The sequence below is a fragment of the Oncorhynchus tshawytscha genome, linkage group LG06, assembly GCF_018296145.1.
Source record: "Oncorhynchus tshawytscha isolate Ot180627B linkage group LG06, Otsh_v2.0, whole genome shotgun sequence".
NCBI classification, from domain to species: Eukaryota; Metazoa; Chordata; class Actinopteri; order Salmoniformes; family Salmonidae; genus Oncorhynchus; species Oncorhynchus tshawytscha.
This window is the reverse complement of record NC_056434.1, coordinates 67,316,851-67,461,029: the sequence shown is the minus strand read 5'-3', so window position 1 is coordinate 67,461,029 and position 144,179 is coordinate 67,316,851. Positions and strand designations below refer to the sequence as shown.

At 42.0% G+C, this 144,179-nt stretch overlaps 3 protein-coding genes across 5 annotated transcripts; 1 reads left to right on the top strand and 2 right to left on the bottom strand.

The window, feature by feature from the left end:
- Nucleotides 1-25,982: 25,982 nt before the first annotated feature.
- Nucleotides 25,983-49,568, bottom strand: LOC112252951 (pituitary homeobox 3). Its single transcript, XM_024424704.2, has 4 exons — nt 49,290-49,568; nt 34,600-34,726; nt 29,380-29,585; nt 25,983-27,460 (listed from the first exon to the last, which is right to left on the bottom strand). Exons 2-4 carry the CDS (start codon nt 34,706-34,708, stop codon nt 26,894-26,896), a joined length of 882 nt encoding a protein of 293 aa, XP_024280472.1. The 5' UTR covers nt 34,709-34,726; nt 49,290-49,568; the 3' UTR covers nt 25,983-26,893.
- Nucleotides 49,569-53,309: 3,741 nt separating this feature from the next.
- Nucleotides 53,310-131,969, top strand: LOC112253524 (Golgi-specific brefeldin A-resistance guanine nucleotide exchange factor 1). The gene is given in 42 exon segments (XM_042322767.1): nt 53,310-53,672; nt 60,817-60,920; nt 61,358-61,424; nt 93,693-93,824; nt 99,541-99,659; nt 99,990-100,098; nt 100,497-100,557; nt 103,617-103,671; nt 105,631-105,778; nt 106,295-106,503; nt 106,623-106,794; nt 108,696-108,907; nt 109,003-109,101; nt 109,213-109,407; nt 109,606-109,801; nt 109,946-110,086; nt 110,208-110,296; nt 110,454-110,656; nt 112,988-113,111; nt 114,180-114,219; nt 114,222-114,304; nt 115,689-115,771; nt 115,969-116,205; nt 116,337-116,430; nt 116,518-116,694; nt 116,942-117,006; nt 117,204-117,327; nt 117,547-117,618; nt 117,742-117,836; nt 118,000-118,153; nt 119,600-119,825; nt 120,047-120,204; nt 120,416-120,662; nt 121,651-121,841; nt 123,281-123,431; nt 126,349-126,479; nt 126,794-126,895; nt 127,135-127,248; nt 127,907-128,090; nt 128,281-128,437; nt 128,659-128,661; nt 129,079-131,969. Coding segments are annotated over 41 exon segments (5,529 nt in total). The 5' UTR covers nt 53,310-53,672; nt 60,817-60,824; the 3' UTR covers nt 129,293-131,969.
- Nucleotides 131,970-132,032: 63 nt separating this feature from the next.
- On the bottom strand, nt 132,033-138,114 carry LOC112252950 (core histone macro-H2A.2). 3 transcript variants are annotated; one of them, XM_024424702.2, is made up of 10 exons: nt 137,936-138,114; nt 136,896-136,989; nt 135,765-135,956; nt 135,474-135,580; nt 134,731-134,925; nt 134,488-134,610; nt 134,246-134,345; nt 134,057-134,146; nt 133,624-133,798; nt 132,033-132,636 (listed from the first exon to the last, which is right to left on the bottom strand). In XM_024424702.2, exons 3-10 carry the CDS (start codon nt 135,934-135,936, stop codon nt 132,471-132,473), a joined length of 1,128 nt encoding a protein of 375 aa, XP_024280470.1. In that variant the 5' UTR covers nt 135,937-135,956; nt 136,896-136,989; nt 137,936-138,114; the 3' UTR covers nt 132,033-132,470. The 3 variants fall into 3 exon arrangements, with proteins under 3 accessions (XP_024280470.1, XP_024280468.1, XP_024280471.1); XM_024424700.2 differs by lacking the exon at nt 136,896-136,989 and having other exon boundaries at nt 137,936-138,113; XM_024424703.2 differs by lacking the exon at nt 136,896-136,989 and having other exon boundaries at nt 134,500-134,610; nt 137,936-138,112.
- Nucleotides 138,115-144,179: the final 6,065 nt, after the last annotated feature.

Below are 144,179 nucleotides of genomic sequence, written 5' to 3'. Positions count from 1 at the left end.
AACTTGTTGCCTGCCTTCCCACCTTTGGGATAAAGACCATTGTTAGAGCGGAGACATGAGAAGTTCGTAATATAGAGAGATATTTGATTTCAGCCTCTTGCGAATTAGAAAGGAAACTTGGTGGGTGCGATGTAAGATTCCCCTCAAGAAAATTGATGTTTCGCCAAAATTATAGGCTATAATTACTCCTGTCTAAATCAAATCATTCAAAATACTTCACCAGGGAGCATGACTTAACCACAGAGGATCATTAACTTTTAATTATTTTTATTTTTTTATAGCTGTGGATTGTTTCAAATCACAAGTGTGTAGGCCTATGCCTATTTGTGAATCCCGCAATTTAGGTAGTGCGCATGGCAACAGGTCTAGCTGATTAAATTGCCACTGTCAGTGATAACCATCTAAAATATGTGTGAAAATAATGTCCTGAGTATAATTTAAAATGTTGCAACAAAATGAGGGGAGGAGTGTGTGGCAAAATATTGTGTGTCTCTCTAGAATGCATTCACCCAGCTCTCCAGAATGCGTCAAGCTGTCTCCCGCCTATTCTTGCGCATTCATTGTTTCCTTGTATGAACCATTATGAGTTTAGGAGCGCGCGCGCGTGCGTCTGAGCACACACAGATAGGCCTACCTGAACTGCAGTTTGCAAAAATAGGAAAGCGCCCATTTCTGATTGTCATAACTCACCACGTCCGCCACTAATAAACCGAGCTTCACAGTCATTTTTTTCTTCACCTCACAGTGAGTCAAGGAATTTTTTTATATATATATTTTTTTTACATGTTTTGCGAATGATACTTCCTCAGTATTTGAAAAGTATTTCCCGGCCTCGATAATCACCAAGCCTAGGTGTGAAAGAGGAAACTATAATCTGATGATTAGTCATTAAAAAAAACAGCTGTGAGTCCCGAGTTCACTGGCAATGGAACAGTCATCCGATATGCTGTAATAGAAATAAGGCCATGCTCATGAAAAAAAAACATCTGTCCTCTCTCATCTTAAACGGCACCAACAGCCACTGGCGTGCACACATAGGAGATCCCGTGAAAAAACGTGCCCGCCAATGGAAATCTAAGGCCCATCCAACTGATTAATTCTGGCGCTGGCCCTGGGCCAAATGCTTGCTGGCGTCAATCAATCAAATGCTTCAGTGGCAACATGTCATAGTCTTTCTGTCCAGACAGCATGAAATACATGGGCTACACATACTGAGACAGAGGGGCGCTGTTTCCCTTTGCTCGGTTGAATTCTCTGGTGAGATTCAGGCATTTGCGAATTGAAGGAAAATTATGAAAACAGGGAGACAGGGAGAAAAATTATTATATATATATATATTTTATTGGTCAAATATTTAGGGACGCCTGGTTTCCCTTGGCATAAATTAATATACACCTGTGGTGAAGAGACTATAAATGCACGTCACAGGAGGTTGGTGGCAGGTTAATTGAGGAGGACAGGCTTGTGGTAATGGCTGAAGCAGAATAAGTGGAATGGGATCATATACATCAAACACATGGAAACCATGTGTTTGATGCTATTCCATTTGCTCCATTCCAGCCATTATTATGAGCCCCCCTCCCTCCACAGATTTAAGTCCATTTTCTCTTTCTTTTTTTACTCAAACCATCTGCAGGCTGGATTGAATGGGCTTGCGGGCACGCGGGCCTTGAGTTTGACACATGTGCCCTAACCTAACCCTACACTTAACCCGCAAACCTAACCCTCTAACCATCAATTAACCCTTACCTAACCTAACCTAACATTCAAAATGTAATGGAGTACATTTCTTTAAGAATGTAGCAAAGTAAAAGTTAAAGTTGTCAAAAATATAAATAGTAAAGTACAGATACCCCAAAAATCGACTTAAGTAGTACTTGAAAGTATTTTTACTTGTGCAATTTTTTGTACTTACACCACTGCTGCTGTTACACTAATACTGAACAAGAAGGACTGTAAATTGGGTTGTAGGTTTCTTGTTTTTTTGGTTGATAAAATGTTTTATCATACCAATGAATACACCATGCTTAAAAATGATCCACTTGTACATTAAAACTTTGAATAAATAAAAGGTTTCAGTACAATTTAAATGACATGTTTTTCTCATTTGAGTCCACTACTGTACATTTCCAAGAGATGGCACTGGAGAGTAAACTGTGGCAGTTTCTCTCTTGCCTCAGTAACTATCCCTTTTATATATCCTAGTAGAGATAGGAGATCCACTGATTGAATGTATCCAAAATGCTTTGTAGGGGTTTGTACAGTATATGTTTTATATGATGTGCAGATAATATATATTAGCAAGCTTTATCAATAACTACCAAATTGCGGCTAACAAAACATGAATGAATGTTGAGTATGAGCAAGGAAAATCTAATACTGAGATACAATAGAACATTTCAGCATAATTGTTTGGTAATTTACCTATTTATGAAATTCCTACCTTGCAATTATATTATCATCAAAAGGAGTATAGCAGACACTTCACATATCCAAAGCTCTAGACAAAATACTTTATACTGTAAAAGAAAACTCAACAACATAATACATGTGAGACAGGGAGGAGGGGTCATCTTTGCCAGATCATTCTGTTAGTGCATTTAGAGGAGATGGTCATTGTGGAGTTGGGTGCGTTTCGACCAAGGAGGATAATCCCATGAGAAAACAGTCCTAAGGTGCTCTCTCTCCTCTGGGGATCCTGGATAAATAATGTGTAATAGGAGGTGGCTGGGATTGGTTTAGTGAAGCATCTGGCCTTTAGCCTGGTTTACACGACCCACATGACTACACTAGGAAAGGCTGTGACAGGCCGACGAGAGCTGGTGTCAGCCAGACTACCTGGCCTATCCAAAGGGTCAAATATGTGTGTGTATCATTTTGATTACTTCAGGACCAATGTGTGTTTGTTTTCGTCTTAGTTTACTTGTTGAATTTTTTTATTAGCTCGATTTGTCTTTGCTTTGGCTATTAGGTGTTCACAAACAAGTGGAGACATAACCATTGTAGATTTTGGTTATGAACACAGCAGTAACAATTCAGCCACAGCTCTGCAAGGGGAAATAAATGTTTGTTTTTGTTGTTGCGTGCATTCTGATTCATCAATGTCATTGAAATGTCTCATTAATTTCTGGATTTCTACAGTATAACATCTCACCACAAACCTGTCAGAACTAGCCTTACAACTCATGTAGGTAATGGTGGGAAAAGGAAGCCAGGAATATTGTTAGTCGAGAGATTAACTTTTGATGCATCATTGCACTGTGGCACATGTGTGTGAAGGGCAAAAGCAAAGAGGCAGAAGGGAAATTACGTGCAAGATGGAGCAGGCTGATCGCCTGGGGGAAGAGGACAGAAAAGCCGGCAGGTTCGTCTGCGGGGCTTACCATCGGAATGTTAATCCTGCTAATGTATTACAGTTGGAGTGGAGGACCACAGTCTGGAACCATCCTGCAGGGCAGGAGCATCTAAAACCAGGAGGAGGACGAGAAGGAGGTGGAAGTAGGGGGTGGAGGTGAAGGAGGTGGAAGGGGTAGGAGGAAGGAAGAAGGAAGAGGAGGAGGAGGGAGGCAGACAGCAAGGCTTTTATTGCTGGAGAATTACACACAGGACCAGGCTGAAGTATGCAGAGGCTGCACCAAAACAATACAGCATGCAGTTTCTGTGGTTGTGTGTGTGACAGAGAAAGCACACGTTCTCTGGGTTTTACTGAGGGTATAGTTGGACTAAATCCTCAAAATCATATTGAGTGGTAGAGTAGGATAAAGTAGATACCCTAAAATCCACCCCTAAACAGCAAGTTTCAGGCCTCAAATAGATCCAAAATTGGGCTTGCTGTGTCTGTGGCTTGCTCAGGTATGAGAGTCTGTGTGGTCCACCGATTCCCTGATCCCCCAGGGTACAGCATGTCAGCCATATCTTGTATTGTTCCTATTGTGAGTATTCAGATAGAGACACTGTCTCGGCTCTACAAGCATCTTATTGAAAATGAGGGGTTTAATCACATAATGGGGGATTAAACACAAACAAGGCATGTTATACATCTTGTACATTGCCTTCGGAAAGTATTCAGAGCCCTTGACTTTTCCACATTTTGTTATGTTACAGCCTTATTCTAAAATATATATTTGTTTAAATCTACACACAATACCCCATAATGACAAAGCATAAACAGGTTTTTAGAACATTTAGCAAACATTTAAAAATAAAACAGAAATAGCTTATTTACATAAGTATTCAGACCTTTGCTATGAGAATCGAAATTGAGCTCAGGTGCATCCTGTTTCCATTGTTCATCCATTAGATTTTCAACAACTTGATTGGAGTCCACCTATGGTAAATTCAATTGATTGGACATGATTTGGAAAGGCACACCCCTGTCTATGTAAGGTCCAACAGTTGACAGTGCATGTCAGATCAAAAACCAAGCCAGGTTGAAGGAATTGTCCATAGAGACAGGATTGTGTCGAGGAACAGATCTGGGCAATGGTACCAAAACATTTCTGGAGCATTGAATGTCCAAGAACACAGTGGCCTCCATCATTCTTAAATGGAAGAAGTTTGGAACCACGAAGAACTCTTCCATAAGCTGGCCGCCCAGCCTAACTGAGCAATCGGGGGAGAAGGGACTTGTTATTTTGTTTTTTTATTTTGACCCCTTTTTCTCCCCAATTTCGTGTTATCCAATTGTTGTAGTAGCTACTATCTTGTCTCATCGCTACAACTCCCGTACGGGCTCGGGAGAGACGAAGGTTGAAAGTCATGCATCCTCCGATACACCAGCCGTACTGCTTCTTAACACAGCGCGCATCCAACCCAGAAGCCAGCCGCACCAATGTGTCGGAGGGTACACCGTGCACCTGGCAACCTTGGTTAGCGCGCACTGCGCCCGGCCCGCCACAGGAGTCGCTGGTGCACGATGAGACAAGGACATCCCTACCGACCAAGCCCTCCCTAACCCGGACGACGCTAGGCCAATTGTGCATCGCCCCACGGACCTCCCGGTTGCAGCCAGTTACGACAGAGCCTGGGCGCGAACCCAGAGACGCTGATGGCACAGCTGGCGCTGCAGTACAGCGCCCTTAACCACTGCGCCACCCGGGAGGCCGTTGAGAAGGGACTTGTTAGGGAGGTGACCAAGAACCCGATGGTCACTCTGACAGAGCTCTAGAGTTCCTCTGTGGAGACGGGAGAACATTCCAGAAGGATAACCATCTCTGCAGCACTCCACCAATTAGGCCTTTATGGTAGAGTGGCTATACGGATGCCGCCACTCAGTAAAAGGCACATGACCTAAAGACTCTCAGACCATGAGAAACAAGGTTCTCTGGTCTGATGAAACCAAGATTCAACTCTATGGCCTGAATGCCAAGCATCACATCTGGAGGAAACCTGCCAAAATCCCTACGGTGAAGTTTGGTGGTGGCAGCATCATGCTGTGGGGGTGTTTTTCAGTGGCAAGGACTGGGAGACTAGTCAGGACCAAGGGAAAGATGAACGTAGCAAAGTATAGAGAGATCCTTGATAAAAACCTCAGACTGGGGCGAAAGTTCACCCTTCAACAGAACAACGACCCTAAGCACACAGCCAAGACAACGCAGGAATAGCTTTGGGACAAAACTCCAGCCAGAGGCTGGACTTGAACCCGATCAAACATATCAGGAGAGACCTGAAAATAGCTGTGCAGCACCGCTTCCATCCAACCTGACAGAGCTTGAGAGGATCTGCAGAGAAGAATGGGAGAAACTCCCCAAATACAGGTGTGCCAAGCTTGTAGCGTCATACCCAAGAAGACTCAAGGCTGTAATCGCTGCCAAAGGTGCTTCAACAAAGTACTGAGTAATACTTATGTTTAAAAAAAATCTGGAATGAATTAGAAAACATCTCCAAAAACCTGTTTTTGCTTTGTCATTATGAGGTATTGTGTGTAGATTGATGAGGATAAAAAACAATTTAATACATTTTTGAACAAGGCTGTAACCTCACAAAATGTGGAAAATGTCAAGGGGTTAGGGTTAGGGTTACCCAAGAAGACTCAAGGCTGTAATCGCTGCCAAAGGTGCTTCAACAAAGCACTGAGTAAGACTTGTGTTTTTTTATCTGTACTAAATTAGCAAACATCTCTAAAAACCTGTTTTTGCTTTGTCATTATGGGGTATTGTGTGTAGATTGATGAGGGGGAAAATCAATTTAATACATTTGTCACGGCCGTTGTTTATGGAAGAAGGTGAGGACCAAGGTGCAGTGTAGTATGTGTCCATATTTATTAGAATGAACACAGAAGTAACCAAAATAACAAAGAGAAACAACCGAAAACCGTTCTGGCTGGTGCAGACACACAACAGACAACAGAAAATAATCACCCACGAAACACAATAGAAAACAGGCTACCTAAATATGGTTCTCAATCAGGGACAACGATTGACAGCTGCCTCTGATTGAGAACCATACCAGGCCAAACACAGAAATAGCAAATCATAGAAAAACTAACATAGACAACCCACCCAACTCACTCCCTGACCATACCAAAACAAAGACATAACAAAAGAACTAAGGTCAGAACGTGACAACATTTTTGAATAAGGCTGTAACCTAACAAAATGTGGAAAAAGTCAAAGGGTTTGAAATATAAACGCAACATGCAACAATTTCAAAGATTTTACTGCATTACAGTTCATATAAGTAAATCAGTCCATTTAAATAAATAAATGATGCGCCAATCTATGGATTTCACATGACCGGGCAGGGGTGCAGCCATGGGTGGGCATTGGAGGGCGTAGGCCCATCCACTTGGCAGCCAGGACCAGCCAATCATAATGAGTTTTCCCCCCACAAAAAAAGGCGTTATTACAGACAGAAATACTCCTCAGCAGGCAGTGTGCTCCCAGTGATGCGTAGAGCAGATTGCACCACCCAGGAGAACCAGGAGAACCCTGCGATTGAGGACGGTGCAGTTGCCGTACCAGGTGGTGATACAGCCCAACAGGGTACTATCAATTGTGCATCTGTAAAAGTTTGTTTGGGTCTTTAGGGGCAAGCCACATTTCTTCAGCCTCCTGAGGTTAAAGAGGCACTGTTTGCGCCTTCTTCACCACACTGTATGTGTTGGTGGACAATTTCAGATTGACAGTGATGTGTACGCCGAGGGACTTGAAGCTCTTCACCATCTCCACTGCGGTCCCATTGATGTGGATAGGGGCATACTCCCTCTGCTGTCTCCTGAAGTCCACAATCAGCTCCTTTGTTTTGTTGACATTAAGGGTAGGTTATTTTCCTGGCATCACTCCGCGGGGGCCTCACCTCCTCCCTGTAGACTGTCTCGCCATTGTTGGTAATCAGGCCTGCTATTGTTGTGTCATCTACAAACTTGATGATTGAGTTGGAGGCGTGCATGGCCACGCAGTCATGGGTGAACAGGGAGTAGAAGAGGGGTCTGAGCACGCACCCTTGTGGCGCCCCTGTGTTGAGGATCAGCGTAGTGGATGTGACTGAACATTAGCGAGTAAAATACTCTGTAGCGGTGAATGGTGTGCACGCCTTCTGAGTTGGACTAGAAGTCCACTCCGAATATCTCTTCTCCGCCGGCTACGTCTTGAAGTGGTCTCTGGGATAAGTTCAATTTCCCTGGTGGGTAAAAACAAAGGATCCAATTCGGGTAAGTCGTATTTCTGGTCGTAATGCTGATGAGTTAACGTTGCTCTGATATCCAAAAGTAATTTCCAGCTGTATGTAATAACAAAAAAACATTCTGGACTAATAATGTAAGAAATAAAACACAAAAAACTAAATACTGCAAAATTGCTTAGGAGCTAGAAGCAGAGCTGTCATGTCTGTCGGCATCATCTGTATTCAGAACATAGAGTGAATTTCTTTGTAACACAACAAAATGTGGAAAAGGTCAAGGGGTGTGAATACTTTCTGAAGGGACTGTATGTAAGGTGCTGATACACTTCATTAACAGCTACAATGAAAACAATATTTATCAATCCTCAAGCTTCTTAGTGGGCATGTATTCACAAGACATAAAAAACAAAACAATAAATCCCTCATGTTCCTCTTTCACCTCCTCCTCTTTAAGGATTCCCGCATGAATCTGTCCTGTACTATGATGTTTTAATATGATACTCCTATATGAACCGTTTGCCCATTTACACCACTGAACAATTATGTTGATGAGGAAAACTTTTCGGGTGGTTAATTGTGGATAAAAAAATGTTTAATGAGTTTGGAATTAAGATGTTTAAACCAGTGCTTAATCTATCTTTTAGAATATGGCTAGGGATGTTTTTCTAAACTAATTCATGCCCTTAATTGTTATAGTTTTGTCCATGAATTAATCATCACAATATATTGATTATACACTGTTAGAGAGACTTCATGAATGATGACATGTACAGTGTCTCGGAAAGTTTTCAGACCCCTTGACATTTTCCACATTTTGTGAGGTTACAGCCTTGTTCAAAAATGTATTAAATTGTTTTTTATCCTCATCAATCTACACACAATACCTCATAATGACAAAGCAAAAACATTCTTCTCTGCATATCCTCTCAAGCTCTGTCAGGTTGGATGGGGAGCGGTCATGCACAGCTATTTTCAGGTCTCTCCAGAAATGTTTGCTGGCCACACTACATGCCTAGAGAATTTTCAGCTATACTTTTCATGGCTGTTTATTTACCACCACAGACAGATGCTGGCACTAAGACCGCACTCAGTCAGCTGTATAAGGAAATAAGTAAACAGGAAACCTCTCGCCCAGAGGCGGCGCTCCTAGTGGCCGGAGACTTTAATGCAGGGAAACTTAAATCAGTTCTACCAAATTTCCATCAATGTCCATCAATGTTAAATGTGCAACCAGAGGGAAAAAAATTCTAGATCACCTGAACTCCACACACAGAAACGCGTACAAAGCTCTCCCTCGCCCTCCATTTGGTAAATCCGACCACAACTCTATCCTCCTGATTCCTGCTTACAAGCAAAAAGGAAGCACCAGTGACTCGGTCTATAAAAAGTGGTCAGATGATGCAGATGCTAAACTACAGGACTGTTTTGCTATCACAGACTGGAACATGTTCTGGGATTCTTCCGATTGCATTGAGTCACTGGCTTTATCAATAAGTGCATCGAGGACGTCGTCCCCACAGTGACTGTATGTACATACCCCAACCAGAAGCCATGGATTACAGGCAACATTCACACTGAGCTAAAGGGTAGAGCTGCCGCATTCAAGGTGCGGGACTCTAACCCGGAAGCTTACAAGAAATCCTGCTATGCCCTGCGACAAACCATCAAACAGGCAAAGCGTCAATACAGGGCTAAGATTGAATCATACTACAACGACTCCGACGCTCGTCTTATGTGGCAGGGCTTGCGAACTATTATACACTACAAAGGGAAGCACATTCGCGAGCTGCCCAGTGACACAAGCCTACTAGATGAGCTAAATCACTTCTATGCTTGCTTTGATGCAAGCAACACTGAGGCATGCATGAGAACATCAGCTGTTCCAGGCGACTGTGTGATCACGCTCTCCATAGCCGACGTGAGTAAATAAAATATAAAATCAAAGTCAAATGTATTTATATAGCCCTTCTTACATTAGCTGATATCTCAAAGTGCTCTACAGAAACCCAGCCTAAAACCCCAAACAGCAAGCAATGCAGGTGTAGAAGCATGGTGGCTAGGAAAAACTCCCCAGAAAGGCCAAAACCTAGGAAGAAAACTAGAGAGATGAACCAGACTATGAGTGGTGGCCAGTCCTCTTCTGGCTGTGCCGGGTGGAGATTATAACAGAACATGGCCAAGATGTTCAAATGTTCATAAATGACCAGCATGGTCAAATAATAATAATCACAGTAGTTGTTGAGGGTGCATCAAGTCAGCACCTCAGGGATAAATGTCAGTTGGCTTTTCATAGCTGATCATTAAGAGTATCTCTACCGCTCCTGCTGTCTCTAGAGAGTTGAAAACAGCAGGTCTGGGACAGGTAGCACGTCCAGTGAACAGGTCAGGGTTCCATAGCCGCAAGCAGAACAGTTGAAACTGGAGCAGCAGCATGGCCAGGTGGACTGGGGACAGCAAGGAGTCATCATGCCAGGTAGTCCTGAGGCATGGTCCTAGGGCTCAGGTCCTCCGAGAGACAGAAAGAAAGAAAGAAAGAAAGAAAGAAAGAAAGAAAGAAAGAAAGAAAGAAAGAAAGAAAGAAAGAAAGAAAGAAAGAAAGAAAGAAAGAAAGAATTAGATAAGACAGGAGAAGTACTCCAGATATAACAGACTGACCCTAGCCCCCCGACACATAAACTAGTGCAGCATAAATACTGGAGGCTGAGACAGGAGGGGTCAAGAGACACTGTGGACCCATCCGATGATACCCCCAGACAGGGCCAAACAGTCAGGATATAACCCCACCCACTTTTCCAAAGCACAGCCCCCACACCACTAGAGTGATATCTTCAACCACCAATTTACCATCCTGAGACAATGCCGAGTATAGCCCACAAAGATCTCCGCCACGGCACAACCCAAGGGGGGCGCCAACCCAGACAGGAAGATCACGTCAGTCACTCAACCCACTCAAGTGATGCACACAATCCCAGTGGATCGAGGGGAACCGGCCAGGCAGAGACAGCAAGGGTGGTTCGTTGCTCCAGAGCCTTTCCGTTGACCTTCACACTCCTGGGCCAGACTACACTCAATCATATGACCCACTGAAGATATGAGTCTTCAGTGAAGACTTAAAGGTTGAGACAGAGTCTCTCACATGGGTAGGCAGACCGTTCCATAAAAATGGAGCTCTATAGGAGAAAGCAAGCCCTGCCTCCAGCTGTTTGCTTAGAAATTCTAGGCACAATTAGGAGGCCTGCGTCTTGTGACTGTAGCGTACGTGTAGGTATGTACGGAAGGACCTAATCGGAAAGATAGGTAGGAGCAAGCACATGTAATGCTTTGTAGGTTAGCAGTAAAACCTTGAAATCAGCCCTTGCCTTAACAGGAAGCCAGTGAAGGGGAGTAATATGATCACATTTTTTGGTTCTAGTCAGGATTCTAGCAGCCGTATTTAGCACTAACTGAAGTTTATTTAGTGTTTTATCTGGGTAGCCGGAAAGTAGAGCATTGCAGTAGTCTAACGTAGAAGTAACAAAAGCATGGATTAATATTTCTGCATCATTTTTGGATGGAAAGTTTCTGATTTTTGCAATGTTACGTAGATGGGAAAAGCTGTCCTTGAAACAGTCTTGATATGTTAGTCAAAAGAGAGATCAGGGTCCAGAGTAACGCCGAGGTCCTTCACAGTTTTCTTTGAAACGACTGTACAACCATTAAGATTAATTGTCAGATTCAACAGAAGATCTCTTTGTTTCTTGGGACCTAGAACAAGCATCTCTGTTTTGTCCGAGTTTAGAAGTAGAACGTTTGCAGCCATCCACTTCCTTATGTCTGAAACACAGGCTTCTAGCTAAGGCAATTTTAGGGCTTCACCATGTTTCATTGAAATGTACAGCTGTGTGTCATCCACATAGCAGTGAAAGTTAACATTATGTTTTCGAATGACATCCCCAAGAGGTAAAATATATAGTGAAAACAATAGTGGTCCTAAAACGGAACCTTGAGGAACACCGAAATTTACAGTTGATTTGTCAGAGGAAAACCATTCACAGAGACAAACTGATATCTTTCCGACAGATAAGATCCAAACCAGGCCAGAACTTGTCCGTGTAGACCAATTTGGGTTTCCAATCTCTCCAAAAGAATGTGGTGATCAATGGTATCAAAAGCAGCACTAAGGTCTAGGAGCACGAGGACAGATGCAGAGCCTCGGTCTGACACCATTAAAAGGTCATTTACCACCTTCACAAGTGCAGTCTTAGTGCTATGATGGGGTCTAAAACCAGACTGAAGCATTTCGTATACATTGTTTGTCTTCAGGGGGGCAGTGAGTTGCTGCACAACAGCCTTTTCAAACATTTTAGAGAGGAATGGAAGATTCGATATAGGCCGATAGTTTTTTATATTTTCTGGGTCAAGGTTTGGCAGGCAGCTTAGCCCCAGTGATAAACAAGTCAACATACACAAGGCTGCGGGGCCAGACGGATTACCAGGACGTGTGCTCCGGGCATGTGCTGACCAACTGGCAGGTGTCTTCACTGACATTTTCAACATGTCCCTGATTAAGTCTGTAATACCAACATGTTTCAAGCAGACCACCATAGTCCCTGTACCCAAGAACGCAAAGGCAACCTGCCTAAATGACTACAGACCCATAGCACTCACATCTGTAGCCATGAAGTGCTTTGAAAGGTTGGTAACGGCTCACATCAACACCACTATCCCAGAAACCCTAGACCCACTCCAATTTGCATACCGCACAAACAGATCCACAGATGATGCAATCTCTATTGCACTCCACACTGGCCTTTCCCACCTGGATAAGAGGAACACTTACGTGAGAATGCTATTCATTGACTACAGCTCAGCGTTCAACATCATAGTACCCTCAAAGCTCATCACTAAGCTAAGGATCCTGGGACTAAACACCCTCTGCAACTGGATCCTGGACTTCCTGACGGGGCGCCCCCAGGTGGTGAGGGTAGGCAGCAAAACATCTGCCATGCTGATCCTCAACACTGGAGCTCCCCAGGGGTGCGTGCTCAGTCCCCTCCTGTACTCCCTGTTCACTCATGACTGCATGGCCAGGCACGACTCCAACACAATCATTAAGTTTGCAGACGACACAACAGTGGTAGGCCTGATCACCGACAACGATGAGTCAGCCTATAGGGAGGAGGTCAGAGACCTGGCCGGGTGGTACCAGAATAACAAACTATCCCTCAACGTAACCAAGACTAAGGAGATCATTGTGGACTACAGGAAAAGGAGGACCGAGCACGCCCACATTCTCATCGACAGGGCTGTAGTGGAGCAGGTTGAGAGCTTCAAGTTCCTTGGTGTCCACATCAACAACAAACTAGAATGGTCCAAACACACCAAGACAGTCGTGAAGAGGGCACGACAAAGCCTGTTCCCCCTCAGGAAATTAAAAAGATTTGGCATTGGTCCTGAGATCCTCAAAAGATTTTACAGCTGCACCATCGAGAGCATCCTGGCGGGTTGCATCACTGCCTGGTATGGTAACTGCTCAGCCTCCGACCTCTAGGCACTACAGAGGGTAGTGTGTACGGCCCAGTACATCACTGGGGCAAAGCTGCCTGCCATCCAGGACCTCTACACCAGGCGCTGTCAGAGTAAGGGCCAAAGAATTGTCAAAGGCCCCAGCCACCCCAGTCATAGACTGTTCTCTCTACTACCGCATGGCAAGCGGTACCGGATTGCCAAGTCTAGGACAAAAAGGCTTCTCAACAGTTTTTACCCCCAAGCCATAAGACTCCTGAACAGGTAATCAAATGGCTACCCGGACTATTTGCATTGTGTTCCCCCCCACCCCAACCCCTCCTTTTACGCTCCTGCTACTCTCTGTTTATCATATTTGCATAGTCACTTTAACTATACATTCATGTACATACTACCTCAATTGGGCCGACCAATCAGTGCTCCCGCACAGTGGCTAACTGGGCTATCTGCATTATGTCCCACCCACCACCCGTCAACCCCTCTTTTACACTACTGCTACTCTCTGTTCATCATATATGCATAGCCACTTCAACAATATCTACATGTACATACTACCTCAATCAGCCTGACTAACCGGTGTCTCGCTACTTTTTATAGCCTCGCTACTGTATATAGCCTGTCTTTTTACTGTTGTTTTATTTCTTTACCCACCTATTGTTCACCTAATACCTGTTTTGCACTATTGATTAGAGCCTGTAAGTAAGCATTTCACTGTAAGGTCTACCTGTTGTATTCGGCACACGTGACAAATAAACATTGATTTGATTTGATATGTTTGATCGGGTTCAAGTCCAGCCTCTGGCTGGGCCACTTGAGGACATTCAGAGTTTTGTCCCAAAGCTATTTCTTCGTTGTCTTGGCTGTGTGCTTAGGGTCGTTGTCCTGTTGGAGGGTGAACTTTTGCCTGAGTCTGAGGTCCTGAGCGCTCTGGAGCAGGTTTTCATCAAGGATCTCTCTGTACTTTGCTACGTTCATCTTTCCCTCAATCCTGACTAGTCTCCCAGTCCTTGCCACTGAAAAACACCCCCACAGCATGATGCTGCCACCACCAAACTTCACAGTAGGGATTTTGCCAGGTTTCCTCCAGATGTGATGGTTATCCTTCTGGAATGTTCTCCCGTCTCCACACAGGAACTCTAGAGCTCTGTCAGAGTGACCATAGGGTTCTCGGTCACCTCCCTAACCAAGTCCCTTCTCCCTCGATTGCTCAGTTTGGCCGGACGGCCAGCTTAAGGAAGAGGTGGTTCCAAACTTCTTCCATTTAAGAATGATGGAGGCCACTGTGTTCTTGGGGACCTTCAATGCTGCAGAAATGTTTTGGTACCCTTCTCCAGATCAGTGCCTTGACACAATCCTGTCTCTGAGCTCTACAGACAATTCCTTCGATCTCATGGCCTTTCCAAAATCATGTCCAATCAATTGAAATTACCACAGCTGGACTCTAATCAAGTTGTAGAAAATCTCATGGATGATCAATGGAAACAAGAGACACCTGAGCTCATTTTCAAGTCTCATAGCTAAGGGTCTGAATAATTATGTAAATAAGGTATTTCTGTTTTTTACTTGTAATACATTTGCAAACATTTCTAAAAACCTGTCATTATTGGGTATTGTGTGTAGATTGCTGAGGATTTTTTTATTTAATCCATTTTAGAATAGGGCTGTAACGTAACAAAATGTGGAAAAAGTCAAGAGGTCTGAATACTTTCCAAAGGCACCGTATGAATTAACAGACTTATTTTCAAATAAGTATCAACATTATACAGTGGAGGTCGGAAGTTTACATACACTTAGGTTGAAGTCATTAAAACTTGTTTTTCAACCACTCCACAAATTTCTCGTTACAAACTATAGTTTTTTTGCAAGTTGGTTAGGACATCTACTTTGTGCATGACACAAGTCATTTTTCCAACAATTCTTTACAGACAGATTATTTCACTTATAATTCACTGTATCACAATTCCAGTGTGTCAGAAGTTTACATACACTAAGTTGACTGTGCCATTAAACAGCTTGGAAAATTCCAGAAAATGATGTCATGGCTTTAGAAGCTTCTTGACAGACTTTGAGTCAATTGGAGGTGAACCTGTGGATGTATTTCAAGGCCTACCTTCAAACTCAGTGCCTCTTTGCTTGACATCATGGGACAATCAAAAGAAATCAGCCAAGACCTCAGAAAAAAATGGAGACCTCCACAAGTCTGGTTCATCCTTGGGAGCAATTTCCAAATGCGTGAAAGTACCACGTTCATCTGTACAAACAGTAGTACGCAAGTATAAACACCATGGGACCACGCAGCCGTCATACCGCTCAGGAAGGAGTGACGTTCTGTCTCCTAGAGATGAATGTACTTTGGTGCGAAAAGTGAACCCAGAACGACAGCAAAGGACCTTGTGAATATGCTGGAGGAAACAGGTACAAAAGTATCTTTCCATCAGACCAGAGGACATTTCTCCAAAAAGTACGATCTTCGTCCCCATGTGCAGTTGTAAACCATAGTCTGGCTTTTTTTAATGCCGTTTTGGAGCAGTGGCTTCTACCTTGCTGAGCGGACTTTCAGGTTATGTCGATATAGGACTTTTCAAAAATAGAACTGTTTGGCCATAATGACCATTGTTATGTTTGGAGGAAAAATGGGGAGGCTTGCAAGCCAAAGAACACCATCTCAACAGTGAAGCACGGGGGTGGCAGCATCATGTTGTGGGGGTGTTTTGCTGCAGGAGGGACTGGTGCACTTCACAAAATAGATGGCATCATGAGGATGGAAAATTATGTGGATATATTGAAGCAACATCTCAAGATATCAGTCAGGAAGTTAAAGCTTGGTCACAAATGGGTCTTCCAAATGGACAATGACCCCAAGCATACTTCCAAAGTTGTGGCAACAAAGTCAAGGTATTGGAGTGGCCATCAAAGCCCTGACCTCAATCCTATAGAAAATTTGTTGGTAGAACTGAAAAAGCGTGTGCGAGCAAGGAGGCCTACAAACCTGACTCAGGTACACCAGCTCTGTCAGGAGGAATGGGTAATATTCACCCAACTTATTATGGGAAGCTTGTGGAAGGCTACCCGAAACATTTGACCCAAGTTTAACAATTTAAAGGCAATGCTACCAAATACTAATTGAGTGTATATAACTTCTGACCCACTGGGAATGTGATGAAAGAAATAAAAGCTCAAATAAATAATTCTCTCTACTATTATTCTGATATTTCACATTCTTAAAATAAAATGGTGATCCTAACTGACCTAAAACAGGGATTTTTTACTCGGATTAAATGTCAGGAATTGTGAAAACTGAGTTTAAATGAATTTGGCTAAGGTGTATATCAATTTCCGACTTCGATATAACTTCACATTAAGGTGTGGAACGTTCACTGGTTTACAAGGAACAATAGCAAGTCTGTTTCGCTCCAGTAGCTGACCTATTTTGAATCTCTTGCAATGCCCACTTCGAAAGTGGATTCCTACTCAACTAAAGTGGAAAGCAACTCCATGACCTGGAAACAGCACGAACTGAGCTAGAATGGGAAATCAATCTCCTGAATAGAAAACAGAATCACTAAAGATAACAATTACATAATTAATAATGCACTCTTTTTTTTTTTTTTTTTTACAATGCAACACTAGCTATTCTCACTTGGAATTTGAAAGGCCTGCACTCTCTTATTAAATGTTCCAGCTGTCTTGATATCCTAGCAAGAAACCATGTTGATGTAGCAATGCTCCTAGAAACACACCTGCTCCAAAAGGACTTGCAAAGAAAAGATAACCATTTGTACAAACTGGCTGTTTTTTCATCAGCCCCAAACAACACTAAAGGTGTAATCATAATGACACATAAGAATCTCAAAATCACCATCTTGGGTGAAGGCGAAAACCAAGAAGGCAGAATCACTTACCTTAAATGTTTCCATAATGGAAAGAAAATTGCCTTTACTAATGTGTACGCTCCAAATTCATATGAATTTTTATTCTCTGAACAGCATATTAATATAATTAACCAAATTCCATCTGGTTTTTGGGACAGACATGAATGCCATTTTGGGCATGTGGGAGAAATCATGTAACAACAACTACAATCCACATGCAACCAAGGCCCTCCAGCATATACGCTCTGATTACAACCTCATTGATGCCTGGTGAGCACATAATCCTAAAGCAAAAGATGACACTTTCTACTCAAACAGTCATAAACCATTCTCACAAATCGATGTCATACTGTTATCTACACCTCTGTTGTCTTTAGTCAAGAAAATAGAAATTTGACATATGAGCTTGTCTGACCACCGAACATACTACTTCCAACTTAAAATGCAGGAATCACCTACAATAACCATAAGATGGCGTTTCAGCATATCATTACTACAAAATCTTACATTCTGTGATCAATTTGAAATTGAACTAAATTAATTAATAATAATACATTAAAAAATTCAGTCGATGACCCCACGGATTCTATGGGATGCCACGAAAGGTTTTATTTTTAAAAATGCAACTGCATTTGCATCTGGGTTGAATAAATCACAATTAAAAAGATGTGTTAGAGCATTCTCAAGAAACACTCTTTTCAGTCCAGGTAGCTATTACTCTTTCCAAAGCCAAAACATAACTTGATTTATTCATAAGACATAGATTTGAATTTGCCATCCATCGATTTAGACACAAATCTAATCCAATTTTATTTGTCACCTGCGCCGAATACAACAGGTGTAGACTTTACAGTGAAATGCTTACTTACAAGCCCTTAACCAACGATGCAGTTTTAAGAAAATACCAAAAAAATAAACAAAAAATATTCAAAGTAAGAGATAAGAAAAAATAAATAATTAAAGAGCAGCAGTAAACAATAGTGGGGCTATATACAGGGGATACAGAACAGAGTCAATGTGTCAATGTGCGGGTAGAGTTGTAGTGGAGTTGTAGTGGCTATGCATAGATAATAGCAGAGAGTAGTAACAGCAGTAGAAGCTGTTTAGAAGCCTCTTGGACCTAGAATTGGCACACCGCTACTGCTTGCCATGCGGTAGCAGAGAGAACAGTCTACGACTAGGGTAGCTGGAGTCTTTGACGATTTTTAAGGCCTTCCTCTGACACCACCTGGTATAGAGGTTCTGGATGGCAGGAAGCTTGGCCAATGTAATGTACTGGGCCATATGCACTACCCTCTGTCGTGCCTTGCGGTCATAGGCCGAGCAGTTACCATACCAGGCAGTGTTGCAACCCGTCAGGAAGCTCTCGATGGTGCAGCTGTAAAATCTTTTGAGGATCTGAGGACCCATGACACATTTTTTCAGTCTCCTGAGGGGGAATAGGTTTTGTCGTGCCCTCTTCACGACTGTCTTGGTGTGCTTGGACCATGTTAGTTTGTTGTTGATGTGGATGCCAAGGAACTTGAAGCTCTCAACCTGCTCCACTACAGCCCCGTCGGGGGCATGCCCTGTCTTTTTCCTGTAGTCCACAATCATTTTCTTTGTCTTGATCACGTTGAGGGAGAGGTTGTTGTCCTTGCACCACATGGTCAGGTCTCTGACCTCCTCCCTATAGGCTGTCTCGTTGTCGGTGATCAGGCCTACCACTGTTGTGTCATCAGCAAACTTAATGATGGTTTTGGAATTGTGCCTGGCCGTGCAGTCAGGAGTGAACAGGGAGTACAGGAAGGGGCTGAGCACGCACCCCTGAGGGCCCCCCATGTTGAGGATCAGCGTGGCGTATGTGTTTTACCTACCCTTACCACCTGGGAGCGGCCCGTCAGGAAGTCTAGGATCCAGTTGCAGAGGGAGCTGTTTAGTCCCAGGGTCCTTAGCTTAGTGATGAGTTTTGAGGACACTATGGTGTTGAACGCTGAGCTGTAGTCAATGAATAGCATTCTCACATAGGTGTTCCTTTTGTCCAGGTGGGAAAGGGCAGTGTGGAATGCAATAGCGATTGCATTGTCTGTGAATCTGTTGGTGCGGTATGCAAATTGGAGTGGGTCTAGGGTTTCTGGGATAATGGTGTTGATGTGAGCCATGACCAGCCTTTCAAAGCATTTCATGGCTACAGATGTGAGTGCTACGGGTCTGTAGTCATTTAGGCAGGTTACCTTAGTGTTATTGGGCACAGGGACTATGGTGGTCTGCTTGAAACATGTTGGTATTACAGACTCAGACAGGGAGACACTTGCCAGATGGTCAGCGCATGCTCAGAGTACACGTCCTGGTAATCCGTCTGGCCCAGCGGCCTTGTGTATGTTGACCTGTTTAAAGGTCTTACTCACATCGGCTGCAGAGAGCGTGATCACACAGCCACCGGGCAATGTACTGGGGCCAAGCTTCCTGCCATCCAGGATTTCTATACTCGGCGGTGTCAGAGGAAGGCCCTAAAAATAGTCAAAGACTCCAGTCACCCAAGTCATAGACTTTTCTCTCTGCTACTGCATGGCAAGTGGTACCGTAGTGTCAAGTCTAGGTCCAAAGGCTTCTACACCCAAGCCATAAGTCTCCTGAACAGCTAATCAAATGGTTACCCAGACTATTTGCATTGTCCCCCACCCCCTCTTTTACACTGCTGCTACTCTCTGGTTATTATCTATGCATAGTCACTTTAACTCTATCTACATGTACATGTTACCTCAATTACCTCACTAACCTGTGCCCCCGCACATTGACTCTGTCCCGGTACCCCCTGTATATAGCTTTGCTACTGTTATTTTACTGCTGCTCTTTAACTATTTGTTATTTTTACTTTTATTTTTTACTTATTTATTTTTTCTTAAAACTGCATTGTTGGTTAAGGGCTTGTAAGTAAGCATTTCACTGTAAGGTGTTCGGCGCATGTGACAAATAACATTTGATTTGATGGTCTTTTTAACATTTTGTATTCAATTAGGTCCACTACTGCTCAAAATGTTTAATACAGCTGTTCACAAATGTTCATTTGGGAGATATGTGATTACAGCACTAATTTTACTTTTATGTTGTCGTCCTGTCTCGAGACCTTGGACCGTCTTTGCTATTTTTATTATCCATGAAACCCCTGGCCCAGGCAATTCATGAATTGAAAGAAATAACACACATTTCCCACAAATCTACTGATCACTTCATCTCATTATATGTAGACGATAATTTACTATATCTGGACAATTTATCTCAATTACTCCCAAATGCGTTGAAGATCACAGATGAATAAATTATCTGGGCTCTCTATAATATATAAACGTCTTTTGGAAAGCTCATATTCTGAGCTAGCCATTAAAAAATATGGTCCACAGATCTAATTGAATCTGAACAACCCTTTAACTCAAACAGAATATGGATAAATATGACTATGGCATCTGGTAATCCGAACAATCAATTTATACAGTTTAAGTTTGTTCACAGACAGTATTTATCCAAGGAAACATTTGACAATTAAATTGGCACCAACTCCTAACTGTTCACTGTGTCTCCTAAATCATATAATGTGGGAGTGCCCTACAGTCAAAGTTACAAAATTAATTTTGAAGTGCGTACATTTAAATATTCAATGCTTTGCATCTATTATGTTACTCAAGGATGATAGCTCCTTGAATCTCTCAATCAATCAGAGAAGATTACTGCTGGCAGGCAGCACTGCTACGAACATGGCTCCCGGTTGGGGTGGGAGGGAGGATTGGGTCTAAAGGGGGGATATGGGTTTAGGTTATCTTTGTATGCATTTCTTTGATTGTTTTTGTACCTGCAACCCACCCTCTGAAAAAAAATACTAAATTAAAGCTGGTCACAGAAAATGTTTACTTAGCAAAATAGATAGGATCTTGAAACCATGGAAAGCGAAACACCTGTCCATCTATGGGAAAATTACCCTGATTAATTGTCTAGTGATATAGCAGTTTACATATCTATTCATGGCTCTACCGACTCCAGGAGAAGTCATGTGAGCAAATAATAATTCATTTTATTTGGAATGGCAAACCAGATTAAGTTAAATGGGTATATTTATATAATGAATATGAGTTTGGATGGTTAAAACTATTAAATATCAAGGCATTAAAACTCTTTCTTAAAGCTTCTATTTTACCAAAACTGTATATAATCCAAAAGGGTTTTCCAGTAAGCTACTAAGAGAGGCTCATCCGATGTTTAAAACGGGGGCTCTTAGATGTTATACCGAATAAAACCATCCATTTGCGGTGGATTGACAATGGAACCCTGTTTAAAGTATCCCTTTTTTTAAATGAAGCCATACAATTCTAATTTCATCCTCCAGAAGAGGCACAGCACATATTGCAGCAAATAATATGGCTAAACTCCAATGTACTGATAGTGGATAAACCAATTTTCTTGAAGATAATGTATAAGGTATGAATGACATTGTAAACAACGACGGTAAAATTTTGTCACACAAGCAATTAATCATAGTGTATGGAGATGTATGCTCCATACAAAATTATAACCAATTCATTGCAGCTCCGCCACAAAAATGGAAGAGGCAATTACTTGAAAGAGAAAGGAATGAATTATTTTGTCTTCAACCAATTCGAAATCATAAATGGCTTAAAATGACCAATATACTGAGTATACTATGACCAATGAAATTTGATTTGATTTACAAAACGTTAAGAACACCTGCTCATTCCATGATTTACACTATTTATACAAAAGTATGTGGACACCCCTTCAAATTAGTGGATTTGGCTATTTCAGCCACAACCTTTGCTGACTGGTGTAAAAACTCGAGCACACCGCCATGCAATCTCCATAGACAATCATTGGCAGTAGATTGGCCTTATTGAAGAGCTCAGTGACTTTCAACGTGGCACCGTCATAGGATGCCACCTTTCCAACAAGTCAGTTCGTCAAATTTCTGCCCTGCTAGAGCTGCCCAAGCTGTTATTGTGAAATGGAAATGTCTAGGAGCAACAACGGCTCAGCCGTGAAGTGGTAGGCCACACAAGCTCACAGAACAGGACCACAGAACGGGAGTGCTGAAGTGCGTAGCGCGTAAAAATTGTCTCTCCCCGGTTGCAACACTCACTACCGAGTTCCAAACTGCCTCTGATAGCAACATCAGCACAATAACTGTTCATCGGCAGCGTCATGAAATGGGTTTCCATGGCCGAGTAGCCGCACTCAAGCCTAAGATCACCATGTGCAATGCCAAGCGTCAACTGGAGTGGTTTAAAGCTCGCCACTATTGGACTCTGGAGAAGTGGAAACGCATTCTCTGGAGTGATGAATCACGCTTCACCATCTGGCAGTCTGACGGACAAACGTGGGTTTGGTGGATGCCAGGAGAACGCTACCTGCCCAAATGCATAGTGCCAACTGTAAAGTTTGGTGGAGGAGGAATAATGGTCTGGGGCTGTTTTTCATGGTTCGGGCTCCTTAGTTCCAGTGAAGGGAAATGTTAACGCTACTGCATACAATGAGATTCTAGACGATTCTGCACTTCCAACTTTGTGGCAACAGTTTGGGGAAGGCCATTTCCTGTTTCCTGTGACATTGCCATCGTGCACAAAGCGAGGTCCATACTTGTATTTTTTATTGAACCTTTATTTAACTAGGCAAGTCAGTTAAGAACAAATTCTTATTTACAATGACGGCCTACCGCCTGACCTCAACCCCATCGAACACCTTTGGGATAAATTGGAACCCCAACTGGGGGCCAGGCCTAATCGCCCAACATCAGTGCCTGACCTCACTAATGCTCTTGTGGCTGAATGGAATCAAGTCCCCGCTCTAATGTTCCAACATCTAGAGGAACTATACCGCGTAAAATTCAAGAAAGTTAGGAACAGATTTTCAATGTCCTAATACCATGGCACCGGGTTTATGAACTGACATAGAAAATAACAATTGACGCATCAATCCGTTCTTTTCAATTTAAGCTATTATATATAATTCTCACTATAAAAAAAGGATCAAAATATGGGGCACTGAACAGTCAGCCCTGTGCAGACTCTGTCACGAGGAAACAGAATCAATAGAGCATCTCTTTTGGTACTGCCTTCTGTGGCTTGTTTTTGGAGTCAGGTCCCGGAATCGTTGTCATGTCATAATATCAGGGCGCGGTTGGACCTGCAAACTGTATTGTTGGGGATTTGAAGAACCACATTCAGTCAATTGGAAATATAATTGTGCTCTTGGGTAAAATGTTTATTTTTGGGGCAATTTCAGCAGAAATGTTGCAGATGGGGAGGTTCAAGTCCCTAGTGAGACACCATGGTAGAATGTAGGGATGTATTGCAAGAGGAAATTGTAGAATGATAATTTACTGGGAAAGATGGGTTGAACTGTGGCTATCAGAAGGTTGGAATTAATGAGTGTGGGAATAAATATATACACTGTATAAATGTTTGAGGTCCTTCAATCAGGGGTAAGGGTGGGGATGTGATTATTGTATGTTTTGCTTTTAGTTATCTATGTTTTCTATTTCTGTTTTCTATTTTTGTTTTGTGCTGTGAACGGTGTGTGCTGGTCCTGGTCGTTATTGGTGCGATTGCTTCCGTCGGGTGAGGCTTGGTCCTTCCCGGCCTTGGAAAATGTCTTTGGGCCGGGGACGGGGACGGGGACAGGGGCTTCGACACACCGGCATCTCGGAGTGGGGTGGGGTGGCGGCGAGTGCCCCCACGGACAAGAGAAGCCACTTATGGGAGAGACCATTCATGTTGTCTTTGTATTGTATTGAGTTGCTGTTGTTTTAATACAAATAAATAAACATCGCTGGGAGCTTTCCTCCCATCTTGATCAATTGTTTATTGTTAATAACTTTGAAAAGCTATCTCAACCTATTTAAAAAAATGTAATCCTCTTTGGAAACAAACTGTAAAAGAAAAAGCTGAGATTCCTTCCCCATTCTGTTTGTATTATTAACACTAATTACCATACTAATTACTGTACTTTCTGCTGATATCCAAATTACAATTTTAATTAAGTCAGCGTTTCCTAAACTCGGTCCCGGGGGCCCACCCTGGGTGCACGTTTTGGTTTTTGCCCTAAACAGCTGATGCAATAACCAACTCATCATCAAGCATTGAGTATTTGAATTCAGCTGTGTAGTGCTAGGGCAAAAACCAAACGTGCACCCAGGGAGGCCCCAGGACCGATTCTGAATTAAGTCAGTCTTGCCCATTACTTTAATCATAGAAAAAGGTGGAATAATGATATGTAATTAAATCATAGTTCCCAACGAGGTATGCAATTAACAAATTAGTCAACACAGTGTACCTGAAATGGATACTGATATTACATTCTACACCATTCATAGTATTACAGACATTTGGTGTGAGAGATGTTCAATAACAACAACAATAACATAACTATTTCATGATAACATCTCTCTAGCAATACCGTTGCATATGTACCTTATCGATTTTGGACACAGGCGGTCATAGGGACTTAGATCGAACAAAATGTTCAACACATTGACGTCCGTAGGCTACCCAGAGAGCTTATCATCATCATAAAATGTGAGTAATCATCAGTAATAAATGCAAATATTCTTTCATAATCTTTATGATTCTTTCCACTACCACAGAGAGATTGTAGGCACTCCTGGATATTTATAGTGGGTAAAAGGAGATGTGGATTGCTTAATGCTAAGCTGTTGTTGACTGTAATTCAAGTGATATTGGACCCAAGGAAGTTGAAGTGACAGATAAATTATAACCTACTGATGTTGCTGGACTTCTTGACGCTGAAATGCATGCTTGAACTAAATGTGTTCATGATATGTGGGCCCTTGAAATATTTTACTGAATCATATAGGATACTGTCAGAGTACAAAAACAGTTATTCTATTCATTCCCTCTGTATTCTCAAAGGTAATCGTTATTACTTCAAGTTGTATGGATTTTTTCCAGACAATGGCTTTGGACCATTGTGAATGTGTTCTCCTTGTGCTGGGCAGTATGAACAAATGGGAATGGGTTGTTTGTCCTCCAATGGAATATTGATTCTATGTGTTGTGTGGAGGGGGAGACCATATACTGTGACTGCTCCACCTCACTCCACAGACAACTGTAGTCCCATGGACTGTCTTTTTGGACTGCTGGGAGAAGAGACAGATTTATACACACAGAGTTGTGTTTTTGAAAAGGTTCATAAAGAACTACACATATAGTTGCAATGTTAAAATAATTGTTTCCTTGTCTGCCTTGTAGTTCTAGGATTTGATAACTCCATTGCTTTATGCCTGCACGTTTGAGAGCCTGATGTCTAACATTGTAGATATTAACTAGTAGTAAGTAACTAAATAGTAAGCCTAAGCAGAAACGAACAACTAAAATGTGAAAATGTCATTGCTGTAAAAGGCAGCTTTGCCACAAGCTGGGCGTCCCAGGCTCAGCCGACAGTCCCCTTGGTGAGTACGCAGGGGCTCCTCCTGAAGGCTTACATAATGTTGGCACCGGCCTCAGAGATCTAAGGCACGGCCCCAAGAATTCCTCCTGTTACGTTTAGGTCAAACGTATCATTAACCAGGCAGCAGGAACATCTATATCTCTCCATCTCTCTCCAGTCCCCACGTCCCCTGTTGCATAACGTTGCCAGGGATGTGAGACAGCGTTTCCATGGCGTTGACGCTTGTTCAAGGGGAACATTGTGTGTAGGACTTGTTTATCACTCAGTCTAATGTCATAGAACACAGTGGAGGCTGCAGAGGGGAGGACGGCTCATAATAATGGCTGGAACGGAGCAAAATGGAATGGCATCAAACACGTGGAAACGATGTGTTTGTATTTGATACCATTCCACTCCACTCCATCCATTACCACGAGCCCGTCCTCCACAATTAAGGTGCATCCAACCTACTCTGATAGAAGATAGATGAAGTCATGCAGTACCTGTAAGGAAAACTGGTGACTTTCTTTCAATAGTACTCACTTTCAGCCCATGTGTTGTTCATAAAAACACATCATTTTTATTATGTTAATGAGACAAAGCAGGCTACACCAGGAAAAAAGGCTTGTTTTATAACAACTGCACTCTTACATACATTTTTACAGTCATGGACTCCCTTTTTATAACACCACACAAATCTATATATTCAATGGCTTTTTTAGACTTTTCTTTAAAAAGGTTCTGATTTTGGATATTATTTCTTCTGTTTGAGACTATGTTGTGCTAGCTCCTCTCTCCTTTCTGTTCTGACCTTTGACACCTGATCTTCTGAGGGGATTGGAATTCATAACAAAATTACAATTCCTAAAGGAGGTACTCATAGTACATCAACCTAGGGTCTGCTCTTCAAGAACATGCTTTTCTCATCTCCAAAGTACTACGTTTCATGGATAGTTTTGTCACATACAAAACAAAAAAAGTCCATTATATACATCCTCATATTGGAACCACAGGTCATTTTCCCGTGATGGTGGCAAGCGTCACAATGATTTCATGTTTGGCCAAGATGTTGACCACCAGTGCAGTTGAAGCATTCAGGTTTTCTTCATTTTAAATTCACTCGAGTCATGCAGTCCCAAAAAAATGATATTGGATTAAACTTAGAAATCCTTTTTGACAGTTGGTCGTTTCAGCGACAAAGTCTCAGCGTATTTGAGAGAGTTCTTTGAAGCGTGGTGGTCCATCAGGGGATTTTCTTCTAACTGTTAAAGCTTATTCCTGTTGTGTAGCATCAGTTAGACAAACAGCGTCTTGTTAACTAGTCCATGGTGATGACGATGTGTGCAGTTAACTCTGATTCACTGATGGAGCATAGCAGGGACCGGGAGGAGGAGAGGGAGAGGGGGGCAGTGGGTCTGAGAGGTTGGGGGGTACAGGGCAGGCTGGGTGGGAGTGGGTACATGTCTTCATACCGGCCGGTCCACTGCATACTGGCAAGGGCTTAGGTTGGAGACTGTGTTTTGCACGGCTGGGTAGGCAAAGTTGGCGTGCTGCTTGGCCTTCAGTCGGAGGCTGGCCAGGCTGGAGTTGCAGGTGTCTCTGTACATGTAAGGACTTGCGGTGGAGGCATAAGGGCAGGTGGCGGCGGTGACCGCTACTGAGTTCAGCGTGGAGCTATTGAGGTTGCCCAGGTTGCCCAGGTTGTTGAGGCCCGAGCCGGGCACCCCGGCCACCGCCGAGGGCACCATGGAGGAGGCCATGTTCATGGAGGGGATAGAGCTGGGGGAGGAGAACATGGGCTGGGAGGACAAGGGGCTTACATTCATGGAGTTGAAGAAGGGGAAGCTCTTGGCTGACAGTGGACTGCTGGCCAGACTCTTGGTGGCCCAGTTGTTGTATGAGTAGCCAGAGTACATGTCATCATAGGGCTGCATTAGTCCATTGAACTGGGCACCGAAGCCGTTTTTACACAGCTCAGCCTGTTGGTTCCTCTCCCTCTTCCTCCATTTGGCACGGCGGTTCTTAAACCATACCTGAGGGAGAAGGACAGAAAAGGGAAAAAAGGAAAATAGATATGGGCTTTTCTTTTCAGCCTAATCTGAGGTGGTAAAAATTGTTCTGAAACACAATAACATTTTGGTTTGCAATGGCTGACACTATGATTTCTTTCAAATAGTTTAGGCAAGATTCAGTATACTGTAGCTGCAGACTTTTTAAAAGAAAGAATAATCTGGGAAACTAAGTTGAAGAGTATAATCAAACAGTCATATTAGCCATGGTTTATTAAAACAAATTATTCACTTATTTGAATTATGAGCTCCCAGTGAAAGAAATGTCAAGCTGGAGCGGTCTTCACATTTTGTAATTTTAAGGTCCTATTTTTGGAGGGTATAAAACGGATTAAAGTTTTAATGGCAAATCTAAAATGAAGGTACTTAATTCAGTTCCCAATTGGGGAAATATGAATTTGTCCCTGAGCGTTCATTTTGTGGTGGAACTTTCTCTTTATTCTCATAAAGACTTCAAAACTAATTGAGAAGCAAAATACCTTTATTATAAGAATCCAATACAAAAATGATATAAACGGACTGTGTAAAGTTAAAAATCTAATTGTATTAATCAAAATAATATTATTCACATTTTAGTTATTCTAATAAAAATTATTAAAAAGCCACCAACACTTCTGCGGCTAACTCATCTCCCTCCCTTCCTCATCTAATACTATTGTGCCAGGCATACAGTATCTAATCCAAACCCTTAGTCTGTGTCTGCCAGCCGGGAGAACAGGCATCTGTTGTGATAGTAATAGAATGCTCTGGACTATTGAATGTGTGGGTACAGTGTATATAGCAGTGAGTATTCCATGGCACCCATTGACAGTAGGGGAAATCCCGCTGTTGAGGAAGATTTCTCTCTCCTTTAAACATGACTCTGGGGAAATGTTGTTTAGGTGTTCATGGAAACATCTGAAAGTCAAATGGTTGGATGGGGGGTCTGGTTATGGCAAACCTTACCTCACTTCCCTAAAACTGTCAAATGACTGACACAATCAGACACTCGCTGTAACCTAAGTGCCCACGTTCATTGCTTACGACTCGGACAAGCTCTGACATATTTCATATTATACATTTAATTTTATAATACTGTGTTGGTTTAATTTAGTCTGAGCTGTATTGATATTATTAGAATTCAGTCTCATTGGACTCAGGACTCTCTGTACTGTAAATATACATGTACAGTAGCAATTAGAGTTTTATTAAGCACATTGTATGCAGCTATGTACTGTACATACATATTTGTAGGCAAGGAAGTAGCCCGCATGGATATAGAGGGAGAGCAAGTGGTAGGTTATTCAAACATTTATTACAAACGCATTCTGTGTTAAATGCCATAAATCAAGATGACAGGAGAAGTATTCTGTATATGCAGGGGGAATCTGTGTCCATGTGGGATTAGCAGGGAACAAGTGGGGTCCTGCTAGACATTAGGACGTGTGTGGTCTGTTGTTCTTTCAAAATAACAACCAAGACTGTGTGCTATGTGACCTTTAATCTAGCCAACATGAATTTGATCCATTACTAGGCAGGAAGGCAACGATTGTATTGTCATCCATCAAAATGTGAGCCCACCTGCTTCATACTGGTGGTGACCAAACCTCTGGGCTTGAGGGGACATTTCAGGGTCAGGAGCAGATCGACACACTTCTGACCTTTGTGACATGTGAAGTCTAGTTTTAGGTTGTTGAAGTCAAATTGCAACATATTTAAATCTCTGCTTAGTTAGGTACATTTGTCATCTTTTAGATATGTACCCTCAGGTGCCTTTTACCTTCCGAATTATGTTGAAATTATATGTTGAGTCCCACAAATGTATTGTTGAATAACACCTAAACCCTAAGGAAAGTGGGTTTGGATTATTTCACTGGCTCAGTAGTGATTCTGTGGGGACTCACCCTAACCCGTGCCTCTGTGAGGTTGGTCCACACGGCAATCTCCTCCCGTGTGCTCATGTCGGGGTAGCGGTTCCTCTGAAAGGTGGCCTCCAGCTCCTGAAGCTGCTGGCTGGTGAAGTGGGTCCTCTGCCTGCGCTGCTTCTTCTTCAGAGAGCCGTCCTCTGCATTCGACTCGTCTGTCTGGTTCTGGTGGGACTTCTCTGTGTCTGGGAGGCAATAACATGGATCAGTAGTTATAATCAGAACAAAATGTGGGCCCAATACATAGCAAATCCTCATTTTGTATCGCATCCTAACTATCTACATTTGTTTACAATATTTCCAGACTTGCTCAAACATGTTTTTGACAAATTGCATATTTCCATTCCCATCCAATATCAAGTATTTTGCACAAAAGCAGCAATCATCTCTCCAGAGTGAGATGTCTTCCCATTAAAAAGTTATCACACTTTCCACTGTCCTCTTTTATTTTTAATTAATTAATATAATGGACATTTTATCCCATGCTATTTGAAAAATAACGTGTTGACATATTTGAAAAATAATATGGGAATTGTTTACAGTTTACACCTACTGTATTAGATTTGTGCAGTTCTGTTTGGAATATTTCAAGATTCATTGACTGTATGTATTCTCTTCTCAGAGTTGTCAAAAACAGATCAATAATTTAAATTGGCCCTGAAACCCATCTGGCACTAACACCAGAACCAAACAGACATGTTTTGTCTGCCCGTGATCCTTTCTCTCTTCATCTGAGTTCCGCAATTTGAGGACCCCACAGAAAGAGTGAAATTAGTTGGCTAACTAATCCCAGGGATCAGGCTTTTGTTACCGGGCAGGTTTCGGACTGTTTGGCAAGGGTTTATCTCTCTGAGAGCAGTAAGAAATAATCAGCAGGGTTTAAAAGACTCTGCAGCGCCACTGGCAAAACCAATAGGACCAGACTTTTGCTGCTATCTACCAGTAAACTGACACTGGTTAAGCCATCACTTAGGCCAAAAACCATTTTCCATCCCATGTCACAATCCAGGAGAGAGGGCATATAGTATATATATATGCCTTCTACTATACATTTGTACACCACCATCAATATTAGCCCATGTGCTATGGGTGTGTGTAGTGTAGCCAATTGATTTTTATAAACTGGGTGGTTTGAGCCCTGAATGCTGATTGGCTGACAGCCGTGGTATATCAGACCGTATACCACAGGTATGACAAAACATGTATTTTTACTTATAGAATGTATATGTGTGTGTGTTTGTCAAATATACCCTGCAGATTTTGAGACAGACTGCTAGTCAATCAGCCAGCCAATAAACAAACCAACCAACTAACAGTCAGTCCTTCTTAATGCCCACCACCACTTGCACAACTGATGAGATGTTTGAGAATGTCTGAAGCCTTGTGGATTTATCAATGCCAAGCACACTGCCAGACACAGTTGTTTGGCAATTCAATCTGAATGTAAAAGCTTAATCCCTTGGGCAGGCGAAAAAGCACCAATGTAGCAGCATACTGTGTTATGCAAATGCATGCACACATGCTTTGAAATGCATGCATGCATACCCACAAATGCTTGTGTATGACATATATTATAGGCTATTGCCTCTCTAGGCTTTGCATTATGCACTAAGGCCCCAGCAATCTGAGGCATATTCTAATCACTAGGAGTGTCCTTGAGAATTGAGAGGCTTTGTTTTGACTAACTATACATTTGTGAAAGACATTTTAAAATTCCCAGCTATGTAATCAAAAATTGTCTGAATACAATATGCCTATTGTAACCAAGCATCTAGATCTATACTGTACAGTTACAGTATGTGTTTGTCATTTATAGAAGTTTAACTCATTTTGAAACTTCAGATGTCACTTGAGTGAGTGTGCTAATGCCCATGTGCCATTTGTCATTTAATAAGGCCTAATTTAATAAAAATCACCAATATGTATTAAATTTCTGCATTTAATGGATACACAGGTTAGGGTTCTCATAATATGTATCCAGAAGGATATACATGGTTATTTGTTCAGTGCAAGCCTATATCTTTTTTATAAACTGGATTCCCACGACGGTGGACACCTGGATCTCAAGGTGCCTTCAGAAAGAATTCACACCCCTTGACCTTTTTCCACATTTTGTTGTGTTACAAAATGGGGTTTGAATGGATTTAATTGTCATTTTTTGTCAACAATCTACCCAAAATACTCTGTAAAGTAAAAGTGGAAGAACAATTCTAACATTTGGAAAACATTAATAAAAAATGTAACCCTATTATATCTTGATTAGATAAGTATTCAACCTCCTGAGTCAATACATGTTAGCATCACCTTTGGCAGAGAATAGAGCTTTGAGTCTTTCTGGGTCAATTTCTAAGAGCTTTCCACACCTGGATTGTGCAACATTTGCCCATTATTACTTTTCAAAATTATTCAAGCTCTGTCAAATTAGTTGTTGATCATTGCTAGCCATTTTCAAGTCTTGACATAGATTTTCAAGCTGATTTAAGTCCAAACTGTAACTAGGCCACTCAGAAACATTCAATGTTGTCTTGGTAAGCAATTCCAGTGTATATTTGGCCTTGTGTTTTGCGTTATTGTCCTGCTGAAAGGTGAATTTGTCTCCCAGTGTCTGTTGGAAAGCAGACTGAACCAGGTTTTCCTCTAGGACTTTGCCTGTTCTTAGCTCTATTCCATTTATTTTTATCAACAACAAAAAACTCCCTAGTCCTTGCTGATGAAAAGCATACCCATAACATGATGCAGCTACCACTATTCTTGAAAATATGGAGAGAGGTACTCAGTGATGTGTTGTGTTGGATTTGCCCCATACATAACACTTTGTATTCAGGACAAAAAGTGAATTGCTTTGCCAAATTTTCATTATTACTTTATTGCCTTGTTGCAAACAGGATGGATGTTTAAAAATGTTTTATTCTGTACAGGCATTCTTATTTTCACTCTGTCAGTTTTTTTAATTTTTATTTCTTATTTAACCTTTATTTTACTAGGCAAGTCAGTTAAGAACAAATTCTTATTTACGGCCGACTCCGGCCAAACCCTAACCGGGACAACGCTGGGCCAATTGTGCGCCGCCCAATGGGACTCCCAATCACGGCCAGTAGTGATACAGCCTGGAATCAATCCGGGGTCTGTAGTGATGCCTCTAGCACTGAGATGCCGTGCCTTAGACCGCTGCACCATTCGGGAGCCTATAGGTTAGCATTTTGGAGTAACTTCAATGTTGTTGAGCCATCCTCAGTTCTCTCTTATCACAGCCATTCAACTCTAACTGTTTTAAAGTCACCATTGGCCTCATGGTGAAATCCCTGGGCGGTTTCCTTCCTCTGCAGCAACTGATTTAAGAAGGATGCCTGTATCTTTGTAATGGCTGGGTGTATTTATACACCATCAAAAGTGTAATAAATATCTTCACCATACTCAAAGGGATATTCAACGTCTGATGTTTTTTAATTTCTACCCATTTACCAATAGGTGCCCTTCTTTTCGTGGCATTGGAAAACCTCCCTGGCCTTTGTGGTTGAATATGTGTTTGAAATTCACTGCTCAACTGAGGGATCTTACAGATAATTGTATGTCTCGAGTACAGAGATGAGGTAGTCATTAAAAAATCATGTTAAACACTATTATTGCACACAGAGTCTATACAACTTATGTGACTCGTTAAGCACATTTTTACTCATTGCCATAACAAAGGGGTTGAATACTTATTGACTCAAGACGTTTAAGCTTTTCGTATTTTATTCATTTATAAATATTTCTAAAAACATAATTCCACTTTGACATTAAAGGGTATTGTGTTTAGATCAGTGACTCAAAAATGTAATTTAATCCGTTTTAAAATCAGGATGTAACACAACAACAAAAAAACTGTCAAGGGGTGTGAATACTTTCTGAAGATACTATAATATTTTAGAGGTGAGGCCCAGGTGTCCACCATCATGGGGATCCAGTTTACTTAAAACATATAGGCCTACTCTGAACAAATAACCATGTATATCCTTCTGGATACATATTGAGAACCTGAACCCTAACCTGAAATGGACATTGAAAAACAAAACTCATTGTTCAACTTTATTAACTATGCCAATATCACAAGAAAGAGCAGTGAATGGTTTATTTGTCAATATCTAATTTCAACTAGATAAAACTTTTCTAGAATGAATATTCCATAGTCAGTGAACAATACAAGTAAGGTACAGTACATTCGACATATTGCCTCTTGATATTTGGCCCCCACACACCTCGTTATCTTGATGGTTTTAGTGCGTAATCCGTGGTTCATTTACAGTATATGCGGGTTCTCCTAAATCCCTGCACTCACTCAGGACCGTCCATTTCGGAGTAAGTTTACATTAGTCACACTAATGGAGTCTTTTGCAGACCCTGGATCCACAGAGATTTCATCTATTAGACCGCACGGGTATCACAAATATTAGCTTTTTCTCTCTGTCAAATGCCTAATTTGTTATAAATTGGCATGCAAGCGGGTGAAATGCAGAGGCAGATATTTAGCTTTCAAGCCTGAGCAATCGTAGTTGCTCGGGATATTATTGTATGTCTAGGCCTATGACATTCGGCTATATTCCGTTCATCACGCACCGATATGTTTTAGCTTGTTTTTTAGGTTTCAATTGAGAGTTATTAATAGACCTACAGCATATCGGCGCTTAAAGACACGCACACGACAAAATACCAAAAAGCTCCGCCAAAGCGTAAGGGGTCCATGCCAAATGTTTACAATAGCTTCCATTAAAGTCTATAGTCGCTGCAGTTAATAACTCTTGCTTTATAAAAGCCAAACGAGAAGAATAAACTTGCAACTTGGGTTCATTAAAGAAAATAACAATTATATAATGTGAATCATAGGAATATGCGCTATAGGTCTACAAAATAATAGCAAGCCAATTAATATTATGGTTGAATTGATATCCACACAATCACGCACATTAAAGGCGACAATGAATAGCCTAATAGCTATTGCAAGCTAGAAATTCGTCCTGATATTATTATTATTATGATTATTATTATTATAGCCTATTAGGACATTATAATTCCCATTATTATTATCAAATTATTCGATTGGTTTAGACCCACAGGCATTAACATATATGCCTATTCTTCATCCAATGTCAGCCTGGGGACAATTTATCGGTCAAACACTCCTGTGGACAAAGCATTTGCAAGGTAAACGTGGAAACTGACCGCTGTTGTCTTGGCCTTTGCATCCCTGATCATGTTGAGGCGTCCCAGAGTCTGAAAGCGATAGCGCTGGGCTACGGGCTTCACTGTCTGTCAGAAGGTTAAAATCCATAACCTCGGCCGCCAGGCTCTGCAAAAGGAAGGCAATACATTTCAATATTAGTCAATATGGCAAAATAATACAAGTATCCTCATAAGTTTAGACCTCCAACCGAATTGGCATGACAAATAAATAACAACAATAGAAAACAACATCAGAAAGATCAACTAATGACAACAATAATTATGTTAATAATAATTTAATAATAAGCCTGGATATGTAATATAAGAAATAGCAGTTCTGACATTTCCTTATCAACACAAATTAACGAGTGAATCTGCTGTCTATGAATTTCACAAATTCTCTTAACTTTTTAAAATGTGACAAACTGTTAGTGCTAATGATAGGCTATAGGCCTACTGAGCAGGCTTTATAACATTCTCATATTTTGATAACATTCAGGTTGCTGATTGACTTTATTTCTATTTTGTTTTATTTATTTAACCTTTATTTATTAAGGACATGCAACGGTCCATCTGTGACATAACTATTTGATTAAATGTAGGCCTGTATTCCGTGGTAATTACTACGAATGTGTTCTGTTAGTTCTATTTTTGTTCCTTTGCAGTTATGTAGTTAAAATATATGGTGACCGTTCAGACCTAAATAGCAACCTCGTGAGGGAGACTGATACGTAATAGAGCCTAAAATAACAGGTCGTTTATTTATACAAGCGCAGTTAACACCTTGAAGATATGGGGACACAATCACTCCCTCAAAGCTTCTTGAGATTTATGATGTCGTGGCTGGGTTTAACGACGGGGTAGGTTCCAATCCACTTAGCCGCCTCTCAACTCGTTTATGGGCACTCCCAAAATGGGAGCTGCACCTAACGTGCATGGTTCATACCAAATAAAATTAAAATGTTCAAAACAAATTGTATTTGTGAAATGGGCCGAATACAACATTTGAATACTTTACCGTGAAATGCTTACTTGTTTCCCAACAATGCAGAATGAAAAAGTAAGAAAAATTAACAAAAGAAAAAAAGAAATAGTAAGACAATACAATTACAATAATGAGGCAATCTATGTTTAACCAATACAGGTGCCTAGTCAATGTGCAGGGGTATGAGGTAGATGAGGTAATTGAGGTAGCTGAGGTAATTGAGATAGTATGTACATGTAGGTAGGGATAAAATAGTCTAGGCAATAAGGTAGATAATTAACAGAGTAGCAGCAACATATGTGAAGAGTGTGTGTGTGTGACATCAATATATATGTGTGTGTGGGCATATGTTTTGTGTGTAGGCATATGTAGTGTGTGTGTGTGTGTGTGTGTGTGTGTGTGTGTGTGTGTGTGTGTGTGTGTGTGTGTGTGTGTGTGTGTGTGTGTGTGTGTGTGTGTGTGTGATGTGTGTGTGTTGTGTGTGTCAGTGTGTGTGTGGTGTGTGTGTGTGTGTGTGTGTGTGTGTGTGTGTGTGTGTGTTGGTGTGTGTGTGTGTGTGTGTGTGTGTGTTGGAGTGACAGTGTAGTACAGTATGTGTGAGTGAGTAGAGTCCAGTGAGTGTGCACATGGGTAAATGCAAATAGTCTAGGTAGCCATTTGATTAACTGCTGAGCTGTTTTGCGGCTTGGTATTAGAAGCTGTTCAGGAGCCTTTTGGTCCCATACTTGGTGCTCCAGGACTGCTTGCCGTGTGGTAGCAGAGAGAACAGTCTATAACTTGGGAGGGTGGAGTCTTTAACAATTTCTAGGGCCTTCCTCTGACACTGCCTGGTATAGAGGTCCTGTATGGCAGGGAGATCGGCCCGAGTGATGAACTGGACTCACTACCCTCTGTATCGCCTTGCGGTCGGATTCCAGGCAGTTGCCATTCCAAGAAGTGATGCAGCCAGTCAAGAAACTTTCAATGGTGCAGTTGTAGAACTTTCTGAGGATCTGAGGGCCCATGCCAAATCTTTTCGGCGCATCGATTTGAGTCTGTCAAGAACTGCAACGCTGCTGGGTTTTTCATACTCAACCGTTTCCCATGTGTATCAAGAATGGTGCACCACCCAAAGAACATACAGCCAACTTGATCAATTGTGGGAAGCATTGGAGTCAACATGGGCCAGCATCCATGTGGAACACTTGACACCTTGTAGAGTCCATGTCCCGGCAATTTGAGGCTATTCTTAGGGCAAAAGGGGTGCAACTTAATATTATGAAGGTATTCCTAATGATTTGTACACTCAGTATATATATATATATATATATATATATATATATATATATAGAGAGAGAGAGAGAGAGAGAGAGAGAGAGAGAGAGAGAGAGAGAGAGAGAGAGAGAGAGAGTGTGTATATACAGTTGAAGTCGGAAGTTTACATACCCTTAGGTTGGAGTCATTAAAACTCGTTTTTCAACCACTCCACAAATTTCTTGTTAAGAAACTATAGTTTTGCAAGTCGGTTAGGACATCTACTTTGTTTATGACACAAGTAATTATTCCAACAATTGTTTACAGACAGATTATTTCACTTATAATTAACTGTATCACAATTCTAGTGGGTCAGAAGTTTACATACACGAAGTTGACTGTACCTTTAAACAGCTTGGAAAATTCCAGAAAATTATGTCATGGCTTTAGAAGCTTCTGATAGGCTAATTGATGTCATTTGAGTCAGTTGGAGGTGTACCTGTGGATGTATTTCAAGGCCTACCTTCAAACTCAGTGGCTCTTTGCTTGACATCATGGGAAAATCAAAAGAAATCAGCCAAGACCTCCGAAAAAATATTGTAGACCTCCACAAGTCTGGTTCATCCTTGGGAGCAATTTCCAAATGTCTGAAGATACCACGTTCATCTGTACAAACAATAGTATGCAACTATAAACACCATGGGTCCACGCAGCCGGCATACCGCTCAGAAAGGAGACGCGTTCTGTCTCCTAGAGATGAACGTACTTTGGTACGAAAAGTGCAAATCAATCCCAGAATATCGACATAACCTGAAAGGCAACTCAGCAAGGAAGAAGACACTGCTCCAAAACCACCATAAAAAAGCCAGACTACGGTTTGCAACTGCACATGGGGACAAAGATCAGGTCTGATGAAACAAAAATAGAACTGTTTGGCCATGCTTGGAGGAACAAGGGGGAGGCTTGTAAACCAAAGAAAACCATCTCAACCATGAAGCACGGAGGTGGCAGCATCATGTTGTGGGGGTGCTTTGCTGCAGGAGGGACTGGTGCACTTCACAAAATAGATGGCATCATGAGGATGGAAAATTATGTGGATATATTGAAGCAACATCTCAAGACATCAGTCTGGAAGTTTAAGCTTGGTCGCAAATGGGTCTTCCAAATGGACAATGACCCCAAGCATACTTCCAAAGTTGTGGCAAAATGGCTTAAGGACAACAAAGTCAAGGTATTGGAGAGGCCATTGCAAAGCCTTGACCTCAATCTCATAGAAAATTTGTTGGCAGAACTGAAAAAGCGTGTGCCAGCAAGGCCTACAATCCTGACTCAGTTACAGTTAGGAGGAATGGGCCAAAATTCACCCAAATTATTGTGGGATGCTTGTGGAAGGCTACCAGAAACGTTTGACCCAAGTTAAACAATTTAAAGGCAATGCTACCAAATACGAATTGAGTGTATATAAACTTCGGACCCACTGGGAATGTGATGAAAGAAATAAAAGCTGAAATAAATCATTCTCTCTACTATTATTCTGATATTTCACATTCATAAAATAAAGTGGTGATCCTAACTGCCCTAAGACAGGGAATTTTACTAGGATTAAAATGTCAGGAATTGTGATAAACTGAGTTTTTCAGTAGTCAGACCCTTAACTCATTACTTTGTTGAAGCACCTTTGGCAGCAGTTACAGCCTTGAATCTTCTAGGGTATGATGCTGCAAGCTTGGCACACCTGTATTTGGGAAGTTTCTCCCATTCCTCCAGACGTGACGCTTGGCATTCAGGCCAAATAGTTCAATCTTGGTTTCATCAGACCAGAGAATCTTGTTTCTCATGGTCTGAGGGTCCTTTAGGTGCCTTTTGGCAAACTCCAAGCGGGCTCTCATGTGCCTTTTACTGGAGAGTGGCTTCTGTCTAGCCACTCTACCATAAAGACCTGATTGGTGCAGTGATGCAGAGATGGTTGTCCTTCTGGAAGGTTCTCCCAACTCCACAAAGGAACTCTGGAGCTCTGTCAGAGTGACTGTCTGGTTCTTGGTCACCTCCCTGACCAAGGCCCTTCTCCCCCGATTGCTCAATTTGGCATAATTTAAGAATTATGAAGACCACTGTCTTCTTGGAGACCTTCAATGCTGCAGACATTTTTTGGTACCCTTCTCCAGATCTGTGCCTTGACACAATCTTGTCTCAGAGCTCTACGGACAATTCCTTTGACCTCATGGCTTGGTTTTTGCTCTGACATGCACTGTCAACTGTGGGACCTTAAATAGACAGGAGTGTGCCTTTCCAAATCATGTCCAATCAATTGAATTTACCACAGATGGACTCCAATCAATTTGTAGAAACATGTCCAGAATGACCAATAGAAATAGGATGCACCTGAGCTCAATTGAGTCTCATAGCAAATGGTCTAAATATTTATGTAAATGTCTAAAAGCATTTTTTCTCTTGTTCATTATGGGGTATTGGGTGTAGATTGATGAGTAAAACTATCTATTTAATCCATTTTAGATTAAGGATGTAAAGTAACAAAATGTGGAAAAAACCAAGGGGTCTGAATACTTTCTGAAGGCACTGTATATATACACTACATGGTCAAAAGTATGTGGATGTTCGTTGAACATCTCATTCCAAAATCATGGGAATTAATACGGAGTTGGTCCCCCCTTTGCAGCTAGAACAGCCTCCATTCTTCTGGGAAGGCTATCCATGTTAGAACATTGCTTATGTGACTTGCTTCCCATCAGTGCATTGGTGAGGTCGGACACTGATGTTGGGCGATTAGGCCTGGCTCGCAGTCTGTGTTCCAATTCATTCCAAAGTTGTTCAATGAGGTTGAGGTCATGGCTCTGTGCAGTCCAGCCAAGTTCTTCCAGACCGATCTCAACAAACCATTTGTGTATGGACCTTGCTTTGGGCACAGGGGAATTGTCATGCTGAAACAGGAAAGGGCCTTTCTCAAACTGCTGCCACAAAGTTGGAAGGACAGAATTGTCTAGAATGTCATTGAATGCTGTAGTGTTAAGATTTTCCTTCACTGGAACTAAGGGGCCTAGCCTGAACAATGAAAAACAGCCCCAGACCATTATTCATTGTCCACCAAACTTTACAGTTGGCACTAGGCTTTCGGGCAGGTAGCGTTCTCCTGGCATTCGCCGAACCCAGATTCGTCTGTCGGACTGCCAGATGGTGAAGCATGATTCATCACTCCAGAGAAGGTGTTTCCACTGCTCCAGAGTCTAATGGAGGCTAACTTTACAGCACTCCAGCCGACGCTTGGCATTGCGTATGGTGATCTTAGGCTTGTGTGTGGCAGCTCGGCCATGAAAACCCATTTTATGAAGCTCCCGACAAACAGTTATTGTGCAGACGTTGCTTCAAGAGGCAGTTTGGAACTTGGTAGTGAGTGTTGCAACCGAGGAGAGGCGATTTTTATGCTCTACGCGCTGCAGCACTGCAGTGGTCCCGTTCTGTGAGCTTGTGTGGCCTACCACTTTGTCCTAGACATTTCCACTTCACAATAACAGCACTTACTGTTGACTGGGGAAGCTCTAGCAGGGCAGAAATTTGACGAACTGACTAGTTGAAAAGGTGGCATCCTATTACAGTGCCAAGTTGAAAGTCACTGAGCTCTTCAGTAAGGCCATTCTACTGCCAATGTTTGTCTACAGAGATTGCATGGCTGTGTGCTCAATTTTATGTGGTTGATATAGCCAAATTTGAAGGGTTGTCCACATTGTAGAATACTATGAAATAATAAATATGGAATCATGTAGTAACCAGAAAAGTGTTAAACAAATCAAAATATATTTTATGTTTGAGATTCTTCAAAGTAGCCACCCTTTGCATTGATGACAGCTTTGCACACTCTTGGCATTCTCTCAACCAAATTCATGACCTAGTCACATGCAATGCATTTAAATTAATAGGTGTGCCTTGTTAAAAGTTAATTTGTGGTATTTCTTTCCTTAATGCATTTGAGCCAATCAGTTGTATTGTGACAAGGTATGGTGGTATAAGATAGCCCTATTTGGTAAAAGACCAAGTCCATATTATGACAAGAACAGCTTAAATAAGCAAAGAGAAACGACATTCCATCATTACTTTAAGAGATGAAGGTCAGTCAGTCCGGTCATGAGGACCGCCACAGGAAAGGAAGACCCAGAGTTACCTCTGCTACAGAGGATACGTTCATTAGAGTTAACTGCACCTCAGACTCTGTAAATGCTTCACAGAGCTCAAGTAACAGACAACTCAACATCAGCTGTTCAGAGGAGACTGTGTAAATCAGGCCTTCATTGCTGCAGAGAAACCACTACCAAATGACACAAATAAGAAGAGGAGACTTGCTTGGGCCAAGAAACACGAGCAATGGGCATTAGACTGGTGGAAATTTGTCCTTTGGTCTGATGAGTCCAAATGTGTGATTTTTGGTTCCAACCGCCGTGTCTTTGCAGAGTAGGTGAACAGATGATCTCCGCATGTGTGGTTCCCACCGTGAAGCATGGAAGAGGTGGTGTGATGGTGTGGAGGTGCTTTGCTGGTGACACTGTCTGGGATGTATTTTTCAATTCAAGGCACACTTAACCAGTATGGCTACCACAGTATTCTGCAGCGATACGACATCCCATCTGGTTTGTGCTTAGTGGGACTATCATTTGTTTTTCAACAGGACAATGACCCAACACAGCTCCAGGCTGTGTAAGGGCTATTTGACCAAGAAGGAGAGTGATGGAGTGCTGCATCAGATGACCTGGCCTCCACAATCACCAGACCTCAACCCAATTGAGATGGTTTGGGATGAGTTGGATCGCAGAGTGAAGGAAAAGCAGCCAACAAGTGGTCAGCATATGTGGGAACTCCTTCAAGAGTGTTGGAAAAGCATTACAGGTGAAGCTGGTTGAGAGAATGCCAAGAGTGTACAAATCTTTCATCAAGGCAAAGGTTGGTTACTATGAAGGATCTCAACAACAACAAAAAAAAGAGATTACTACATGATTCCATATGTGTTATTTCATAGTTTTGATGTCTTCACTGTTATTCTACAATGTAGAAAATAGTAAAAATAAAGAAATACCCTTGAATGAGTTGTGTCCTAGTTGTGTCCAAACTTTTAACTGGTACTGTATATATATATATATATATATATATATATATATACAGTGGGGCAAAAAAGTATTTAGTCAGCCACCAATTGTGCAAGTTCTCCCACTTAAAAAGATGAAAGAGGCCTGTAATTTTCATCAGAGGTACACTTCAACTATGACAGACAAAATTAGAAAAAAAATCCAGAAAATCACATTGTAGGATTTTTAATGAATTTATTTGCAAAGTATGGTGGAAAATAAGTATTTGGTCACCTACAAACAAGCAAGATTTCTGGCTCTCACAGACCTGTAACTTCTTCTTTAAGAGGCTCCTCTGCCCTCCACTCGTTACCTGTATTAATGGCACCTGTTTGAACTTGTTATCAGTATAAAAGACACCTGTCCACAAACTCAAACAGTCACACTCCAAACTCCACTATGGCCAAGACCAAAGAGCTGTCAAAGAACACCAGAAACAGAATTGTAGACCTGCACCAGGCTGGGAAGACTGAATCTGCAATAGGTAAGCAGCTTGGTTTGAAGAAATCAACTGTGGGAGCAATTATTAGGAAATGGAAGACATACAAGACCTCTGATAATCTCCCTCGATCTGGGGCTCCACGCAAGATCTCACCCCGTGGGGTCAAAATGATCACAAGAACGGTGACAAAAATCCCAGAACCACACAGGGGGACCTAGTGAATGACCTGCAGAAAGCTGGGACCAAAGTAACAAAGCCTACCATCAGTAACACACTACGACGCCAGGGACTCAAATCCTGCAGTGCCAGACGTGTCCCCCTGCTTAAGCCCATCTGAAGTTTTCTAGAGAGCATTTGGATGATCCAGAAGAATATTGGGAGAATGTCATATGGTCAGATGAAACCAAAATATAACTTTTTGGTAAAAACTCAACTCGTCGTGTTTGGAGGAGAAAGAATGCTGAGTTGCATCCAAAACATCATGCTTTGGGGCTGTTTTTCTGCAAAGGGACCAGGACGACTGATCCGTGTAATGGAAAGAATGAATGGGGCCATGTATCGTGAGATTTTGAGTGAAAACCTCCTTCCATCAGCAAGGGCATTGAAGATGAAACGTGGCTGGGACTTTCACCATGACAATGATCCCAAACACATCACCCGGGCAACGAAGGAGTGGCTTCGTAAGAAGCATTTCAAGGTCCTGGAGTGGCCTATCCAGTCTCCAGATCTCAACCCCATAGAAAATCTTTGGAGGGAATTGAAAGTCTGTGTTGCCCAGCAACAGCCCCAAAACATCACTGCTCTAGAGGAGATCTGCATGGAGGAATGGGCCAAAATACCAGCAACAGTGTGTGAAAACCTTGTGAAGACTTACAGAAAACGTTTGACCTCTGTCATTGCCAACAAAGGGTATGTAACAAAGTATTGAGATAAACTTTTGTTATTGACCAAATACTTATTTTCCACCATAATTTGCAAATAAATTCATTAAAAATCCTACAATGTGATTTTCTGGATTTTTTTTCTCATTTTGTCTGTCATAGTTGAAGTGTACCTATGATGAAAATTACAGGCCTCTCTCATCTTTTTAAGTGGGAGAACTTGCACAATTGGTGGCTGACTAAATACTTTTTTGCCCCACTGTATATATATACATTATAACAGCAGTACAATTGGTCTTTGCCTTGTACCAAAATTATTGAGGTAACACTGCCATAAGTGCCATAAGGGACTGTGTGAGTGTATACGTTTAAATCAACATTTTCATGCAAATCTCTGTCACTCTATAAGCCCCTCTGTGGCTGTGGACCCTTTCACTCCGCTGGTGTGTCTCTGTGAACTATGATGCGAACGAGTCACATGGTGGCCCATAGTGGCATAACATTGAATCTCACTCACTTGACCTGAATACTTACGGGGGAGACTTGCTATTATATGTAGTACACATTTCCCAGTCATTTTCATTCAGGTACTCTACTGGTTAGGGGCTCTGATCTGAACAACCAACTTGCTGACCATCATCATTTGCAGACTAACTTGATGGAGAGCTCATTGTCAGTTTGAAAGGTAAACTCAATAAGTCCTCAAACTGAGCCACCACATCAAGCAAACACTGTCTGTACTTCCATTTCCCCTTCTTTTCATTTCTTCAGAACATTCCTGACAGCCCTCTGCTCATCGATGTGAATGCCTCTGCCCTTGACATCTCAGGAGAAGGCCTACATGATGAAACCTCATCTCCATGCAGATAAGCCTAACAAAAATATTTGTATTCCACTTCAAAAGTTTAAAGAACTGCACGGATAAAACTAAGTGTTTTATGATATGTCGTGTTGGTCGAGACTTTAAGATTGGAATTCACCGTGACAGAAAAAGAAAGTAAGTCCAACAAAAAATATACACTTCCAATCCCTTCTGTTCAAGCATGTTTAAAGTTGCCATGCATCATGATTTTTGAAGTTAGAAATGACAATCAAATTATTTTCAAAAGTACCGGTTGGATATCAAATATAAAACGTGATGTTGTTTGGTACAAGTAGACAATGATAAATACATACTTATGCCAATGCAGTTCTCTCCTCAATTTGTCAGAATCTTTATTCCCATGTGTATTATACTCAAACTATTACACCATCACCCTTAGACTCCCACATGACATCCATGACTTATAAATGTAACACTGCAGGAAAGCGTTTGAAGAGTAATGACCAGGTAAGCCCATATCCAATCACAGTGAGGGAAACTGGGAGACACAAGAGGCAGTGTTGTGATCATGTCCGTATTGCTCGAATACAGGTTAGAATGATACATGTGAAAAGTGCCGTGCAAAAGCTGATAAATAGATGTTTATCCTTCACAAAGTATAAAGCATTTAGGAATATATTATTCTGTGGTGTTAGTATCTTTCCCAGTGGCATTGTTCAGCCCCTGAAGGAGAGAAGGGAGATGGAGGATAAGGTCAATTCTCACAGAGAGATTGCTTTCCAAAATGTACTGCTTCTGTGTTGAGGCTAGCTATATTGCTAATGAGGTTCTGATATGGTTTTGTGGGCTAAAGTTGACTTGCAGGTCTGATGGTATTTCAGTTGATTGTACTTTACAACCAGTCTAAAATGATATAAAAGATTATGCTGAAATCAATACAATTACTTGTCAAAGGTAAGTAATCAAATATATTTCTTGCTTTTGATTCTCTATTGTGTAAGCTTGTTGAAATTAAATGTAAAGTTGTTGAAATCAAAAGTCAATATGTGCCTTATAGGACATATCTGTTTCCTCTACAATAAAGTCCTAAACTGAAAAATAACCCAGTCTCATTGCAAAGCAACCCATAGCAAAACTCAGAGAATAGTTGCCTGACAGAGAGCAACAGGTGCTGTCCTTTGCTTTGTGTGTAGGGCTATGCCACCAGAGAATAACAGTATTTTGGTCAGAAATATGAATATGACACAGTCAGACACATATCCACTTTGACAGTGATGTATGGGACCGTGTCAGAGCAGTGCTGAGAGAGGCTGGGATGTTTGGCAGGGAGTGCGGTAACGCTCGCCCGTCATTTTGCCTAGAACAAGGTGTCAGTGTCCCCTTCAGAGCCGCGACATTATTATATTTCATATTCCAAATCAAGTCCCTTCCCTAGAATTAGATAAGGCCAACAACCCATCATGGGTCTAACAAGGACACATTGATAAAATGGACCCTATGCTTTTATGAATTTCAAGAGACACGGAATGGAATGTCCCGAGTTCACCCCAGATTTGCAATAATGTTGTGTTATTTAGTGCATGTGCATTCATATTATAAAGGTTATCCTTAGTCATAACCTAATGACTATAGGTGCAATGTCCTATATGTTTATTGGGTATGTTATGATGATGACTTAATTAATTACCAATTCATTTCGTTCATTGTTATCTGCTGATATTTGACGACATCCGTCACAATATCAATCAATTGCTTCACCTAACATCTCTGAAAATGTAACATTTTCCCCATGGTGGCCCCTTTCATTTATCATAGAAATGTGCATAAATGTGTAGGCCTACGGTTGAGAATGTATCCTTTCCTAAAAGTTCAATCAGAGATGCCTGATTATGTTGTCAAAAGGCATGCACTCTATTTCAATCCACGAATGACTCATAATTAAGACATATTGTATATAACCAATTGTTCACCCCATTGAAATAAGTGAAGTCAATCTAGTCACTAAATGTGTACAATGGTAATAATACATGTATTATAATAGGAATAATTACTACAAATCATGATACCATTCATAGTCAGATTATAAATCATTATTTTTTTCTTGTTCAATAGTCTACAAAATGGCCTACTTATGTTGATATAGCTGTTGGCTATACCAGATACTTGATCGTAACCTGACATGCTGAAATGTTACAGGCAAATTGTTTGTCTGACAAACATAACCCATAGCGATTGACTGTGTAACCTTGGTAGTTCAACAACTTTATTAGAATTACTGTGATGTTTTCTAAGGACTTGCTCTCGTGCTCGTGCGCCATGCATTGTTAAATTGGGAGCAGTGTACCACCACTCTCACCATCCACATTCAAACTCTGTGTCTCTCTGTTTTCTGTCTCCACAATGCGCGTTAAGAGCATAACACATTGCTGTAAGCACAGATGGAAGTGCACGTTCACTCATAAGAACTGAATGAAGTTGAACTCGTGTTCAACTCTTCTGCGCAAATCAACATAAGTAGGAGTTGATGTGAGATGGGGTCTCTAGTTTGCACAAGCAGAGCGCTTTGCATAAGCAGTAGCCCATTCGAAATCGGTCTCATTAAAATATACATCTGATAATAAAAAAAATGGAAGCAGAAATCCTCTCATTTTTCAGGAGATTGCTGGTTCCATCTGTTGTTACGGCAGAGGCAGACTGCTTACATTTCCACGGACTTGTGCATTAGCCTTGGAATTATTCATAAACGCGTTGAGAATTAATTCCTTGGATTAAGACTTGATTAAGATGTGTGTCACTTTGCTGTCTGAGAACATATTAAGGGCCTTCTCGAGGAGGCGGCAGATGGAATTTCGGCCCAATGTTTGTAGATGTTAATTTCTCCCCTCCTAACATTCATTTGCATATTACTGGGAGTGGCAAAGCCTGAACTCGCATTTCTCAATTTCCCAAGTTATTTTCGGAGCAATTCATTCGATGTTATCAAGTCCATTTTATTATTATTATCATTATTAGGCTATTAAATGTTGTATTTATCAGAACATTTTAAACATGCGCATATATGTTTTATTACAGGGTATTTGCCACTGAAATTACTGAGCTGGTAGGCCATGTGAATAACTTTATAGCTTTGTCTGGACGTTCAGATTCACAATAAATTGTTCAATTAATAAACAGAAAGCAATCTGAAATAGGAGCAATTAAAAATATAAATTGTCCTATATCTACATTTTGAGTGAAATGTATAATGCTAAATCTAGATGTAGCTTACAAGTAGTCTACTATACAGGGACAATTCGACAATATCTACATTTAATAATGGGCCTATAAGAAATAACTGTTAGGCTAATTGTCATAGCTTGATGGCTGAGGCTCATAGCATGATCACATTTTACATTATCAAAATTATAATGACCGAGAATCATAGGTTATTTGGAAGACAATGTTGCTTCCTAAATTATAGGCCTATCCCTTGTCTCATTTTAATTCGACATTATCCCATGATTTGACGTTGAATTAACAGAATAGGCTACGCCAAAATGTTTCGTTCCAACAACTCAGTGGTTTTAATTTCAAAACCGTGTGATTCCTTAGCCTAATACAAATATATGTTTTATAATACACAAATGATCACATCTAATATTATCTTGATCTTTAACTTCACATGTGATGTGGAACACGTGTCAGACTGAAAACTACAAAATAACATGCAATAAAAAATGACATGGCCTAAATAATCGATTCTTAATAAGTTATAATGGTTTGCCATTTGACCTCTTAAAATCGAAAAAATTGATTGACACTTGTTGTTCAACGTTGTAGGATACTACTGAAATTATTTGTGTTCTTATTCCCACAGAAGAAATATTAAAAAGCCAATTTATATACCACTTTTAAAATACCCCTGTATAGGCCTACCATACAGAATAGGCCAAGCTGTGTAAGACACGTTGCAATCAAATAAATTAAATCAATTATGATTGTCATTCAAATTTCTGCATGACATATATCTAAAGAATTGTTCAATTAGTGTAAACATATTAGGCTATAGTGTTAGAATGAAGTAGTATAGTTGAATTCGTAATAGCCTATATCCTTTTAAGGCCTATGTTTTCCATGACGAAAAATGCCACAAATATGGACCCAGCAAAGGATTGTTAGCCTATATGAAACAATAGCAATGATTTATACTTAAATATATGCTTGAAAACAAACCATGTTCAGGGATGATTGAACGCACGCATGTTTGTATGGAGAGAGTTCCGAGGCTTAGACGCGAGAGGGTAGAGGGGGCGCAGCTCTGCCTTTCTTTCTGAGGTCTCTTGTCGCTCGGGAGCACCTGCCACCTATCAATTTCGGGTAGATCCCCAAAAATGTTTGACCTCTGAAATAGTCTCACAGAGAGCGCCCCCCATGCAAGACAAAATCATACTAGTTGCATTTCGAAAGAGTTTATAATTTGGACATACAATGGGAAAAACGTGTTAGCATGTATATCAATTCTGATATATTAAATGCTAGTAAACAAATATATTTATTTAGCTTTAGAAAGATGGAAACAGACTTATTTTTCAACTGAATTAAAGCAAATTTACGTTTGACAAGAGGAGCATATGCAAGGTTAAAAAACGTTTAGCCGTTTACCTACTAAGAAATTAATCAAGGCCAATATTAGAGATCATTTTAGATACATTGTGGTCTACACTTTCAGTGTTATTGTCAAGGTATACAGGCTAGGCCTAATAGATGTATGTTTCATTCAGATAAGGTTTTGCATTATGGCTATGGTTATAGTAACAGAGTGCACTCTTATATGGAACCTAACTCTGAGTTTGTAGGGCCAGATGTGACACATCATCATCATCATTAATAATGAAGTAAACTTTTAACATGAGTCTATTTATTTTACCCTGGTGAATAAAAGTTTAACCACGCAGTTACCTAAATCATGTTAACGGACTTACCGAGTATCCTAAACCTTTGGTCAATAACTTTAGAGTTATATGCTGGTAAAGTTTGAGTATGTGAGGTGGCAGTTTCAGACTAGCAACACAACTACAACAATGTATAGGCTACGTTATTGATTGATAGTTCAAACAAGGGCAATCTACTCATTTGCTTGCCTACTGCACATGCTGTCATAACAGACACAACCACGACATTTGGAGTTGTACTGGGAGACTATCCTACTTGCACTTACATGAAATCCCGTTCTGGTTAAATTAATCCCCCGAAAAGGCAAGCTTGATGTGGGTTAATGGTTGTCCGAATGAGATGTTGCTGACATGAAGAAAGTTCCTCTGTTTGTAAAGTAAAAAATCGTCAGTTTCCCTCTTTCAATGCTGTCAGACATGAAGGCAGTCGAAGAGTGAAGGCTTGATCCCCATACAGCGGGGGACTGACTTTATGCTAAATATCTTGTGCGACAGGTCCACTACAGAAAGGACTGCCCACTTCACCGCTTTTACTTGCCCGGTACCAACTCCACAGTGCGCGCTCGGGCGCAAGCAACCCGCACACACACACATACGCACGCACATACACGCACACACACACACTCTCTCGCTCTCCCTTTCTCTCTCTCTCTCTCTTTCTCTCTCTCTCCCTCTCTCTCTCTCCCCCTCTATCTTGCAGCCTTGCACTATCACATGAATGCGACCTCTCCCCGCCACTTTTCTCTGTATTCTCGGCTTGCGTAGCTTTTCGCTTCGCTTTGTCCAGGTGATATCGAGCTGAGTCAAAGTAGCCAATTATTTGATTGTAGTTCAATTTCATCATTACGACAAACGCATGGCGACAAATACTTTAGAATAATGAAGTTTCTTTCTTGGATGTATCATTATTGATATGTGAATAAGGCTATAACGTGACAGCTACGTGTAGGTTAAACAGGTATTGAGGGTTTTCAACCTTCCACGCACGAAGGAACGCTCGGTGCCATAGGAAGGAGGGGAGAGAACATGGACTAAAATAATATTTGGTACCCATGTGCATTAATAGTAACAACTAATCTTATTTAATTCCCCAAAAATCCAGATAAATAGCTTTCGCCTATCTGTGATTAAGTAATTAATTGATGATGCAAATGATGAAGTTTGCCAATGCATTTGAATTCAAACTTAGGATATCCAATATGGAAGTTCCAGAATAAGATGAGCCGCCAAACAACACCCATGCACTCCCTGTTGACATTGTGTGTATTGAACCCACTGCTGACAAATTCTTCCTGCACAGAAAATTCTCCAGTGTCAAATCAACACTGAGTGTGTTAAATTGAACACTGTCCCAGTGTCTATATGGTCCACATTTGTCAGTGTTAAATTAACACTGCAATTAGTGTAAAGCCTTATTTGCATATTTCCTTGCCCTTGCCTTTCAAGTGAATTGTACAGTTACTACCCATGATTGTATTTGTTAGTGACAGACACATGGTTGTTGCATTCATTAATTTCTAGCCCTGTGGCCTTCACCAAGTGAGATCCTAAGTGAATATGTTATCATTAAAATCCAATGATTTTAAGACAATACCATAGATATTCCACAAGGCCTTATTTTGAGGGCCTAGTTTTACCCTAATACAGTGGCCTGAAACTCATGGTTTACATTCCACATCAGACCTGCAAGTCACATTATGCTGGCTTGCAAAGGGATGTGAAATTCCTATTGGAATCCAGCCAGAGTGGGGATATCCAACATTTATAGTTTCTATTCACCCGCAATCTACATTCAGAATGACTGCCAGGGTTGGGGAGACTATAGATTACCTAAAGCATGTAAACTGGAACAACAATTTCAGTAACCAGTGCAATAAGTCCAAGAAACAGATTGGATTCGTTTATAAAAATCTATGTTATTTATATTTGAGTAGCACAAGATGAATTAACCAATCATATATATGCAAAAACAAAGATATTGAAACAAACAATTCTAAAAATCAAGCTGCAATAGAACATTATGGGAAATATGATAATGATGGGCCTGGCTTTGGTTCAACTCTGGTTATTAACACCAACACTGGGGTTATTTTACACCACTGAGTGTTAATTTAACTCTTACGAAGTTAATTGAACTCCTGAATGAAAACTAGAAATGTTAAACTGAAAAATCAACACTAGTTAACACTGGCCAATTTTCTGTGTGTCCTTTGTCATTTGCCCAATGGCAATCCAAACTGTATAGAAGGACTACCTTGTACATATTCATAATTTTATGTCAAGTAGCCAATATTGGCATAGGATTTAGTCACTGGCGAAAACTAATTGATTTGAAGGTCCATCACCATTTTACGAGTATTGTCTTCAAAATTCCAAATTTGTCTTTAGCTTGTAATCACAAATGTCGTTGATAATAGCCTAAGCTTTATACAGTATCTTATTACAGCACCAATAGGCTTACTGTGCCTTAAACCGGATTTTGTCAGATTTCTTACAACTACCTGGCAAACAAGGCATATGCCTACACCGAACTCCATCAAATGAGGCCACTGCTGCCTTAAAATGAATATATGAGTTAGATTCAATTGCCTGAGAAATATGACAAAGGAATTCTATAAGCAACTCTGGTTTCATTGTCAACTGATTACTAATGTTGGCTTTAGTTTTAGCAGTCTGTAATAGAGTAACTATGAATATTGATTAGTGTTACTTACATAACATATGCCATTTAGCAGACACTTGTATCCAAAGCAACTTACAGTAATGTGTGCATACATTTGGGAATGGGTGGTCCCGGGAATTGAACCCAATATCATGGCGTTACAAGCTCCATGCTCTACCAACTGAGCTACAAAGGACCACTTCCCAGATATCTTGAGTAAATATTTGCAGTTTGGATGAAGTAAATGTAATCAAAAGAAATCCAGATGTTTCACATAGTGTGGAGAAGAAGTGTGGAAACAGAATGACGGGGACATTCAGTCAAAACATATCACACTATGGGTCAAATGAGGACACCTCATAATACGCAGGCAGCGCAACATTCCATCATAAATTATCATTCAATAGCCTACTTCTTTTACATCGTTGTCCATGATTATGGAAGCATGATTCTGCTGTTTGGAGAATAAATTATCACATTGTTTCAATGTGCAAACGGTTGAACAATTTTTGTTTTGTTGATGAAATACGATCATCTAAAAAGGTTCCAGGTGTTTATTTGTTGCTAATCTGACAGATGTTCACTACAATTTGTACAAAATATAACCTATTGGTTGAGCATACCACAAATGTCATGTATGTACAGGTCTATTACTGACATCCATAAAGATGTCAGTCATACACCTGTACATACATGACATTTGTGGTATGCTCAACTCTCTTGTTATTGCCTCAGTGGGGTTGCCTTGTCTATGACGTGCATTTATTTGCAGATGAAATGTTGCAATTACAAACCCCACAGGTGATCAAACACTTAGCAAAAGAGCAAATAGAGGGCTTTGATTGTAAGGAGTTGCTGCTGCATGTTTTAAACAGAAAGTAATACTTTCAGGTTAGAAACGGGCCACTGACATCACTCAGCGAGATAAGGGTTTTGATTTAGTTATAGAAAACCCTACAATATCTTTACACTGCACATAGAAACATAAATGCTTTCATTTTCCACAAAAATGCAGTTTATGCTGCACTGTAGCCTAACGTTACATTTAAATGTTTATATTTTTACATTAAGTTGTCCCTCCTTACACGGTTAATAGGCCTATCTATTGATTCATTAATCATTATGGAATAACTTTAGTGCCTACATTTTCTAATGCTAAAGAATAGCACAGCCATAAATGCATAAGGAAACATTGGCTCCAGAAATAATTTTGTATGATAATTTCATCATACTGGGCCACCAACAGAATCAATCAACCAAAACCTTCATACATGTGTATCAACAGATGAACCAACCGTATAGGTATTGGGGACGTGGGCTGCAATGACAGCTTGTGTTGTTGTTTACACCAGATCACAAAGATGAAGATTACAAAAATGAAGTGCTGCAGTCTTTTGCATTTCCAAGGATGCTGACCATAATGCTTTCGTCATCACGAACACTCAATCAACCTTGCTTACGGTTAGTCCCGCCCATTAAGATTCCTTGATTTCATGTCGCTAGAGTAGTTGGATACATTAGCTTATGGATAAGTCAACAGAAGTTTATGTAGCTAGTTATGATAAATGTAAAAACACGTCCGTCTTCTAGTGATTCAAGGTATTTTTTTCCAATAGGAATTATATTTCGTCGGCCTAGAGAGCTGTCAAACATAACAGGCGATTGGCTTAGAGTTGTCAAACCATCCCAGTGCAGCATGTTTGGTTGTGAAGACCCAGGTTTTCCACGTCAGTGTGTTTACCAAGAACAGATTGACAGCCGGTTTATGTGTTACATTTCTCCATATTAGGAACAAATTACCGAATGAATCGATAGTTGTGGGTTTTAATATGACTCACGTACTGGTATGTCAAAATATTTGAATTGTCCTATATGTTGTAATTGATTTTTGGTCATCACTGTTGGCCAGTTAGCTTGCTAGCTAACTAAGTTAGCTATCATCAGTTGAAATTGTACAAGACTCCATCTTGGAACTGCAACCATACAGGTAGGCTATTTTCACAGTTCAGTTTGGCGCAATGTTAGTTTGCTAGTTGATGAGACATAAATCCAGTAATGCTCATTTCACCCCGACTGTGTGTCGTCAACAATGTAAATTACGGCAGAACTAGCTAGCCGACCTGTCCAATTTGACTGAGCCTAGCTAGCTACGTAACTTGATAGCTAACGTTAGCTAGCTAGTTGTCTCACCAAGTTAATGTTAGTTTAATCTTTGGCCGTGAAATATCTATCGTTGGGTAGCTACCTAATAGATAAAGCATATCGATAGCTGTATACAATAATTTCCCAAGCCACTTGTCTATGTAGCTGGTTAGTTATTTAGCTAGCTAGCTAGATTGTAACATTGCTGTCGAGCCAATTACCCAAGTTAGCTACTTCACTAGCTAGCTAAATTGTATCACCCATCACATGATTGGTGATCAAAACTAAATTCACTGCAGCATTAGGAATATTCTGTTGTAAATCAGCAACTCATGTTTAAAATGAAGATAATCCCAACATGTAAGCAAGCCTTTATTACTTCTCAGCCAGCTAACTAGCTGGGCTAGCCTAATCATCGTATCTATGCCAGGCCTGTAAATTACAAGGCTAGGTGAGTAGCTAGTGATGCTACTGTTAGGTTATCAATCCGTCCACAGTTGACACAGTAGCATAGATGTCAAATGACAGGTAGTCAGTCGCGCGGATGTTACTGATAAACGAGTCTAAAACATGGGGAGTTTCAAGTAGCTAATTTATTTCAGTTGAGAAGAAGACTGAAGACTCTCTAGCCACTTCCCTACCAATAAGAAGAAGTTCGGTGTTTTATCCCTGAACACTCAAGATGGTTTCTCTACGGACTGTTAGATAAGGGGAGCCTTGGGGCGTTAAGAAATCAGACAGGCCAAGGCAAACTTTTTTATTAACATAATTGGTGAAGCAAAGGGAAATTCTAAACTGATCTGGGAGAATCTAAAAAAGTTAACAGGGAAAGACCATAGTAACACTGCAAAAAGATTGTTATTCACCATGATTTCTATCTAAAACAGGATGCAGTCGAAATAGCAATAGCCTTCAATTCCTACTTTATTGACTCTGTCAGGATACTGACACAGAACCCCTCCACTGGTTTCTTGGGCTCAGTGCTAGTAAATTATGCTCAACCTGTCTTCATCATAAGGGAGGTTTCTGAGTCAAAGGTGAACAAGGTGATTAGCTCACTAAAGAACTCTAAAGCCAAAGATGTGTTTGGCCTGGACTCTACCTTTCTTAAAAACTACAAAGAGTCACTCATTGGCCCCATTACTAAGGTCACCAACACATCTATTGGTCTTGGGGTGTTTCCACGTGTATGGAAGTCGGCCATAATAACGGCCATCTTTAAATCAGGCGACCCCGCTGACGTGAGTAACTACAGGCCCATTAGTACTACCTGTGGTGTCAAAGATTGTTGAACAGTGTGTAGCAGAACAACTGATTGCCCACCTCAACAACAGCCCCTTCACATTACACTCCATGCAGTTTGGCTTCAGAGCAAAACACTCCACAGATACGGTCAACTGCTTTCTTCTGGAAAATGTGAAGTCCATGATGGACAAAGGGGGCGTTGTTGGGGCTGTGTTTCTGGACCTAAGGAAGGCTTTTGATACTGTATGAGACACTCATCACAAAATTGTCCAAATTCAACTTTTCCCCTGATGCCTTGAGATGGATGAAATCATACCTTGAAGGCAGAACTCAGTGTGTCAGAGTGAGCAATGAGCTGTTGCCCACTCTTAGCTATGATGTGGGCGTGCCCCAAGGGTCAATACTGGGGCCCCCCCTGTTCAGCCTGTACATTAATGATCTGCCTTCTGTCTGTACTGGGTCTGAAGTTCAAATGTATGCAGATGATACAGTGATATATATGTGCATTCAAAGAGCAAACAACAAGCTGCACAAGAACTCACTACTGTAATGGTCCAGGTTACAAAGTGGCTCAGTGACTCGTGTTTGCATCTCAATGTGAAAAAAACGGCATGTTCTTCACAAAGAGGGCAACAGCTGCTACTGAGCCAGATGTCTGTGTGTCAGGGGAGAAGCTCCAGGTGGTATCTGATTTTAAGTACCGTGGCATCATACTTGATTCCAACCTCTCTTTTAAAAAGCATGTGAAAAAGGTAATTAAAATAACCAAATTCAGCCTAGCTAATTTCCGATTTATACGAAATTGTTTGACTACAGAGGTAGCAAAACTGTACTTCAAATCTATGATACTCCCCCACTTAACATACTGCTTGACTAGTTGGGCCCAAGCTTGCTGTACAACAGGCTCTCAAAGTGCTTGATAGGAAGCCCAATAGCCATCATCACTGTTACGTCCTCAGAAAGCATGAGCTCCTGATCTGGGAAATTCTTGTGCAATACACCGACGCATGTCTTGTATTCAAGATCCTAAATGGCCTGGCTCCCCCTCCACTCAGTATTTTTGTTAAACAGAAAACCCAAATATATGGCAGCAGATCCACAAGGTCTGCCATGAGAGGTGACTGTATAGTTCCCTTAAGGAAAAGCACCTTTAGTAAATCTGTTTTCTCTGTGAGAGCTTCCCATGTCTGGAATACACTGCCATCAGACACACACAACTGGACCACATATCACACTTTTACAAAATGCTTGAAGACATGGCTAAAGGTCAATCAGATTTGTGAACATGGTCCCTAGCTGTGTGTTGCCGCTTTCCTTGTTATCTGTTTTCTGTAGCTTGTGAGGTGTGGAAACACTTTGTTGCTTTTATGAATTATGTCTTGCTGCTTTTTGTTCTATGTTGCTCTGTCTGTATGCTACGTCTTGCTTGTCCTAGGTTGCTATTGTCTATATTGTAATTGCTTTTAATAACCTGCCCAGGGACAGCGGTTGGAAATTAGCCAGCTGGCTAAAACCGGCACTTTTACTGAAACGTTGATTAATGTGCACTGTCCCTGTAAAAAATAAAATAAGCTCAAACAACACTCGGGGGAGACTAGAGATCCTGACTGCCAATATGTCCAGCCCTAGACATACCATGTAGTTATCCTGACCCTCACACCTCACCATTGTCACACACACACTAATGGTTGCTAATTCAGTCAGTGTGGTGTATTAGCAATGATTATATGTATCAAAATTAGAGGTCGACCGATTATGATTTTTCAACGCCGATACCGATTATTTAGAGGACCAAAAAAAGCCGATACCGATTAATCGGCCGCTTTAAATAAAATAAAAATAAAAATAATAATTTTAAAAAATTAACATTTGTAATAATGACAATTACAACAATACTGAATTAACACTTATTTTAACTTAATATAAAACATCAATAAAATCAATTTAGCCTCAAATAAATAATGAAACATGTTCAATTTAGTTTACATAATGCAAAAACAAAGTGTTGGAGGAGAAAGCTTTTTTACATGGCACATATTACTAATGTTTCAGTTCCTTGCTCAGAACATGAGAACATATGAAAGTTGGTGGTTTCTTTTAACATGAGACTTCAATATTCCATAAGAGGTTTTAGGTTGTAGTTAATATAGTATTTATAGCACTATTTCTCTCTCTACCATTTGTATTTCATATACCTTTGACTATTTGATGTTCTTATAGGCACTATAGTATTGCCAGTGTAACAGTATAGCTTCCGTCCCTCTCATCACCCCTACCTGGGCTCGAACCAGGAACACATCGACAACAGCCACACTCGAAGCAGCATTACCCATCGCTCCACAAACGCCGCGTGGCCCTTGCAGAACAAGGGGAATAACTACTCCAAGTCTCAGAGTGAGTGACGTTTGAAACGCTATAGCGCGCACCCCGCTAACTAGCTAGCCATTTCACATCGGTTACACCAGCCATTAGGCTGATATGCTTGAAGTCATAAACAGCGCTGTGCTTGTGAAGAGCTGCTGGCAAAATGCACAAAAGTGCTTTTTTGAATGAATCCTTAAGAGCCTGCTGCTGCCTACCATCGCTCAGTCAGACTGCTCTATCAATGACAACCTTCAATGTTATGTTATAATTACGTAAAATTCTGGCAAATTAGTTTGAAATGAGCCAGACTGCCCAAACTGACTCTGCGTGCAATGAACGCAAGAGAAATGACACAATTTCACCTGGTTAATATTGCCTGCTAACCTGGATTTCTTTTAGCTAAATATGCAGGTTTAAAAATATACTTCTGTGTATTGATTTTAAGGCATTGGTGTTTATGGTTAGGTACAGTCGTCCAACGATTGTGCTTTTTTCGCAAATGCGCTTTTGTTAAATCATCCCCCAGCGTTGCATCGATTATATGCAACGCAGGACATGCTAGATAAACTAGAAATATTATCAACCATGTGTAGTTATAACTAGTGATTATGATTGGTTGTTTTTTATTAGATAAGTTCAATGCTAGCTAGTAATTTACCTTGGCTTCTACTGCATTTGCGTAACAGGCAGGCTCCTCGTAGAGTGCAATGAGAGGCAGGTGGTTAGAGCGTTGGACTAGTTAACTGTAAGGTTGCAAGATTGGATCCCCCGAGCTGACAAGGTGCAAATCTGTCATTCTGCCCCTGAACAAGGCAGTTAACCCACCGTTCCTAGGCCGTCATTGAAAATAAGATTGTGTTCTTAACTGACTTGCCTAGTTAAATAAAGGTATAAAAACAAATCTGCAAAATCGGCGCCCAAAAATACCGATTTCCGATTGTTATGAAAACTTGAAATCGTCCCTAATTAATCGGCCATTCCGATTAATCGGCCGACCTCTATTCCATGCCCTCGTTTGGTGATACGTCGTTCCCCCGCACATAGAGATTCCTGGCAGGCCCGAGGGTCCCATGAGCTAATGAGAGAAATTAACTGTCAATAGCCGCTTTCTCCTTTGCTGTATTTTACTAGGCATGGTTAGCTAGCTATCTGTTGGGTAGCCAACTTTGTTTTGGTAGCTAGCTAGCTTACATTGCTTTCCAGCTAACATTACCCCCTACAACATATACAAATAAACATTAGCTAGCTTGTTTTTAGTCAAAACAGCAACATGCAATTTCTTACTCTTATAACTAAAATCCATGTAACATGATCCTTTTAACTACAAAGTTTAACTAGCTAGTAACATTCGTTATTGGCTGTAGTAATTTAACTTAGTGATCTAGCTAGATTGCTTTGTTGACAAATAATAAGACTGCTTCTTACCTTTATTGCGGAATCGCATTCGGAAGGTTGTGGCCTTGGGGTGTAGAGTATTGCAGACTCCGAGTACTGTTTATAAAGTTATCCATAACCATTTTCAAGGCTTGGTGTGACAAGTAAAAATTCCAGGAGTTGTTCATGGTTTAAAATGACCGCCAGTATAAAACGCCCCCAAGGAAGTGGTATGGCAGAGCTTTTAAATTGCGTTCATTTGATTGGTCATGTTCAACCGTCACGTCCTCACTTCTGGTTTTGTTTGTTTGATTGAAATGGTTTCCTTTCAATTGCTACGCCTCTCCCTTTTATTCCTGTGCATTTGTTTGGCTGAGTTTGTGCCGGTGTTTCATGAAACTACACTTCCTGTCCCATCAAAACAGGACTTCTGGTACAAGTGCGTTGCTCACAATGACTGTATACTGTCACTCCAGCAGAGACGGAAGAGGAAGCGAGACATCTCACTGGCTAATGTTTCTTGGTTCATATACAAGTAGACCAGACCCAGCTGCTATTGCATTGGTGTCTATGGGAGAGCCACCCCTTAAGTTTACCGAAATTATGAAGCCCTGTGCATATTGCTGGTATAAAGTGTAGTTTGTCAGGACTACAGAGACAGTAAATGTGGTAGTACCAGTTTCAAGCAGGGCTGCTTTTTAGGAATTAGGCTACTTGGAGATGAAACTATGCGAAATCAAGGGTCATAGCATTGGGAAGTTGAGCGCAAAGCTACTGTTCATTTCTTAAATTCTAGCGTAAAAAACATTTGATAATTCATCATTGTTTATTTGATAAAACAAAAGTATGAAACACTATGTTACATGAAACTTTACATTGTACTGTGAAACTGTTTGAGGTCTTAATCCCATTTGTCAACCAGCCTTTTTAACTTGGCCTTTAAACAATCAATGTATTTATAAAGCCCTTTTTTTCCTTCAGCCAAAAAGCACATGTAATCGGATGTTTCGAGCCACATGCAAATCTGATTCCTGGCCATGCGATTTGTCTGAATGGTCAAATCTAATGTATTTGCCATCAAGTGGTTTTAAACTATTATTTGACATATCGTGTTGCTTAGGAGCTACTCTGACAGTTTGACAAGGACATGTAGTAGCTAACTAGCCTGTTAATTGTTTACAAGCAAATTAGTGAATGTGTTAGAACTCTAAACAGCTATACCTAGCTATCCAAAATGGACTAATTTTGAAAGTCGGGTCATTTTATCCTTTGAGGCTTTATTTAACATGTTCTTAAACCTATAATTTTGAACATTGAAAGCATCTGGGAAATGTTTATGGCAGGTATTGTTCTCAGCTTAGCTTGCTATAGAACTTCTGAGTGATAGGAAGCACGAGCAACACCACCAATCAGCCTACACCACTGCTCGCACACCAGTCGTTACTATGACAACTAGCATAGCCATGTCAGCAAATGACTGCTGTCTGAACACACACATCCGATGTGGTCACTTGTAACTTGCTGTTTTGGACAGTGAGTATTCCAAAACCAATTTGAAAATAACTGATCTGAGCGTTAAGGCCTGCAGTGTGAACAAGGCTTAAGTCTATCATTCAAAGCTTGCATTTCAGCACTCCCACCCCCCCTGTACCAATAACATCTCCCTGCAAAGACAGGGTATTATTTTTCTACAGTACCTTTCTCTGGCCGGCTTAAAGGTTAATCCAACCATTTTGAGGTACATGGGGAAACTGCTACTCAAATATTAACATACGTCAATCTGATAATGTTCTGCTTGCCCAATTTTTTTTTATCTTGAGGTGGTGTCCAGAGATACCATCTGCTTTATGCTGATTTAGCTGTAGGGTCAAATAGTTCAGTGTAGACAGTTGCATTGACTGGCTGGTCTTTGACTACCGAGCTATTTTACATTAATTCATTTTATTGCTTTAGAGTAAGAAGTAGGCCTACTGCAAATTGATATAATTTATAGTTTGTCTTCTCAGATATCAGGATGGTCGACAAGAATATATACATTGTCCAAGGGGAGATTATTACTGTTGTAAGTGCCATCAAGAGGAATTCAAGGTGGAATACCCACACTCCTTTGGTAAGTTAATTTGTCTTGGTAAAGAAAAATGGAGTAACACTGCTATTTACCAATCTAGGCTTAGTTTGACATAAGACAACAGTTTAGTTTTAATTTGTAGAATTACCTGCTCCAGGAAGTAATGTGACAGACTTGGTACAAAAGGAAGAACGATTAATAAGTTAAGAGATAGATGGGGGGGGGAATGGTGTTTTCATAATGCTGTCATGGATGTGTTTGTGTAGTGTTCAGGCCTAATCTTCATTAAAAAAACTATACCGTAGCTCTATACATATGAACATACTCTGAGTAGAAGACAGCCATTGTATTAAAATTGTAGGCAGTGTTTTCATTTGAATCAAATCTGCAGCATTTGAATAGTTTCACTTTTGAGGTTCAAAGTCCTCTCATTAATTTTAGTTGATGCCAATATTGTTTATTGTTTTACCTTTGTACAGGATGAAGAACAAGATCCATTGCTTAACAGCTTCAGCCACCTGAAGGAGACTCTCAACAATATAAAAGGTAATTACGTCATAATGACAAGCACAACACATCACATAAGTGTTGTTGTATTTTGGGAAAATTGTCATGCCATAGGCAGATATCTGTAGTAAAGTCTCCTTTACTAATACCTGACTAGCCCTCTTCTCTGTATAGTTGACCCATGAGGTCACCATTTCCTCCCTAACAGCATATTATACAGAGATACAGAGGATATGATAACACGTGAAAGTTTATAACAATTATTCAATATACGAGAATGACGATAATTGTCTTTGCCCATGGAAGCGGACAAGCTTAAAACAAAAGCCAAATTTTCATTTTCAATTTTCCCTTCGCCAATACGTTACATGGATAAACCTCAGCCAGTCGGGACCTTGGGGCTAAACACATTCAGATTGTTATCACAAAGTACCTTCTCCAGCCTGAAGAGTAAACGCATATTTAATCAGGTGTGCAGCAGATTTCCACAGAGAAATAGGCTGGCCTTTCACGTTTGTCAATATTATCTCTCCCAATGTCTTACTGTGGGGACTACTCAGCTTAATAATTTTAAGAAGTCCCATTGAAACGATATCACTGTTTGCTAATCTTTTATCCAAATTCCTCATTATGAACGAGACGGCGAAGGTAAATGTTAAGCTAAGTTGTGCAAGTGTTCTCCTCTGCACAAAGATGGGAAGATGTGTGCAACTATGAGGCGATGCACAACGCTTCAAGACACTTACCTCGGAGCTCTTATAACAACATGCAATTCAGTAAAAAAATAAAAATAATATACTGTATCTATTTGATTTCCCTGCATGTCTTAATATTCTTGTCAAGAATTCCTTGATCGGTTTTGGTTGGGACAATACTTTGTTCTTGATATGTACTACTTCTATCAACTATATTTCCTCTGCAGGGCAATATTCTCCTTGTACTCAGAGATAAGAATGTTCTATTCTTTATACTTATTTAGTCCTCTTATTCCGGGTTGGATATAATTCCGCAACAATATTCCACTGGAGTCTCTTGGGCCACAGTTTGCATCTCTTCCAGTTCAGCCACCCCTGTCCATCGCCACATATTTGGCCTGCCTCGCTTGTGCTTTCCCGTAGGTGTCCATTCGACGTGGACATTTTCTTGAGGCATCCTCAGCAGTGCACTTATCTGTGCCATCGTATCCTGCCCATCTTGATCTATAATATACTGGTGGAATAAACCTTTTATAGGCCTACTGAGTTTGCAAAACTATCCTGCATGTTGGCAACACGTTCCATGATGTCTCTTTGCAGAGTGGTTGCCAACATGATGCATATGACAGTTTTAAATTTCATATAGTTTGCTGAGCAAAAGAGGTTTAGTTGTTTCACATACACTAGGTTGGTCTCCTATAGTGCCTTCAGTGCCTTCAGAAAGTATTCACACCCCTTGACTTATGCCACATGTTATTGTTACAGCCTGATTACAAAATTGGTTCAATTGTTTTTCTCACCCATCTACACACTATCCCATAATGACAAAGTGAAAACATGTTTACGTTTTTTTTTTGTGAAAATTTGTTGCAAATAAAATCTAATTTCCGTAAGTATTTACACCCCTAAGTCAATACATGTTAGAATCACTGGAGTCTTTCTGGGTAAGTATCTAAGAGCTTTGCACACCTGAATTGTACAATATTTGCACATTATTCTTTTGTTGTTGATCATTGCTAGCCATTTTCAAGGCTTGACATAGATTTTCAAGCTGATTTGTCAAAACTGTGACTAGGCCACTCAGGAGCATTTCAATTTTGTCCTGGTAAGCATCTCCAGTGCATATTTGGTCTTGTGTTTTAGGTTATTTTCCTGTTGAAAGGTGAATTTGTCTCAAGTTTTCCTCTAGGATTTTGCCTGTGCTTGGCTCTATTCTATTTCCTTAAAAAACGTCCTTGCCGATGACAAGCATACCCATAACTAGAGGTCGACTGATTAATCGGAATGGCCGATTTAATTAGGGCCGATTTCAAGTTTTCATAACAATCGGAAATTGGTATTTTTGGGTGCCGATTTGCCTATTTTAAAAAAGTAAAAAAAAGTAAAAAAACACTATTTAACTAGGCATGTCTGTTAAGAACACAGTCTTATTTTCAATGACGGCCTAGGAATGGTGGGTTAACTGCCTCGTTCAGGGGCAGAACGACAGATTTTCACCTTGTCAGATCGGGGGATTCGATCTTGCAACCTTACAGTTAACTAGTCCAACGCAATAACAACCTGCCTCTCTCTCGTTGCACTCCACAAGGAGACTGCCTGATACACGAATGCAGTAAGCCAAGGTAAGTTTCTAGCTAGCATTAAACTTATCTTATAAAAAACAATCAATCATAATCACTAGTTACCTACTAGCGTGTCCTGCGTTGCATGTAATCTGACTGAGCATACAAGTATCAAAGTATCTGACTGAGCGGTGGTAGGCAGAAGCAGGCGTGTAAGCATTCATTCAAACAGCACTTTCATGCGTTTTGCCAGCAGCTCTTCATTGTGCATCAAGCATTGCGCTGTTTATGACTTCAAGCCTATCAACTCCTGAGATGAGGCTGGTGTAACCGAAGTGAAATGGCTAGCTAGTTAGCGCGCTAATAGCGTTTCAAACGTCACTCGCTCTGAGCCTTCTAGTAGTTGTTCCCGTTGCTCTGCATGGGTAACGCTGCTTCGATGGTGGCTGTTGTCGTTGTGTTGCTGGTTTGAGCCCAGGGAGGAGCGAGGAGAGGGACGGAAGATATACTGTTACACTGGCAATACTAAAGTGCCTATAAGAACATCCAATAGTCAAAGGTTAATGAAATACAAATGGCATAGAGGGAAATATTCCTATAATAATTACAACCTAAAACTTCTCACCTGGGAATATTGAAGACTCATGTTAAAAGGAACCACCAGCTTTCATATGTTCTCATGTTCTGAGCAAGGAACTGAAACGTTAGCTTTCTTACATAACACATTGCACTTTTACTTTCTTCTCCAACACTTAGTTTTTGCATTATTTAAATCAAATTGAACATGTTTCTTTATTTACTTGAGGCTAAATTGATTTTATTGATGTATTATATTAAGTTAAAATAAGTGTTCATTCAGTATTGTTGTAATTGTCATTATTACATATATTTTTTAAAAATCGTTATCGGCTTTTTTGGTCTTCCAATAATCCCTATCGGTGTTGAAAAATCATAATCGGTCGACCTCTACCCATAACATGATGCAGCCACCACCATACTTGAAAATATGAAGAGTGGTACACAGTTTGTGTTGTTGGATTTGCCCCAAACACAAATCTTTGTATTTTGTACACAGTTGTTTTCTTTGACACATTTTATGCAGTTTTACTTTAGTGCCTTATTACAAACAGGATGCATGTTTTGGAGTTTTTTTATTCTGCACAGGCTTCCTTTTCACTCTGTCAATTAGGTTAGTATTGTGGAGTAACTATAATGTTGTTGATCCATCCTCACTTTGCTCTTATCACAGCCACAACTCTGCAACTGTTTTAAAGTCACCATTGGCCTCATGGTGAAATCCCTGAGCGGTTTCCTTCCTCTCTGGCAACTGAGTTAGGAAGAACTCCGGGCGCCTGTATATTTGTAGTGACTGGATGTATTGATACACCATCCAAAGTGTAATAACCATGCTCAAACTGACATTCAATGTCGGCTTATTTTTTTAACCTGTAGGTGCCCTTTGAGAGGCATTAGAAAACCTCCTTGGTCTTTGTGGTTGAATCTGTGTTTGAAATTCACTGTTTGATTGAGAGACCTTACAATTATCTGTATGTGTGGGGTACATATGAGGTAGTAATTCAAAAATCATGTTAAACACTATTGCACAAAGTGAGTCCATGTACCTTATGTGACTTGTTAAGCACATTTTTACTGCTGAACTTCTATAGGCTTGCCTACTATGTTACTGTAGTGTAAATTCACATCAAATTCAAGTGTTGATCTCCTGATTTATCAAAAAAGCAAGCAAGTTTTTAACCCTTATTTTACAAGGTAAGTTGAGTAGGAACTTATTACAATTTTCATATTTGTTTTACAAATGTTGGGAGAAGGATGCAAAATGTTATATGAAGTCATCTTTTCGATGTGCCATTCTAGATGGTCTACAAGAGATTGTATCTTCACAGGTGTTTGTATTGCCCTTCTCATAGATATTCATGGTTATGTGTTCAAGCAATCAGCTTAGACTGTGAGTGGTGTATGTATGGCTTGGCTCATATTTCTCATCTTGGGGCTATAGTTTGTAAATGCTAGACATAAAGATTTTGGCTGTCCTGAGTTCACTTGTTTCCACCAGGGATTTTGTTTTCCCTACTCTACTGATCAGTCGGTCAGTAGAGTATGGGATGGCAAGTTGCTTTCAAGTTATTCAAACGTTTATGGTAACTAGTCTATGGCATCTCTATTAAACGGGTATCTCTAGTGCCATATAGGGTTCACATGCAACAACCCCATTAGAACCCCTGACCCCCATTCTGTCTCTCTATCAACATCTGTAATGATTGATCATTTGGAGTGGCTGTGTCGTGTGGATTTAATGGAGTGGTGCTAGCTGATGGTCTCCGGTGAGCCAACTCTGCGGTCAAGCCTTTGTGTCGTCATGCCTTTGCAATGGGAGTCCTGGCAGCTCCACAGCCCCAGCCGCAGCAGCAGCAGTAGCAGCTAGTGGAGAGACAGAACACATGGAGCCTGCGGCCACGGTCTCAGCCCCCTCCAGGCATAGTGCTTCCTCAAGGGAATGCCACTGCCTCGAGATGGACAGGCACGGCTGCGACAGAGGCCTGGGAGGAATCCGCCACGCTTTTTCACCCCCCCCCAAGAACACCAAAGGCCTTGTTAGTGTTCCACAGCTAGCATTGGCAAGTGTTATATTATGTTTAGCTACTTTGATTCGACAGAGGTAGATGCTGTAGTCTCTTGGTTGCCAGTTAGATTAGTTTACAGAACAAGTTCAGCCCAAGTTGCCATTCTTTAAAAACTATTGGGAAACTTCTGACAATGCTGGAATATTATTGTAATGGTTGAATATTTTTTTGTTATCCCATGTTGTGACTTCCGTTTGAGCAGACTGACTTAATTGTACAGTATTTGTTTTTCCATCTTGTTTTGTGGTTCTAATGTGTTTTGACATGACATTTCCAATGGACAAACAGTAGGGGGGTTAAGAGATGCTATTGCCTCCTTAACCCCCAATCTCGTGCGTATTTGGCTCTCTTACACGGTATGCACCTGTCCTGGTGCGAGATGAAAGCCTGGAAAAAGCACATCAAATAACCAGGCCAAAGCCCAACTCTGTGTTTGACTGACTGATCAATGTGTTTTTGTTTCTGTGTGAATTCTTCTGGGTGGGCTGTGTAGTGGTGCTGCAGTGGTCCAGCTGTCTGCTTAATGAAAGCCCAGTAATTCCATTCACACTGTGTATCTTAGCTCCTCTAACAACAAAAGCAACCAGCGAAGGAAATGTGGATTAGTCCCGAAAGGTTTCTCAGCCACTTTCTCCCCGTTAAAGGTTCTGTTCTCCTTCCTCTGTTCTGCCAGCGTGATTGGCAGGGCCATGTGCCATGGCACAGTGCAGCTGGAAGTATATCATCTGCAATTTTAGTTGGGTAAATATAGCAGGGAGTCTTGTCAAGCAGAGAGATAAATTGTTCTGGGAAAGGAAGTGTTGTCTCTCTTTCTGGAAGAAAAAAAGTTTCCTACAACTTCTGGAAGGAGGGTTTCTCTTTATTTCAAACAAAGAGAACACAGTTATGGAGCCTGGGCCAGTGGTGAAGCATTTGCCATGCCTCCACCCCACCTTCTCACACCACCCCTCTCTTCCCTAGGGGAAGTAGGCCCAATATCTCCTCTTTGGATGGGATGTTTTGGATTGCTCCAAATGCGTAATCTTCCATCACTAAGCTCATTCAACCCATATAATTTAGTGCTTTCCACAGATTTAGGATCTGCATCTGCGTCTTTAGACTTGAACTGCTTGTTTGCAAACAATGAAAGGGTAGACTTTCCCCCTTTGTCTCATAGGATATGTCTTCAAAAAATGAATGAAACACAGCATGACTTGTTGACTCTACAGTTTCAAGGAGGGGAATTATTTGTACTTGAGTATCTCAATAAGGACTCTTTTATTTAGCCAAACTCTCCCTGCTTACTATTCAAAATGTCATTCATTTTATGTGTGTAATTAAAAATAAAAAAAAGCCAGCAGTTTCAGTCAACTGTTAGTACCGCAACCAAATACAATTTTGTGTTGTCATTGACTGTTTTGGGTATGACATTTTATGTCTCCAGCGGTCATTGTAGATCATATTTACATGTTAAATTGGAATGTTCTATAGTCACTCCAAGCCTGGTTTGGGCTCTTGTCTGCCTTAATGCCTATGAGATGTAGCTATGGTTTGCCAGTGCTGTCCACTAATCATTAAACTTCTGGGTAAGTAAGTGGACCAGTGATGACAAGGATAACCATGAGGACTTGTATTGGGTAATCCCGGCACTACACTGGAATTACAAACAAGCAACTAATAGTGACAAATTGTCACTGACACATTTGGTAATGCCTATTAAGATGAGCTGTCCATATTTTCTAATTGAAGCCACAGGCAGTGGATGTTTTACAACATCCCAAAAGGCAAAAGCATTGTTTTGATGTGTAGATTGAATCGGATCTCTCCCGTGACATTGGCAAGGAAGTGTTCTATAAAGGATCCGTGTTTAACATCAAACAGACAAATCTGTCTCAATCCCCTGTTGAATAATTCTGTGGATTTATATTGGTTGTACAGTGGTCGACTATACCTCTGAGAGGTAGGAAAGAAGAGAGCAGGGTGAACACATTCATTCACACGTATCCCCCCCCCCTTGTCTTATCTTATTTTCTAGATTTTGTTATGCACAAGTCATTCCCAGCCTCAGCTTTCTAAATCTTTAAATCTTCTTTTTTTTTCATCTCCCTTTTCCTTTACAGCGAAGGTCAGATTTTTGACAAGTCTTCAGAGAGCAGTCGGTCTAAATCTCCTCATTTTTATTCATACAAATACAGGTTTAGAGATTTCAACACCCACAAGATCCAAAGCCAGACCGGCCTTTGACTGACAGCTCTTTCCCTTTTTTCCAAACACTAACGAAATTCACAGGCACACCTCTAATGGACTGGAATCACCAGCAAGGCACCAGTGGTTGATAGTGGAAGCGTAGAGTGAATGCCGTAGCGATGATTTGATCACTCGCAGACTGACCTTTTCGGTAATTACCTCGCTGTCCCATGAGCAAAGGACAATGCAGAGACAATTTTGCTAGGAGTGGCAAAATTAGGCAAGAGCACATTTTTAATCGTTATTTTAGTCTCAAACACATTGTTCATGATTTCATCCCTTTTAATGGTAGTTGAAGTGTATACTGATATTTAGAGTCTTAGGCTACTATCCAGGTCCGCAGGTTAGTTGTTTTTGTAAGGCTATTTTATTCCTATAGTTCATTATTGAAGGATTAACAGTCATGTATGTGTTTTACTTTATCCATGAAATGCATACGATCCCACACATGTACCTCAATCAGTGTTTCCTTTCGTTTTTTGTTGTTGTTACAGCAGTGTCAACGGGTTGCGCGTGGGGAGTTAGGCTCACCTTAAATCGGTCCGGAATTGGCGGCAGAGAGAAATTAGCTGTTTTTCAGCTAATTTCCTTTTATTTTATGCATTTTTCTATGGAGCTGAGAGAATGTTGCAGTGTGAAAGTACATTTCCTGAAGTTCTACACATTTTGACATTGCCAATTCTGTGTTCTTATGCTCAAACATTATAACAAATCAGGGCCGTGGGCATGTAGCCGGCGTGACCGGTCAGTAATCCAACCATGCCAAAAATTATCCTAAGTTCATGGTTCTTAGAATTGTTCCATTCTCCCTGAATGTCTAGATTTAATTTTGGTGCTTGCTAGTTCTCAAAGATCATATTATTGAAAAATAATTAGGTCAATCATCTTTTCTACATATTTTGTCTGGTGTTAGTCATTGGAAGTTTATACTGAAAGCTTTTTTTTTTTTTTTTTTTTTTTTTTACCCCAGCCTGGCGCTAAATGAATTTCCGTATTCATTTAGCACCGCTGTTAAATTCATACAGGGAAACACTCATTGTACAGTCTCGTCCATCAATAAGTAGGAACAAGCACACACTCGTAGTTCAAGGTCAAGTGTGTTCGTGTGTGCCGTCTTGGCCACACAGCTGTGCTCAGGCAGCCGTGGCCAGGCCTCTGAGGGCCGTAGCCTGTGCACGTGGGAACCGACTGTGCCCTTTGGGTCCTCTGCGCTCCTCCGCCACCTGATATCCGCACATATATCATACTCAATTGAACCGCCAGAATGCAGTTAGCAAATGCCAAGTAAGAAGAAGAGCCATAATTCATATCGCTCAGTCACTTATGCAAATATGTTTACATATGAAAGCATTTTTCCCAGTGGAATTGCCCGTGTGAACTTCATTACATTTCCCCAGTACGCTGTGGGCTTACCACTGAGATTGTGATGAGGGAGGGTTTTATTCTCAGTCCCAGCTTTGAAGTTATTTTTATTGCTCAGTCAAAAAGACAATAATTACTAAGGATAGTGTTGTCAGAGCCATTTTAATAGCCTGGTCATTTTCCTGACGTTTGATATTTTACCTATTTATAACACCCAATCCACTAGTCTTCTTCAGTGTAGGCATTTTGAATACCGGTTGTGTGCTATTGAAATTAATTCTGTAAAGTGGCCTATATTTGCTTACCCCATCCCTTGAGAGCATGTGGATTCTCATTAACCTCTGTGCTATACCGGGGACTTAAAGGTAAGGGGAACATTTTACTCTTTGACTGAATGTCAGAAGGAAACATTTGTGTGGGCCCAGTGCTGAAGTACAGCAAGTGTTTGACCCTGTGAGGAATTTACAACTGCTGTCCCCTGAGGAGCGAGGCTTCCTTTCCATTGCGCCAAAAACTTGAGACCCTGGTTTCCATTACAGAGAGATGGTGTCCTGTCCGCTACTTCTCCCAACCTTTCATCTGTCCCCGTCCATGGGAAAGGTGGGACGCTTAGCACCCTCGTAGGGTTAATGCCCCAGTCCGGGTGGGATGGGCATAGGGTTAAACTTTTTTAGGAACAGTACTCAAGCTTTCATTATTGGGTGCTTGGGGAAGTTTTATCGGGTTCACTATTAACCCAAAGGAATGGCAAAATGTTGGACAACTTTCACAATATTTCATAGGAAGTTGAAACCTTGAGGCTTCAATACAGTACAAAAGTAATATGGGCTATTTTATGTTTAGACCCTGTAAGCAAGCTGACTATGACCAGCAGAGCAGTGTTCGCTGGGATGTGGTCCATTGTGGGTGCGTTAGGCCTTTTGGTCCATCGTTGTTAAAGCGCCCATCAAATGGCCATGATTAATCGGGGTTCTCTCCATAGACGGGCTGCCACCTAGTGCTGGTTAGTAGCTGTAAATCTGGCCAGTTAACAGTGCTCTAACCGGGGACTGACAGGCAGGGCTTAGGCAACTGTTGTCCTGTTTCAGAGCCTCAACAATGTGCTGAGTGGATGGAGAGTCCCACCAAAGGGCCATTAATCATATTTGCCTGGGGGTTGCGCATCGGCTGGGGTGTATGGGTGAGGGTGGCGTGAAGGATCCGGATGTGCTGACAGGAACAGAGGACAAGACGGGAGCAAAACAACAGACCTAAAAAAGAGGGGGACAGGAGTACTCTGTTTGGCCTTCTGCCAGCAAGGTTAAGCAAGAGGAGAGGAGTAGAGCCAGGGATCTGTATATAATGACGAGATGCTTGTCTCCGTCTTAAAAATGGATGTCGTTGTCCCCAAGGCGGGAAGGCCGGTGACAAGCTTGAGTCCAAAATAATCCCGTAGAAACGCTTCGGACTTATTTTTGTCCGATTTTGGTGAGAGTGGAACCTCTCACTTCACCTCTTCCTCTCTGGTAGAGCATTACTTCCTGAAAGTTTGCATCAGAACACTTGTCATTGACTTGTCATGTCAAGTTCTCTGTGCTTCAAAATAACTCCCTAAGGAAGTGAATAACAAATGTTCTCGTCATCGAATAGCCGACATCGATCAATAACTACCAATTTACCGTAGAACCTGTTTGGTGCGAGTAAATCAATCTTATGTAGCTCATTGATGGGCAAAGGCAATAAATGTACTTTGATGCACAGCTTTTGTTTTGAAAGGTGCAGTCTATAATAAGGAAACATGGCTGGCTAGTTACTTTTTGCCACCGGCATTAATGGTGACCTGAGACAAACATTGCTCTGGCTAGAAATAGATTTTCACCAAGATAAATTATTTTAACCCTCCTAAGCTGTTTCTACCCACTTCAGGTATTATGTCCTAAGAGGGACAAATAAAATGACATAATGGCAGTAGATATTCAGGTAAAGATAACATTAAGTGTCATGGGGTTTAACCTACAGTTAATGTCTAAGCAAACCTATAGGGTCCTCTTAATTCCTCTAGGTTTAACCTATAGGGTCCTCTTAATTCCTCTAGGTTTAACCTATAGGGTCCTCTTAATTCCTCTAGGTTTAACCTATAGGGTCCTCTTAATTCCTCTAGGTTTAGCTGTGTTCCACGGAGTCTGGAGTCGATCAGTTTAATTTGGGTCTAGGCCCACCTAATGTGTGTTTGTCAGCCGTGAACCAATGCAGAGGATTTAGTGTTTTCCAGTCTGCTACCTGGATTGGGTTTTAATGTTCTGTTATGCATATTCTTATGAGGTGGTAATTGGCTCGGTGTGGGCGAGATCTCCAACAGGACCTCCCCTGTCTTTGTTCAGCCTGGAGGTAATAGGTTTTAAGTTCAATGTTGCTTTAATGACTCCACACTGGGAGCTGAGAACATTATTAAAGCAGGGGGTATTAAGGTGGGGTTTGGGACATTTCAACACCTCTGCCTCCTGCACCCGTCCACACTGGAGGTCTGCTCTAAAAACAACCCGGGAGTGCATGTGGTGACACTTTGATGGGGCGGACAGCATTTTGCAGATTGACAATATGACCCGGTATTGACAATTTTTGGAGGTGCCAAGTGTTCGCTTTCAATGTGTAAGAGAGCGTGTCGCTATGTATAGTCCGACACAAGGCTGAAACCGTTTTAGACGAGGCTCAGAATTGTGTTTGTGTGGCGGCGGTTTCTGCCCCGTGTATTGTTGGCGCCTCACGGACAGCATTTTTACCTTTTTAATTAGTCATTCTATAGCAGGTCACTTTTCAGCGTGATGTTATTTGCATTTCTGTTGGGTGGCTGGAATGACCCCTGGCTCATCACAATTCCAATAAATCTCAGGGGTGCCTGGCAAAACGGGATCTGTGCTCTAGTCTAGTTCACATACAGTGTGTTGAGACTTTCTCATGTATAGATTAAAATGATAGGTCTATATAGTACGTCACCTCAATCTTCTAGATGAATATTTACCCCATGCAAATGCTGTGGATTATGTGGGCTAGATATTTAGCTAATTGCATTTAGTTTACAGTTTCTACATTTAGCTTACAGCTTCTGGATGGTCTTGTCAGGGGGTTCTGTTGTGTGGAGCGTACATAAATCATAGTCCCTATTAGTGTTTTCCTCTTCATTCTGAGTGAGTCGGTCTGCTGTAGGGCATGCCTGGTTGTAAAAGCCTGTTTTGTTAGTCATAGCATGGACAAATATAGGGGCTCAACCCTGAACACCTTTTGACAGACAATGTGAAATATTGCATTCAATTGGTTAACGGTGGACACAAGGTTGTTTACTGGAAGGGTACATTGGAAAGTCAGAAATAAAGCAGTGGACCACTGACTGTCAGTGGCCAGGATAATCTCCTCAGTAGGACAGCAAAGCTGGAGAAATCAAACTGCACACTCGACTAGCTGTGGAAGCGGCCCTGCTATTGGGTGTTGGGGGGGTTGGTGGAATGGGATTTTATTGTTGTCGAAAATAAGGGCCGATATTAGTATTGCGAGGAGGCAGTGTCTTGCTTGTGTGGCGCTCGCATCTTAAGCCTTGGGCGTCCCAGTGCGAATCCCAGACTGCCTTGATGGACTGTGTTAATAAACCTCCCTGCAGACCTACACCCCCCTCACACACACATTTATGCGCACACACATTGTCTCTCCACACACAGCTGCTTGTTATTTCATGCCCCATAATGGCCCTGTGACCACGGACATTCTAATACACATATCCAATTAGATAAGCATTGCTGTGTGCTTCAGCTTCCAACTGTGATTCTCACACATGCATGCACACACATTGATACATAGAATTCACATTTTTAGTTTTTTGTCAGTCTTGCTAAGTAAGACTGTAAATCAAGGTCACCCTCATTCCCAATCCCTGAATTATATTGTACTAATTTATAAGTACCATTTTTAAAGAACGTTTTATTCTAGGAACATTTTAACTTCCTGTACTGATGCTTTTGGAAAACCTAATGTAGTTCCCAGAAGATACTGCATGTTGCTGTTGAGTCTTCAACGTTATGGCAACTTGTGTGTGATGGGGGAGGCTAAGATCATTGCCTTGTTCATTGAACATGCCAAGCCGATACTCGATTACACTTCAATGAAATCACCTGTCAAAACTCTTGAGTACAGCCATTGGGTTGTCAACCCCCCCCTCCTGTTTCGGCATGGAACAGAGGCACTGGCAAAAGGCAATAGCTTCCAAGTGGACGCCCCAAATAAAAAAGGAAAAAAGACAGCCTATTTTTGGGCCGCAGCTGGGTTTTGAAGGGAGTGTGTGCTGTCAAGGTGACATGGGTCAACTTTCTTGTCGCGGGACGACTGGGGGGAATGGCTGAGAGGAGGGGTGGAACAGGCTTGGGGAGGGGCGATTTTAAACAACTGCCAGTGTTTCCGGGTTCATAAATATTGAATCGAAAAAAAGGTGGCATATGTGGCGAGCGTTTTAAACCTGTTGACGCGTCCTTCTAAAATAGAATGGGATCAACACTGCCGATTACACATTTTGACAAAAGCCGTCCTGCTGACAGGGGAGGGAGCCGGTCGGGCCTGGCGGCCCATGCAGCCGCCGAGGAGACATGCTAACAACCTGCGACAACAAGGAGGTGTTGATTGGTCTGAAAGCGAAATAGAACTGCTGATATACTGCCAGTCTACCCCTCCCTCTGGCTGCCTTTGTTATGGCCATGGCGCTCCTCTGGCTGACGGATGTGACTGTGACATGGACACAAGGGACAAGGTGGTCCTGGGTAATTCATGTATTGAATAAAGTCTCACCTTGCCGGCAGACACCCCCCTTTGCCCCACCCCTCATCTCTCCCGTAAATGGCTTTTGATTTTTTTTAGCCATTTCGGTCACAATTACATTTATTTATTTATATATACACGCACACACAGAGGTTTCTGAGACATTTTAAAGTTAGAGGTGGTGAGTTTTTCTTTAGAAACTGGACCTCCCGATTGAATGTAAAATATCGTGGCTATATCGTTTTAGATTATTTTGTCACTGTACAATGTGTCTTAGCCTCTTAAACACTCAAAGGTGTTGTTGTAGTTCAGTGGTCACCAACTGGTCGATCACGATCGATTGGTTGATCTCCACGTCATTCCTAGTCGATCACCAAACATTTCTAAAAAAAGATAAAGCCTTTTAAATAATTTTATACTGTTGGCAGTAGGCGCTCTTGATTCAGCAGCCCTCGCACTACAAAGTGTTCCCATTTTGAACCATTTAATGTGTCTGAAGGTAGAACTCAGTCTACCTAGCAGTCCCCAAACCAAATCAAGTGCACTTATAGGCCTACCGCTGGCCAATCAGATAGCTCAGAGCTCCATGTCTGCACAGTTTCCTCGAGCCGTAGACTGTAAAAATAAGTATTGAACGCACAGAAAAGTTGATACTGTAAGATTTTAAAACCGTGACTAGAGGCTCAACGAATACAGCAATGAGCTGCTCTTTTTGAGAAAGTTCATGTTTAAGTTGTTATTCAGCCCTGTCAACACTTTGTTCAACACATTTTTATAAGCCATAAAATGTGTCCTCCCTACTTCGTCATGCTACAACCGGCACTGCAGCGGCAATGAATGAGTATAGCAAAGTGTTCTGATAAGCTTACAAAGTTATTATTATTGTCTTTTTTAATATTGAGGAATATTTCACGTTTTCTGGTCATGGGAGTAACATGAGGCAGAAATAATGCAGTGCGACTTGAGTTTCGCCATCAGCCCAAAGACTGTCCCCTTTTCTCAGCGGAGGGAGGCAGAGCTCCCTCCTCTCAGACTGATCATCAGATACAGGCCAGTAGTAGTAGTAGTAGTAGTATGCTAGTAGTATGCTCACATTCAAGCATAGCCAATGCATGCAGTGATAACATATTGGACATATAGCCTTCTGCACAAACCTCATTGCTACAGGACTGTTTTTAATTTGTTAATGTTGCATAGGCTTACATTTAAGTCGTCTTTAAAAAAAATCTGGACTGTAGTTCTCTGCGTGCATTTTTACTCGGTGATCTTGACTCAAAAGGTTGGTGACCACTGATGTAGTGAAAAGCAGCGTGAGATAAATATACCCAGATTTGTCTGTTGTAGTCTAATCCCTGTGTGAGAGGGGTGTGGTGGCTCCAACTCTGTAGCCCCTCCTCTCTTCAGTCAGAGTAGGGCTTGTACGCACAAGGCAGACTGCAGCCATCCCAGCTATGCACATAAACCCATGTTAGTTTTAAATAGTAAAAATGCTAAACTGGCAGTAGTGGAGCGGGTTATGAGGGGTGAAATGTGGTCCCTGAATTTATGACCTGGGAACACTTGCGGCGCAGTATTGCGTCTTGTTTTTGCGGTGTGTCTGTGTGTGTGCGAAGAGAAGGGGGTTGGTGCTGCTCTGTATCTCAGACACCGAGGTCAGGGGGGAACTGAACTTGTGAACCAGTGGGCAGCACTGTTACTGTTGAGACGAGTATTGATCAAACTAATCCAAGGCTCAAAGCACAGATTCCTCTGAACTTTAGGTTTGCTCTTTATTTGGACGCGCCACATGCTGACATTCACTCCACTCGTTCAAAGGAAAAGAAATACAGATGGTAACTAATGGATAGTTAGTTTTGTTGGTAGGTATAATGGCAGTAAAGTGAAGGTTGGCAGTTTAACCAACCTATATTTTATTTATTTATTTCACCTTTACTTAACCAGGTAGGCAAGTTGAGAACAAGTTCTCATTTACAATTGCGACATGGCCAAGATAAAGCAAAGCAGTTCGACAGGTACAACAACACAGAGTTACACATGGAGTAAAACAAACATACAGTCAATAATACAGTAGAAACAAGTCTATATACGATGTGAGCAAATGAGGTGAGAAGGGAGGTAAAGGCAAAAAAGGCCATGATGGCAAAGTAAATACAATATAGCAAGTAAAAAAAATAAACACTGGAATGGTAGATTTGCAGTGGAAGAATGTGCAAAGTAGAGAGAAATAATGGGGGTGCAAAGGAGCAAAATAAATAAATACAGTAGGGGGAGAGGTAGTTGTTTAATGATAGATTGGCTATAGAAGGGCTATGTACAGGTGCAGTAATCTGTGAGCTGCTCTGACAGCTATATGGTACAGATAAGAAAGCAAAATCCTGAAATCCTGGGTAGGCTTTCTCAAGACTCCGATCACACGTAACGTTGTCTGGCCCTCATGTCTTTTTGACTTTCACGTTTTCTTTTCATCACTTTGTTGTTTTGTGTGGTTTGTCACACTTCCCTTATTCCCTTTTATGAAGCGCCTTGAGCAATCAATAGTTTTACAGGTTTTTGGGCTAAATACATATGTTTGTGATATTGCAATATGGTTTACTAATCCATAATTTGAGTCTACTCTGGTGTGTTATATGGATGTAGTTCAAGAACAGTGTCTGCATTTGTATCAGCATAACATGCTGACCACAACGCTCGCGTCGTGTGCGCGGGCATTGCAAAGTAAATGTAAACATACATGCTATTTAATTATTGCACCCACACTGCTCGCGCGCGCCAACGGGCGTCTGCGTTGCCAATCGCTAAAATAGAAGTCAAGTTCTATTTGTGACGCTGAACGCGGCGCAAGTCCTGCATCTCCCATCTCATTGGTTTATAGTAGCAGATACCCACGATCCATCTCATTGGTTATACCCATGTGGGTGATTGAAAGATGAACTGAGTTTGGTCGATTGTCGTGGTAACTATGAAAGTTAGATGCCAATCGCCATATAAAGTCCAAAGAAGAAAAAGCCTGGAAGGAGGAGAGATGACTAGAAACGATTCGGTTGACCGTTTTATGTGTGGATTAATTGTCGGAGTAGAGGACCTTGTGCATTTCAGGTAAAATAACAACTCAACGTTTAGATCCCAAGACAAATTAGCTAGCAACTACAAGCTCGCTAGCTAAATTGCCATAAATGTTCAATGCTTTTCGATCAGTTCCCAAATTAATACAATTGGTTCAGAGTTTGTTTTGATATTTCAACCTGCGTGTCATGATCGCGTTTGGTGTGGGGCGACAATCTATTTATGCACGATGGCCTGCGCGCAGCCGGTTTGCTTAGTGTTAACGTCGGCCATTTTTATGTTAAACATTTATTCCATTGTTCACTCTTGAGGCACTAGCTAATGTATAGCTGTATAGTAGACAATCCAACCGATTCAGCCATCTCTCAACACGCATGTATGCTGAGCCATTACAGGACAAGTTGAACGGGATCTCTAGGGCCATTGAAGTTGTGACAGATACTTTCATAATTATAGGTTAACAGTTCCTTTATCATTGGGCGAATGTAGTATCAGGTGCTGTCAGTGCAGGAGAGTAGAGATGTATAGAGGGCACGTTTAGCCAATGACCCATTGCAGTTGTGTACACAGAGAGATGCCCCACCTCTGTCTGCTCCACACACACACACACACAGCCATTTTCTTTAAAGGTGACAAAAGGGATTGGCGATTGTTTTTCTGTTTATCAGAGGTGACATGACCAGTGGCGCAAGGGGGCGAGGAGGCCCTGTGTTGCCATAGCTAAGTATACATCCCTGACAGCTCCATAATGGGTTTCAGGAAGTTCAGTCGAAAATAAAAACAAAGCAACATTTCTAGCTGATTGGTTTTGAAAGGCCGTTTTTCCTTGCTGAATGGGAAAAATGTGGACTTCAGCATTCCATGGCAGTGATGCCAGTCGGATCGGATAGGCGCAGCCTTGCGTGAGCAGAACGAACAGGGCCCGATGGAGACGCAGTGCGCTGCAGAAACGCACTTTATGGGCAAGAATTTAGGCCATGGGTTTGGAATAGCAAAAAAACAACAAATGGAGGAAATCCAGATATTAAAATTTTGTATCCCAAATCTTTTTAAAATTGGCTTTATTTTGTCACAGACTGTGGGTTCGTTAAATATTGGTTGGGCTTTAAATACTTTTAACTTGATATAGCCTAGTTCAGAATATGTTGATGTAGAAGTACTGGTATACTCTCTTTATTTCTACAGTTGGACAAGTGGAAGAGTGTAAAAGAGTGTGTGGACCTCCATTTAGTGGTTTGGAGCTAATCCCTGTAAAGCCTGTAATGTAAGCAACATTCTCAGCGTTTGCTCTGTGATCCAAATGATGTCGTACTACGTTACCAACTGAACTGGCAAGACCATACTTTAAATACCCTGTTCTATTGTTTTTGTGTCACATTATTTTGAAGTTAATAAAAATCGACCATTGGCACTCTTTTCCCCTTGCCTGGGAGGGACCAACCCAAAGCTGTCTGTTTTAGACTAAAGCATTTTTTTCTCTGATCAAGGCATTTTGTGGTATAAAACATATGGAGAAAAGAAAGAACAGAACATAAACTTGAAAGCTTGGTAGATTCCATTTTACCATGTTGAATGTTTTGATTCTCTAAATAAATACTGATCAAGTCAGAGCCTGGTGTATTGTGGATGAAAGCAAGGGCCTTGTAATGAATGAAAAGGCTAGATGGCATTGAATCATCCACTCAAGCAGCGCGCGGAGGCTGACAAGGCGGAAGATAAGTGAGACGAGACGAGGCCACAAATCGTATGGATGGAAGTGCTGTAGCCCCGCGTTTAGATCTACATTTTTGATCTTTGACTTTCTCATGTGAGAGCTGCCTCAAGTGTTTACAAACACCTAGCCCACCGCTGCTATCAGAGCAGAATTTTGTCATGAATTCATAAAGATAATGCACTTGCTGGATCCAGTCCCATTTGCTCAGCTGTCCAACAGTACCCCACAGTATCTTCGAGGAGCCACTTAACGCGGCATGGTTTAAAATTACTGCACTCCTGGCAAACGGCCTCAGTATTAAACTCAAACACTTTTTGTAAATTGTGTTTGTATTCCTTTTTTCCCTTTGCCTCTCCGGTTTGGGTCAATTATGTGCTGAGAGATGTTTTATGACAAACAGCAAGCCTCAGGGAAGTGCACTTTATACATCACTAGAAGGGCCTGCCATCTGAACTGCGATAGAGTAGCTCTGTTTTTTGCTCTTCAACCCCTCAGCCCCACTGCACAAATGCTGAGGGAAACTTGAAGGATTGCATCTCCTGGTAGCTGTAGAGAAGACTGGAGGGTTTGTTTCTCTATCCCGCTGACACCCCCCTACAGGAGAAGAGGCATAGAGCCGTAAGCCATGCCAAGAGCCTCGCTGCGGGATGGCGGGACACATAGCGTACCCTCTTGGCCCAGCCCCTGGCCTCTGCATTTACCCAAAGCTGGTTACAGTATCGCAAACATGTGGACCCACTGGGGAGTAATTTATGACAGTTGTCGCCATGGTCTGATAAGCCAGTCAGGGCATCTCCAGCCACTCTGAGCGGGGTATTTCAGAGCCCCAGTGGGGATAAACCCGATAGGCTTTAATGTTTCCCCACCACGGAGCCCATGTGGCATCACTGGACAGAAATGTTCCCCGGTCCCAAAGCCACCACTGTTGTCTAAAGTAACCATGCGTTGCCATGGAGAGGAGAAATGCTGTACATGGTGACTACGCAACACTTTAGACACGACTCGATGTGTATGTATTTTATGAGATCTTGTTATGAAATCTCAAACTTGCACATTCTTTGTTGGATGTATATTACAGTGTAAGGAACAACTCTCCGTGTCATATCGCTGGATAATATTAGACTTAGTGACAGTGAAGTGGTCCAAGTCAACACGGTTAAAAAAAAGTTATAAGTACGCACTTGAATCTGAATTTCTTAATTTCAATGTTTGGCTATATGACCCACTTCATCCCTCATCTGCATTCCCCCTGTAGACTTGTTTATGGTGCTGTTAGCAGGAGGAGCTGACCCTGTAAAATGGGCTCAGATTCTCTCAGCTCTGTCAATGGGCTGCAGATCTGACGGCTAGATGGACTGAAGAGGCTTTTAGCTGTGTGTACAGTCTCCAACCTCTGTTTGTTTGGGAGTTTATTCCAGCTGTACAGTGTTTACTGCTAGCCGAGGAGGAGTTGTCAGCACTAGTTATTCATGTGTGCCACAGACTGGCTAAACAGTATACTAGCCGAGTGATGGTGTATTGGCTAGTCCACTCCCTGCAGAACAAAAGGCAGCATAGGGAAGTGCTCATTAATATGCTTTTGCTGTATTTAGGAGCTGACTGGCTGGGGCGCGGTGTTGTCCTCTCGACCCGCCCACCCTCCAGCCCAGGGTAAACTGAAACAGCCAAGATTAGCATTAATCCCTCCTAATGCTGCGGCTCATAATATAGTCATTAGGTGACTTGAGACTAATCCGTCTCACCTAACTGCTGCGATTTATTAAACACACACAGAGGATTTTTGGATTTTCTGTCAATGCAGGGCGGGCATAAAGAGTGCATCACGTCTGAATACAGGGGTATCAGACTAATACTGATGAAGCTGGGACTGAGTAGTACATTGAAATGAGGGGGCAGGGATGACTGGCCTTTCCATTGAATCATGTTTTCCTGCATGTTGTCTCTATTCCAAATCCCCACCGTCTGTCTTACCTGCAGCTCAAACAGTGATGAGAAGGTGAATCCTTGGTCAGACTTGCAAAGATTAAGGTAACTCTTTCACTGTTGGTAAATCAAAGCCCACACTAGTTATTTCAAACATTTTCTAAACATATTTCCATATTTGCTCAGTGCCCAACACCTTACATATATAGGAAAAACAGGACTGAATTGTTTACCTTCTAAAATGACCATAGCCTAACGATCATAGTTTAGGCATAACACGCAACACCTTTTCTAGATCAAATATTAGAATGTATTCTTTGTGGTGATTTATCCAACCATTCATTCATTCATGGTTTAGCCATCCCCCCGTTGTGTGAACACGGCAGCAGAAGCACAGCTGGTCCTTCCAGTAATGTCAAGGTGGCAGAGGAAGTGTCTGTGCTCTGGAGATAGTTCAACAGTAGTCCTTGGGAATTCTATCTGGAGAGCAGTCAGAGCTCTGACTGTGTAATGGCACCTTGAAGGGCTCATGCTGGCAGGCAGTAGGTTTTCTTGTCATGCCGTGACTCTACAGTCTACTCCTCTGTCCTAACCATCCACCGGTTACTGCTTCCTTCACTTTTTAAAAATATATTTTTAAAATTTTATATAACTAGGCATGTCAGTTAAGAACAAATTCTTATTTACAATGTCGACCTACCAAAAGGCCTCCTGCGGGGACGGGGCCTGGGATTAGAAATAAAAACAAATCTATAAAGACTAGGACTAAACACACATCACGACAAGGGAGACAACATATAAAGAGACCTAACACGACAACACAGCATGGTAGCAACACATGACAACATGGTAGCAACACCACATGGAAGCATAAAACATGGTACAAACTTTATTGGGCACAGACAACAGCACAAATGGCCAGAAGGTAGAGACAATACATCACGCGAAGCAGCCACAACTGTCAATAAGACTGTCCAGGATTGAGTCTTTCAATGAAGAGATGGAGGTAATACTGTTCAGTTTGAGTGTTTTTGCAGCTTGTTCCAGTCGCTAGCTGCAGCGAACTGGAAAGACGAGTGACCCAGGGATGTGTGTGCTTTGGGGACCTTTAACAGACTGTGACTGGCAGAACTGCTGTTGAATGTGGAGGATGTGGACTGCAGTAGGTATCTCAGATAGGGGGGAGTGAGGTCTAAGAGGGTTTTATATAAAATAAGCATCAACCAGTGGGTCTTTTGACAGGTATACAGAGATGACCAGTTTACAGAAGAGTATAGAGAGGAGTGATGTGTCCTAATAAGGAGCATTGGTGGCAAATCTGATGGCTGAATGGTAAAGAAACCACTTGGGGTGTTCGATTTATACTCTAGCCCTAAATTCTACCTTTATGGACTGAGAAAGAGGGAGAAGTGTGTGAGAGTACAATGCATGAATTGGATCACTGGTCATCTTGCTCTGATTTTCTCTAAACAGCTGGTAAATAATTTGTTGCCTCCAGTAGAGCTAACCGGCTATGCATTTTACAAAGCCACACGTCTTGAGAACAGACCAAAAAGATTGACACAATGTACTTCAAAGTTGTCGTCATTGATGGTTTTATCATATTTTTTAAAATGGCTGTATTTGGCACAGTAGAGAATATTTCTTAAGATAATCAAACTCTTTGCCACTGATGTGAAATGGAAAAGAAAAGTACAGGACTGATATCAGAATAGAATCGTGTTGAAAATAGAGCCTCCTCACATAAAAAGCATAGGTCTCGGAGTCCACACTACTCAGCTGAAACCTTAATGTAATTCCAGGCAGGCTCTGATTTAGTGTGTGGCGGTGGGTATTGTTTCTTGCTAACACAGTAGCCGGGGCCTGTTGTCTAAATCTACAGTGCGTGGTTGCAGGATTCCTTCAGACCCCAGGGAATGCCATTAGTTGGGAGCTGAAGGAATGCAGCAGGTGAAAGAGTGGAGCCCCCCCTCGTTTCTCTCGCTCTCTTTCTCCCTCCACCCCTCATTCTTTCCATGCAGTTGTGGATGGTAGTACTCATCAGGATGGGTGTGAAATCTAGTCCGAGCTGGAGCATGTGTGTCGATTTATCCTGCCGAGCTGACCGCCATCTGCAGCTTAACCCTTTACTGTACCAAACAGCGAGCCCCCCCCACGTCTTTCCCATGATTCGCACCAGGATCGGCAAGGGTACATGGTCGAAGGATCGGATGGAAATTCAGTGCTGCTCTGTTTGTTTTTCTGGAAATAGAGGTGATAATACCAGGCCACCTCTTCTGAAGGGCAGCGTATGACAGCGCAAGCACTTTGAAATAAAATGGATTGGATTAGATAATGGGCGCCGTATTTGCCTCGAGGTATGTCATTGGGTGGAAACGGTTTATAGAGCAACTTAGTCCTGAAAACCAAACTCAAGATCATCGATTTATAATGAGATGTGTCGCAAGACCTTAAAACTTTGGACGTAAGGAATCTTTTCATGAGTTTTGGAGATTTTGCACAATACGGTGTATGACAGACACACACACAAACACAGGAACTGAACTCAATGCGCTTCATCCTACCTTCCCCCTCTTTCTCAATGTTTTAATTCGGCATGATAAAACATCCGTTATTTATTAGTTGATTGAGTGTAAAATATGTCCATCCATCATAGTGGCGACGGCAGGCTGTGAAATACATTAACTGGACGACCGGGGCCTGGCCAGCCCTCGGCTGGAATAATACTGCTTCTGTGCAAAGTATGCACCATAGAAAATACATTTTATGTACAGGATAACAGGTGCAAGGCAGCGCCGGTTCCTGGGCCGGGAAGGTTTACTAATGAAGTCATGCTTTTTGAATGCGCTTGGCGTTCTTTTTTACCACTTGTTTGCATTTTTATATCAGCAGAGCTGAGTTACTCTTAAATAGACTTTTAGCTACAGGTTGTCTGAGAACATGGGTATTTTTGGTTGTTTAGCCTAGATGAAAGGCAATACAACTTTATTTGAATATAAATATGAGTTTAGGGCTTGATTGACAATGGAATAGTGTGGTTTAATTAGTAGCCCACATTTCTCAAGCCTTTGTCCACTGCCTGGCTATTACCGTGGCTGTATGCCCCTTCAATATCCATTGTTTAGCATGTACGCTCTCTCTCATGTCAACAGGGGTATTTCTCCCTAGCGAGGCCCTCTCCTGTTTGTGGTCGTTATAAATCCAGAGGGCAGTTTGAACAGAGCCCCGTGGGTCAGAGGTGCTGGCCAGGCTGTTTGTGTTTGCTTGGTCTTTTGCACTGCCTTTTTTAATATCTGTCCCAAGATGTGGCAAACAAAGCCTTGGTGGCCAGCGGCCTCGGTTTCAGTGACCTGCTGAAAGACTGATGGAGTGATTATGAAGAGGAGGAGAGCGTATGAAAGACTGCCTGGATTAGGAGACCAAACAGGCCTTTTGTTTATCTGTGTGAATTAAAGTTTATGCTGTGCTGTCTCTTTCGCAGCTCCCTACACATGTGCACACACACACACACACAAACGTATGCACAGTCAAATTGCGTGACTCCACCTCTGTCCCCAGCCAGCAGTGAGGGGACAAGTAGGCAAGCGGTGACACAAAGCCACCACCAGGCACAAAGGGTTACCCTCTAGACTAGATAATAATAATCACATGCTTTGACTTCTCTGTTCACAATAATCATGTTGGTGTTTAAAGATGGGAAACATGACTGAGGGATTCCTTTGAATCCAAGAGTTTACAGCAAATACTGCAACCAAGCCTCTATTGTTAATATCGGAGAAGGATTTTATATGTATTGGCCAACTTTGTTGTTTTACATTTTTATTTATCTGTTATTTTACCAGGTAAGTTGATTGAGAACACATACTCATTTACAGCAAAGACCTGGGGAATAGTTACAGGGGAGAGGAGGGGGATGAATGAGCCAATCGTAAACTGGGGATTATTAGGTGACCGTGATGGTTTGTGGGCCAGATTGGGAATTTAGCCAGGACACCGGGGTTAACACCCCTACTCTTACGATAAGTGCCATAGGATCTTTAATGACCTCAGAGAGTCAGGACACCCGTTTAAAGTCCCATCCGAAAGACGGCACCCTACACAGGGTAGTGTCCCCAATCACTGCCCTGGGGCATTAGGATATTTTTTAGACCATAGGAAAGAGTGCCTCCTACTGGCCCTCCAACACCACTTCCAGCAGTATCTGGTCTCCCATCCAGGGACTGACCAGGACCAACCCTGCTTAGCTTCAGAAGCAAGCCAGCAGTGGTATGCAGGGTTAAAGGTTCAACACATTTTCTTTAGAATTTTTGCTTTGTAATTTCAGAATGTCCCTAATATACCTGCATTAATAGTGGAATGATAGTTTCACACTATTACTTACCCGCCAGTGTTGTGATTGGCTGTTATATTCGTCTATTGATTTCTCTGTGAAAGCTGTTTTGACTTTGTGGCGGTGTTATTTAGGACATAGACATATCTGATATTGGCAGGAAGCTTAAATTCTTGTTAATCTAACTGCACTGTCCAATTTACAGTAGCTATTACAGTGAAAGAATACCATGCTATTGTTTGAGGAGAGCGCACAGTTTTGACCTTTTTAAAAGTTATTAATAAACAAATAAGGCACATTTGGGCAGTCTTGATAAAAAAATTTTTTTAACAGAAATGCAATGGTTAATAACAATAACAAATTGATTTTTTAGTGAAAATAATTAACACTAAATTGTAGCAATTATTTGAAAACTCTTGAAATGAAGGCCACTTCCATCTGTCCTTATTCACAGAATATTGGCTCTATCTTACATTCGCTGGCCACTTAGCAACCTAAGACAAGGTATGTATATGTATGTGTGTATGTATATATATATATATATATATATATATATATATATATATATATATATATATATATATATGCAAACTATATTCCATTCCCCACTAGAAAACACTTGTGTTGTAGCCCTGCAAAAGCTACAGTGAGTTATTTCCGAAGCACTTGGAAAAGTTTTAATTTCTCTGGGGCTTTTAAATTGCCTGTTTAGGTTGTGCCGAGGCATTGTTCAAAGCATCTATAAAATACCGCTGCGGGTTGGACGAAACAACCATATGGAGTTTCATAACATTGGTACATCCTAATTGCCCCCCTTTTGACAAGTGCCAATTTCCTTCAAGAGGAGGGAGCGATGGGGGGGAAAAGATCGAAGGGGGGAGGGCTTGCCAAGTTGACATGCATCAAACTTCTCCCGACAGATGGATAAGACTGTCGTCCAGGACTTGCCAGCGCTAGATGAAAATTCTCCCTGGATTTCATTTAGCCTTGCTGGCCTTGTTAAAACGTCCCCTCTCCCCCAGCATTAAGAGCCGGCCGCTGGAAGGCCCCTGACTCTAATTCCAGGAGCGGGGCTCCAGATCAATAACCATCAGTGTTTGGTTTTAGGCCGCTGCGCCGGTCACAGGGGTGACTAACCCCCCCCCTCACCCCTGCTCTTCACTCACGCACCCATGGTGTCATTTTGTTTTGAGGTAATTTTCACTGTGAGATCGTGGACTGTCTGAATTGGAGTGAGTGTGTGTGTGTGGGGTAGTAGAATCTCAGGGATTTGACAGGTCTGCTGTTGCACATGTATTTTTCTCCCTTTGTCTGTCACTCTGAGGGCACATTAGCATTAGGTTGTGTGCAGGGCATGCACTACAATATGTGTGTGCTCAAACGCATACATGCGCACACACAACGGTCCTGTTCAGCTCATGAAAGGCGTAAAATTAAATACATTTTTAACTGTGGGGCCAAGAGTCTTAAAATGTCAGGACATGGAGGGGAAGAGCAGAATGTGTGCTATGCCCATGTCATAAATCTAGAACGTATCATACACACATTCGTCACGTTTTCTCCCATTCACAAACAGGCACCATTGGCAACTCTCCGTATCCTACTTCCTTTAGAATGTACAGTCTGCATTTTCTCTCAAGTCAGCACAATTCAGTCAGTCTTCAGTTTTCCACATTTTAACCAACCTTTTTTTGCATTTAAATAGATACATTTGTGCAAGAAAAAATATTTTAAATGAAACAAAAATGCTTTTTAATTGGGAAGTCAGTGACCAACAGAGAGGGTCTTAAAGGAGAGGTGGACAGGGTTCTGTTTTAGACTGGGCGGAGGGCACCAAGCCTGTGTGATTGTATAAAATATGTGACACAGCAGTCTGACAAATTAAGTTATTCATCCTTTTGTGATTAAATTAAGCAAATACAAAGGGGCGACCAGGCCCAGTGCCCACAGTATTTCTGGTGTTGTAATCATGTGCTGCTCTGAATAGCTGTCCCCCTCCCTCCCTCCGCCTGTCTCTCGCGCTCTCTGTCTCTCACTCACATACACATACACACACACGTTTTTGAAAATTGGCTTTGTGTTTGTAGAGCGTAATGCATAGTTCTCATGGAATTCAGATTTCTCTCTGTTGGTTCAGTGGCATGCACAACAAGGGGTAAATCTATCACAATTAATGAAACTGGATATGATGGCTATTGGAGAGCTCTGAGTTGATGTTTTATACACCTGAAGTTGATGTTAAAATCATGAACAAATACCTAATCCCAAAGACTGAGCTGCATGTTAAAGTAAAGGTTCACCCATTTTGATTGTTATATTGTTTTTGTGCATCTCTGTGCGATGTTCGATCAATTCCCAGGGTCATTTCATGTGTTCATGTGTATCTGAGCTATTGGTGTTCAAGTAGGCAGAAATCTGTCCGGTATGACGTAGAACTGTGATAGTCTCATTACACTGGAAGTTAATAGGAATATGACTTTTAGATTGCAAGAACATCTATCATACATGTCAGATTTCAATACTGGCCGATGTCAAAACTCGGGAGAATGTCTTCTCTCGAAAGAGACGTTGATCATATTTTTCCCACCTCGAGAAATGTGTGATTTTACTATTTGTCTGCCTCTTTAGTCCAAAGTGCATTGCAAGGTGCCGTTGCCAGAGATTTTATAGGAAGGAGATAGGAATCCAATGAAGGAATGTATAACGCCGCACCCAGCAGACTGTCGACTAATCATGTTCACGTTGTCATGCTGCGTTCCATGGTTGCTAAGCTAATCGTCACACAATCCCTTCTCAAATTCAGTGTATATATTGAGAAACGTGCCTATTTTCCTCCAAAGTACTTAATGTTACGGTTCCAAAGCTATATACGATATTACAGAACATTTTTGTAATTTTCTTTAGGTGATAACCAATGTATTTATTTGTTTAAAGGTCCAATGCAGCCTCTTTTTTTTCTTCTCAATTTCAAATAATTTCTGGGTAATAATTAAGTACCTGTGAATGTTTTCAATTAAAATGGTCAAAAAGAAACAGCTTCTTAGCAAAGCAAGGATTTTGGTAGGACTGTCTGGGAAGGGGAAACTGGAAATTAGCTGTTATTGGCAAAGAGGTTTGGAACTCTGTCTTATTGGTCTTATTTAATGCATGGTGATGGCTAAAACTCCATCCCACCAAAACAGGCTTTTTTCAAACCAGCTTTTACACTAAAAGGGCATTATCACAATTGTATAGTATTATTCTAATCTCCTAGTGTGGAAATATATACAGTACCAGTAACAGGTTTGGACACCATTCAAGGGCTTTTCTTTATTTTTTACTATTTTCCACATTGTAGAATAATAGTGAAGACATCAAAACTATGAAATAACACTTATGGAATCATGTAGTAACCAAAAAGAGTTAAACAAATCAAAATGTATTTTTATATTTGAGATTCTTCAAAGTAGCCACCCTTTGCCTTGATGACAGCTTTGCACACTCATGGCATTCTCTCAACCAGCTTCACCTGGAATGCTTTTCCAACAGTATTGAAGGAGTTCCCACATACGCTGAGCACTTGTTGGCTGTTTTCCTTCACTCTGTGTTCCAACTCATCCCAAACCATCTCAATTGGGTTGAGGTCTGGTGATTGTGGAGGTCAGGTCATCTGATGAAGCACTCCATCACTCTACCATTTTGTTCAAATAGCCCTTACACACCCTGGAGGTGTGTTGGGTCATTGTCCTGTTGAAAAACAAATGATAGTGCCACAGAACGCAAACCAGATGGGATGGTGTATCCCTGCAGAATGCTGTGGTGGCCATGCTGGTTAAGTGTGCCTTGAATTCTTAATAAATCACTGACAATGTCACCAATAAATCACTGACAATGTCACCAGCAAAGCACCATCACACATGCGGAGAGCATCTGTTCATCTACTGTGCGTCTCACAAAGACACGGCGGTTGGATACCAAAAATCTCAAATTTGGAGTCATCAGACCAAAGAACAGATTTCCACCAGTTTCTTGGCCCAAGCAAGTCTCTTCTTCTTATTGGTGGCCTATAATAATGGTGTCTTTGTAGCAAATCGACCATGAAGGCCTGATTCACGCTGTTGATGTTGATATGTCTGTTACTTGAACTCTGTGAAGCATTTATTTGAACTGCAATCTGAGGTGCAGTTTCCTCTAATGAACTGATCCTCTGCAGCAGAGCCAACTCTGGGTCTTCCTTTCCTGTGGCGGTCCTCGCGAGAGCCAGTTTCATCATAGCGCTTGATGGTTTTTGCGACTGCACTTGAAGAAACTTTCAAAGTTCTTGACATTTTCAGAATTGACTGACCTTCATGTCTTAAAGTAATGATGGACTGTAATTTCTCTTTGCTTATTTGAGCTGTTCTTGCCATAATATGGACTTGGTTTTTTACCAAATAGGGCTAACTTCTGTATACCACCCCTACCTTGTCACAGCACAACTGATTGGCTCAAACGCATTAAGAAGGAAAGAAATTCCACAAATGAACTTTTAACAAGGCACACCTGTTAACTGAAATGCATTCCAGGTGACTACCTCATGAATCTGGTTGAGAAAATGCCAAGATTGTGCAAAGGATGGCTACTTTGAAGGAATGAAGGTTACTGCCAATGCACTAAGAATGTCATCTTCTTTGGCTTTGATGTATTGGGTATGAAAATAAATAGTTATTGTATTTGCCTGTGTTCATTTTTTTGCTCTTCACTTCTGAAGCAGCCCTCTCATATATAAAGTTCTGCCTTGATCTTGCGCTGCACTCTTCTGATAAGGCATAGCAGTTTTTCTACTCGACTTCACCACCATATTCAGATTCACCGTACGAAATCAGCAACAAATAGGTAGACTGATACATTAAAGGAAACAAACTGACATGAATGTTTATCAGGACGTTCTCTTAGTGGTCTTGTGAATGTCTTCTACTGGAGTCTACATTACAGTGCCAGTTTACAGTTGGAGCACAGCTCCTAGTATTCCCTGTGTTTTAAGCCCTTTCTGCTCCACTGCCAATAGATGTGCATACGTTAGATGGTGTGGACTGAGGTGCTCTCCTGGGGGCAAAGGTTCAGGCTCTCTCTGTCTCTGCTGTGGTCGTTTGCAGAGGTAGGCCACACATGGCAGCACACACCAGTCAGTGTGGTTTTTATGTAGAAGGACTGAGTAACTCATTTCTGGTGACTTTTTAAAAGGACATTCTACTCCAATATGAATGAAAATATAATTAAGCTGACACCATCTAAAATAATTTCCACCTCCAGAAATTAGCCAAATAACATATTGGTAAAATTATTTAAAATGACTTTTTACATGTTGGACTATGCATGTAGCCTATGCATAGTTGATATTATCAGGTATGCTATTAGCAATAAGTATTATCACCTGTAGCCCAACTGGTGCCGCATAGTGTTTATAAATAAATAGGCTGATGCATGGGATTGCCCATCTACATTTACCTTATTGGGCTAATCATTAGCTAGATCCCAAATGTGATCTTTGAACTAGTTAGCATCCTATTGATGACAATTACATAAACTGAGTGAGGGTAACTTCAGGTGTTCTGCCACCCGGGGTAATACTGCCTGTACTTCTCACAGAAACCATTTCATGTCACAATTTTCCCCCCAAAAACCATCCCTGGTTGCCAAGTAGGGAGGTGTTTTACCGTAAGTTACCCTACAATTGACCCATGTTACATTTAGCCTCACTCTCCCCTATGGACTCACAGCAACCATGCAACACTGGACAATGGTTCCAACATGGCCAAATGTCCTAGCTGAGCTTTTTAGTATTAGACAAATTGGACTTAAACAATGGTAAAATCTATTATACCATACCGTATTTAATGTGGCTGATATTTAACACACACGCGCACGGACACACAGAGTTGGGAGGCAATAGGCTATACATACATGGATGGGTAAGGGATGTTAATCCCCTTTTTTATATTGGCCAATGTCAGCCAGAGGTCAACCTGGTTATGGTGTGATTGTCTCACTGTGGTGGTGCAGGGGCTGTCTTTATTTATTTCACTTCACAAGCCCTGGAGATTGAGCTGAAGTACAGAGCCATATTTAGCCTTTATTTAAGATGATTGGGCTGGCCTGCCAGGAGAGCTGTCTGATGGGCCAGCCCCTACTCACCGATGGCCAGCCAGATCAATACAACACAATTGAGTTCTCCAATTTGAGGGTCTTTGAGACGTAGCCGTGGCACTTACAGGGTGATCGCTTCTGATGAAGTCTTTATCAGCCTCTATTGACGGATTAATTTGAGCACCCTCCACCCCCGTTCCCTTTTACTCTTCCAACTGTAAAGTAATGGATACTAAGCCCCCTCCTTTAAAAGTTTCTAAGAGCTGATGGATTGATAGATAGGAACGCAACGGAGGTCGCCTTCTCTTTTTGGAGTTTACACAACCTAAGTTTGTTTTTGTTATTTCTGCCTTGATATCTGATGGGGGTGGGGATTACTTTTCAGAAGCGCTCAGGTGATCCTGTGGTTGTTTTGAGACCATTGTTCAGGCAGGTACTTCAGCATTGTGGCTAAATTTACACCAAATGGACCTTCCCCATCAAAGGAGTATTGAGGGATTTCATGGGGAATACAAAGAAAACATCAGATCCCCCAAAAAATGAAGAAAAAGAAAATGCAAGCGGGATAAGATTACTTTCAGAAGCAAGTCTAAGAGCGACCTGGCGTCCGATGAAAGGTTGTGGAAATGTCCAAATTATTAAATATTTGATTTCCGAACAAGCCGCAGGGATATTGGATATCGCAAGCTAATGCGCGATGGTCACGTGCAATCTTGGAAATTGGTCAAGGTTCGTCTCAGCCTTTTGAAGTAACAAGTCGTTTTTTTGAGTTTAGAGTAGCTGCTCTAGAGGAAGCCTAATCCGTGTGGTATTACTACGGCAAGCAGTGTTTCGACAACACGCCAAACGCTGTTCGTGACTCCACTAATTTGTCCGTTTGTTGTTTTACCTGGTTTGTATTTTGCAGCCCCTCTTGACCCCCATCTCGTTCTCTTGGTTACCCTCAGATGGAGCGGTTACCTCCTCGGATTGGCCCGAGGTGGTTTCCCATCGTGAAAGATGCAAAGCGATCTTCGTTTCTCTGTGACTTGATTAAGAGGAAGATTTGGGGCATCTTCCTCTCCAGCTGTGTTTTGTTGTCTGTGGTGTAACCCGGCTTTAGTCTTTCATTTATACACCACAATCTGCTTCTTGTGGGTGCTTTACGCTTGTTCAATGTCTTTCACTCCATGTCTTTTGTCAATATGTTTTGTGATTGTCATGGAATATGTAAACATGCAAACACTGTCGGTCGTTACGGGATTTCTTCCAGTCGCTGTGACCCCCTCCGAGCCACCAGCAACCCACACCGAGCCCAGTCACTCTCCAGTCATTTTCATTAATGCTAAATCCCACATCGTACACAGCTGCCTTAAAAAAAAGCTTTTGGAAATTGAGTTGTAATAAGATACCATGTGCTGCCAAGGTGAATAAGAGGCGGCTCTTGAATGCCTCTCACTCTCTCGGTCTTTCACTCACTCGCACACACACTTCGCTCCATGTTGTTCTCATCTCTTACTGTGCTGCAGCAGTGGGAGAAGGTTACAACCTCCTGAGCAGCTAATTCCCCATTGATCTGCCCTGGGGCACCAGAGCTGTTGACACAGACCTTTTTACAGAGAGCAGAGAAAAGTCCTCACACTGCTGTTCACTACTCTGTTCTGCATGTTTCTGCTGAACAGCAGAACTGAGGCTAAGGCCCTACCGAGACTTACCACACTTGGGATTTGCAGATCCCACTGCCATGATAAGGGAAGATAACTGAGAGCATTAAGATATTGGGAAGAAATATTTCTCCATGGTGGAGACCATGTGATCTGGAACACTGAAAAAAGGACATGTATTTGGTACAGTACACTGCTATATATATGCAGTATCAGTGTTCAGGATTGAATATGTTGACTGACCTGTCCTCTCTCTGTCTCCACAGAGCTGTCAGATGTGGAGCCTAACGTATTCCTGCGGCCCTTCCTGGAGGTGGTACGATCTGAAGACACCACCGGACCAATCACAGGCCTGGCCCTCACCTCTGTCAACAAGTTCCTGTCCTACGGCCTCATAGGTGAGCAGCACAGCTGTCAGACAGACAGACCACTGTTGTCCTATTGGTAAGCATTGATGATACAATCAGCTGATATCTCAGTGCTGTACAGAAACCCAGCCTAAAACCCCAAACCGCAAGCAATGCAGGTGTTGAAGCAAGTTGGCTAGGAAAAACTCAGTTATTTAGCCTAAATATTGTAAGTAATGTAAAACTTACATATATGTATGTGTGGGACCAATACATTGTTCTTTAAGACAGCTTTCCATGAAGAGGGTGAGTTGGTTATATTTTCAGTGTTTCCCCGAGGATATCTTTTCAACAATCGTGACAATGTAGCGGGGGAGGGGCCAGCAGGACTTCGTTATTGCGCTAACGCTAGTTAGCAATTTGTTAGCAATTGCGCTAACGCTAGAACGCTAGTTAGCAATTGCGCTAACGCTAGTTAGCAATTGCGCTAACGCTAGTTAGCAACGTCCATCAATCTGCACATATAAAAATTGTCTCCATGAGTTCATTTGGCTTAATTGCTAACACTATCCTTTTAAAAGCGTGTCTCAGCAAAAATATTTATTTATTTATTTTTGGAGTGGCGGCAACGATTTAGCAGCAACAGGGCGTCTCTGCTAAATGAATATTTGGGAAACACTGTTGTCAGTCTGTGAGAACTGTCATCATGGACTCCCTCTGGATTTGGGCAAACCAAGAATGATGTGTTCTCACTAGCAATGCCTAAATGGACTTGTTTTTTACCACACAAATAGCACAGCCTGTCCTTGCTAGCATCATCGTGAAAATATGGCAGGCGTCCGCCAGTTGTTGTTAAAAGTGTGAAATAAGCATCACCAGATGTTATTCTAAATGGCAGGGGGTGGATAAATGATGGTACAGTACATCTCTGACCGTTGAAACAGCTGCAACCCCTCTCTAAATTAAATAAGTGCCATCGGCACATTGAATAACACCATTTAACGCATCCCTGTCCTGAACTTCTTATTGAGCTGTATTTTTATCATTCAGCTGTTACGTTGTCCAATATTCAGTTAATAAAACATATGTGAAAGGTAGGCTAGGTGTAATTTGATTTCAGCTCCATGACCAATGCTACGATGTCATTTTCTGACTGATCCAACAAGCCCTTAGAATACCTGTCAAACTGAATCTAGACACACGCACGCATGAACGCACTCAAACACACAACCCACACACACCACACCGCACTCACATGCATCACAGTCACAAGCACACACCATCACAGTCCACCCCCTCACAAATCACTTCCCTACTCCCAGAGCCGCTGTCCGTCACTCAAAACCCAACGCCTGCTTCCTAATCCTGTAACCCCCCCCCCACACACACACCTCATCAGCGGGGTTCAAAGGGCCGGGTAACCATGGAAACGTGACCCAGCAACTCTCAAGACAATGGCCCTCCAGCGCAGAATGAAGAGAAAGATATGACACGCTCAGATATTACCTTCCGTTTGAATTCAACCCGTGTTCCTCAAATGCTGTGAGGTCTTTCCCAGCTTGTTAACACTGAAGTCAAAGGCATTGCTTTCCCCTAGCCTCCATCTTAGTCTGCTCACATGGCGAGTGGCTAGTTGGAGTACACAGTCGTTGGACATATCAAGAAACTGATAATGGTTACGAGGTACTGATTGTATTGGACATTAATCCATTAGTTTTTCAACTGGATATTACTGTACAGTAAATGTCGTGTAGCTGTAGTTAAATACTTGGAAAAGTTTTACTGAAATGTGAAATAAGAGTTGCGCCAGATTTTTATCGATGCTGTATTGTGATTTAAATTGTAAAATAAATTCTACGCCTTCCTGAAAATGTTGTAACCTACTGAAATTGATTTAGAAATGTCATCTATTTAGATATTAACATTATTCACTAGAATAACTTATTCAAAGGCTGGTAATCACGTTGGTTCTGAGGTCTCGTTGATTAGCCAGTAAGTAGTGCCAAATTACACCGCTTAATTACCATTTCAGACCAAAAAGTTCCTAATACTACCCAGGTTGTTTTCTGGTACTTACGATGTTTCTTGATATGAACATTTCATTTAGAGGAAGTGCCAGTAGCTAGTTATTTAGAATTGACTGCAGAGTCAGAGAGCAACCTGTTACCTTAATAACCAGGTGAACAAGAGACGGTCTGTATCATGTTCATAGAGGAATATGAGATTGAATGAATGACCTTTCAGAGTCAAAGGGCTTTTATACTAATGAGACTGCACCACCAGTCTATTCTGATTGTCGCCAGTGAAAAGTCAGCTTAGTTATCCCTCTGTAGTCCAGACATTTATGAGAGCTGGCTATCGATATTAGCTAAGGATATGACCTGTAACACATACTAGTACTGCACATGTAGGTCTACTCCATCTAGCAATACTTTGGGAAAACGCCTCTTGCTTTCGAAACCCCAGCCAAAGGAAACATCTCAAATAAAGTCATTTTTATTCAATTGTCCATTTGTCACTCCGTTGTTCAAGTGAGGTAGTTGAGGTAAGAGGTTTAAATTGACTTCTGTTAGTCGTGAATTACTGACACGAAGACAGGCAGAGGGCTGATCCTGATAAACACTGCCATCTGCTGGCTGCAGTGGCAAAAATGATCAGATTTCCTGGTCTGTCACTCACTAGTTTTTGATCATTTATTTTATGGGAATTTTTCAGTTATATTTTTTCCCAATTAGATGTATGTTAAAACTATCACTAAATAGAATCTCATTTTGCAACATCAGCTTACATTGAATAGGGATCGATTTCAGAGTTTTTCCACACTATACAGTATATATGGAAACAAAGAAGAGTTGCCTTCAAGTATCACAACTGAAAAGTCCAATTGCCAAAACATGTTAATAACAGGGATAATACGACCACTGGTGGCATGCTAAATACGTCCCTCTTAGTCTGTCAGCTTTCTTGTTATAGACGTCGTGGTTTTGCTTTGTCTTTGAATGATTACAGAGCTCTGCTGTCTCCTGTGCCTGCGATGTGGTGAGGAGGGCGCAGTGCAAGTTTGCACACATTACTTAATATCCCCTCCAAGGCTCCTCTCAGGAGAACCACACCACAGCATGTAGCCTTGTTCCCTTAACCCTGTGTGTCACGCCGAACATGTTCCCCCTCACGTTGTCCCATGTCTCCCTTCCTCTGTTAGCAAAGGGCCCTGCCTGACACCCCCCCCCCCCTGGTGGGTCCAGAGAAGAAAAGAGGGGGACATTTCATTTAGTGAGGGCTAATTCCGCTCAATCTATGGCCTGAGGTCTGCTGGCATGGAGGGAGTGCTGGCCTAAGCCCCTCCACTGACAGACATCCCGATCCCCACCCGTCTCTTCTCCTCTCCACTCCGCTCCTCAACCACATCCCTCAGAGCCCAGGGGCAGTTCCACTCAGCCTGCCGAGAGCAGCCATGGCCACAACAGCCTTATAGGGCCCATAGGATGGCTCAACTAAGCATTTGCCACCACTACCCGCTTAGAAGAGGCGTAAAATATCACACTGGTTTTCTAATGAGTGTTTTACATCAAAAAAAGGCATTTTATAGGACTTCAAATTTGTTTCACCTAAAGGCCAGTAAAGTAAATTTTGAATGCAGCGAAACTATATATTGGTCATTGTACAGTATGTGGAGTTTTGGTGTGTGTGTGTGTGGCATTCTGAAAGCCACTCTCCTCTCTCACTCGGCAGCATTTCTAGTCAGCCTTTCCAGCCCCCCTTTAACCACACACACACACACACACACACACACACACGTCCAGTCTCTGGTGTTATTTTAACAATGGTCCATCCCTTCATAGGCCATCCTCTGGAGACACTGCATAGAGGGATTAGTATTTTATATCACTTCTGACATTCTGCTGGATAGCCCGTGGCTCCAGTTTCTGTGGTGGGATGAGACGTTTTCAGTGCAACTTCCACGGTTGTTGTTGTCCTCGCATCTTGAGGGACGTTGGCATGACTCAGTTTAAATCTGCTAAACTCGTATCATTCACTCAAGTTTACTCAAAGCGTCGACAAATGCTCCAGAACTTTACACACACTCATTTGTTAAGCATCTCAACTGGAAAGTCACTTCTCCCTCTTCATTTTGCTAATGACAGAGATTATCGACGGTCAGGCTAAACCCCTCCCCTGCCTAAACCACTCCTATTGTTTCTATCAATAGATGGAATGTTGTGTGGCGTCATGGCTCTACCTGGAAAAGCTTTCACTTATTATTCCACTCCTTCCCCTAGTATGCTCTGCACTTATTAGGCCTAGTTAATGAAATGCTCCTTTAAGAGCGATGGGGAAAGAAAAACATGCTGGCTCCAGGCTGCTATCTGGCTCCGGTTGGGTTTCAAAACACTGGCTCCTGTTGCCTAGACAGCCAATTGGCCAGCACTGCCCACAAAAGGCCACATCTGGTGATTAGATCTCCAGGCTTTGAAGGACCTTCTGGATGGACCAGCTAGATTGGTGTGTGTGTGTGTGACCATCAGATGTGTAAGACTTATTGGATCAACAGTCCAGTCATGCAGTGCTATCACTTGTCAGAAAACCTGCGTTCTCGCTGCATTATCTGTTTGACAGCAGCTGTCTCTCTGCATCAAACATGCATTCACGTAATGATGCACTCCTAGATTTGTTTAGTTTCCCCTCTTGCCTTAGAATGGTATTTTACTTGGCTTTTTAGCCATGTTAATGATTCAATCGCTTCAATTGACCAAAATGTGTCCCCTCTGATTTATATTGGAGGATTTGTGGTATAGTTGGTCTGGAAAACAATTTCTGCCTCTGATTTTGTGAATATCAAACGTTTCACAGGTTGGCTTGTTGCACAGTGCTGACATCTGTTAAAGAGGGTAATATCAATGTGCTTTCCTCTCAATAATACGGTCCTCGACCTGCCTTTGAACTGGCCACCTACTGCAACTTTCCCCCTTCTCCGTTCTATCTTGTTTTGAAGGACAATGCTTTTTTTAATTAGATTTTTTATTGAACCTTTATTTAACTAGGCAAGTCAGTTAAGAACAAATTCTTATTTACAATGATGGCCTACCGGGGAACAGTGGGTTAACTGCCTTGTTCACGGGCAGATCGACAGATTTTTTTACCTTGTCAGCTCAGGGAATTGATCTAGCAACCTTTCGGTTACTGGCCCAACACTCTAACCACTGGGCTACCTGCCTCTAACCACTGGGCTACCTGCCTCTAACCACTGGGCTACCTGCCTCTAACCACTGGGCTACCTGCCTGGGCTAACCTGGGCTACCTGCCTCTAACCACTGGGCTACCTGCCTCTAACCACTGGGCTACCTGCCTCTAACCACTGGGCTACCTGCCTCTAACCACTGGGCTACCTGCCTCTAACCACTGGGCTACCTGCTATCCAGATTTGAACAGTGTAATATGCCTCTCACAGCTTCATTTTATTTCTATTTAACCTTTATTTAATTGGGCAAGTCAGTTAAGAACAAATTCTTATTTACAATGACTGCCTACACCGGCCAAACCCGGACAATGCTGGGCCAATTGCGTGCCGCCCTATGGGACTCCCAATCACGGCCGGTTGTGATACAACCTGGATTGGATTCAGATGAATTTGTCACTTTAATTCAGCTGAAGTGTTGAGTGGAACTTGGCAGCTTGAATGAGCAGTGTATGAAAGAAGCTGTTTTATAAAATGTCTGTGGAAAAAGACGATGACGACTGCGGACTTGTTGTTGTCTGTCCTATGCAGATGCTAACCATGAGGCGGCAGCGGAGGCCATTGAGAACATGGCAGACGCCGTCACACACGCCAGATTCGTAGGGACGGACCCCGCCAGCGATGAAGTGGTGCTCATGAAAATCCTACAGGTAATCTTCTAGATAAAATCTTTCAGCTAACGGTGCACCAGAAAATGATTAATCAAATGTGTTTATTTCAAACAAGCATAAGGGCTGCATATCAACTGTCACCCTGTTTACAGTAGTACTCTGTCATAGTATGACACTTCACTATATGGGGGATCGGTTGTCATTTTAAATTTGATACAAGTGTCTTACGTGCATGAATACCCTGGCTGGATTCCCTTTGAGGCTGGAACATTTACTTTATGATACCTCGTAAAAGAACTGAGATGACCACTCTGAATGTTACGCACACACTCACACGTACACACACACACACTGCGTCTGCCGTGACAGGTCCTGAGGACCTTGCTGCTCACGCCCGTCGGAGCCCACCTGACCAACGAGTCTGTGTGCGAGATCATGCAGTCGTGTTTCCGCATCTGCTTCGAGGTGCGCCTCAGCGGTGAGTTCTCTCTCTGTAGTTCTCCCAGGGATTGATACACACTTCTAGTCCACATGCTGTGTTAAAATACAGCTTAGCGTTCCTTTCTATGACGCTTTTCCAGGGGAAAAATATCAGGAACTCGTAGATGGGAACGTTTAGCTTCCATGGCCTCCGGGGTCCTCCATCACACCAGCCTAACAATATGAGTTCTACCGCTCAACTCCAACTCTCACCCCCTCCAGGCCTTAGTTTACTAACACCCCTTAACCCTCCCCCAGTCCCTGAGATGTGCATTATTAGAAAACCCTCCTAATCCTGGCCAAACGCATACAGACAGGAGGTCCTAGCCTGGCCTCTCTCCTCTTGTCCTCTAGGCTCTAATGGCACCTGCCCTGTTTGTTTTGCCCTCTCCACAGAGCTCCTGAGGAAATCAGCCGAACACACACTGGTAGACATGGTGCAGCTGCTGTTCTCCAGGTAAACGGTGTTGGGTGTGTGTGTGTGACAAGTTCAATCCCCCCTCGACCGTACACTGTGACTGGAAACCTTCAGGAAATTAACTTCCAGTTTGTCTTTTGAGACCAATTTCTATTAGGTTATTGGATTAGAGCACCTACCCAGAAACCACTGGGAGGGAAAGGTGTAGGGTTAGGGCTTACTTCACTGTGCTCTGTTTAAATTGCAAATCTGTTTAATTATACAAGTATGGGACACTTTAATTTGAAGATAATTTAGTAAACTTAAACTCCTCCATATGAAAGTCCCTGCCCTTGTCATAAGACCTGTGAACCAATGTTTTTGTAAACAACATTGGTAAACTGTGGTGTAGTGGTACCTAGAGAAGTCGGTATACTCTAATTTTGCCACAATTTTAAAAGGAAGGAGATTAAAATAATTTAAAAAATGAAAATGTTTTCCTACAGATTTATCAGGTTGTCACTCTCATAATCAACTTTTTTTTAAATAAAAATATATTTTTAAAATACGGTTCTACCACAATTCTTAAACCACATCAGGAGACACTTTTTTTAGGTACTGTACAATATCCCATTGCAGAGTTTGCAAAACAAATGCCCTCCTGATTGATACAAATCATCACTAGCATTTTGACAGGGTAGGCTTACTTCAGTCAATATTTAATTGGGAAGGTTTTTCGGGAAATCCTTTAGACGTGTTCATTCAAACAGCCCATGATGACTGACGTGCACATCGCAAAGATTCAACCAAGACTTCACACAACTTTTTTCAGTACCTTGTTTGCATACCCATTGTTGCCTTAGTTACCATTTACTGGTAGATATAAATTGAAACGTCTTTCCTACCTACCGGCTACCAATGTTGTTCTTCTGTGAGCTGCTCAATGCAACAACCAGTTGAGAGCTGCGTGCTCTCTCGCTGCCCACAGATGATATTCCGCTGAAACTAGGCTACCGTTATGTGTGCAGCACATTAATCTATTTCAAGTGCTTTGTGTTAGCTACTTTGTGCATGATTTCTCTATTGTACTAAATAATTGATAGCTGTATACCTCCACTTTGATACACATCAGTGGGGATTAAGAAGTGAGTACACGCAATGCCCACCGGAAGAATACGGCATATACCTGTGTATACCCTCCACTACACCACTGACGTTAAAGCAACAATGGTCATCGTTCAAGATTTTAATGCTAAAGTTGTTTTACCATCAACTGGTGGTGGTGTATAATGCCTCGGAAGCCTCAATAGGTATTATTGTTAAATATGTTAACGTCCTCAGCAACACTTTGCATCTTAATATGCCTCTGCATTCAGAGGTCACTGGTTCACTAATGCAATAACATGCTTTTTCTACCGGTATTTAGCATAGGGTGGCTCCACGTCGCTTCCCCACCTCCTCTCCCAGAGGCCCATACATTAGACTTCCACTCGCATCGTCTCACAGACGAGGGGATCCGCCTGCAGAAGAGCGCCAGATGTATGATCTGCATATAGATGAAGAGGAGTGGCTCCCCCATAAACACACACATGCAGCATTAGCATGGCCATTAATCCTGCCAGAAATGATCCGAAAATAATCGGGAATAGAGTCGTCTCATTCTCTAAATGTATTAGAGCCCCCCCACCACCACCGCGAGAACAAACAAAATATAGTCACAGTGTAATTCTGTCTTGGAGGCGCGTGGATGTCAGACGAGGCTATTTGATGCAGGATTTGTTAAAAAACATGGTGTTGTCTTTCACAATAGAGCCAGTTGATATCACCACGTCACCGTCAGCACGTTCTTGGTCCGTTTGTGTCAGTGCTGGGAGTTATACACTGTAGCAGCTTCTTATCATATTTCTTACAGCACTGTGTATTGGTTGTTGGATATTCAAATAGAAAATGACAGCCGTTGCAGTCTGTGTCCGTGGTATTAAAAAAAAGTAGGCCTATTACTGCCCTTTTCCCAACATCCAAGTACCGTCCTCATTTGTCGGTGTCTTTATTGGCTGGCCAGCCCCCCCTCTTGTCCACAGCTCGTCCATAATAAAGATGTGAGCGCCTTGGGCAGCCCCTCCCCCAGGCTGGGTGTAATGAGCAGCGGATCTCATCGAGTGCTCACGAGGAGGCTTAGATCGCCTGCTGAAAGTATTAGGGATGTTAATCTGTTGGACCCACAGATCATCCAATAATCGAGCTTGCAAGACAAGACTATTAACGCGGGAGTTAACGTCAGGGGCCCGTCTCTCTCTCTCTGTGTGTGTGTGTGAGAGAGACAGCCAGTGACATCTCATTCGCCGCAAAGCCCAAGAGTCCACAGAGCACAATGTTCTCAGACAATGTGTGATGCATTAGAGAACATTACGCTGCCCAGCTCATCTCACCAAGCCACTGAGAAGCTCATCTGGGTCCGGGAATAAATGCCCTCCGAGACAGATTGCTTCTGTCTTCTGTCAGCCTAGTGCCTCATAAGCATTGTTCTCTCTCTCGCTCTCTGTCTGTTTATGATTATTTTCATGGAAGTTTGGTTAGTTAAAAAAATAACTTTGTAAAGCAATTGTCAACTTGTACACCAGCTGTTTCTCTTCTTCTGTCTGCAAGCCTTTGAGAGATTACATATTATTTCAGCTAAGATTACCAACAAATGTACAGGTTCTTTGTCCCTGCATGGATATTGAGGTCACACAATAGATTTCTTTCAGTGTGGTATTTAAGAACATTCAGACTAGTCTCCATGTTAGTCTAAACGGTGTTATGCATGTAGCTACTTCCCTTGGCGTCACAAAGTTTTCTAGGGCTTAAAACCATCTGTGCTCTCACCCTGCATATTCAGTGTGCAGGTTGAATTGAAAGTGACTCATCTTTAAATATTGTCTGCAAATGGACAAACTGCTTTGTTGGTGTGGATATCAGGTTTCCTGTCACCTCACGGTGGCTGATGAATGAATTACCTTGAATTGACAGTAGAGGTTGAGAAGGCACAGGGGCTCAACACAGAGGGAGGAAAGAATCGTTTGATAAAATGTAGCTGTATTTGTCAGACAATTGACATCTATTTTCCGTTTTTCTTCCAGACTACCCCAATTTAAAGAAGAGGCCAAAAGTTTTGTGGGTGCTAACATGAAGAAGGTAAACTCAAATTAGGCCTAGATGTTGAATGTGCCACTACTCTCTGGCTATGACTAATTTGCTTGCAATACCCCCTCCCTTTGTCTCCCCTTGTTCCTGTCATCCCCATGGTGCTGTGAATAATCATTGTACTCTGCAGGGATGGCCACCGCAAAAAACCCTCTATTGGTTCTGAAACTAGAGTGCATGAAGTATCCAACAGGGAAGAAATGTAACCTTTTTTTACTGGGTGTCTACTCCCTCACAGCTAAACAGAAAAGTGTCTTTACACAATAATAATATCTTGTCTTGTGGTACAGGATTGAAACTGGATACCCTAAATGCCCCTCCCTCTGCTTCCACCCATCAAGATGGAGTTCTTTCCCAGTATCACCTCTGTCTCATCGGACGCTGCCTTCAAAAAAAAAAAAAAGTCCTTTTGTTGATTTTCTTTGAGTTCCTCCTTTCAAACTGCTCATTTGCCTGTGTTCCCTCCCACAGATCCCATCCTGTATCCTGGACACACAGGATCTTATTTGTGCAGAACAGCCTATAAACACCAATCAGAGGGGCTTAGAGAGGGTACTTGATAAAGCCACAACTTTCCATTGGCTCTCGCTAGTGCATTGAAATGGGCCAGGATAGCATGGCTTTCTGGAGTGAATGCATGAAGATGCATTTGAGGGATATTTCAGCATTTTCTTAGAACTTTGGTTTCAAGGAATTTCATATTTCCACAACACAAATTTTACATTCATTATTCAAATAGTTTTTCCCACTTAACAACTTAATTAAACTTAATTTAATGGAAAATAAATGTTGGCTAATAGTTTCAGGCTGTACGACAAAATAAGTTGTAGTCATACCCATTTTTGTATATTTGCATCGTGTAGCTTAGATCGGACATTTCGCTGACATTTCTGGTTTAGCCTCACACCACAAAAAAACTCCAAGTGACTTTTGTTTCACAATCATACCTCATCAAACCTAGACTCCAAATGTACAAATCGTACAAATAAAAATAGTAATGGGCTTGAAGCAGTTCCAATATGAAACCTGCCGTTCTGTCTGATTGCCTGCCCTTCACTGTTTTGTCTGCTCATTCTTCAACGTCTTCGTATGGAGCCTCCTAACCCACCACCCCTTCCCCAAACAAACCCATCCCTGGGGAGTTTGCATAGTGCTCTGTTCGGACCCCCCCCAATGCATCACTGACTGAGTGTCTTGTCTGTGTGCTAATGCTAAAATGTCGTCCATCACTAATCACGGGCACCTGCCCCCTTCTCTCCTGAGGCTTACAATATCTTGTGGAAAAACAAACGAGTGCAGGTAAGGAGACTCTGGTGCCTCAGTTGGAGAATGACCATCCCTCCTTCCTATCCACCCTGCCCCTCCCTTCTTGTTCAGAACCCATTTGCCGCCCCCTTTGGAAGATTCATACACAATGCGATGGGGGCCAAAATTGTTAAAATATTTGTATACCATATTGTAGATGCATCTAATGATAAATGTATTGATTTTGTTAGATGTGTAGAGTACACAAACCATGCCATGGGGGTTAGTTTGTAGAATGAAACAGATCTTACTGCGTGCATTTTTTTGATGGTTGCTTGAATTTGTTTCTTGTGATTGTCACTTTTTGTTGTATAGTCTTATAATTCACCCTCATAGGTATATTGTATCTTGCCATTTGGGGATACTTCTATGCAGTCTCGGCATTTGCTAAACAGAATGAAGCATGTGGCTGCGTTTTTGTGTACGGTCACTGTCTTGTGTTTTCAGATGTCGGTCTGTTACTTTCTGTTTTAAAACGGTCACTGTCCAAGTATGTAAATGGTCCAGAAGGATCCTATTGCTTTTAAAAGTCCAACCTGATGCAATACCCTCATCTGTACAATGTGATATTACAACACCCTCTAGCTAAGCGCATAGTCAGCGTTTGTGTGTGACTGTTTACTGAGTGTGTTCTACTGGTTCCAGCTGAAGATGCGCGCTGGTGGGATGAGCGAGTCATCAAAGTGGAAGAAGCAGAAACGCTCGCCCCGGCCCCCCCATCACATGGTACGAAGCGCCTCGGGCGGATTGGAGCAGGCCCCTCCCGCCACCCTTAGCCACAACAACCTCACTGGTGAGATTTTATTGTTTTTTTAGACTGAGTTAGAAACCAGGTCCTGGGGATAGACATGGGAGGTGGTACATTAAAGAAGGATCGTCTGCCGAGCAGAGGCTTGAACCCCCGTTGCCGTCGGGGCATAAGTGGTCAGAGGTCGGGACTGCTACACCCCACTCCAGCACTTCTATGATCTTTTAAATTAACTTTTCATCTATTACTGCTACCACGTTGCAATAACCAGAAAACAGACCATTGACCGACGATATCAATGCATGCCACGCCACAACATCAACAACAAACGCTTCCTTTAGTAATGAGCAAATGCCTCTTCTGTAAATCAAATCATATTTGGTCCAAGGGGGCTTCATTTTATGTCAATCAAATTTAAACATCATAGATATATCAACATTTATACTGTTAGGCACTCTAAAGTGGAAAAATGTATATTGTGAATACGTCTATAGAGGCGGTCTCCAACCACAAAACATCTGATGTATCTAACCATGGTCGGTGTGTGTTTGTGTCTACCAGGTGGTGACCTTTTCATCGAGCAGGTTAGTTTGTCTGTCCCAGACAGCATGGCCTCTTCCATGTCTAGCCCCACAGACAGCGGCCTGGACACCTGCTCCAAGGCCACCTCCAGAGAGGACCTGACAGACCTGGACCAGAGCAGCTCTGTCGCCACCACCCCAGGCACAGCAACTAGCCCTTCCACAGAGCCTGGACGCCTGGATGCTCAGGTGGGGTGAGGGTGGGGGGGGGCATTGGAAGCAGCTATGTTGTGTCATTTTGTGCATATTTGAATTAAGTCTGTTGGAGCTCATCAATGTTCATACTCTGTTTCTGTTTCCCCTGCCAGTCTGAGGGGAGGCAGGTGGATCGTGCCCAGTCAGCTTCGGTGGAGTCCATCCCTGAGGTCTTGGAGGACAGAGACTCTGTGACGGAGCAGTCAGACTCGGCCTCAATACATGACATGGATTACGTCAACCCCCGAGGAGTCCGCTTCACACCACAGCAAACTCAGAGAGATGGTGAGGATGGTGAGCCCTCTTACCTCCACTACCAACCAGCGTTCAGTTTGGGTTTCACCGTGCCTCAACCTGTTCCATTTTACATCTCGCCCTCTGTCTCACCTTGTCTCATGTCTGTTCATATGTCTCAACATGTCTCACCCCATGTCTCAACCTACAGTGCATTCAGAAAGTATTCAGACCCCTTGACTTTCCACATTTTGTTACGTTACAGCCTTATTCTAAAATTGATTAAATTGTTTTTTCCCCCCCTAATCAATCTCATATAATACACCATAATGTCAAAGCAAAACCAATTTTTTTATACATTTTTGCAAATTGATGAAAAAAAAATATCCCATATACATAAGTATTCAAACCCTTTACTCAGTACTTTGTTGAAGAACTTTTGCCAGCGATTAAATCCTCGAGTCTTCTTGGGTACGACACTACAAGCTCAGCACACCTGTATTTGGGGAGTTTCTCCCATTCTTCTCTGCAGATCCACTCAAGCTCTGTCAGGTAGGATGGGGAGCGTCGCTGCACAGCTATTTTCAGGTCTCTCCAGAGATGTTCGATCGGGTTCAAGTCCGGGCTCTGGCTGGGCCACTCAGGGACATTCAGAAACTTGTCCCGAAGCTCCTCCTGTGTTCTCTTGGCTGTGTGCTTTGGTCATTGTCCTGTTAGAAGGTAAAAATTCACCCCAGTCTGAAGTCCTGAGTGTTCTGGAGCAGGTTTTCATCAAGGATCTCTCTGTACTTGGATCTGTTCGTCTTTCCCTCGATCCTGACTAGTCTCCCAGTCCCTGCCGCTGTAAAACATCCCCACAGCATGTTGCTGCCACCACCATACTTCACTGTAGGGATGATGCCAGGTTTCTTCCAGACGTGACGCTTGGCATTCAGGACAAAGAGTTAAATCTTGGTTTCATCAGACCAGAGAATCTTGGTCACCTCCCTCACCAATCCCTTTCTCCCCCGATTGCTCAGTTTGGCCGGGCGGCCAGCTTAAGGAAGTCTTGGTGGTTCTAAACCTCTTCCATTTTAGAATGATAGAGGCCACTGTGTTCTTGGACATTCAATGCTCCAGAAATGTTTTGGTACCCTTCCCAGATCAGTGCATCGACACAATCCTGTCTCTGAGCTTTACGGACAATTCCTTCGATCTCATGGCTTGGTTTTTGCCCTGACATGCACTGTCAACTGTGGGACCTTATATAGACAGATGTGTACCTTTCCAAATCATGTCCAATCAATTGAATTTACCATTATTGGACTCCAAGTTGTCGAAACATCTCAAGGATGATCAATGGAAACAGGATGCACCTGAGCTCAATTTCGAGTCTCATAGCAACGGGTCTGTAATTTGCAAAAATGTCTAAAAACCTGTTTTCGCTTTGTCATTATGGGGTATTGTGTGTAGAAGTTTATTTATTTAATCCATTTTAGAATACGGCTGTAACGTAACAAAATGTGGAAAAAGTCAAGGTGTCTGAATACTTTCCGAATGCACTATGTCCCGCAACTTGTCTCTGAGTGTCCTTCATTCTTACCCATGTCTTATTTTATATCTCATGTCTAGGGTTGCATAATTCAGGTAACTGTCCCAATATTCCCCAGTTTTCCAGATATCCTGGTTGGAAGATTCCTCAAACTACGAGGGAATAAGCAGGAAATCTAGGTTTCTGGAAAACCATGGAATTTGGGGAAAATTACCAACATTTTGAAACTCTACTCGTGTTTCACGCCACCAGAGGGTTATACTACAAAGCAGGATCAAGGCGTTGCCTAAATATTGTGAAATATACATATTGTGAAAAAATCTTATTGACTCAACCTGAAACATAAGTTTATCGACGTTAGCTGACTCACATCCTGCTTTGTCAATAATTTCCTGTTTTGTGTTTCTTCTTAACCTCCCAGGTGCGACTCTCATCCCCTACGGTCTGCCCTGTCTGCGGGAGCTCTTCCGCTTCCTCATCTCGCTGACCAACCCCCATGACCGCCACAACACGGATGCCATGATGCACATGGGCCTGCAGCTGCTGACCGTGGCTCTGGAAGCTGCCCACATTGCCCCCTACCAGTCACTGCTGGGTCTGGTCAAAGACGAGCTCTGCAGACACCTCTTCCAGGTACTGTACACCACAGGCTTATTCAGGAGGGGGAACTTGACCCTTCTATTGTGTCTTCTACACAATATGACATAACAACATGTTTCCCTTTTCAGTTGCTAAATGTGGACCGTATGAACCTGTGTACCGCCTCCATACGAGCCTGCTTCTTGCTCTTTGAGAGCATGCGAGGACATTTGAAGTTTCAGCTTGAGGTATTTGGAGTGTTTTCTTTTGTTTGCGATATTGTCACACAATTGTTTGACACAACCGCACGAGTCGTTGTAAAACAACCAACTAAACCGAATGACCTGGGGTGTGTGCAGATGTATCTGAAGAAGCTGATGGACATCATCACGTCAGAGAACATGAAGATGCCTTATGAGATGAAGGAGATGGCCCTGGAGGCCCTGGTGCAGCTCTGGAGGATCCCCAGCTTCGTTACCGAGCTCTACATCAACCACGACTGTGACTTCTACTGCTCAAACCTGTTTGAAGACCTCACCAAGCTGCTCTCCAAGGTGGGAACTGGGACGCCAGCTCTTTTGACTTTCTGAAATCTGCATTAGAAGAGTGTCTACTGTCCTGTTCAGTCACGGCTTAATACTTTTATTAATTTCAATTTGATGCATGTCGTCACGCTCCACGCTTTACATTTTCAGGGGAACATTGTTCTCTTTTGTTGACCTATGGTGTGTTTGTATCATGTTGTCTTGCAGAATGCCTTTCCTGTGTCCGGACAGCTCTACACAACTCACCTTCTCTCACTAGAGGCCCTACTGACTGTTATTGACAGCACTGAGGCCCACTGTCAGGCTAAGGTGCTCAACAGCACAGCTCAGCAGGACCAATCAGCAGAAACTGTGTTGGTGGAAGGGGAGGGCTCAACCAATGACCATGTAGACACAACCACAGGTATGCAGATTTCTATCAAACATTTGATGTACTTTCTGCTATGATAGTCTCATACTATAATGGGCTTTGTTCAACATTGACTGTAGTTGTATCAGATGTGTATAGAGGGGTAGTCATGAATATGTTTGTCATATTTGGTTGTAGAAGAAGGCAGGCAGGTGAACCGTGCCAACAGTCAGAATGTTCCAGAGGCTGACAGCGTGCCCCTTCCACCTACCAGCGGGCACCTAATGGCAGAGAAGATGAGACTGGGCAGACAAGACCAGGAGGAGACACAACCATCTGGTAGGTTTGGTTTTACTAACCAGTGGTCAGGTCTCCTCGAGAACTGGGTTAGCATTCCGCTCTATAGCCATGAATGAAATTGAATTAAAAGTGAAAATTGTCTTTATTTTATTTTTGTTAGCTGAGAAGAAAGAACCGACAAAGCCTCAACGCTTCTCGTCTTGTTTACCTGATTCTCAAGAGCTGTTGGACATCAGAAATAAAAAGAAGGTAGGTTTTATTTTGTTGTATATCTGTTTTAAATAACTTACTTTCATGGCTGTCGAACACATACTGTAAACGCTGACTTTGACGTGAATCATGCATTGATGCCAATGGCGTTTGTCTCTCTAAACTGAAGTGATAGTATTTATTTGTATGATTACAGCTGCTGAACAGCGGCACAGAGCAGTTCAACCAGAAGCCTAAGAAAGGCATCCAGTTCCTGCAGGAGAAGGGTCTCCTCAGCAGCCCCATGGACAACAACGAGGTGGCCCAGTGGCTCCGGGAGAACCCCCGCCTCGACAAGAAGCAGATCGGAGAGTTCATCAGTGACCGCAAGCACATGGAGCTACTGGACAGCTTCGTCAAGTACGAGTCTTTATCATTTCCTGGCAGCGTGCTGTACAACCAGTTGGTTTTAAAAGAAGACCTTTTCTGGATCTTCTCCTTCATTTAATTGTACTGAAGCTTGGTTTTGTCAGTTACTCGTGAAGCAATGAATAGTGAAGCAGTGAAGTTTATTGACTTGAAACCTAGGAGTTGATTTGTCTTCAATCCATAACAATGATCAAATACAGTACACAACTGTATACACTGAGTATACAAAACATTAAGAATGCCATGACATAGACTGACCAGGTGAATCCAGGTGAAAGCTATGATCTCTTATTGATGTCACTTGTTAAATCCACTTCAATCAATGTAGATGAAGTGGAGGAGACGGGTTAAAGAAGGATTTTTAAGTCTTGAGACAATTGACACATGGATTGTGTATGTGTGCTGTTCAGAGGGTGAATGGGCAAGAAACAATATTTAAGTGCCTTTGAATGGGGTATGTTAGTAGGTGCCAGGCACACCGGTTTGAGTGTGTTAACTGCAACGATGCTGGGATTTTCACGCTCAACAGTTTCCCGTGTGTATCAAGAATGGTCCACCACCCAAAGGACATCCAGCCAACTTGACACAACTGTGGGAAGCATTGGGGTCAGCATCCCCGTGGAACGCTTTCGACACCTTGTAGAGTTCATGCCCCAACGAATTGAGGCTGTTCTGAGGTCCAAATGGGAAGGTGCAACTCAATATCAGGAAGATGTTCCTTATGTTTGGTATACTCAGTGTATGTATAGTTGTGTAAAAAAAAAAGACCTGACAGGAAATTGAAGAATATACTTCAAAATATACAGTACCAGTCAGAAGTTTGGACACGCCTACTCATTCTGCATTTCAAAACTATGAAATAACACACATGGTATCATGTAGTAACCTAAAAAAGTGTTAAACAAATCAAAATATTTGAGATTCTTCAAAGTAACCTCCCTTTGCCTTGATGACAGCTTTCAACACTCTTAGCATTCTCTCAACCAGCTTCATGAGGAATGCTTTTCCAACAGTCTTGAAGGAGTTCCCACATATGCTCAGCACTTGTTGGCTGCTTTTCCTTCACTCTGTGGTCCAACTCATCCCAAACCATCTCAATTGGGTTGAGGTCTGGTGATTGTGGAGGTCAGGTCACCTGATGCAGCACTCCATCACTCTCCTTCTTGGTCAAATAGCCCTTACACAGCCCCTGGAAGTGTGTTTTGGGTCATTGTCCTGTTGAAAAACAAATGATAGTCCCACTAAGCGCAAACCAGATTGGATGGTGTATCGCTGTGGTAGCCATGCTGGTTAAGTGTGCCTTGAATTCTAAATAAATCAAGACGGTGTCACCAGCAAAGCACTACCACACCACCACCTCCATGCTTCCCAGGGGAGATCGGAGATCATTCGTTCACCTACTTTGCGTCTCACAAAGACACGGCTGTTGGAACCAAAAATCTCAAATTTGGAGTCATCAGACCAAAAACCAGATTTCCACCGGTTTAATGTCCATTGCTCGTGTTTCTTGGCCCAAGCAAAATCTCTTCTTCTCATTGGTGTCCTTTTAGTAGTGGTTTCTTTGTAGAAATTTGACATCGAAGGCCAGATTTCACGCAGTCTCTGAACAGTTGATGTTGAGATGTCTGTTACTTGAACTCTGTGAAGCATTTATTTGGGCTGCAATCTGAGGTGCAGTTAACTCTGAACTGATCCTCTGCAGCAGAGGTAACTCTGGGTCTTCCTTTCCTGTGGCGGTCCTTATGAAAGCCAGTTTCATCATATCGATTGATGGTTTTTGCGACTGCACTTGAAGAAACTTTCAAAGTTCTTGACGTTTTCAGAATTGACTGACCTTCATGTCTTAAAGTAACGATGGACTGTCATTTTTCTTTGCTTATTTGAGCTGTTCTTGCCATAATATGGACTTGGTCTTTTACCAAATAGGGCTAACTTCTGTATACCACCTACCTTGTCACAACACAACTGATTGGCATGAAGAAAGAAAGAAATACCACAAATGAACTTTTAACAAGGCACACCTGTTAATTGAAATGCATTCCAGGCGACTACAGTACCTCATGAAGCTGGTTGAGAGAATGCCAAGGGTGTGCAAAGCTGTCATCAAGGCAAAGGGTGGCTACTTTGAAGAATCTAAAATATATTTTGATTTGTTTAACACTTTCTTTTGTTACTACGTGATTCCATATGTGTTAGTTCATAGTTTTGATGTCTTCACTATTAAACAAAATAATAATAATCTTGAATGAGTAGGTGTCTAATCTTTTGACTGGTATGCTACATATTAGTGCTTTATACTCATTCTCCCATTCCCATGTGCAGCACGTTCACTTTCCAAGGACTGCGTATTGACGAGGCGCTGCGTCTGTATCTGGAGGCCTTCAGACTGCCAGGAGAGGCTCCGGTCATCCATCGACTTTTGGAAACCTTCACAGACACCTGGCATGTAAGTCAGCTGCCTTCACCCCCCTTGAAAGGCGTTCTTTCTCTCTCGCTCTCGCGCTCAGGGCACCCGGAGGGACTCACACACTTCTTCCATTACCGCATGGCAAGGCAATCCTTGCCACCAACTGTCCCTATCCTTGTCACCAACTGTCCCTATCATCAGGTAATTACGTCCAGTGGAACGCCGACCCAGATCTGAATCAGGGACATTAATCACTCAAGTAATTAGGGGAATAGTAAAATGCAGCAGTGCCAACGGCAAAGTTGGCATAACAGAGCCGGCCTGTTGATCAAAGGCAGGGGGACAAACCAATGGGGGCCACTGGCTGTTCCTTAAATAAACGGAGAGGGTCATCCTCGTGACCTGGAAAGTATTCCTAGTAATGTCTTTTCATAGTCTCTCCATACACAATCGCATTGAATGACTTTACAGATATTCTTAATACACACTTGTATTTTTCCGCTATTGAGCAGTCATACGTCGTGACTGCACTTTCAGCAGCACAAATATATACTGAACAAAAATCGAAATGCAACCATTTCAAAATTTTTACTGGGTTACAGTTTATATAAGGTAATCGGTCAATTATAATAATTTCATTAGGCCCTAATCTATGGATTTCACTTGACTGGGTAGCAGTGCAGCCATGGTTGGGCCTTGGAGGGCATAGGCCGACTCACTGGGGAGCCAGGTCCAGCCAATCAGAATAAGTTTTTCCCCTCAAAAGGTTTTTTATTGCAGACAGAAATACTCCTCAGTTTCATCAGCTGTCCAGGTGACTGGACTCAGACGATCCCGCAGGTGAAGAAGCCGGATGTGGAGGTCTTGAGCTGGCATGGTTACACGTGGTCGTGAGGCCCGTTGGGATCTTTTATTTCAGCTCATGGAACATGGGACCAACACTTTACATGTTGCGTTTATATTTTTGTTCAGTATAGATATTTGAACGTTATGCCGAAGGTAGTTACACACTATAATATATCTGGAACTATACCTGAAATAGTGCCTGCAACTCAGCTGTTGATGTATATATGGATGGAAAGAGGGTTATTTTGTGTGTGTGTGTAGAAAGTGAACGGGTCTCCCTTCATGACCAACGACGCGGGCTTCGCCTGGCCTACGCTGTCATCATGCTCAACACGGACCAGCACAACAACAACGTGCGCAAGCAGAACATCCCCATGACTGTTGAGGTAAACACGCACAATTTATTTCCCATGAAGACTCATCACTATTTTTTATATATTTCAAAGATTTATTTGTATTGAAATAAAATGGAAAATAACTTCAATTCGTAAGTATAGTAAGTTTTCTACAACTTCTACAAATTGTCTTAGAAATGCACTCATCAACCACATATGTTAGATCTGATTTCAATCACTTCTTATGACCACTTGTGCCAGGCAGTGATGGGTTTTGCTAGAGACCCTGTTAAGACCCTTTTAGACACCCTACATTAGTATGTTGTACTGGTTCTTTCAGACCCTCTGATGGTCTGACAGACCTCCTGTAACAGCTGTGCCCAGTGGTGGTCTGTGGGATGAGATCATCCTGGTTAGTCATGTGAACAGGCGGCAGTGGTGGAAGAAGTGAGCGAGGAGAGGACGGGGGGGGGCGTCCTCTGCTGTCCTGGCTCCCTCTCTCTGTGTGAGTGACAGCGCCTGAAGACTAAACACAAGTCCCATGGACAGGGTTCTGAAGAGAGCGCGGGTGGGCCACAAACAGTATTCCAAGTTGCCATTATGGAATTCTAATCTGCAATGAGAGCAACTGATTTGTTTTACCTTATATTTTTCTAGGGGCAATGAAATGCCTACTGTTCAATTTGCTGACTATTTACAGCACAGTATATAATTACAGATTAAAGTCCTTACGATGGTACGTCTCCAAGTGTCATACAAATGCCATGATACGATATTATGTGGAATAAAATGGACTCGGGGCATCCTGGCAAGAGTACAATTCAGAGCAATAGAATATCAGCTACCGCATAACACATTGTAGCTCCCCAACAAATCCATAAGTGTGGAACAGCTCTGCTCTCTGGATGTCAGTCCTATGATGACTTGGCAGGCAACACGGCCAGCTGCTTTGTGTCTGTGGCGGCTATTATTACCGTCGTCTGCTCCGCTCTGGGGTGGAGGGGGACTGGTATGACAAACACAACCCTGAGCCCATGGCCCCTGAGCCTTCATTGTGTTCATTTCTCTGTCTGTCCATCCCACTGCAAAGCATCTCGTGTTTCCCCTCTGTTTTACCTGCTATCAGCCGAAGCACGCAGCCGACCAGGAGCCTTGACTCTATCCGTCAACACACGGCGGATCTGTTTATTTGCTGTGGCTCTTGGCCTCGATCCTGTTTGTCTAACATCACACCTAACCGTATTAAGTGACACATACGTTGGTAAAGCTCCTTGGCCCCCCATCCCCTTAATTGTTGGATGCTCAATTAGCAAGCGCATTGCATGCCTAAGGGTTGGATGCCAGAGCCAGGCCAGCTGGCAGAGCTCCACAATGATTGATGTGTTGATGGTGCCCTGATTCAGTATTGATGTCCGTTCCCCCCACCTTCATGTAGCAATTCAAGAAGAATCTGAAGGGTGTGAATGGAAATACAGACTTCGATCAGGATATGCTGGAGGACATCTACAATGCAATCAAGTAAGCCATAGTCTTGTATAGAAATGTTTGTGACGTGTACACACACACACACACACGATGAAGTAAATCTATCATTTCAAGAGGATATATTTGTATCAGTGTTTGAGCTTTGACGGTAAGTTATGTCAAACAACTCACCCCAGATGATCAAGGTCGGTTTAGCGTTCACACACTCCGTGGTATTCTCTGTCCTGTAGGAATGACGAGATAGTGATGCCAGACGAGCAGTCAGGCCTGGTGAAAGAGAATTACGTGTGGAGCGTGCTGCTCCACCGGGGGGCCACCTCCGAGGGGGTCTTCCTCCACGTGCCTGCCGGCAGCTACGACCACGACCTGTTCACCATGACCTGGGGGCCCACCATCGCCGCCCTCTCCTACGTCTTCGACAAGAGCCTGGATGACGCCATCATCCAGAAGGCCATCGCTGGCTTCCGGTACACTAGGCGTCCCCAGGGGTTTCTGGACCCAGCACTGTGGTTCTGAGGAGATGCTGACGAAGCATCTATTGGGGAAGGCAATGAGAGCGAGTCGTGATGATAATCTGCTTGTCTCTCTCTTTTTTTAGGAAATGTGCCATGATATCAGCTCATTGTGGATTCAGTGACGTGTTTGATAATTTGATCATCTCCCTCTGCAAGTTTACAACGCTCAGCAGCGAGGTAAGTGCTTAATTTCAAATGTGGGAACCTTTAGCATTACACCTACTGGAGTTTTCTAACATGTTCCACTGGGTGTGTTCAATACAGTCGGCGGAGAACCTTCCCACGGTGTTTGGGAGTAACGGGAAGGCCCAGGTAGCCGCTAAGACCGTGTTCCACCTGGCCCACCGGCACGGTGATATCCTGAGGGAGGGCTGGAAGAACATCATGGACTCCATGCTGCAGCTGTTCAGAGCCGAGCTGCTGCCCAAGGCCATGGTGGAGGTCAGAACTGTTTCTTCATAACTAGCAATGGTCATGGACAGGGACAGGCATAACCAAGAAAGACTGTTTTTTTGTATGGTCTGTGAAAAACAAATGGCCTCGATCATGTTTCGAGTACCTATGGAAACCTTCCATTCATTTTGTTGGGTGAAATGGGTCTTTTTGAATTTGGGTGCTATACTGCCGCCTGCTGGTATAAAACCAGAAATAATTTCCTTGTGGCGTTTGTTTGCTTATGTCCATACAGGTGGAGGATTTTGTGGAGCCAAATGGAAAGATTTCGCTTCAAAGAGAAGAGACGCCTTCAAATCGGTAAGTCACCTCACAATCCTGTCACACAATCTGTTACGCTGGCATAGCAGGCTGAGCTCTTTCACTTGTGAAACCTCTTGAGTTTTTGACATTTTAAACCCAGTTCCAGTAATATTGTGAAATGGGTGGCTATCGCCAAACATGAAATGTCTTATAAGAGTTTGACATCTCTCCATCTTTCTCTCTGTCTCTCCCAGGGGCGAGTCTGCGGTGCTGAGCTTTGTGAACTGGCTGACTCTGAGTGGAGCGGAGCAGTCTGGTCTACGTGGGCCCTCTACTGAGAACCAGGAGGCCAAGCAGGCAGCAATGCTCTGTATCAAGGTACCAGAACTAAACCAATCATCCCTCATCCCACTGCTTTGTCTCTGTCACACTCGTTCAAATTGTCTCTGGTGACCAGTATACTGTACGTTCTAGTTCAACTGTGTGGTTCATATCGTGCAGTTTGAATCTTTTCAAATTATGAATACATTTTTGTGGCTTTTTGTATACCCGGTCAGTCTGGTAAAATTGATTTGTTACCTGTCACTCCCGTGCCAGCAATGTGACCCAGAGAAGCTGATCACAGAGAGTAAATTCCTGCAGCTGGAGTCTCTACAGGAGCTGATGAAGGTAATCATAAGAGTCCAGGCAAATATTGTTCATAACATGTGATTGGCTGAATATGAATTTCTGAGATGCAGGTAGTATAGAATGTTCTGGTGTTGTTTACTAAGAGCTGTTTCTCGTGGACAGGCTCTGATCTCAGTCACACCTGACGAGGAGACGTATGATGAGGAGGACGCGGCTTTCTGCCTGGAGATGCTGCTACGCATCGTCATGGAGAACAGGTACGGCAGGAAACAGTGCGGTGTTTGCTTTGAGTCAGGGACCGTGTGATCGCCTGTTTATGTTTTGTCCCAAGTCCAGTAGGAATTACATCAGTCAAATCAGCTGTTTGAACATCAGGCTTTGTTATGCTATTGAGTCCATAAATTTTGTGTGTGTGTTTAGGGACCGCGTGTCATGTGTATGGCAGACGGTGCGGGACCACCTGTGCCACTTGTGTGTCCAGGCTACAGAGAGCTGTTTCCTGGTGGAGAGGGCTGTGGTGGGCCTCATCAGACTGGCCATCCGCCTGCTGCGCAGAGAGGACATCAGCTCACAGGTACACACACACACACACACACGAGAGCGGAAACCAAACTATCTAGGCGTACATCATTGCATTAATGCATGTTTTGTGCTGTCAAACAGATAATGCAGAGATGATGCAGGTTTTCTGACAAGTGATGGCACTGAGTGATTGGAGGATTGGACTGTTGATCCAATGGGATTTACATTTGATGGTCACACACACACACACACACACACACACACACACACACACGCAGCTTTATTAGGTCAGTGTCCTTTAGCCATTGCAATCGGTCTTATCTGGCCTGAGCTTAACAGCAATCATAAAGGAGGCTTAAATTTGTTGTATAACAAGTTAAAAAAAAGGATGTTTCATGCAATCATACTGGTATCAGATGTTTAATTTGTTCTGGCTTAAAGGCACAGGATGAACTACCTATCAGTATTCTTAGTCTGTGTTGATCAGTGGGACAATTTAATTAGCCAAGTTTTTACTGATCTAATCTTTTTCCAAGAGAGACCTGGTTTCTTGGTGACCTGGCCTGTAACCTAAATAGCGTTTATTATGTGACTGTCCTATTGACCTTGAACTATTATATCATTGCAGTTTCTCGGCAATGTAAAGAAAATAGGAATGTGTTCTACTTTATATCCCATTGGGAAACCAAACAAGTCCCTAGTGAACACTTTCAAATGTATTTATGGATTGATTGTGAAGGAGTTAAAAGCGCCCAGTTATGTAAAGGTTGTTTACATGTTGGTTGTAAAAACACTACTGTTTTGAGAGTGGTTGTTATTAACCATGGGGGGGAATCTGTTTTTTTAAAGCTGAATTATTCTTGTTTTTTTTGTCTTATTTACGGAGTTATCTGCTGTTTTGCAAAAAGTGTCTTGTGATAAAGAGTTGCGTCTACTGTTTTGCACAAAAGTGTTTAGCGTTTGCATTGGTGTAAAACCAATGACAAATGACTGTTGTGCAAAAAAAAGGTTATTGTTTTGGCCACACGGATCCAAGTTTCGCTCACATGGATCTCAGTTTCTTTCACTGTGTTTAAGAAATCGAGGAAAACTGTAAATGGAGCATTAACTTTTGGTCCCATTTCTTCTATAAGGTCTTTAATTGGCTTTCAATCTGATCTCTAACCCAGATGGACGTTGTTACAGCCAACTAATAGTGTTTCCTCCTTCCTTTTCTGTGTGAACCGTGGCGATCAGGGCAAACCTCTTATGTTGCAGGGACTTGAATCCACAAATCCCACATTTGTTTTTCTAATCTTTTCCTTTCAAATGTGCAGTGAGACCAAGAACTGTGAGACCTAGTGCAGTATATACATTGAACTGTATTAGGAATTGTGAGCCGAATGTCGGGAACGTACTTCAATTCCCTAATCAGTGAGATCGAGGTCACCGGCAGTTCAAGCAATTGGTCTTATACAACGTTGGCGTCCACTTAACCCCCCTGCCACCCTATCTCTAGGTGCTGCTGTCCCTGCGTCTCCTGCTGATGATGAAACCACACGTCCTGGCCCGGGTTAGCCGGGAGGTGGCCTACGGCCTCCATGAGCTGCTCAAGACCAACGCTGCCAACATCCACTGCACAGACGACTGGTTCACCCTCTTCTCCCTAATCGAGTGCATCGGGGCCGGGATCAAACCACCCGCCTCCTTCCAGGTCACCTCCACCAGTCCCGACATCGACACAGGTCAGCCTCTTACATGTACAGCATCACGTGGCATGGTAGCCTACTTTGTTGGCCTTGGCAGCGGAGAAACCATATGATCACCTAGTTTACTGTCAATTGCGTTGACTTTACACAAACAGCTCGGCTGTTCTGTTACAAGGCACACGTCCACACTGTTAGTGGTGTGTTTTGATGCCTGGTATGAAGAAAAAAACTCTGTGCTATTTCCACCTTTGTTCCAGGTGCCCTGTCGGACAGTGAGCTGTCGTCCCACCACCACAGCGAGGTGAGTCTGGACCGGGGCTACACCTCTGACTCGGAGGTCTACACGGAGCACGGAAAGTCCAGGATGCCCCGCTCTGTCACTGATGTGGACGTGGCCAGCAGCGGATGGCTTGTGGTAAGAGCCCACACACACACTCGCGTCACCTGCACACACTTTTTTTTTGAGTGCTCAGATGATTAACTCCAGAGATCTTCATAGCGTTAATACTATTTTACACTGTTTATTGTGGAACGCCACACTATAATAGTAAAGCTAAGCTTGTGTTATTTTGTCATATCAATGTCAGTTAATGCCTCAACATCTCACACTGTGTTTATATTGGCAGGTTGGTAAAGATGACCTGGACATCAACAAGGTACCGGCCTCTGGCTCCAAGCCCCTGCTCAACCCTCTAGTGAACCAGTACAGCTTGACCCTGGGCCAAGACATGGGCTTCCACGACACCAAGTCCCTCATCAAGTGTGTGGAGTCCCTCTCCTTCATAGTACGCGATGCTGCACATGTCACCCCTGAAAACTTTGAGCTGTGTGTCAAGGCCATCCGGGTGTTTGTGGAGGCCAGCCTTAACGGAGGTACAACTTCCTCTTTCATCACTTCCTGTTGACTGACAAATCAATTCCTATTTGAGGTTAACTTTATATTCAGTCTTTTTCCAAAGTGTTTCTTAATCTTCCAACAATGAATTCAGCATTGTATTTGCCTTTACATCAATGCTGTTTTCCAAGCGAACACATGTCATCAAACTGTTTGAGTAATTTCTAAATTAAGCTTTGATAGTTTGGCATGTTGGGTGGTTACTCTTAAAAGCCTTTGGAAGGGGATCTCAATGCATGTCTATATAGTAACTAACCTGACTCTGGGTTCCCTGCCTCCCCCACACCAACCCTAATTGAGGACTGTGTCACTCGGCTGCCCTTCTCCCCATTCATTCAGCAACAGCAGTCTGTTAGTGATCCAGACTCTAGAGTAAAGCAAGGATTACAGTGGGAGATGGTGCACTGTGCAAGCCTGGCACCACTGATAGCCTTTTAATTTCTCCCAGCGCTCCAGACCCTTAGATACCTGCTGTCAACACAGCTTTACACACTTAGCAATAAAGTTTGGTTGATCAAAGACCTCACGCTAAGCACCGCTCTAATCTATATGGGAAGCGAATGGAAACCGCACAGCCCTAAAACCTGCTATTACTCAATTAGAATTGATATAGCCTTTGGGGTTTACGTGAAAGGAATGTAGTTTTTCCTGGAGAGTTTCCTAAGCGCTAAGTCATACCCTATAGACCTATCAATTAAGATAATTATTATCATACTGCACATTGTCTTACACTAGAATGGCCAGTCCTAAACTCAATCAGGTCTTGGTACTGTACGCCGCCTTAGGGTAAAGACATGGTCTCATGGTCTCTGTACTGCTAAATTGGATTACCTTTGGGAGCAGCAAACAGTGGGGCATTCATTCTCTGTTCAGAGATATCAGTCAACCATTAGGAGAAAATTTCACACTCAGGATATATCTGTAACAATGGCTAAAAACAGTCCCTCCATCTCTCCTGACCTAAAGGCTACAGGACCCATGAGAAGAAGAAGAACCACAAGTACGACTCCCAGAAGTCCCGTGTGAGGAGGAAGCCTCGGGAGAAAGAGGGGGCATCCCGCCGTGCCAAGGCCTCCAGCCAGAGGCCCTCCCGTTCCCATAGTGACGACGAGGAGGACGAGGGAGTCCCGGCCAGCTACCACACGGTGTCATTACAGGTTAGTCAGGACGTAAGTACCGCAGCCCTCTTTCCCTTCTACCTTGGTGTCTGTGCTGCTCAGGGGCTCTGTTCAGTTGGGTGAAACGTTCCGAACTACATGACCAATCATGTCTGTTCTACACAATATATTTCTCTATCTGAAGGTTCTGCAACGTTGTACCCTCCTGAATATGCCCCAGGTGTGCTCTGCCTCAGGTGTGTGTGGGTGGGAGGTGGGGTTGCGGAGGGAAGGTGGGGATTTGGGGAGATTTCGGTTATATCTTCCCCTCTCTTGGCACATTATGGTTGTCATGGCAATTAAGCAATGTTGTGGCGGTGTTTAGTTCTATTCTTCTTGAACTACTATTCTAATTTCCTGAAGTGTGATTAAGAAGTTACATTGTCTGCCATCTCTTTTCAGAACTAATTTGGCACTAATCAGGTATTCATGCTCAGTCGACTAATGCTAATATTCACCTCTTGTATTGCCTATTCACAAATGAACTGTCTTGGAAAGTCTGAGTAGTGAATTCTCAATGCTCATTGCTCTAGCTACTCTAAATGAAATCAAACTTTCAAACCTTGACTAATTAATTGCTTGGAAAGGTATATTATTAAATATTTAGGGCTGTGTAGGGTTGCAAAGAGCGGGAATATTACCAGTAACTTTAGGAATTTTGGAAACTTTCAAGACTTTTAGGGAATCTTCATGAAATGTAAAAGATATTCCCCCCAAAATGAAGATGTTTATAATATAAAAATAGAATCATAAGGCTGTAAAACATTATGCTAAATGTAACCCATCAACATAGTTAAAACTGTTGCTGTTTTAATATGAGTATGGAAAATCCTTCATATTTATTTATTTAAAAATATATATTTTTGGGTTTCCCATGTCAATATATATTTGTTGTAAGTGTTTTGGGGTCAAACTGGTGACGGTTGTGAAATAAGTCAATAGTTGGAAGAGCTGCAGAGTTAATTTAAAATTATATCATAAGATGTTTTCTCCAGAACCATATGGGATATCTACTAGAAACTCATGGAACGGATCAGATGGACACGTATATTAAATAAATGAAAAATACAAATATTTTTTTATAAATTTCCTAAATGTCTTTGGTAAATTACAGGGAGTTTTGCAACCTTTGGTCTGTGTAACATAAATTAAATAATTTAGACATGGAAAATACTGTACTATACAATATGTGTAACTTCTCCATCAGCGTTTCAAAATGACATAAATATCAATACTCTTATCACAGGTCATTACCTAAATATATTGTCAGCATTAGAATAAAGTACTTAGACATGTACATGTTATTTTAATAAATGTTATTGAGGAAATGTCTTGCAGCCAATACAGACATTAAGTCATACTCATGTTTAGAATCAAGCTGTATTGTGATTAGAATAGCTATGACCACATCATAATGACATGAAGTTCCCCTGGCTCAGCTGTTAGACCTGATGCACACCCTGCACACGAGGGCCGCCAGCATCTACAGCTCCTGGGCACTGGAACAGCGCCACCTGGAGGTCGCAGGGAAGAAAATTGAGGCTGACTCCCAGACACTGTGGACCAGCTGCTGGTGCCCACTTCTCCAAGGTCAGAGACTTTAACCCCTAGCTATCTATAAAACATATTTGCATATAGGCACCACTCAATTCTGTGTGTATTAATCGGGGTTAAACACAATTCATCATTGTTTCCTAGTCATTTGAGGAATGTTTTCAATGTCATTGTCTGGAACCATAGGCACATTTCCTGTTTTCGTGGACAATGTTTTCACATGTTAATGCTTTTTTGCTTATATTGGAACGAATGACTAGTATTTAGAGGAGAGTCATATACACTGAACAAAACTTTACATGTTGATTTTTGTTCATATGTTTCATGAGCTGAAATAAGATCCCTGAAATGTTCCATATGCACAAAAAGCTTATTTCTCTCAAATGTTGTGCACAAATTTGTTTATATCCCTGTTAGTGAACGTTTCTCCTTTGCCAAGATAATCCATCCACCTGACAGGTGTGGCATATAAAAAAGCTGATTAAATAGCATGATCATTACACAGGTGCACCTTGTGCTGGGGACACACACAAAACTCAAACATCAAGTGGAAAGCCTTGCCAGAAGAGTAGAGGCTGTTACAGTAGGAGCTACTGAACATGACCTCTCCTGGTACTACTGAACATGCACTGAAAACAATGGGTACAAAAGCCATAGTAACATCAGAATAGTAATCAATATATATAAAAACACAGAATCCCAAACACCAAACATAATGTTCATAAATCTGGTTGTTGTCAATGTCAAAGGTGTTCATTCCACAGACTAGAGTGACGTATTTCTTCTTGGCTGGGGGATTTGAGCTATCGTTATTTTCTTAGGCACATTCTTCTTTTTCTGTTCAGTCTGTTGGGACAGGAAGGACACTGGGTTTAATCTACTGATGTCCTTTACACTGGTCATTTAACCTAGTGATGTTTTTTATCCTGGTAATTTACCTTGATGCTGTCGTACGTCTAAGTTTGAACATTAGTCATGAAGATTAGGCAAAAAAAATGTGTGCGCGAAAATACCTTGAGATCCTGAGGCCCATTGTGAGATTCATTTTTCTTAAGGTACTTGTGACCAACAGATGCATATCTATATTCCCAGTCATGTGAAATCCATAGATTAAGGCCTAATGAATTTATTTCAATTGACTGATTTTCTCATATGAACTAACTCCGTAAAATCCCCAAAAATGTTACATGTTGCGTTTATATTTTTATGTCTTCAGAAAGTATTCACACGGGTCCCCTTGACTGATTACACATTTTGTTGTTAAAGCCTGAATTTAAAATGGATTACATTTAATTTCTTTGTCAATGGTCTACACACAGTACCCCATAATGTCAAAGTGGAATTCTGTTTTTCGAAATTAGTACAAATTCATTTAAAAAATGAAAAGCTGAAATGTCTTGAATCAATAAGTATTCAACCCCTTTATGGCAAGACTAAGTTCAGGAGTAACAATTTGCTTATCAAGTCACAAATTGTATGGACTCACTGTGTGCAATAATAGTGTTTAACATAATTTTTGTTTCACTACCTCATCTCTGTACCCCCCACATACAATTTTCTGTAAGATCGCTTCAGTCGAGCAGTGAATTTCAAACACAGATTAGACCACAAAGACCAGGGAGGTTTTCTAATGCCTCGCAAAGGGCGGCACCTATTGGTAGATTGGTACAAAGATAGACGTCCTTTCAAACTAAGTTGCCGCGGAGGAACGAAACCGCTCAGGGATTTTACCATGAGGCCAATGGTGACTTTAAAACAGTTGCAGAGTTCAATGGTTGGGATAGAAGAAAGCTGCAGATAAATCAACATTGTAGTTACTCCACAATACTAACATAATTGAGTAAAAAGAAGGAAGCCTGTACACAATAAATATATTACCTAACATGCTGTTTCTGTTTGAAACAAGGCACTAAAGTAAAACGTAATTTTTTTTTACATTTGTCCTGAATATATATATATATATATATATATATATATATATAACAACACATTACTGAATACGACTTTCCATATTTTCAAGCATAGTGGTGGCTGCATCGTCTAATGGGGTATGCTTTTCATCAGCAAGGACCGGGGGCTTTTCAGGATAAAAAATAAACGGAATGGAGCTAAGCACAGGCAAAATCCTAGAGGACAACCTGGTTCACTCAGCTTTCCATTAGACACTGGGAAATTAATTCACCTTTCAGCAGGACAATAATCTACACTCGGGTTGCTTACTAAGAGACAGTGAATGTTGCTGAGTGGTCAAGTTAGTTTTGCCTAGCTGCTTGAAACTCTGTCAAGTCCTGAATATGGTTGTCTAGCAATGATCAACAACCTATTTGACTGGGCTGGAAGAATGTTGAAAATAATAATAGGTAAATGTTGCACAATCCAGGTGTGGAAAGCTCTTAGAGACTTAAACAGAATGACTCGGCTGTAATCGCTGCCAAAAGTGATTCTAACATGTATTGACTCAGGGTTGAAAACTTGTGTAATAAAGATTATATTAGTGTTTTAATTTTTCTTTTGTATTTAAAAAAAAAAAAAAAAAGTTTCACATTTTTCTTCCACTGTAACACTTGAGTATTTTGTGTGACAAAAAAATGACATCCATTTTAATCCCACTTTGTAATGCAAAAAATGTGGAAAAATTCAAGGGGTGTGAATACTTTTCTATAAAACATATTTGCATATAGGCACCACTCAATTCTGTGTGTATTAAGCGGGGTTAAACACAATTCATCATTGTTTCCTAGTCATTTGACGAATGTTTTCAATGTCATTGTCCGGAACCATAGGCACATTTTTGCCTTTTCTGAAGGCACTGTAATTCACTGAGTTGACCCTTGAGAGAGTGGACTTAGTGGTCTTGTTCTCACGCCACTATATAGCATTCCACTTAACACTCTTGCCGGTCTTAATGCTTTATATCTGACATAAGTATCCATACATTGTGTGAATCCCATAGGGATAGCCTGGCTGTGCTGTGATGCCAGGCGGCAGGTGCGAATGCAGGCCCTGACCTACCTCCAGAGGGCACTGTTGGTCCATGACCTGCAGACACTAGATGCTGTGGAGTGGGAGTCCTGCTTCAACAAGGTGAGAGGAGGATGCTGAACATCTTTTACATTCTAGGAGGACCACTGTGAAATGGTGTGTGTAAGGAGAGTGGTGGGTCATGAGAGTGGCTGCTGAATGGTTCCTCTGAAATATAGAGTGAAATATATGATTAATTAAGAGTAGGCACTTGGGACCAAATCCTAGCTTGCCATGGGCATTTATATAGAATTTTATGGCAAATATCTAATTGAATACAATGCAGTATTATGCAAAACAATCTCAAGTTGAAAATAAGTGGGAAATAATTTTATCAGTGTTAACTGTGTTCTAATCATTGTGTACTGTGTTGCCAGGTCCTGTTTCCCCTGCTGACCAAGCTGCTGGACAATATTAGCCCTGCAGATGTGGGAGGCATGGAGGAGACCAGGATGAGGGCCTGCACCCTGCTGTCAAAGGTCAGAGTTCAGTCAACACACAACAGGCAGCCATGTCAAAGTGTGAAATCTGTAATATGTGTTCAGACCGTAGGGGTGACTTTGTTGTTTTGGGGGGGAGAAATTTACAAAGTTGCTAAATCCTTCCCGTTGTCTAGCATTGCTTATCCGTCTGAAGAGCGATAGTATAATATGCTGTGTCAGGTACCCATGTCATATCTGAATATCTCACTGTTTTCTATTGCTTTGTTCTCCACCAGGTGTTCCTACAGCACCTCTCTCCCCTGTTGTCTCTGCCCACCTTCGCTGCCCTGTGGCTCACCATCCTGGACTTCATGGACAAGTACATGCACGCTGGCTCCAGTGACCTACTGGTGAAGATGCCTAATATTGCACAGTATCACATGTCGATTTCAACTCCTATTAGCTCAGGTGTTTCTATGAGTAACTGCCAAAATAATGGAAACACTTGAGTAAATGAGGGATACAAAGTATATTGAAAGCACAGGTGTGGTTCCTGAGTTAATTAAGCAATTAACATTCCATGCTTAACGTCATGTATATAAATGCTGGGCAGGCCATTATTTTGGCTAACATGACTATACCCTCAAAGGATGGCAATGCCCCTATCCACAGTCCATGAGTGGTCACTGGATGGTTTGATGAGCATGAAAACGATGTAAACCATCTGCCATGGCCGTCTGTCACCAGATCTCAACCCAATCGAACACTTACGGGAGATTCTACACTTGAAGAATCTATGCCAAGGCTCATTAGAAGCCGTTCTGGCTCGTGGTGGCCGAACACCTTCATTAAGACACTTTATGTTGGTGTTTCCTTTATTTTGGCAGTTACTTGTAGCTAGTCTAAAAAGTCCATCACTTTACAACAATAAGTGGTCAAACGCAAAGGAGGGCACACAAGAAAAATAACAGTTCATGTTCACTCCTATTCAGCTCTGTTCAGTGTTTTTTCCTTCTGTGTGTGATTGCACGGCTGATGGGCTGTTTTTTTTTTTTTATCCGACCCCAGCTGGAAGCCATTCCAGAGTCTCTGAAGAACATGCTGCTGGTGATGGACACAGCAGGAATCTTCCACAGCGTTGACTCCCGTACGGGATACTCTGACCTGTGGGAGATAACCTGGGAACGCATCAACTGCTTCCTGCCTAACCTCCGGGAAGAGCTCTTCAAACAGACAGTCATACCCCAACCAGGTAGAGGACCACACACTATACCTGCATCTATTAAGGCCTTGTTTTCTCCAATATGCTTTGAATTAGTTAGAATACACTTCCTACATGTTTTTCATGATGTGTACTTAACCTTCAGTGTTTCAGTGTTATTTCTGCTATATAGCTACATAAAGCCAGATCACTGAAATGCAATGGTGCTCTGTGTCCATAGATCCTGCTCCCATTCCCCCAGTGGAACTTGCCCAGCTGGCTGCCCCCTCCCCCAGCCTCGCCACCCCCAACCCAGGCCCCATCTCCAGTGCCAGCTGCCCCCACAGAGCCAAAGACCTTCAGCAGACCAGCGTCGCCCCAAGATCCCCCACCACCTAGTGCCAACGGTAACCATGTTAACATGGCCAGTCACAGGCCTCCCGGGTGGCGCAGTGGTCTATGGCACTGCATCGCAGTGCTAGCTGTGCCACCAGAGACTCTGGGTTTGCGCCCAGGCTTTGTCGCAGCCGGCCGCGACCGGGAGGTCCATTTGGCCTAGCGTCGTCCGGGTTAGGGAGGGTTTGGCCGGTAGGGATATCCTTGTCTCATCGCGCACTAGCGAGTCCTGTGGCGGGGCCGGGCGCAGGGCGCGCTAACTAGGTCACCAGGTGCACAGTGTTTCCGCCGACACATTGGTGCGGCTGGCTTCCGAGTTGGATTCGCGCTGTGTTAAGAAGCAGTGCGGCTTGGTTGGGTTGTGTATCAGAGGATGCATGGCTTTCGACCTTCGTCTCTCCCAAGCCCGTACAGGAGTTGTAGCGATGGGACAACTAACAATTGGATACCATGAAATTGGGGTAAAATTTCAAATACAATAAAAACCATGGCCAGTCATTTATGAAATCTGGCCAAAGCCAATGATCATTATCAGTTTCATAGCCAACAATAAATGAATCAATCAATGTCCTCTTCTCTTCCAGGAACTGACAGATCATCTCCAGTGCCCCCGTCGACTCCCCCCATGCCCACCCCAGTGAAGATGTCCCCCCAGATCTCTACCCCCTGAGTCATTCCCACATGAGTCAGTCCCCCTCATCCTGCAGCCCCTGGCCTCCCATCTGCAGGTGGGGGGCGTGCCCCCCATGTCCCTGCCCATCATCCTCAACCCCGCCCTCATTGAGGCCAGCTCCCCTGTCCCCCTGCTCCCTGCCCCCAGGCCCACCGACCTTAGTGACACCCCGGAGGTAAAATAGAGCCACCTACTCTCACAGGGGGACATTGTCCCCCACCTGTCCCCTAAACAACATAGCTTTCCTTAGGCTCTGCACCCCTTCACAGGAGGGGATAGACCAACTCTGACAGAGAGACCCTGGCATGCATGGTCATCTCTCAGACAACACTAAACAGCCACAGACACATCTAGCTTTGGTCTTATCTAACATCCTGGGGCCTGCTGTCCTTCAATATTCACGTATTCATCAGAAAATACATATTTATGATATATTTATGATATACATATACGATGCTGCATGGATGTTAAGGACAGCACTTATTTGACTCGCTTCGATCTTTCCCACTTTTCCTACTGAGTCAGTTTCAACTTGAGACCTACAAAGTTAAGTCCGTTGTTAGTATGCCTCTGCTTAACAGTAATCTAGAGGTCCTGCCAGGAATAAATCATAGTGAATAACTTAATTGGTTTTAGGTGCTGCATGTTGTTTACTGAATAGGATGTACAGAGATGAATTTACTCCAGTCAAAGTATCAGGGCACTGTGTCTTAAAACAAAAGAGTGAAATACTAGCTATATCATAACTCTTGTATCTGAAGGTTGAAATATACGTGTACAGTAATATAAAAGCATACAGTTTATATATTTCCATTATAAAATTGTGTCTGAGAGGTTTTTGAAAATAATTATATTATATGATATCCTGAGATTTCCAAAGAGGGAGAAATTTGCCAACATGTTGTCACAAGCTTGTTCGCAAAAAGTTGATTACAATGCCCAAAATAACAAAACTATGTTTTAAAAGGACACTACGTATTCTTAAGTCCTCTAAACACTGTTATACCCAAGAGGGACAGAGGTGTGCATGGTTTGCCTTGGAAAGATGGATTTGAGATGCTGCCATTGCTAACAAGGACAGCATCTAGAACATTCTGAATGTGACGACTGGTCTGGCCTGGGCGTGTCCGCTTTTATTGGTTAGGTTAGGGGAGTTTTATAGGAAGGTCTTAATGAGATTATTTAAATGAGTACAGTATTGACTAGCAGATTGAGCATAGACAGCCATCAGTAAATCTGGGACAAGCTGATCTAAAATGCAGTTTTCATTTTCAAGTGATGAGATGAATGGTCCGGATCATCTTTGCAAGTTTTCATTTGGGACTACTTTATCCCACTTGACACAGTGAAAGTATTTTTGCATGTCACTGTCCGTACAGTAAGCAGTACAGTAATTTATTGATTGCAGAGGAGTTCAGATCTTGGTAGGTTGAAGTTAGAGCCTTGATCTTCTGTCAAATTATACCCAAACCAGACACCTCACTGCATGTGACGATGGAAGAAGAAGAGTTTTCAAAAGCATCAACCACTTAGAACAGGGATGAGCAACTGACGGCGGCCCGTGGCTCCTGTTTGAAAGGCCTTCGGATCACAGCCCCCACCACAGTCGGGTTCTCAACTTACTGTTGTGGGTTAGAATAGTAGAATACACAAGGTGCAATTTCAAAATGTGGTTCTGCATCAGCTGTTTTTCTATCTACTGATAGTCAATTAGCCCATGTCAGCTAAAATATTTGATTGCCAAGTTAATTTAGCGGCCAGCTATCCAGACTTGTTATCACGGTCAAATTACAGGCCAGGGGGCCCCCATTGATTTTGTTAGTCTCACTCGGATATCATATTAACAACTGCAAAAATTTCTCTCCACCCTATGGCAGAATGTGTAAAACTGCTATTTTTCCTCTCTGCTTCATGGCAAAATGAGTAGAATTGCATGAAATGAGTTATAAAATGCAAAATCTTCTCCACCCCACGGCAAAATCTGTAGAATTACAGCAAACATGCTTTGAAACTGCAACATTTTCTCCACACCATGATAAAATATGTAGAATTGCACTAAATTAACTCAAATGATCACCACTGTCAAGACGTGGGCCACTAAAATGTTTTGCTCGCAATGGGGGGTGTTATGTGGGTATGCAGACCTACGAGCAACTGCATCGCCTCATGATGAGTTAAGATTTTTTGTGGCCCCCCCAACCCCATCATTTCAGAGCGGTATACTACAAAGCAAGATCAATGACTTGGACATAACTTTATGCTAAAGATTAGCATGAAATGGGCATTGTCTAATTGCAACCAGAAAATGCATATGTTAGTATAGGTTTATTAAATGAATAAAAAAGAAAATGAAGTTATATCTGGTTGTTTATTAAAGTTAGCTGGCTAACTCGTTGATGCTGATTTGTAGTATTATCCCTGCGGTGACTATTTTGAATGCCCAACCTTGTGATTTGCGTAACCTTCAGTGCAGTTTATTTCTCGGCCGTTGCCCTTATCAGTCTAAAATTGTAATCTTATTTATTCCGCTAGGAATGGGCTGTTGGGGAATGAATACTCTTGTTGAAGCACAGTTGGGAGCAACTGCTTTCAGGTCAGGTTATATTACTCTCCTAATCCACCGCCTTATGTCAGAGAAATTAGAAACGCATTAGTCTGTCTGTGCACCAACACTATACAATACAATGAAGTGGAGCCCCTCTTTCACAGGGTTGTTAAGTCGTTTTGGAAGCTGTTCATTTGTTGTATTGCATTGTTAGGTATACCAGGCGCTAATTCTTGAGTGAACAGGAAATTACATGTGTATATATAAATAAAAGGTCATGTACTTTTTACAATGTAATAAATATAATGTAATGAAACTGGGTTGCTGTGCTATTCATGGGTGTTGGTAAATGACGCATCAATCAAATCAGACCTGGATCTGTGGTGTAAAACATCTGGATTTTTATTTCAAAGCAGAATGAGAAACACTTTTCTTAGTAAACTAACTGTATCAGAAACTACAGAGGGATTCTAGCAGAAAAAACAACCGTCAAAATTGTCTTTGTACATGGAATGTGAAAACAATATCAGTAAATAAGGGATAAGAATGACAAGCCATGGGATTATTAATCGAGTCTAGTCTAAAAAGAAAGAATGCAATCCTGTAAAAGGAAGACAGTGTAACATAAATGCGTACAGTACTTCACTCACAAACATTTTATTTTTTTTGCCTTCCGAGGGCTATCCAATGTCAAAAACGCCTACTTACAGCACCTTTGATCACACTATATCAGCTGCAAAAAACAAAGATCCATCTGAAATACAACTGCAACCGTTTAAAAAAAACACCTCAAATCAAGCATCTCTTCAGCTCAGCTTCACTTGGCATCCAGCTTGGCCATTTCCTGAAGGTATATTCCGATGCTCTCGCTGTCAAACAGTACAAAGTAAATGTTTTTCAGGGAGGAGGTCGTCGCAGAGACAAAATGGTTGGAGATGGCCTTGAGGATCAGCTGGGCGGCTGTTTGCTTTGGGAATCCATTCCTACAACCAGGAGAGATACACAGATGTGGGCTCAATCTCAATTTGACTTTCTACAATTCCTCACATCTTATCTCCTTGATTGGAGGAGATAGTTTCAAGGTCCTTCCCTCCTTTGACCTTCTTCAATGCATTTTGAGAAGGAATCAAGGAAAGAATTAGAGCCCTGGTTCAGAATGTTGAGCTATGTTAATTTAGTTGACAAAAATGTCAACAACCAATTTTTCCCGACGAGATGCCATGAAAATTACCATAACCCTAACTACTGAGTTTTAATTTTAGTTGACAAATTCCACGCCAATCGTAAGCATGCATGCCTTTGCAGAATATTTAATGCAATCCTCTCATTGGCAGAATTAACGTTTTTTTAAGCACGGTCTGATTGAGCTGATCTGCCCGGCTCTCTCACACAGCTCCCAGGTGGTCACTTCAATCACTCATCAATCTTTTTAACTGGCAGCAAGGACACTTCGATTGTAAGTAACCTAAAGTATACTTTTTTTCTTTACTCTCTCATACTATTTGCTGAATATTAGTAGTACAGTAATATTTCTGCCATTGTTGTGGAAAGCTCCGATTCTTCCATTTTTTTTTACGGAATCACTGTTATTTACCCCCACCCCAAGGTTATGAAGGGGAGATAAAACCTGAATGCCTAAATTGTTTAACATGTAGCCAAGGCTTTGTAACCTGTGGTAAATCATTGCTGGCATTGGTTACAATCTGCCACAATAACAATGTGCCAGCTATATGAAGGGATAGTAGGTCTAGTTGGACAAGACTATCTCAATGTACACATGTACACTAATTATTAAATTCACTGACTAATATGCGACAAATGTCTGACTAAAACTAGACAAATTGTTCAGAGTCGACTGATAACGAAGGAGGAAATGATTCAATTGTGACTAAGACTAAAATGTATTTTAGTCGTATCAGTGTTTTTTTTGTTACTGGTATAGATTTAAAGCTGTAGTTGAGTAGTCTCACCGGCCAGCAGGAAGTGAGGGGAAGGCAACGGACTTGAGTTTCTTCTCCTCTGCTGCAGAGAGGCAGGCCTTGACAGTCTTCTCCAGCTGGTCCTCACACTTCTCTGAGCCCCATTGAGGGATGTTACAGTGGATGACAAAACGAGCTGGCATCCCACTGGCCTGGCTCACCGCAACTACAGGACGAAGACACGGAAACACATTGATGTTTCCCTCTTTCTTTGTAGGTTTAAATATACGCATTGACAGTGTACTTGAGGCTAGACAGGTGAGTGAGGGTGAGACTATCATGTGTCAATGATGCTTATGTGTATGCTGAATGTGGTTCTTTGGATAAACACATTTGGTAATAACATAATTTCATTACCGTTGCATGCGAAACTTCTCAAACCTCTCATTCAGCAGATTTTACTCTAGTTTCCAGATCTCCATACCTGAAGCTACCTCCAAAGGTCCCTGTGCTTTCCGCAGTTCTTTTACTGCCTCCAAGAAGTCTCGCCCCCCTGCCTTCTCCAGGGCACTGCCTGCAGACAAGCACACAACAGGTAAGAGGGATAATTATAATGGACCGTGGGCCTTTCACACGTCTAACAAGAAAATACCAGCAGGTCTGGCTTTCTCACCCACTCCCTCTTTGAGGTCCATCTCTGCATTTGTGGGGTTGATGATTCCCTCCACCTTGATGGTTCCAATTTTGCTAATTTCACTCTCTGTTAGTGAAAGCTGTTTTAGGGGATGTAGAGTTGAAGTTATAACAAAATCACTTAGAAACTTGACTTGTGTCACTTATTTCCAAGGTGTATGACTGAGGTATCTTTTATAAAAGGTGTAATAGAATGACATGTCATTGCTGACATGAGCCTACATTTAATGATACCTTTTGTCCAAGGAACAGGCTTTTTGCTGAGAGGATAGTGAAGCCATCCCCTGGCCCGTCTTCCACTGTTGAGTTAGCGACAACAGCCTCTTTGTCGTTTTCCGTGTTTTTCTTTTAATAGAATCAATGAAAAACAGAACACACTCATGCTTCTTATAGCACTATAACAAACACATGGACAAATATTGAGATGTTTGCTGTCATTGACGAAGCCCATTCATGTGTACTTACCCTCTGCTTGCGACCTGGTTTGCCTTTGCCTTTTTTGGTGGTAGGTTTCTTGATGCTCTTGACGCGTTCCGCCCTCTTCTCTGGCACGGTCACCTGAGTGTCCACTTTCACTCGGCTGCCCCTCTTCTTGGACAGCAGCTCAGGGTGGATGCGAGGCAGAACCCCTCCGTTTGATATGGTCACCCCTCTGAGAAGCTGAGAGGCCACAGAACAGGTGAATCAGTTGACTATTCCGTCTCATTGGTCAATTTCTTCCCTCTGAGAAATACTAGGCAAGTGGTAAAAATCCTGCTAAAATGATAAAGCTCATTGTCTAAGTGTAATTATTTCATCCACACTTATTTGAATATAGGTGCAATGTCCCCACTGTCTAAAAAAAAACATTAAATATTTTTGAGTGTATTGAGCATCTAACCTCTTATAGTTATGTGTTGTCAGGATTTGGGGCCTCAACAAAACCGTTTCTCCATTCGAGGTTAACCACAAAGCGGTGGCAGTTCATGCCTGATGAAATCCTACCTGATACAGATGCCATTTGGCGTCAACTGCACCTTCCTGAACACTTAGACAAAGGAACTATCTTCATCATTAGTTTCATGGATCCCTATTGGGCACTAATCTACTGTAATATAATATGGTGGAACAATTGTGCAAGTGAAGTGGAACAACATGAAAAATGTACTCTGCTGAGTTCATTATAGGATATTTTTGAAATGTCTGTTTCAAGGGGAATAATACTGTACCTGGTTGAGCTCCTCGTCATTGGCGACAGCCAGTTTAATGTGCCGAGGAGTTATTCTGCCTTTTTTGTTGTCCCTTGCTGCATTCCCTGCCAACTCCAAAATCTCAGCTAAACAAGAAATTGTCATTAGAAAAATGTTCTGCCACCAATAAAATATACATTTTCATATTTTACATAATCCTGTAATTAATACACAAGTGAATTTAGGAACATAGTTTTTTTGTGTTTGCTGACACATGACGACACTGTCTTGACATTGGTGTGTGTGTTTTCACTCAGGCGAGATACCAACCTGCCAGGTACTCTATGACGGCTGCCATGTAGACGGGTGCCCCCATGCCGATGCGGTACTTGTGCGTCCCTGTGCGTAGATACCTCATCATCCTCCCCACAGGAAAGATGACTCCTGCTCTGGCGGAGCGGGACAGTTTGGTGGTCTTCTTCTTTCCTCCTCGGGCTGACATCTTGCCTCAGCTATGTCTACCTGGGGAGGACAGCAGTCGTATCACCATGGTTAGTGTTCAGGATGGAGATTGCAACTACATTCAATTGGTTATTTGTTCTATACATGCAACAATGAACCAATTGAAATACACTAGACCCTATTGTGCAAAATTGTTTTTATCATGCCCACTTGCCCAAAGGAATTTAGTAAGACTACATTTACTTTAGTGGAGGTTGGTGGGAGGAGCTATGGCAGGACAGGTTCACCGTAATGGCTGAAAGGAAATAAATGGAACAGTATCAAACAAATGGAAGACGTTTGACTCTGTTCCTTTTATTCCATTCCAGCCATTACAATGAGCCCATCCTCCTATAGCTACTCCCACCAGCCTCCACTGATTTACTCCTGCAATTGTGCCATTTTGAAGCTTCTATGCATTGAATGGTAAGGGTATGTGGTGGGAGCAGAATGACTAGAGGCAGGTGTGTACAGGTAGCAGAATCAAGATATGAAGTCTGGGTGTGAAAAGTAAACCAACGTGTCTATATAATAGGCTATATGACTTATCATTCTTTAAACTGATAAAACATGCATAAACACTTGAAGAATAAAGATTGAGATGTATAGAAGAGGCGTATCAGGGGCATCATATTGTCCTCGTGTAGGCAAGAAAAGACCTATATCGTGACTTTGCAAAGTTGATAAGAACAGAGACAGAATTAAACAAGCAAAGCACACTAGATTAGCATATTATTCCAAATTATTAAGGAATAAAAGGCCTACAACGTTTAAAAGCCCAGTGCAGTCAAAAACGTGATTTTCTGTGTTTGATATATTTCTACACTGAGGTTGAATAATACTGTGAAAAGGATAATGCAAGAGCTGTTTGAAAAGACCATCGGGGAGGGAGTTTTGGCCTTCCATGGTGACATCACTACCCGGCAAATTAGTTAAGACCAATAAGAAAGAGTTCCAAACCTCTCTGCCAATAACGAGCTGATTTTCAGTTTTCCCGTCCCCTCTCACTCCCAGACCTTCCTAGCAAAATTCTTCCTTGAAAAATTGCTCTTTGCTAAGGTAAAAAAATAAATAATAATAATTGAAAACAATCACACTATAGTACTTAACTGTTACCCAGAAATGAATTGATATTGAGATAAAAACGGCTGCATTGGAACTTTTAAGAATTCAAATAAATTGCCAAATACGAAGCATTGTTCAGAGGAATTGTAAAGTTGTGCATGAGTAGCGTTATTAGTTTGATTTTCAAGATGGGAAGGTTACTTTGCCAGAGGTTGTAAACAAACTAAATAATACTAGTACAGAAGAGGTCCGCGGTGGCCTACAGTAGAGTCCCAGATTTAGAAATTCCATTTGCAATCTGAGACCCGATATATTATTTCGGATAGCTATGCCCTATTGCATTGAATGCATTACATTTTCTTGTGCATCTTGAATGCGTTTTGTATCCTCGATTGCTCCCATGCAAGGGCAAAATACAACAGGGAAAAGATCGTGACACCTACTGTAACCTACAATACTCGACGTATGTAATTTAATTCATATTTTTCGTAAAATGTGACGTTTAAAATTAGATCCTAACCGACATAAGACAATGTACAAATCGCCATGAATATAGGACAAATTAAATACATGTGTATACATAGACGCTCTATTCTGCAGGAATAAAAATTCACATGCTGGTAGGCCTACGTGTATTTTTCGGATAGGGTACGCGTATTGAAAAAACATTATGCACACCTATCTAATCAAGGGCCTCGCTTCAGTTGGTCGCCTGTCCACTATAAATACGCGGCTGTTCTCAAATAGAAATGTCTGGTACATCGGGCCGTAACCTTTCTTGTAATTATTATTGCTCACATGCTACAGCGCAACCCCCATTTTGTTTTCATTGCATTGGATGTGTAATCTCATCAGACATGGAAAGAAATTCTTTCGGAGACGCAGCTCGCCACAAAACGAAATAAGCCGGATATGCGTGAGCGTGAAATTTGTACCTGTTTGTCGTCCTTTACACGAATAAATGCAGACCTGAGTTTCCCTTTCACAAATCCCCCGAGGAATTGCTATGTTTTTTTTTCTTCGCTGTCCTTATGCGTATCCTGTTCCTAAAAAAAACTACAGCCACAACCACCGTACATTCATAGGAGGCTGGCTCAACGCTACTACTGATGCTGCAAAGTGAAAAAAAATTATTCCAGGGGAAAATAGAATGAAACGCCCCCTTAACATGGCTTCCAGGGGAGAAGAATGTTGTTTGAAATGAACGCGAAGTGCTTAAAGAAATAAGACATAATTTGGCTTTGTATACCTATAGATACCTAGAGATAAGTTTGGGCTATGTGTAGAACACAAATTGTGGATGCATACATAGACACTCCAGTCCATCCTAGTGTAAAGGCTACTGTGTAGTAGACCAAGAAATAGGCATCATGGTTGCCCACCTTCATTGTGTAAATTCTGCACAGCAGGCAACAACAAAAAAAGAGTATACTGTAGAGGCCGACACTAGCCACCCCCTCCACAGTAGGCCTACCTGCCAGGAGCATCGCAGTGCAATGGCATACATTTATTTTACCCAGGTCCAAAATTGAACGTTTCCGCAGATCTTTTTTACCATATTATATGAGGCTTTTTAACACACACACTTTTTTATTTATTGATGTGCTGCTTTTAGTGTCTGTGTGTCCTTGTTGTGTTTTTGTGGTGTGTTTTATTAGCAATGCATGTTTTGGCTGGTGCAATCAAATCTCCCCATGGGGATTAATAAAGTAATATATCTTAATATTGTCCATTTGGTTATTCTGTGTAATCCCATGTTGCCATAATGTTGCAAAATCTCATATTCCTAAAATAATTAGGCAATAGTCATAAAACATGTTAAATTGACATTTACAGGCTATTGAAACTGAAAATACAGTTGAAGTCGGAAGTTTACATACATTTAGGTTGGAGTCATTAACTCGTTTTTCAACCACTCCACAAATGTCTTGTTAACAAACTATAGTTTTGGCAAGTCGGTTAGGTCATCTACTTTCTGCATGACACGTCATTTTTCCAACAATTGTTTACAGACAGATTATTCACTTATAATTCACAAAATAACAATTCCAGAATTTTACATACACTAAGTTGACTGTGCCTTTAAACAGCTTGGAAAATTTCAGAAAATTACGTCATGGCTTTAGAAGCTTCTGATAGGCTAATTGACATAATTTGAGTCAATTGGAGGTGTACCTGTGGATGTATTTCAAGGCCTACCTTCAAACTCAGTGCCTCTTTGCTTGACATGGGAAAATCAAAAGAAATCAGCCAAGACTTCAGAAAAAAAATTGTAGACCTCCACAAATCTGGTTAATCCTTGAGAGCAGAAGGTACCACGTTCATCTGTACAAACAATAGTACGCAAGTATAAACACCATGGGATCACGCAGCCGTCATACCGCTCAGGAAGGAGACGCGTTCTGTCACCTAGAGATTCAAGTACTTTGGTGCGAAAAGTGCAAATCAATCCCAGAACAACAGCAAAGTACCTTGTGAAGATGCTGGAGGAAACAGGTACAAAAGTATCTATATCCACAGTAAAACAAGTCCTATATTGACATAACCTGAAAGGCCGCTCAGCAAGGAAGAAGCTACTGCTCCAAAACTGCCATTAAAAAAAAGCCAGACTACGGTTTGCAACTGCACATGGGGGCAAATATCGTACTTTTTGGAGAAATGTCTTCTGGTCTGATGAAACAAAAATACAACTGTTTGGCCATAATGACCATCGTTATGTTTGTAGGAAAGAGTGAGAAGCTTGCAAGCTGAAGAACACCATCTCAACCGTGACGCACGGGGGCGGCAGCATCATGTTGTGCTTTGCTGCAGGAGGGACTGGTGCATTTTACAAAATAGATGAGGCAAGGAAAATGATGTGGATATATTGAAGCAACATCTCAAGACATCAGTCAGGAAGTTAAAGCTTGGTTGCAAATGGGTCTTCCAAATGGAAAATGATCCCAAGCATACTTCCAAAGTTGTCGCAAAATGGCTTAAGGACAACAAAGTCAAGGAATTGGAGTGGCCATCACAAAGCCCTGACCTCAATCCTATAGAAGATTTGTTGGCAGAACTTAAAAAGCGTGTGCGAGCAAGGAGGCCTACAAACCTGACTCAGTTTCACCAGCTCTGTCAGGAGGAATGGGCCAAAATTCACCCAACTTATTGTGGGAAGCTTGTGGAAGGCTACCTGAAATGTTTGATCCAAGTTAGCAATTTAAAGGCAATACACTCAATTAGTGTTTGGTAGCATGTAAACTTCTGACCCACTGGGAATGTGTTGAAAGAAATAAAAGCTGAAATAAATCATTCTCTACTATTATTCTGACATTTCACATTCTTAAAATAAAGTGTTGATCCTAACTGACCTAATATGGGGACTTTTTACTAGGATTAAATGTCAGGAATTGTGAAAAACTGAGTTTAAATGTATTTGGCTAAGGTATGTATGCCAGAGAGTTTCAGTTAATAAAAAAATGAAATGAAGGCAGTTGAAACCATATTACAGCCTGTATGACTAGCTATTTTATGCATCAAGGGGAAATCACATGGGACTAGGTTGTCAGATGAACCAATCAGAATCTCTGACTCCATCTTTGATCTGCCAAAGTCAATTGCTGAATGGAGCCATGTCTGAATTAACTTGCAAACAACTCCCAGGCTTGATTTGTCAAATCTCATAATACCTTGACACACTGACACCTTAAAATGTCTTGAGTTAGAAAGTGTCAATACTATATATGTTCAAATTAAACTGGAAATGCTTTAGTAAGGGAACACTACTGATAATTGTGGTCTCCATCATCTGCAACTTTGCTTGTCTGTGATCCTGAACGGCGCCAGCCTTATTCTAATGATATTTCCTCTTGTTCCCAATGTCAAGATTAGGCCTGTGTCAGTCCAAAGACCAATGCCCCGCAGCCGCCTTGAGCTACTGCATGTCAATTTACCATCGATGGATGGATGGATGCAAACCATTAAACTCATCAGCCCTGCCATCCTCAGAGTGCATCTTCCGCCCTGGCCTATTATAATATAGGTAAGTAAGTGGTAATTCGTATGGTGATACTATACCAGTTAATTTATCTATATTAAATTATTACCTTCTTCCTCATTCTAAATATCAATGGGACCTTCTGTTGCCACTATTTCATTATTTTAATTTACACATGTTCACCATATGTCCTTATTGCTTAGAGTTGATGCATCTCAATGCACAATCCCTGAGCTATTATAGCAGTCAATATAGTCGTCACAAATGACGTTTGGAGAAACGACTTCCCTTTGCAGTGCCCATTACTTATCCTTCAACAGAGGGCAGTAAAATAAAATGTTTTATCTATTGGACCATTATTTGGCCCATCATTCCTATTCCTCTTATGCTATATAACGGTTAAGGAAGTAATGGTTTTGTTATTGATACAGCTTTATGTAAAAAATAATCTCCGGTAGTGTAAAGTGATGATGTTGTGAATAAGAGCTTGCAAGAGATTCACATACAGATGGAAAGAATGCTTTTGTCTCTCTTCTTGTCCTGCCCTGTTGTATCCCACTTGCTACCCAGTAGAGGTCAGCACCTGCATGTCTACTTTGATTCATTAAATGTAATTGTCTCAGGCATTGGGTCACAGCAGACTAGTTAAACTCTCAAAATAATCTATTGATATAAGGCCTTGAGATTGTGATGGAAATTTTGATCTGGTATGCACATTGCACAGGCTCTATTAATGTATTTATATTTTAAATGTCTTACACAGAGATATGCATGTACTCCCTGTTCACCCACGACTGCGTGGCCGCGCACGACTCCAACACCATCAAGTTTGCTGACGACACAATGGTGGTAGGCCTGATCACCGACGATGATGAGATAGCCTATTCGGAGGTCAGAGACCTCCCAAGACAAAGCAGCTGATTGTGGACTACAGGGAACGCAGGGCCGAGCATGCCCCCATTCACATCGATGGGTCTGTAGTGGAGTGGGTCGAGCTTTATGTTCCTCGGTGTGCACATCACGAAGGATCTATTATGTTCAACACCCACCAACACAGTCATGAAGAGGGCACGACAGTGCCTCTTCCCCCTCAGGAGGCTGAAAAGATTTTGTTTGGGCCCACAGATCCTCAAAAAGTTATTCTGCTGCCCCATTGAGAGCATCTTGACTGGCTGCATCACTGCTTGGTATGGCAACTGCTTGGCAAGGTTCTACAGAGGGTAGTGCGTACGGCCCAGTACATCACTGGGGCCGAGCTCCCTGCCATCCAGGACCTCTATACCAGGCAGTGTCAGAGGAAGGCCCTAAAAATTGTTTGACTCCAGCCACCCAAGTCATAGACTGTTCTGTCTTCTAACGCACAGCAAGCGATATCGATGCACCAAGTCTGGAACCAACAGGACCCTGAACAGCTACTATCCCCAAGCCATAAGCCTTCTAAATAGTTAGTCCGGGTAGCCATTTGGTTAACTATTTAACTATCTGCATTGATCCTTTTTGCACAAATGTTGTTTTACTCATGCTACTGTTGACCATCTGTCACTTTATTCCTAGTTCTATGTACATACCTACCTCAATTAGCTCGTACCCCTGCACATCAACTCGGTTCTGGTACCCCTTGTATAGGCAAGTTATCGTTACCCATTGTGCATTACTTTTGTTATTACGTGTCTTATGTTTCTATGATTTCTCTATTTTCTTTCACTCTGCATTGTTGGGAAGGGCCTGTAAGTAAGCATTTCACTGTTAGCCCATACCTGTTGTTTACGAACCATGTGACAAATACAATTTGATTTGATATGATGGGTTAATAAGACAGTAATGTAAAATATTTTTGTCTTACCTTTTGTGTTACTTTTAAAATGTCTAACACTTGAGAATCAATAGAATCACACTTAAGGGATGACCTGATTTGTTTATTATAGATCTTTCACGATTATGTTTCTCATGTATGCCATCACTGTGAGGGAAATGGGTGTTACCTAGAGCATTTTTACTCCCAAACATCCAAGCTCACACAGCTGCAGGCTTATTTAGAAAACATTCTGTTAGCATGAAATATAGTTTAGATTGGCCTTAAAACTTAGTAGGGCTAGGCTCCTTTTTTCTCAATTGAATGACGTGCCCAAAGTAAACTGCCTGTTGCTCAGGCTCTGAAACCAGGATATGCATATAATTGGTACCATTTCAAAGAAAACACTTTGAAGTTTGTAGAAATGTTCAATTAATGTATGAGAATATAACACAATAGATATGGTAGGAGAAAATCCAAATAAAAACCAACAAGAATGTTTTTTTTGAGACCATCCTCTTACAATGGCAAGTATAAGGTCATACTAAAAATTAGCTCCCTGGATGCAATTCCTATAGCTTCCACAGGGTGTCAGCAGTCTATGTTCAAGGTTTCAGGCTTGTGACTTCAAAAACGAATTAGAAATAACAGTTTTAGTAGAAGGACACTGTCTTGGAAATTTGTGTTTGCGCACGCTGTGAAGACATGATGCACCTGCTAAAATCGGTTTCCTATTGAACATCCTTCCATAAGAAACATAGTTTGATTACATTTTAGGGTATCTGAGGAGTATATAGAAATGTATTTTGACTTGTTGAAACAAAGTTTAGGGATAGATTTTCGGATTCCTTTCTCTGCATGTTGAACGAGTGGATTACTCAAATCGATGGCGCCAACTATACTGACTTGTTGGGATATGGGGTGGCAGGGTAGCCTAGAGAGCGTTGGACTAGTAACCGGAAGGTTGCAAGTTCAAACCCCCGAGCTGACAAGGTACAAATCTGTCGTTCTGCCCCTGAACAGGCAGTTAACCCACTGTTCCTAGGCCATCATTTAAAATAAGAATTTGTTCTTAACTGACTTGCCTAGTTAAATAAAGGTAAAATAAATAAATATAAAGAAGGATTTTATCTAACAAAATGACACTACATGTTATAGCTGGGACCCTTCGGATGACAAATCAGAGGAAGATTTTCAAAAAGTAAGTGAATATTTAATGAAACCTGTGTCGGTGGAAAAATATTTTGATGTGGGACGCCGTCCTCAAACAATCACATGGCATGTTTTCGCTGTAATAGTTACTGTAAATCGAACAGTGCAGTTAGATTAACAAGAATTTAAGCTTCAACTGATATAAGACATATGTACCGAAATGTTTAATATCCATCGTTTGTATGATTATATATGCACC

Excerpts from the sequence above, each read along its gene's own strand:
- LOC112252951 (XM_024424704.2), bottom strand. The coding sequence starts at position 34,708 with ATGGATTTTAACCTTCTGACAGACAGTGAAGCCCGTAGCCCAGCGCTA. Across the intron at positions 29,586-34,599 it reads CAAAGGCCAAGACAACAGCG|ACACAGAGAAGTCCCACCAG; the intron begins GTCAGTTTCCAC and ends ATTGCCTCCCAG. Across the intron at positions 27,461-29,379 it reads TCACAGAGGCACGGGTTAGG|GTATGGTTTAAGAACCGCCG; the intron begins GTGAGTCCCCAC and ends CTTCTCCCTCAG.
- LOC112252950 (XM_024424702.2), bottom strand. The coding sequence starts at position 135,936 with ATGTCAGCCCGAGGAGGAAAGAAGAAGACCACCAAACTGTCCCGCTCC. Across the intron at positions 134,611-134,730 it reads AACCAGGTCGCAAGCAGAGG|AAAAACACGGAAAACGACAA; the intron begins GTAAGTACACAT and ends TTCTATTAAAAG. Across the intron at positions 133,799-134,056 it reads ACCTTTGGAGGTAGCTTCAG|TTGCGGTGAGCCAGGCCAGT; the intron begins GTATGGAGATCT and ends TTCGTCCTGTAG.